This window comes from Sabethes cyaneus, chromosome 2, assembly GCF_943734655.1.
Source record: "Sabethes cyaneus chromosome 2, idSabCyanKW18_F2, whole genome shotgun sequence".
Classification (NCBI taxonomy): domain Eukaryota; kingdom Metazoa; phylum Arthropoda; class Insecta; order Diptera; family Culicidae; genus Sabethes; species Sabethes cyaneus.
Genome location: NC_071354.1, coordinates 104,828,185 through 104,957,012, shown reverse-complemented (window position 1 = coordinate 104,957,012; position 128,828 = coordinate 104,828,185). Strand labels below are relative to the sequence as shown.

General features: G+C 39.4%; 10 protein-coding genes across 16 annotated transcripts; 4 read left to right on the top strand and 6 right to left on the bottom strand.

Moving 5' to 3' along the window:
• Positions 1-8,590: 8,590 nt before the first annotated feature.
• On the top strand, positions 8,591-9,198 carry LOC128735808 (uncharacterized). Its single transcript, XM_053830294.1, has 2 exons — positions 8,591-8,633; positions 8,921-9,198. The coding sequence occupies exons 1-2, from the start codon at positions 8,591-8,593 to the stop codon at positions 9,196-9,198; spliced, it is 321 nt and encodes a 106-aa protein (XP_053686269.1).
• Positions 9,199-18,814: 9,616 nt separating this feature from the next.
• On the bottom strand, positions 18,815-51,807 carry LOC128738764 (uncharacterized). 2 transcript variants are annotated; one of them, XM_053834118.1, is made up of 4 exons: positions 51,708-51,807; positions 27,932-28,175; positions 27,847-27,868; positions 18,815-19,531 (listed from the first exon to the last, which is right to left on the bottom strand). In XM_053834118.1, the coding sequence occupies exons 2-4, from the start codon at positions 28,106-28,108 to the stop codon at positions 19,353-19,355; spliced, it is 378 nt and encodes a 125-aa protein (XP_053690093.1). In that variant the 5' UTR covers positions 28,109-28,175; positions 51,708-51,807; the 3' UTR covers positions 18,815-19,352. The 2 variants fall into 2 exon arrangements, with proteins under 2 accessions (XP_053690093.1, XP_053690094.1); XM_053834119.1 differs by lacking the exon at positions 51,708-51,807 and adding an exon at positions 51,420-51,470.
• On the bottom strand, positions 25,612-27,521 carry LOC128738765 (general odorant-binding protein lush). Its single transcript, XM_053834120.1, has 5 exons — positions 27,456-27,521; positions 27,297-27,372; positions 27,128-27,222; positions 25,910-26,024; positions 25,612-25,767 (listed from the first exon to the last, which is right to left on the bottom strand). The coding sequence occupies exons 1-5, from the start codon at positions 27,519-27,521 to the stop codon at positions 25,679-25,681; spliced, it is 441 nt and encodes a 146-aa protein (XP_053690095.1). The 3' UTR covers positions 25,612-25,678.
• Positions 51,808-62,935: 11,128 nt separating the features above from the next.
• Positions 62,936-64,530, bottom strand: LOC128735807 (uncharacterized protein K02A2.6-like). Its single transcript, XM_053830293.1, has 2 exons — positions 64,284-64,530; positions 62,936-64,239 (listed from the first exon to the last, which is right to left on the bottom strand). Exons 1-2 carry the CDS (start codon positions 64,528-64,530, stop codon positions 62,936-62,938), a joined length of 1,551 nt encoding a protein of 516 aa, XP_053686268.1.
• Positions 64,531-65,556: 1,026 nt separating this feature from the next.
• LOC128735805 (uncharacterized protein K02A2.6-like) lies at positions 65,557-67,270 on the bottom strand. The gene is made up of 2 exons (XM_053830292.1): positions 66,158-67,270; positions 65,557-65,943 (listed from the first exon to the last, which is right to left on the bottom strand). The coding sequence occupies exons 1-2, from the start codon at positions 67,268-67,270 to the stop codon at positions 65,557-65,559; spliced, it is 1,500 nt and encodes a 499-aa protein (XP_053686267.1).
• Positions 67,271-71,703: 4,433 nt separating this feature from the next.
• On the bottom strand, positions 71,704-72,985 carry LOC128737097 (39S ribosomal protein L2, mitochondrial). Its single transcript, XM_053831659.1, has 2 exons — positions 72,480-72,985; positions 71,704-72,415 (listed from the first exon to the last, which is right to left on the bottom strand). The coding sequence occupies exons 1-2, from the start codon at positions 72,949-72,951 to the stop codon at positions 71,997-71,999; spliced, it is 891 nt and encodes a 296-aa protein (XP_053687634.1). The 5' UTR covers positions 72,952-72,985; the 3' UTR covers positions 71,704-71,996.
• Positions 72,986-75,755: 2,770 nt separating this feature from the next.
• LOC128737082 (gamma-glutamylcyclotransferase-like) lies at positions 75,756-76,766 on the top strand. The gene is made up of 3 exons (XM_053831639.1): positions 75,756-75,849; positions 75,903-76,188; positions 76,250-76,766. Exons 2-3 carry the CDS (start codon positions 76,081-76,083, stop codon positions 76,679-76,681), a joined length of 540 nt encoding a protein of 179 aa, XP_053687614.1. The 5' UTR covers positions 75,756-75,849; positions 75,903-76,080; the 3' UTR covers positions 76,682-76,766.
• Positions 76,767-77,820: 1,054 nt separating this feature from the next.
• On the bottom strand, positions 77,821-110,246 carry LOC128733768 (F-box/LRR-repeat protein 7). Of its 5 annotated transcripts, none has more exons than XM_053827547.1 (10): positions 110,082-110,246; positions 95,978-96,277; positions 95,637-95,776; positions 95,367-95,537; positions 95,120-95,304; positions 94,521-94,841; positions 94,138-94,279; positions 93,706-94,064; positions 93,151-93,385; positions 77,821-79,560 (listed from the first exon to the last, which is right to left on the bottom strand). In XM_053827547.1, exons 2-10 carry the CDS (start codon positions 96,183-96,185, stop codon positions 78,397-78,399), a joined length of 2,925 nt encoding a protein of 974 aa, XP_053683522.1. In that variant the 5' UTR covers positions 96,186-96,277; positions 110,082-110,246; the 3' UTR covers positions 77,821-78,396. The 5 variants fall into 5 exon arrangements, with proteins under 5 accessions (XP_053683522.1, XP_053683524.1, XP_053683525.1 ...); XM_053827549.1 differs by lacking the exon at positions 110,082-110,246 and adding an exon at positions 109,694-109,736; XM_053827550.1 differs by lacking the exon at positions 110,082-110,246 and adding an exon at positions 109,647-109,665.
• On the top strand, positions 99,852-106,039 carry LOC128735804 (uncharacterized). The gene is made up of 2 exons (XM_053830291.1): positions 99,852-105,898; positions 105,973-106,039. Exons 1-2 carry the CDS (start codon positions 99,852-99,854, stop codon positions 106,037-106,039), a joined length of 6,114 nt encoding a protein of 2,037 aa, XP_053686266.1.
• Positions 110,247-112,901: 2,655 nt separating the features above from the next.
• On the top strand, positions 112,902-116,475 carry LOC128734153 (lon protease homolog, mitochondrial). 2 transcript variants are annotated; one of them, XM_053828194.1, is made up of 8 exons: positions 112,902-113,375; positions 113,441-113,705; positions 113,814-114,087; positions 114,143-114,272; positions 114,369-114,673; positions 114,748-115,170; positions 115,230-115,417; positions 115,482-116,475. In XM_053828194.1, exons 1-8 carry the CDS (start codon positions 112,995-112,997, stop codon positions 116,357-116,359), a joined length of 2,844 nt encoding a protein of 947 aa, XP_053684169.1. In that variant the 5' UTR covers positions 112,902-112,994; the 3' UTR covers positions 116,360-116,475. The 2 variants fall into 2 exon arrangements, with proteins under 2 accessions (XP_053684169.1, XP_053684168.1); XM_053828193.1 differs by having other exon boundaries at positions 113,766-114,087.
• The last annotated feature ends 12,353 nt before the right edge of the window (positions 116,476-128,828 follow it).

Below are 128,828 nucleotides of genomic sequence, written 5' to 3'. Positions count from 1 at the left end.
GCTTTCAACTTTCGCCGCATCGATGAGCTTAGAGTGAGGTAAACAAACAAAACGCAAACGCAGGAATCAAAAACGCAATCCGATGCAAGCGGATTAATTAAACATCCTAGTGATCCTACGCATTATTCAGTTGCTGCTGTTAATTTTGATTGAATCGGAATGCCTTGATAAAGAAAACAAACCCTTTTTCGGGATGTTTGTAGTCAGTGCGGTTGGCTGCGGATCAGCTGTTTATGTTTGCAAGCTCCGCTATTTGACATATATTACCAATACTAATGCAATATTTGAAAATAAATGTTTAGGTTTTTAACAAACACATGAGATGTACAGTACAGTGTTTGTCGCACTAACACAATAACGTTAGCCACTTTCGGTTCCGCCTTAAAGCTTTGCAACGAAGATTTTGTTTTTTTCTAAAATTGGTGTTTAAAAAGTATTGCTAAATTTGCGCCGTTAACCAATTTAGTGGTTAGCGGTTAGCGTCAGCTTCCACTAAATTTTTGGTTAATTTAGCGATTAGCGGTTATCGAAGCTAACGTTTTGAATTAGCGGTTTAGCTGTTAGCGAAGCTAACATATCGGTTAGCGGTGCCCACCTCTGGCCGTAATGCACGAGAATTCAGTGATGTGTATGCATTGAAGACGCTGTACTGCTCACTCGTACGAAGCGTTCTCGAATATGCAGTTCAAATCTGGGCACCTTACCACGCAACTCAGATTGCTCGTATTGAAAGAGTACAGCGTTGTTTCATTCGTTTCGCGCTACGGCGACTGCCTTGGAGCGAGCCGCAAAGATTACCATCGTACGAACAGAGATGCCTACTAATAAGATTAGAGCTTTTGCAGCAACGTCGCATATATCTCCAACGAATGTTTGCTTTTGACATACTGAACAACCAAATTGACTGTCCAAACCTATTGCGATTGGCAAACTTTTCCGTTCCGGCCAGACGATCTCGACAACGTCTGCTATTTCTCACTGTAAGACATAGAACTGTATTTGGACAAAACCATCCACTTGAGAAATGTTTCAGTTGTTAAATAATCTGAGTGTAGTTTTCGATTTTCACGTAACCAGAGACCGTTTCAGAGTTAGCATTAGACAACTAACATAGGTAGTAAGCATCCAGTCTGTACAGTTTTAACTGAAGACGTAGTAAAAAATAAATAAAATACTGTTACTTGGCGATTTTAACCAGCCGAGTATTCAATGGAAATCTCTGAGGGTATACCTACGTCGATCCACTTCATTCATCACTGACGCATGCCACCGCATCTTGCTCGATAGAATTGCCTTTCTTGGACTCAGACAAATAAACTTAATTGCGAATCATCAAGGTCGCTATTGGTTGGTAAACGTCTGGATAATGCGGAATATAGACCCCATAGTGGTCGTTAGCCTCTTATCCAGCAACTCCGATCCCGACCTCCTCGTGGTACCAGCCGGAATACGAGCAACGATAGCGGAGATCGGGTAACCAACCCCGGTGGAAACTAAGGTCGTATACTAACCGGGAAGGAGGTATAGTGAGTCTCAGCACTATAAGATGGCAGCCCCATCGCGAGACTCGGTAGTGTTGCCCCAGTACGGCTACACACCTAAATTAAACTTAAACTAACAACATTCAAGCATATTCGGAGCGGAATATTCGGTCCCGCCACATACCCCCACAAAGATTTGAGCAAGACGATATATCTATAAGATAATTAATATTATAACAATTTAAACCAGTTATTCAAACAAAAAAAAAAAAAAACGATCTGGTTTCACATACAGATATAGGTAATCAAATTTAAACGATCGTTATATCTGTACACCGCGCGCGAGGCTCAAACTTTTGAAGACTGCTCTTGTATTATTTTATAATTACTATAATAAGAAAAAAAATCCATCATCACCATCGTGGTGAACATAGTAGTTAAAGTGTACAATAATTAAAAAAAAGTCATAAATTTAAAAATATAAAAACAATTTAAATTTCGAACACTATGAGATAATTTATAAAAATACTTCGTCAATTACAATCTTCTATTCATCAAACAAAATAAATAAGTAAATAATTTCAAACAAAATGGTCCACAAAAATCATTTGTTTCGTTCAAAACTTCGTCAATTATAAGTTAATAAGTGAATCTTAAAAAACAGCTTTTACGTGTGAAATACATAGTCTTTTAAACTCCATAAATGTTGCTGCACGTTTAATGTGTCTTGGCATCGAATTGAAAACATTTATTCCTTTGTAAAAAAGCGAGTTCTGTGAAGCACATGATAAGAAATTCGGTGTTCTTATTTCATCCGCGTTCCTTGTATTATATCTATGGAAGTCTCTACCTCTTTCAATTCGATTACACAAATACTGAGGCAGCAAACCATTGATTACTTTAAAAATAAACACCATAGTCAAATAAACAATGCGCTGCTTCACTGACAACCATTGCAAAACGTCTAGCATTAAAATCGAGGAAGTAAATCTGTCACATCTTAATATTAAACGCATTATTTTATTCTGCAATCGTTGTAGTTTCACTATTTGTGTTTCATTGGCCAAAAATAAAATGGAAGGGCAAAAGTCTAGGTGAGGAGAGATGATTGATTTGTATAGCTGTATTTTACTCCAAATAGTTAATTCTTTTTTCAATCGGCATAGAATTCCATACTTCTTGGCAATTTTCTTGATGACATTGTCAATGTGAGCATTGAACTTTAGTTTGTCATCAATAATTACACCAAGATATTTAATCTCCCGAACGCGCTCAATTGCCTCATCATCAATCATAACTGAGACATTTTCATCTAATCGACTTCGCGACATCACCATAAATTTAGTTTTAGTTATGTTCAATTTCAATTGCTTATACTTCAACCATCTACTAAGAGAACGCAAATCTTCATTCAAATGTGAAACGGCTTCGTGCAAATCCTTAGCTGCAATGAATAACACAGTGTCGTCTGCAAAAAGATTAATATCGCAAAAATGTAAAACGCGGCGCATGTCGTTAATGTACATAATAAACAAAAGGGGCCCTAATACACTTCCTTGGGGCACACCTAGATCGTTTCTCATTGCATTAGATACAAAATCATTGAAAGTAGTCCTTTGAGATCTATCAGACAAATAGCTTTCAAACCATTTTAACGCTGTACTCGTAATTCCAAAGCGCTTGATTGTTCTCAACAATAAGGGCCTTGAAATTGTTTCAAAAGCGCGTTTTAGATCCAAGAAAACAGCAACTATCGTCTCCTTCTGCTCTAAGTAGTCTTTCCATTTTGCTAATACCAAATTCAATGCGGTTTCACAAGAATGACCTTCTCGATAACCCGATTGTTCTGGAATTAACAAGGAATTCGAACTCAAATATTCCAGCAGCTGATCTTTAACAGCAAGCTCTAGGATTTTTTCTAAAGTGTGCAACATGTTGATGGGACGAAACTCTTCGGCTTTAATCGTTCCAGCAACTTTTTGAATCGGAACAACTAACGATTCTTTCCACACTTGAGGAACATGGCCAATTAGCAAAGATTCATTAATCAGAACCAACAAGGTATGACCAATGACATGAAAGCAATCTTGAATAACTCTAGCATTTACGTTATCTACGCCTGCCGTTTTTTCTAATGAAAAGCAAATAATCCTAAGTTCATCTAATGTAATTGGGTGAAAACTTTCAAATCTACAATTACTATTACAAGGCTGTTTTATTTCATCAGGTTCATTGACCAATTCAATAGATTGATTGATCAATGAAACACTATCGACGAAATAATCATTAAACTTAGATGCAATTACTTGTTCAGACTGTTCTAATGTGCCATTAAAAGTTATGGACCGCGGTTTGCAATTACTAGGTTTTAACAAAGACTTTAAAATTTTCCATAACTCTTTGCTGTTGTTTTGATGTTGACTAATCTTCCTCTGGATATATTCACAACGAGTTTTCTTAACTTCTTGCGAATATTTATTACGCGCGAACGTGTACTTATTCCAATGATTTTGACTATTAGATCTACAAAACTTTTTATACCATTTATCCCTCTTACGTTTAAGACGTAAGAGATCTAAGTTGTACCAGCTGTTCGAGTTTTTCAAAGAAACAAATTTATATTCAACCAATTTATTAGTACACGTTTTCAAAGTATTTGTAAGAACAGCTGCAGATTCATCTAAATTGTCGACCGCGAGCGGAAAATCTGCGCTTCTCTCAACGAGATTAGAAACAGCCTGCTTCGAATATTTTCTCCAGCACTTCAGTTTAATAAAATCTTCATTATTATTTGAGTTTTCCAAAACGTTAATTATTAATGTTTCATGATCGGTTATTTTCAAATTAGTATCCACAACTGAACAAATAGTGTCAAAATTGGAATAAACATGATCAATTAGGGTTCTGCTGTGCTGGGAAACACGCGTATATTCATCTACAGTTTGTATTAAATTGAAAAAATCAGCTAAATGCTTCAAATGTTGTGAATCTGAGTTATTACGCCAATTAATATTAAAGTCACCAGCCAGTATATTTAATTTACTTGAGTCAAGAAATGTCTCTAGCCAGTTTTCTAGGATTTCAACAAAACGCTGGTTACTAGAACTGGGAGAATGATACAAAACACCATAGTTACCCATCTTCATGCCACGCACAACTGTAATGCCCAAGAACCAGTTGCCATCATTCACTTCGTTAAGACAAAGGTTGAATTGAACTGATTCTCTGACATAAATAGCAACACCGCCAGTATGTCTAGAATGTGATAAACAAGCAGCAACTTTGTATCCAGGAATGCTGTATTGATCATATGCTTCAATTTCAACAATGTGAGTTTCTGATAAAAACACCAACTGAGGACGTTTTTCTTCAACAATCTGACGCAATGGTACGTAGTTTGTTGATAACCCCGCAATATTCAAGTACAAAAAATCGATTTTGTTCACACTCTTCTTGGAACTTTGTTGCTATTTATTGAAACGTAAGTTGCTTTTCTTTTGATCTAAAAGTCTCTTATAAATCAAACAATCAGAGCTAAATGCGGCATGGTTGACGTCCAAGTTCATATTACGTTCCTTATTTGTTCTTGAACAATTAACACATTTCAATACAGTTGACGTACATTCTGATGTCTTGTGTTTTTGGCTACACCTCGAGCAGGCATCACAATTTTTACAATCCATGCTCTTGTGACCAAATTCCCCACATTTGAAGCATCTTAGCACATTAATCGCGGGAACAATAAAGCACCGATCAAACTCTATATTTACTTTTTTCGCAGACAACATAGAATTATAAGTCGCCAAATCGACCTCAACCACTGCGCTAAACTTGTTGTAAGTGAAGCGCGGATTTTCGTATATATTCACAACCTTTATATCATTTATTTCGATGCCTTCATTTTGACTTTTTAAAAAGTCAATAAAGGCCTCAGAGGAATGTTTTTCACTCATACCCACTACTTTCAATCTTGGAACAGACGTGGGAACAACAGCGCAATAGTTTTCACCCAGATTACTTTCAATGTCATTTTTCATTTGAACTATGTTTTCGCCTAAAGCACATTCAACGATTATGGAACCATCTCTACCGTTCCTAAAATTGCTGATTTTATGCGTTCTTGGATCTAATTTATTCTTTAAGACCTTTCGAGTATCATCGCATGCTTGGTTAGATTCTTTAGGTTTAATAATAATAACCGGTCGAGTTTTACGTTTAACCGGCTTAAAACCGGTATTGCTAGTGTTACAATTTTCGGGAATATTACTATTGATATTGCTTACTTTTTTACTGTTACTATTATTTTTTACCACTTCCGCAAAAGTCGCGTGGCCTGCAAAATCATCATTATCACTACAACTATCTAATTTACGCTTTTTTCCGATTTGGTTCGATTCGGTACAAATCATTCCAGACCGCGCGCAAGCATTATTCGTTGCAGCTAAGTTTTGTTGCGCACTAATTTCTAAAACCGAACTAGTCAATGATTCGAATTTTTCGCATATAAATTTTTCTAGAGACTCATTCATGTTTAGTCTCAACTGTTCAATACCGTTTCTTAACGCGTCATCTATCTGGGCAGACATTTGATTTCGCATGGCAACGAACGAGTCCGAGAGTGAAGATATTCTCTTCATTTCTTCCTCTATTCTCTTGACGTTCGAGATCAAATCGTTCTGCCCACAAGACTTATCTGATAGACAATCATCACATTTGAAGCAAAGATTCTCGTTATCTGTAAGCATCTTTGCCGTTGCCTTGTTGAGCGGTGTACACTTGTAGTGGAATACCCGTGTACACTTGCCCACACATTTCATCGGCAAATCTGGTACTACGATTGCCAATCCACAGGCCGAGCAAATCATCGCACAACACACACTAAACGCGCGAGCGGAACACTATAGCAATAGACATGCAGAGTGTATGCAGATAGAAAAAAAACAATGATCGCCGCCGCAGCTGCTATGGTAGCGCGTTGGGGGGATATTAGAAAAAACAAAATTTAACAAGAATAAGCTGCTATTGCAACTGTTCTTCTACTTAGCCTGATGTAAAATCACTACGGCTACACAATACTATATTACTATAGTTAAACAAGACACTATTTCACTCGTAAAATTGTTATTTTATTGGCACTACAAAATCACAATAACTACTGTGTTACACCATCATCAATACGTCTGACTGCTGCAACTATCGTGGTATTACGCTGGTAAACGCCGCCTACAAGGTACTCTTCCAGATCCTGTTACGCCGGCTGTCACCGATAGCACAAGGTTTCGTTGGGAATTATCAGGCGGGTTTCATGGGGGCTCGCGCAACTACGGACCAAATTTTTACTATCCGACAGATCTTGCAGAAATGTCGGGAGCACAACGTGCCCACGCATCACATCTTTATTGATTTCAAAGCAGCATACGATACAGTCGATCGAGACAAGCTATGGCAGATAATGCACGAATACGGTTTTCCGGACAAACTGACGCGACTGATCAGTGCTACATTGGATCGAGTGATGTGTTTCGTACGCATCTCTGGGACACTCTCGAGACCCTTCGTGACGCGACGAGGGTTGAGACAAGGTGATGGTCTATCCTGCATGCTGTTCAACATCACTCTTGAGGGAGTGATCCGACGAGCGGGCATCGAAACGAGAGGCACGATTTTTACCAAGAGTAGCCAACTTCTAGGCTTTGCAGATGACTTCGATATCATTGCCAGGAACTTTGCGACGGCAGAGGCAATCTACGCCAGACTGAAAGCGGAGTCTAGGAGAATTGGGCTAAAAATAAATGCGTCGAAGACCAAATACATGATAGGAAGAGGCTCAAAGGAAACAAATGCGCGCCTCCCACGGACGGTAACCGTTGACGGCGACGAACTAGAAGTGGTAGTGGAGTTCGTGTATTTGGGACCGCTGGTGACCGCGGACAACAACACTAGTAAGGAGATTCAGCGGCGCATCCAAGCGGGAAATCGGGCCTACTTTGCCCTTCATAAAACGTTACGATCAGGAAGCATACGCCGCCGCACGAAGCTAACAATGTACAAAACCATTATTAGACCGGTAGTTCTTTATGGACTTGAAGCCGTGACTCTGCTTACGGAGGACATACGCGCCCTTGCCGTGTTTGAGCGGAAAGTGCTGCGGACGATATTTGGCGGAGTACAAACTGAAAGCGGAGAGTGGCGGAGGCGTATGAATCACGAGCTACAGGCACTGCTTGGGGAGACTCCCATCGTACATCTAGCGAAAGTTAGCAGGCTACGGTGGGCCGGACACGTCGTAAGGATGCCGGACGACAGTGCGATGAAAATAGTCCTCTTCAACAACCCCACCGGCACCAGGAACAGGGGTCCCAACGTGCACGATGGCTCGACCAGGTCGAAGGCGATTTGCGACTTCTGAGGCGACTAGGAAATTGGCGACGAGTGGCCCAAGACCGAGTTGAATGGAGACGAGTGCTTGAAACAGCACGAGCCACCCCGGCTCTATTCTGCTGAAGAAGAAGAAGAAGAAGCAAGGTCGCTATCTAGATCTCGTTTTTGCAACCGAAAGCGGCTCCACCTGGTGCACCGTTATTGAAGCAGCGGAAACAGCATGTGCACCTGACGCTTTCCACCCTGCGCTATATATAGAACTTCCATTTTATCATCGTGTGCTGTATGAGGACGTGTCAAACCCCACCCAGCCGAACTACCGTCGGAAAAATTTCGAGTTACTGCAAAATCTTTTGTCGGATGTAGATTGGAGTATTCTCGACCGTTTCAGCGATGTTGATGACGCTGTGTCTCATTACGAGCAAATATTAACTGGTTGCCTCATGCCTGTCGTTCCACCCTGCCCGCCGCCCAAAAAGCCACCATGGACTAATGCAAGGCTTCAGTGGCTAAAAATATCCAGAGTAAAAGCCTTACGAGCTCATACCAGGTCAAGTTGTGTAATATTAAAACGGAAGTTTTCCGACATCAGTATTAGATATCGTAATTATGACAAACTTTTATATAATCGCTACGTTCGTCGAGTTCAACCAAATTTACGCCACAACCCAAAGCAGTTCTGGACATTTGTAAACTCTAAACGGCAGGAAACTGGGCTTCCGTCTACCATGTTCCTCAATGATGTCGTTGCCACGGCGTCTCTGAATAAATGTAAGTTATTTGCTGAACATTTTTCGAGCGTTTTCAGTGATAGCATGCTCACTAATGCACAAGTTGATCAAGCTCTGAGTGAAGTGTCATCTATTGTTCTAAATATGGATATTTTTGACATCAGCGAGCAGTGCGTCTTAGCGGCCTTTGCTAAAATAGAGCCATCTCTCTCACCTGGTCCTGGCATTGTACCTCCAACTATACTAAAAAAATGTTCTGCATATTTAGCCGATCCGTTGACCCGGTTGTTCAATTTCAATCTTGTGTATTTCTCGTTTTCAAAAAAGGGGATAAATGCAACATAGCGAACTATCGAGGCATAACCTCTTTGTGTGCCGAGTCAAAAGTGTTTGAAACCATTATCAAAGATGCGTTATTCGCAGCATGCCGACACTATATCAGCACGACGCAACATGGTTTCTATCCAGCACGTTCACTGGAAACTAATCTGGTGGACTTTGGTGGATCATTTTGCGCAAAGAGCATGAGCAACAAAGTTCAAGTAGATGCGATTTACATGGACCTAAAAGCTGCTTTCGATTCTGTTAATCACACTATTCTGTAATGCAAGTTGGACAAACTCGGCTGCTCGGGGAGATTCTGCAAATGGCTGAAATCATATCTCGCACAAAAGCAGCTATATATGCAAATTAGTAATAGAGTAAGGAGGGGTAAAAGTGCGATGCGGGTAAAAGTGCGATTCAATGATTTATTGGTGCAGATTCCGAGTAAATTTTCTACCTTGGCATGGATGGATGACTACTTTGACAGCTTGAATCTAACGTAAACTTTGGTTGCTTACGAAGCATAGTTGCTGAGTTATGTGCAAATGTTATTTTAGGGCGGTTTTGATGTAATTTTTCGTTATACGGCAAATATGATATCAACAGGAGGATATTACTTGTTGAAAATTTGTAGCAGCGTCACTCAGATATCTGTTTTGAAAATACGGTGAAAATAATTTACAAAATATATTTCGCTTTTCCGTAATTTAAACTAACCCCGTCAAGCGCCTAGCGGGGTAAAAGTTCGATTCACGGACGGGGCAAAAGTGCGATTCATGGACGAGGCAAAAATGAATAGCTAATTATATACAGCTTTAGGCTCTATATCACAGATACTAGAAATGAAAGATCTGCAGAAAACGGTGTGCTCTACAGATGTTGGCCGAAAAAAAAGTGTTTCCGCTGATGAAACTAAAAACAAACGTTTGGAAAAGTTTCCATCTAACGGAGGCTGCAATACACCAGCGCAAAATAGAAAAGGTGCAAATTGAGAATATTCCTTACTGAAACATAACGCAGATTGAAGATAATATGGGTTTATTAGTTTCTGCTGGGCTAAATTCATGGATTCTATCTTCGAACATTTGCCCCGCGGTATTCGCACTTTTGCCCCGCTAGTGGGGTAAAAGTGCGAATCTGCACTTGATCAGAAGAAAGAAGAATTTATTTTGCAAAACACTATTACCGCAGATGATTTATAGTTGAATGTGAAGACATTGAGTTACTGCATAGCTATAAAATAAATTATGTTGTCCTTCTTTATATGTCACGAAAATTGATGACAACTTCAAACATCGCACGTATGCCCCACCCTACTCTAATCAATCCATTGGTTTTCCAAACACGTCAGGCGTCCCACAAGGTAGCAATTTGGGACCACTGCTCTTCTCTTTATATATAAACGACGCGGCCTTGCTTTAAGTCGAGGAGGTAAACTGTTCTTTGCTGACGATTTAAAAATCTTTCGAGCAATCAGATGCGTTGAGGATTGCAGAGACCTTCAGAATCTTTTCAAATATGTTCAGTCACTGGTGTGCAAGAAATCTGTTGACGTTGAATGTCGACAAATGTTATTCCATCTGTTATCATCGTACTAGAAATGCGATATTGTTTGACTACGAGGTGCTAGGGACTAAACTTAGTAGAGTTGAACAAGTGAAAGAACTTGGATTCGTTCTTGGTGAAAAGCTGACTCTAAAGCCCCATATCTCGGCAATCGTCGAGAAAGCAAATCGTAATCTTGGCTTCATATTCAAAACTGCCAGAGCATTTAATGGTCCATTCTGCTTTAAAGCCCTCTACTGCTCCATCGTTCGGTCTACACTAGAATTCGCCAGCATTGTATGGTGTCCCCAAGAAACCCTGTGGATTAACCGTCTAGAGAGCGTTCAACGCACATTTGTTCGGTATGCTCTGCGTCAACTACCGTGGAATGACCCACAAAACTTACCTCCATATGAAGATCGTTGTAAGTTGCTGGGAATTGAAACATTGGCCAAAAGGAAACATATATCACAAGCAATTTTGGTTTGTAAGCTGCTAAATACACAAATTGATACGCCAGATCTACTCTCACAGATTGGACTGTACGCACCATCAAGAGCAATGCGAGCTAGGACAATATTACAAGAAGAATTTCATTCTACGCAATACGCCGCCAACTTCCCCATAACGTCAATGATTCGACAATTCAATTGATACACTGATTTCTTCTCATTCGACGAAGCACCTCAATTGTACCGCCACTGCGACCAGTATCGTTAGATCTATTGTGATATTGCCCGGGTGTTTGCTGTATGAGCTGCACTGCATTTCTTCATTATAATCGCTATTGAGTGAGCGATACGCTCATTGAATTTCATGCGTGCTTGTGTGTAATTGGGTTTTACCCTTCTATCAATGCTTTCTCTACTTTACCCACCTTGTTCCACATGATAGCGCTGTCCCCAATTATAGCCATCCCTGGCACAGCACACCAGTGCATTTAACTATAAGGATCTCATTTTGCACTCTCAATAGGCCTTATCGGGATAACATAGAATTCAGCATTAAGGAAGGGTAAATGAGGGGCCTGAGAATAAACCCATGCTAAAGTCACTTTGACATCGAATGGCCTGATTCTAGCAAGATTCGAACCCACGACCATTCGCTTACCAAAGCAGACTAGGGAACCTGGCGGCTACAGAGCCCCTCTACCGCCAGCGCATACTTGGATCTAGTTTTTAATATTAAGTGTTCATGTAGACAACTTGTCCGATGGATTATGTAAATAAATAAATGAGCTGTGTTCACTACGAAATCCATGTGTGGACTCATTACTGCGACCAGTATAGTTGATCTATTGTAATATCGCCCGGGTGTTTGCTATATGACCTGCACTGCATTTCTTTTTGCTATAATCGCTATTGAGTGAGCGATATGCTTATTAAATTTATGCGTGCTTGTGCGTATTGGGGTATACCCTTCCTTCAAAGCTTGATCTACTTTACCCACTTATACCTCACTGCCAGTACTATCCCATATAATAGCCGTCCCTGGCGCGTACCTCTGACCAGTACACTTAACTATAGGAGGGACATTTGCACTGTCAGGAGGCTTCAGTGCGTAAATATATAGAATTTAGCATGAAGGAAGGGTATATGGAGGAGCCTGAGAATAAACCCATGCTAAAGTCACTTGACATCGAATGATGGCTTGATTCTACTAAGATTCGAACCCACGACCACTCGCTTGTCAAAGCAGACTCGGTAAACTTGCGGCTACGGAGCCCCCCAAGTCACAGCCTTACTGCGGATGACCTTTTTCACAATCTCGAGTTTTGCAAGTTTGTGAGGAGTTCAACCTTAAATAATTCATTTTGGCAGTTATGTAACTATGAAAGATTTAATATACAAATTTGCAATTTTTCTTCACGGTAAAGTTGAAAACAACTCCCCCCATTGCTTAGCCAGATAAAATAAAGCGTATAGCAATATTCGCCGTGATTGTATAACATTTCGCCGAATACCATTTCGCGAAAAACCTTACTATGGAGAATGTACCGTTTCGCAGGGGTGATCCTCTCCTTACTCACTATCGCTCGTTCGGACCCAACTGAAGGAAAGTAATAGAGGCCAGTGTTAAATATATATCTTGATTAATATCGGTTAACGAAGGTGAGGTGATATTTATATAAAATTAGTAAAAGTAAACTGTACTTGTTGCTGGTACAAAATGAAGTGACACGTTTAATCAGTCCTTTTAGATACATGCGTTCAGAGAGTGCAAACTCTCAATTTTCGTTTGCTCTCTTCATCGAGCTTAGGGATGCTACAACTCCTTTCCCCTTAAAGTTTATCATTTCATTTTACACGAAAGCAAAAACTAATATAAGGTATACAAATCTTTCCTATGTAATTAATTTACTAAATGAAACGCATTAATCCTTCATTAATCACAAAATCTATATAAAATCGAAAAAATGTTCAATAATAAAGATATTCATCCTTTCTTGTACTCGTTGATATCCTTTCCGAACGCCTTAGTTTTGTAGGCTTTGGAATTTGTTTCCGGTTCATTTTATTTCCCTGTTTCGATGGTGAACTCCGATGCTCACCAGAATACTTTTCTGGTTCATTATCTATACTCGATGACGAAAGTGGCTCCGATACATGCCTATCGGAAGCATAACACTCCTTATCCTTCTTCTCTTCGAAAATGGCTGAATCAGCCACAAAACCATAAAAATCGCTGTCATTGTCAAATGACCGTTCCAAACGCTCCAAAGTTCGCATTTTTTTATTTCTGTTATTATCAAATGACTGTTCTGACTGCTCCGAAACCCGCTTTCTCTTATTGCTGTTATGTTGCTGACTGAAGTTTGAACTGTTATGTTGTTGCAAAGCTGTTGAACTCTCTCCACGGAAAACCAAAGGTCGGTGAGTTTTCCGGCGAGAGTCAGACAAAAACTTCAACTGGCGCTTATGCGCCGAAATTACCCGACCACCGAGCGATATCTGAAAAATATTCGTAGAAATTTGTTTTAAAAATTTTGCAGGTAGATATCTTCTTATATCTGTTTTATTATAGTTTCTATAATAAACTAAGTCACCGCTTTTCAGTGGAACATTGTTAGTGGTATCCAAATTTAGGATATCCTTATCATCATGCGGTTTTAGTTCAATGTTCCTAGCATTATTTTTAGGGTTTATTAAATCTAAAAGTGTCTTTGGCTTGTAAGAGAGTAATTTTTCAGAGGGAAATGTGCCCTCATCGTTCAAACATATATTTCTGTAATTAAAAAGAAAAATAGAGATTTGTTCATCGGTATCCTTATCTCTAATTCCTGGATCCAGCCAAAATTTCTTGAAAACCTCTTTTACTAACCGAACCATTCTTTCTGCCTGTCCATTGCTCTCCGGATGGTAAGGTGGGCTTTTCAAGACTTTAATGCCTTGTTTTTGAAAAAACGTAACAAAAGAATCCAAATTAAAAGGCGGTCCACCATCGGTAACTAAAACATCCGGCAGACCAAATCTGGCAAAAACTCCTAGGAAAACTTTAATTACTTTCCTGCAATCCGTTCCCCAACGCATATACTCCAGCTCAATCCATTTGCTGAAACTGTCTACTATGACTAAAAAGATTTTTCTATCAAAATAGAAGAAATCTGCGTGTACTCTGCCGAATGGTCTACTAGCAGTAGCCCATTTTGAATATGATGATCTCTTAGCAATAGCTGTTGTCTCGTTGCATATCCTGCATCGCATTACATACTCCTCAATATCTCTGTTCATTCCAAACCAGTAGACCGTCCTGCGTGCTAACTGTTTTATTTTATTGACACCAGAGTGATTGCCATGAAGCATCTTTAACACCTGATCCTTCATTACTTCTGGAATTATAACACGATCTTTGAACAGGATACATCCATCGACCTCCTCTAATTCTTGGTAATGCGAGTATACATTTAAAAAACGTCTATTCAATCTCACAGGCCAACCCTTATCTAAATATTCCATGATTTTTTTCAAAAAATTGTCCTGTTTAGTTTCCTGCGCTATTTGTTTATAATTTATAGGAAATTGGCTTGTGAAATTGAGATTTTTTATTATGTCCAAATCTAAGTCTTTTGGAACACACTGATTTAGGGGAAATCTAGAGCAAAAATCCGCATTGGCTAATTTACTTGATGGTCTATAAATTATTTCATAATCGTATACAGAGAGTTCCATCACGTATCTCTGTAATCTGGTTACTGAAAGTGGAATTTTCCCTGCCTTGCCAAAAATTCCTATGAGCGGTTTGTGATCAGTGTAGATTGAAAACTTCATCCCATATAGAAACTTGTGAAACTTTTTTACCGTTGTCACAACTGCCAAAGCTTCCAAGTGGAGAATCGGATACTTCTTCTGTGCCTCGTTGAGTGAATACGAGGTGAAACTAATTGGCCTTTCTTCTCCCTCTATCACATGAGCAATTACTCCACCCAGTCCATAATTACAGGCATCCGTAATAACTACAATCGGTTTCATTGGATCGAAATACTCCAATAAATTTGGCTTTAACAACAGTTGTTTACAACTGTCAAAAGCTTTTTCGCACTCGTCAGTCCAGATGAATTTAACGTTTTTCTTTAAAAGACCATAAAGACAATGTATTCGGGAAGATAAGTTTGAGATAAACTTCGAATAATATGTGACCAAACCTAAAAATGCCTTAAGCTCAGTAACACTCCGTGGAGCCTTCGCTTCACGGATAGTTTTCACCTTCTCAGGACATGGTAGCAGACCCTGATCCGTTAGGACATGGCCCAAATAAGGTAACTGGTTCACAAAAAATTTACATTTTTTGAAGTTGACTTTAATATTAGCTTTAGCTAATCTTTCTAAGACCAAATAAAGTCTACTTGCACAATCATTAAAGTCTTTCCCTGAAATTAAAACATCATCTAGGTAACATTTTACATTTTCTAAACCCTGAAGTATTTGATCCATTATTTTCTGAAAAATCGATGCGCTAGATGTTGCACCTTGAGGCAACCTGTTGTAAATGTAAAGACCTTTTATAGTATTTATCACCATGAATTTTCGTGAACGTTGTGATAATAAAACTTGTGTGTAAGCACCTGCCAAATCCAGCGAACAAAAAACTTTTGATCCGGCTAACGCCGCGAAAATGTCTTGGGCTAATGGTAAAGGATACGTATTCGAAATTATCATCTTGTTGATAGAGACTTTACAGTCTATTACTAGACGAAGCTCTTGATCCCTCTTTACCACAACCACTACAGGTGAGGCCCACTCGCTGGCTTCTATAGGGGTTATAATTCCATTTTTTTCCAAAATATCCAAATAATCCAACACTTTTTGCCTAAGACGTAAAGGGACTTCATATGCTTTTCTAAATATTGGACGATCATGCTTTAAAACTAAATCCCCCTCAAAACCTATAATCGGATTTGAAAAATCTTTGTCAAAAACATTGGGAAACTTACGTTTAATATCGCTGACAACTTGCTCTTCCTGGACTGCGTTGATTCTCTCCAGAGACTGAATTGGTTGAGCAAAAGTGTTCCTCCATCCGGAATAGTAGATGTCCAACCAACTTCTACCCATTAAAGGGACAAAATTTAAATCGCATTTTAAAATCACAAGACTCAAGCTTTTGATTATTCCTCCTAATTGTACCGAAACATCCGATTTACCAACTACCTTTAATTTTTTTCCATCAATAACAGCCAGTTTTTTATAACATGGCTTAATTTCGTGTTTTCTAAAATTTCGTAAAAATAATTCTTCCGATATCACTGATTCCGCCGAACCACAATCTATTTCCATTGTTAAACGCTTATTCTCTATGAGCACCTCAACATAACAAGGCTCATTTATTTTATTGATTGCTGAAATCATTAAACATAAATAAATATAGCATAAATCATAAATATAAAGCATAAATATAAAGGTTTATCTTCGCTATTCCTTTTATACGCAAATCTACCTCTACTTCCGCTTCTGTAAAATGAACGATTTCGATCTATGCTACGACTTCCACTACGATATCGGCGGTGAGCACGATCAGGTCTACGACCCAACCGCGCTACCACTCCCATGTGCCGTTCGTCGTCACTGTTCAATAATCTTGACCTTGCACTGGCCAACTCTTGGTTTAAAATGTATCTTTCTGCTTTAGAAGCCGTTAGGTCTTCTTCGTCAAATAAACGTTTTTGAAGCGTTTTATCAAAAACACCGATTACCAAAACATCTCGAATCGCACGTTCCTTAAAATTTCCGAAATCACATTTTTCAGCTAAAACCTTGACAGCCAAAACGAAATCTTCAGCTTTCTCATTTTGACCCTGTCGTCGAGTCCAAAATTTGAAGCTATTAATTACCTCTGAATCATTTTTATCATATCGCTTTGTCAATTCTTCCGTTATCTGCTTGTACGTTAAATCTTTAAAATTCTGACCTGGGAATAATTTTTTTAATTCCGAATAAACCTCTTGCCCGCACACAGCTAAAAAACTCGTTTTATGCTTCTCAGATGGTAAATTATTGTGGTCGAAAATCCATTCAAGTTGTTCAAGATATTGGGAGAATGGAATTGAGCCAGGCAAATAAGGCTCGGTAGTTGTTGTCAACGACATTTCTTTAAAAAATAATTACGAATTACAGAAAAATAATTTCAGCAAACCAAAGAAAAAATAAACAGTATAAATAAAACAGCTTACCACGTATCTATATATCCTCGGGGCAAATGGGTATGTAAACTTCTGTAAATGGCAGCCAACAACACAAAATCGTTGAACAGCAACAGCAAAATCCTGCAACAGCAGCAAAAATCCTTCAACAACAGCAGCAAAAATCCTCCCACAGCAACAGTCGACTAAAAATCTTCCAAAAGTATCGATCTTCGATGTCCGTCCAAAAAAATCCTCAGCAATAAATCCAGAAATCAACAGCAGCAGCCAAATCCTCAATTTAATCGTGCACAGTACTCATGCACCTCCTGCAGCAGAACACTTTCCAAAAAAAACAAAAAATTGACTCGCTGTTTGTCAAGCCGTGAGCATATAACAAAATGGTGTTCGAATGAATGCTGTCGCCCAGTGAATGTAAAAACCTTTCAGCCGCCGTACAAAGATATCCGAAACAAAAGAAAAACGCGTGCCACAAAAGACTGTATAGCACCGCTTTGCAAAATGGCGTATTTCTGGCGTTCCACGGCCTTTGTTCGCACTGACGCTTCTTTGCTGATGACCAAATAAAATCACTAATGCGTTATAAAATTTGATGAGCTTTTGATTCTGGATAAAAATTAACCTTTTTCCGGTCTCAGAATCACACTCGCAAAGACGTAATCGTCGCCGTTTTATTCTCGTCGCCAATTGTTAAATATATATCTTGATTAATATCGGTTAACGAAGGTGAGGTGATATTTATATAAAATTAGTAAAAGTAAACTGTACTTGTTGCTGGTACAAAATGAAGTGACACGTTTAATCAGTCCTTTTAGATACATGCGTTCAGAGAGTGCAAACTCTCAATTTTCGTTTGCTCTCTTCATCGAGCTTAGGGATGCTACAGCCAGAAGACCTAGGAAAGCAAATAAACCTAGACAGTGGTGATTTCTGCAGAAGGTTTGCCGCCCCCCGCAGTGGCCGACGCTTCCGACGGCAGGTCACCGGCAACACTCGTGGCCTGCGATCGTCTCGCCCTGAATCATCTAACGTTACTGTAGATAGTTTTTGGTGGCCTTGTTATTGACCAATGTTTTATGGAAGACTCTAAAATTTCTCGAGTTCAATTTGTTTTTGAATTATGCAAATATTTCTGTTTTATTTGTATGAGAGTCTTTATTGCCCTGCCTTCAAAATCCTCCACATGCCAAATTTGGTTCCATTTGTTTAGTTAGTTCTGGAGTTTTGAGGAAATTTGTGTTTCATTTGTATGGGATCCCCCCTACTTAAAAAAGGCAGGGGTCTTAATTCACCATTGGAAAAATTCCTCCTTCCAAAAATCGCCACATGCCAAATTTGGTTCCTTGGCTTGATTAGTTCTCGAGATATGAGAAAATTTGTATTTGATTTGTATGGGAGCTCCCCTCCCCCCCTTTTAAAGGGGGGAGAGGTCATAATTTGCCATAGAAAAAAGTCCTAGAACCTCGACATGCCAAATTTGGGTCCGTTTGCTTGATTATAGTTCTCGAGTTATGAGGCAATTTACATTTCATTTGAATGGGAGCCCCCTCCGAGGTGGGAGGGGTCTCCAACTATCATAAGAATCTTCCCTGGTCCCAAAAACTCTTGCATGCCAATTTTCACGCCGATCGTTTCAGTAGTTTCCAAGTCTATAAGGTACATACAGACAGAAATTCATTTTTATAGGTATAGATGAATCAATAATCTGTTACGGGTATACATCTGGCACCATTGTGCGTTTTATTGAATATGGTCTGTACACAGTGTTACATATGTTTCAGTTCCTGGAATACATGTTTTGCAAAACTAAGATACTATTTCTAACATCCATAGGTTTTTGTATCCCATCACCAGGATAGCAGTTCTATACACCAAATAGGGACTCGTAGAAAGTTCCAAAAAATGCAGTTTCTAATGCGGTCCAATTGTTATAAGACACGAAAAAATTGATTCATTCAAATTGTGAGATCAAATCGTTGCGGTTTGGATTCCAAAATACATACTACAATTGTGATGGAAGGTTTCTGTGTTGTAAGTGAACATATGACTTCAATAGCTGATTGTAGGTTTTGCCGATAGTTACATCGATACTTAAAAACTGACGGTGGTTTAACGGTTGGATTCCTACATAGTATGCACCTTCCTATTGTACGATTATCTTATTTATTTGTAAAGATTTTTTATCACTTGCATAACTAAAAAATCTGTTTAGCATTATTGCATGTGTCGCGATACTTTGACACTTGCATAGGATTACTTATTCTCGGAAGCCGTTGTTGTCGTGGCTGGGGCACCTGTAGCTGGTCCTGGCCTTTGTCCTGGCAGTGTAGCTGAATTCGTGCAGTTGCATATTGCCTCGAAAATTCTCAACACAATACCCCTTGTCCGAGTCACGACGCGGTGCTGTTTCAGCCCACTCAAGAGTTTGTTCCCTGAAAAACATGCAATGTTATGTTATTGATGTGACATGAAGATTATTTGGAACATTTATAACCCAAGTAACAATTCTAAAGCCACTTGGTTTTACTTGAATTTTATAAAGGTTCTATTGCGGTATTAATAATTACCACTGGTGTTATTGTGATTGTGGTATTACGCAATACCAAGAAGAAACGAGTTCAAATACACTTATAGTTAGCTAGAAATAATAAAACTGGTAATAAAGCAAATATATTGTGGTTGCTTATATTACCACGTTAAAACTGGTTGGCTGCACCACGTCTCTCATAAACTTGTGGCGTAGCAATACAAAATGGCGCACCAATCAAAATTTATCTTATCGCGGTGGCTTATCAAACTGCAATAAATCTGTTAGTTTTATAGAGCTATTAAATCGGTAGCAACCTGACCAAAGAGTTTTTTTGCTGCTATTATGAAGAATACCGAAGTTCAACACCAAATCATTTTTTAATGCGAGGCCATATTGCCATATTCTAATATTTTGTTTTAGTTCACAAACAAAAATTCATCAAAGCAAAGTGTTTTGCAGAAAGAAAGTTATTATCAATCGTTTTTCCTGTCAGACGGAGCAAGAGGGTATTCGCCGAATACCATTTTGCGGAACACCAATTCTCGGTTGAACATAACGCGGAATATAGTTTCGCAGAATACCATTTCACGGAAAAACTTTTCGAAGCAAGTATTTGTATTTCATCTGTATGGGAGCCCCCCCCCCTCCTAAAAAGGTAAGGGGTCCTCATTCATCATAGAAAAAATTCCTGCCTCCAAAAACACCCACATGCCAAATATGGTTCCATTTGATTGATTAGTTCTCGAGTTATGAGGAAATTTGAATTTCATTTGTATAGGAGCCCCCTCTGCTAAAGTGGGGAGAGATCCTACATCACCATAGAAAATATTTTTGCATCCCAAAATCCCCACATGCCAAATTTGGTTCCATTTGCTTGATTAGTTCTCAAATTATGAGGAAATTTGTACTTCATTTGTATGAGTGCCACCCCTCCTAAACAGGGGAGGGGTCCGAATTCATCATAGAGAAAATTCTTGCTTCCAAAAACCTTCACATGCCAAATTTGGTTCCATTTGCTTGATTAGTTCTCGAGTTATGCAGAAATTTGTGTTTCATTTGTATGGGAGCCCCCGACATAAGAACCTTCCCTAGCTCCAAAAACCTCTACATGCAAATTTTCACGCCGATTGGTTCAGTAATCGATTTTATCAGGAACATCTTGACAGACAGAAATCCATTTTTATAGGTATAGATATTATGCGCGCATGCCAACGGTAAGTCGCTGAGAACATTCCGTTCACCTCATTTATAGAAATTTTGTTCAGTTTGTACCTTACTGTGCAGCTGAGGTGCTGATCGTGTGAAACCTGTCAAACGCGCCTCCGCCCCCTGCGCACAGCTAGACTGTTTTGATCGCTTTGACAATAACAAACATTGGCAAGGCTGCAAGGGGTCGGACACTCAGCACATTGTGACGCGGCACTCCAGAAATATCAAGCGGCACACCTCCGGTTCAATTTTACATATGAAATGGGAGCACTGCCAGTTGTCAAAATCACCTTGCACGGTTGCCAGATCTATCAGATTATAACGAATTTAACAAATATTGCAGTTCGGCACTTTTGGTACAGCATCGGCACAATTCGGCTCTTTTCAAGTCGCCTAACATAAAAACGGCTGTGCCGAGTGACCGACCCCTTGCAAGGCTGCCAATTGCTTACATTTAAAAACTTAAAAGTCAAAAAGGTGGGCCACAGTGTGCTATGAACTGTGAAATGAATGTACCGCAATTGTAATCAATGAGGTAAGCTGTTCCCTAAATTAAGCCAGCAACCATGTTCTAAGCGACTTACCCTTGGCACATGCTTCAAATGAACTAAACCTGCCAAAAATTCCTTATTTATTCTATTCGCGTTGACGAACGCTGCTGCCACCTCCAAAAGTTTACTGTAGGGGTGAAACGGAATAGGAATTTCATAAAGAGCGCAAGAGATCGAAACATTTTGGCAGATTTTCATCCACACGTACATACGGGCATTTCTATGAGCGTGCAAGAGATCGTTTAATGCCGTCAACGCGAATGGGATATTTTATTATGGTAGCTATAAACTAAATCGAGCAGACTGATCTGTCAGTATACCTTTAGCTTTTCTGCTCACGGATATATTTTCAAGTTGACAAACCTGGCGAACTGATATTTAGCTTTCACCAGAGCGAAAAGCGTAAAGCTTTACTATATTATGGCGGTGGCTGTCAAGCAGCGAAAGCTTAATCGGTTTTAGCGTGACACGACCCCTTGGGTGTATAATAGGGTTGCCAAGTCTCAAAATTATAAAAACCGGCCGCTCGGTCCTGCCTTCAAAAAATGGGGGGGGGGGGAGTGTCGTAGCATATTATTAGAGGATTTGCGTGGAATGTGTAATGTGCGTTATTGACATATTATTTGGGTAGTCGCCGGAATCGAAACCACAACGAACATTAAATGGATTATTGAAGATAGCATAGCTATAGTTTCAGAGTGACAACTAGTTGCTTCTGGTTGATTACCGTCAAAAGCAAAGTATTGTCACTGCAAAACTGGCTATCTTCAATGATCCACTACTCAGAATTGCTAATAAATTTATCAGAAAATTTAACAAATCCGGCAAAAAGTACCAATCAGGCTTCATTTGTCAGAAAACCGGCCTTTTTGCAGGATTGATCGGCCACCGGCTTTGCAGGTGAAAATCCGGTCGGGCCGGCCAAAAACCGGCCACTTGGCAACCCTAGTGTATAACCTGATTCTTGTAGAGGTTATGAAAACATTCTGAAGAGTGAGCCACTTGGTCAGAAAGCAATTTTATAGCGGACATCAGAAAATTCTGGTGGAGCTAATAGTTTTATTAGCGGTTTTATGAAATTGGTCATGAAAACCACTATATGAACGTAATAAAACTTGGAGTTGTTACTTGGGAATGAATCATTGAAGATAAGTGCTTTTGAAGTGACAAAAACTTATTTTCTGCGTTAGTGTATATGGACGGTTTATAAGGTTTATAATATATACTACCGCCAGAAGCAAGCTGACCTGATCAACGAACCTTGAACTAAATCGACCATATTCTTATCGATCTGGTATTTCTGGAACAGCTTTTGCAGGTAATGCACGGGTAAGGGTTTCCGGACAAATTGACGCGGCTGATCAAAGCTACCCTGGAGCGAGTGACGTGCTTTGTGCGTGTTTCGAGGGCACTCTCGAGTCCTTTCGAATTGCGCAGAGGGTTTCGGCAAGGGATTAATTGTCCTGGATGTTATTCAACATTGCTGTAGAAGGAGTGATCCTGCGAGTGGGCATCGAAACTAGAGGAACGATCTTCAGCAAGAGTAGCCTTCGTAGACGGCCTTGATATTACTAGAAACTAAGAGGATTGGATAACAAATTAATGCGTCGAAAACCAAATATAAGGCACCCGGAGCAAGTGGGACCTAAAAAATGCGTAGTTTGGGTTTATTCCACTGTGTTATCTATCCCCATGATTATTTTGAAATTCTTTCAGCACAGAAACTCTTCAGTGGTATCACTTCGAAAGATTAATTACACTTAAAATAATCCGCACATAACTAATGGAAAATTTCCATATGAAAATCCTTATGATTATGTGCCACATATAAACACAATCCGCCCAGAAGTACACATGAAAATTATATGCATATGAATAGTATGTGCAAATTTTAAAAACACATAAATAGTAACTGTTTGGCACACAAAGTTCATTTACTGGGCACATGGCAAAAATCTATGTGTGAAACACATAGAAACTATACGAAAAGTTTTCTCAGTGACGAAAAAGGCCTATCAATTTACATGAAATGAATCTGGAGGAGAATTTTCAAAATTATGGCGATATGGCCCCGGTAAACGGGGCAGGTGGGACCTATATTCAAATTTGATTAAAAATCAGAGGGGTTGTGTACAAGACACGACCGCATATATAGGTGACGCAGGACTACGTAAGTCTGTTTGTAGTGATAGTACCATGTATTCATGCTTGTAATCATTCGATTCTTCATGTATACATGCTATATGCAACATATATACATGCTACATGTCAATCCTATTTTATCAACAGCACATCTTTTCAATACACTTCTAATGAAACGGTAAGCATGCGTATTCACGGGAAACTAGCAGTCATTGACTTTTCGTCGGAAAGCCCAATTTCGGAAGCAGCTTTTCGGTCCAAAAGCGGGATTGTGTTTATAAAAATGTATATACTGCATTCTTCTTGGCAATCTAAACACAGCGAATATATTTTCATAAACCGAATTTTTGTTTCAAACAAAAAAACTGCTTTTGAAATTGGCAGAATCGATGATGACTAATTTCACCTTCATATAGAGTCGTATTATAACCGAACACTAGAATTTGCAATCTGTTGGGACAACCAACTTGTGTCATTTTTTCTGGCACACTTCCCTAACAAACATAAAATTGGACTAGGTTTAATCGCGTTCGTAAGAAATCTGTTGGCACGAGGGGGCTTTGTCACTCTTTCTGGCGTACTTCCCAAGCAAGGACATCAAAATGGTCTAGGTTTAACCGCGGTGTTGACATCTTGTTGAAATGAGGAAACTTGGTCACTTGTTTTGGCTTACTTTCCAAGCACAGATATCAAATTGGTATAGGTTTAGATCATCGCAAGGAATCTTCCAACCAATCACGAAGCGAGAATTCTGGTAAAACATAGGTTCATTATTTTCAATTTTTTAATAGTTCAACATCAAGAATCCATACTTTTCTTCATTTGGGTCAATTCTTAGAAGATTTTCCGGTCAACTGGTGTAAGAATATTGAAAATCGATCGGTAAACCGCTGAGCTATTAGCGCTCAAAACCTTTTATTTTTCGTGACGCTCGCATTTTTCGATTTTTTGGAATGACTCCCTATCTCAAAACTTGCCGTAAGACGTAGTCCTACGTCAAAAGCATAAAATAACAGAAAATTGTGTATGTATTGTATAAATAATCCATAATTTTAATACATGAGTTTGAGTTGTATCTTTCATTTCTAGAAAGGTTCGGTTGGAGAAAATGAGGCTGAAGAGGGTTATGAGCTCCGTTCCCACTTACACCGTATTCCCACTTGCCCCGGGGTACCTTATAGTAGGAAAAGGCTCCAGAGAAAACGTTTGCCTCCCACGGACAGTGACTATTGACGGCGATGACCTGGAGTGGCTGATGAGTTCATATATTTGGGATCTTTGATCACCGCCGACAATAATACCAGGAGATTCAACGACGCATTCAAGCTGGAAGTCGAGCCTACTGTACCCTCCGCAAGATGCTTCGATCAAGCAGCATATGCTGCCGCATAAAACTGACAATGTACAAAACGCTAATCTGACCGGTAGTCCTCTACGGACTTAAGACAGTACCATTGCTTATGAAAGACATACGCGCACTTGCTGTATTTGAACCAAAGGTGTTACGTATTATTTTTTTGCGGAGTACAAACGGATAGCGGAGAGTGCCGTGAACCATGAGTTGCTGGCACTACTTAGAGAGATTCGCATCTGGCTCCTGGGGAAAGTTGGGAGAATACGGCGGGCCGTCCACGTCGCCAGACTCGACCAGGTTGAAGCCGATTTGCGTGTGTCGAGACGCGCAACGAATTGGCGACGAGTAGCCTAGACTCAAATACAGTGGAGAGGAATTCTTGATACTACAAGAGCCACCTAGGCTCTTGGCTGGTAGAAGTAAGACTCAGTAACAGTTGACGCTGAATGTTTTTTCCTTCTTTCTGGTCTACGTTTTTAACAGGTCACGGAACTTACACAATGAAGAATGCAAATTCTTTTGATATTGATAAGCAACAAAATGGTGGCAGGTGATGGTCATCAAGTTTAGGGTCCGCTTGCAATTCCAGCAGAGCCCACCAAATAATATTCGAGTGATTTCTTCGAAATGAGAGAAAACAATTTACGTTCTCTTCCTTACATTTATATATATATTATCATACATAGTGCCATGACTAAACAAACTTTTCTGAAATACTGCATCTGAATTGTATTCTACATTTTATATATAGTTCCGTTACACATTTTCCGGTATGAGCCAAGGTAGTCGTCGTTCAGGGAAAGATAAAAACATCTGGATTAAATTCAGCTGCACATTTTATCGAGAAAAATACTCTGTCGCAGGGATCTTTGTATGAAGATTCTGTAATAAAAGTTTTATTTCGCTAAAAGAACGTATTTGGGTTGGCTGCAAAAGCTTTATGTGTTTGGAAGAAGTAATTGGTCATTGAATAAATATGCAACTTGACAGACGAAATTTATCATCACAGTTTCTAGATGCTTACGTTCATTTTTGCAAGCATTTAAAGCCTCTTTGGCAGGAGCTTTCAGTTCTGTCGGCAGCATTGCATCAATTTGAGCTGCAGTCTTGGAATAACTTATTTCACCTTTTTTTGTAAGCTGTAATATAAATGTTTACATTATTATACAACTAAAAGTTTAATATACACATCTATGCAGTTTTTAATCTACTCTTACAACAAGGTTACAACATTGACACACTAATACATGATTTTATTTTCCAAATTCAACATGAGTATAGTGGTGGTGACACTAGTATATTAAGCCTTTTTAATTTGAATTTTTATCCAAGAATTCCAGACAAATTTGTTCTTGAATCGATGTCTTTTTTCTGTGGTTTGGCTTCAGCTGACGAAGATCGTGCAGACATTTCCATTCGCATTTCAATTCGCCATGACGGCTCCGCACAACCTTATTTCCACTCACAGAACTGCCTATAGTTGAATGCGTGAAAATCAATTTCAAAATATTTCCGTCTTCTGGACACTTAACCAAATCACTATTCTGGATTCACGCGAACTTGAAATTAATGTAGATGATTCCACTGCGGCCCCGTCAGAGCGAATAGCATAACGGGTTCGGGTAGCCGCGATGGGCAATTCTTCGGTACACGCATTTTGCACAAGTTCGAAGAATTAGCCCCAGAGAAGATTTTAAGTCTTTTCGAACCAGCAAACAACCTAACCAGACCCTTAAACAGAATAGCATAGCCAGAACCCGTGTTCAAAAATGTTGAGCAAATTTGACGGATGCATACTCACTCCAGATAGATAGGTACCAGTGAAAAAAACCATCTGGCAAGGATTCATGTAATGTTCTTGCCAAAAATAAATTTATATTTGTTTTAAAATTGCGTGCAAAATCACGGTTTGCCAGGACGTCTGCAGTTGTGGTTAGAAATTTCAGGTGTTCATAACAGATAAGACAATAAAATCGGATCGTTATAAGCAGTGCCTCCAGAAGCGAATTTTGACGTTCAACCGATCTCACGACCACACCATGATGTTTCGGTCAGATCTCGCGACCTATCCTGGAGAAATGCCTCCTTTACTCATATTACCCAACTATGCTAATAGTTGGCATGATTCTAACTCAAGTCCACGTATCAGAGGTCAAGATCAAACCGTTATTACATAATATTCAAAGTCTCAGAATAGAAAACAGCATAGATTTACTGGCGTTTCTTATGAGAAGTTACTTACTGTTCCAGCCATTTGTGCTATGCACATAGTATAACACTTGAGTTCATTATCCGCATCAACAGGAAACTTCCCTTCCCTGAGATTATTCAAACTAGCTGAAATAGAACGTTACGTTAAATTTAATTGTAGTTACCACAATCGGCGTTTGGCCTGAATTTTCGACAAGTACCTTCATCAACATTATACTTTGGAGCACAGGCTTTTCGCATCATATCAAGTGAATTGTTCAGCTGCTTCATAGTCATCTGAAAATCATTGCAATAATTTAGATTTTCAATATATTGTCATATACATTGACATTGCAATATAAACTCTAAATCATACTTACCGCGCCATCACTAGGTCCTAGCACTTTTAATACCACCATCAACGTCAAAACTATCAAACCTCTCATTGTGTCGTTTCATATTTAAATTAAAATTTTAAAACAACCTTTCTCTTGCGAACTCTCATAATGAAAACCTAAATAGAAACTCGATGTGAACGATTCTGGTTTACTATTTTATAACTAGAACCAACTTCGCAATATCATGAAAAGTATGATAATCAATTCCACCGGGATTGCAATTAACTCACTTTGATTCGCGAGCGTAGCAATTATCGAAGTGTCAAAATAACCGCTTTTACACTACAGTTACGACTGCACAATGATTTTTAAAAGTAGCATATACGATATAACAAGATATAATTAAAATTAGACAGTGTGCTGTTGTACATACCGTTACGGGGTCTCTCTTCCGCCTGAAAAAAAACATCGATTTCATTAGCTTTTGATCAGAATCAACTTATACTGGTATCACTTACCAATTTGTCTTGAAGCTTAACTTCAGCGCTTTTCTGTGCTTCGTTGAGCACTTCATCGACAAAAAAATTGAGATCGCTCATTTTCTCCGAATCCTGTTTAAACTCCGCTATACGGCTATCAATATCATCCCGCAATCCCTGAGATTCCTGAATGTTCAGATTCATTTCGACGCGCATTTTTTGTGCGTTATGTTTCTATTCTCCGTTGTAAATTTCAGTCTTTTGCCGTCAAGCAAGATACTGGCTGTAAATGGAAATAACACTTTGTTACATTGATTTTTAATTTAAGACGTGGCGATTTAACTAACTTAAAAGAATAATATAAAAACTTGATATTATTCGTATATTATTTACAGGATTTCTGATGATTTCGGTGCATGCGTGACCGCATATACCACAATTCTTTTTAGGAATAAGAATCTTTAAGAATCTAATAAGTATTGCGTCAATGATCTTCCCTTATTCAGTTTCTACCTTTTCCACATTACAAGGCGTATCCTAATCTAAGGACACTATATAACACCTTCGATTTCATTACTTTTCACTATCCTTTTCCTTCGTCTGTTCTATACTAGGGTAACGAATATGTTTTTTTCCTGTATGGACTCATCACTGCGACCAGTATCGTTGATCTATTGTGATATCACCCGGGTGTTACCTGTATGACATGCACTGCATTTTTTTGCTATACGAATATGTTTTCGCCACGTATATATTTCTGCCACCTAGCTATAAAAAACGTTTTGTTCACTTGCAATAGGCAACAATAGACCTAAGACCTAAATATCTATAAATAGAGCTAAACGTAAACTATTGAACGTTTTACATGCTGTTATTTGCTCGTAATAACCCCGTAACATTTAAAGGATAAAATCAGAGAGGTTGCGTACAAGACACAACCGCATATAGGTGATGCAGGACTACGTAAGTCTCTTTGTGGCGATAGTAGCATGTATTCACGCATGTAATAATTCGATTCTTCGTGTATAAATGCTGCATGCAGCATGTATAATAGGCTTTGTCGAGACTGCAGGTTGAGAACATTCAATAATTTCGAATGAATGTTAATAGCGCCTCAAATCTTACTTCAACATCAAACACTATTTAGTTAGACATACATGTATCTATGTATTTGATTTGATGATATCAAAAATTATTTTGTTAAAATGGTTTGGTTGTGCTGCAGGTTGAGAAATCCAAATTTTTGCAAGTCGATAATTTTTTACAGCGTTTTATTCATTCTCATGATTGAAAGCTACTAAATAAGTTAAAGTTTTTTGCAAAATATTTTGTACCTTACTGCCTTATACTGAGTTGACAGTCAAATAAACATTAGCATCACTACGGGTCCCTCCTGCCTTGTCTTGTCCATCATTTTCGAAAGAAATTAATCTAAATGTAATGCTTAACTATGAAAACTATGTAAAGAATTGCCAGCAACTAACTGATGCAAAGCAGCAAATGAAACGGTCCAAACTATTCTCGGGTAAGAGAGTCGCTGATTTTCTTTTGAGAATTCTGTGTCACGTTCACGTCACATGCACAAATGCAACACAACAGTTTCGAACATATTCTTGCAGTACCTATATGGATACAATCTGACAAAAGGAAAGGAATGTCGGAAGCTTTTCGATGGCGTTTCACCTTCAGGACATCAATTTGGACTAATTTCAATCTTAAATGTTAAAGGCGGTTGAAGAAAAGGGGTAGTTTTATACTTTAAGAAAGCTGTTTACTTTCAAGACATCACATTGTACTAGGTTTAAACGTTGAAACGAACATCGGTTGAAAAAAGCGGGTGGTTTTGCACTCTGAGGTACTTTCCAAGCAGAGATATCAATTTAGTTGTATAGGTTTAAGCGCCGTAAAGAATCTTCGACCTATTGGGACGAGGAGTTTCTGTCACTTTTTTGCAAAAAACACGTGCAAACCATGATGACGTCTTTTCTTCGACCAATCAGGATGCGAGGATTTCTAGTTGGACGATCTCAGTTTCAGTTTTTCAATAGTATACGCTTACGAAATATTAGCGTTCTTCTTTTGATCCAGTTCTTAGATGTTCCGATCGATTGGGGTAAATATTTTGAAAATCGATCGGGAACCCGCTAAACTATTAGCGTTCAAAACCTGACCACTTTTCGAGAAAGATTTTTTGGAATGACACCCTACCCAGCCAAACCTTGCCGTAAGACGTAGGCCTACGTCAAAATATACTGGGGATCAGGTTGTAGCAACCGATTTGTGACTAATTTTAGTCAGAAATGAGTTGCTGCAACTGAAAGTGCCAAATACGTGCTGCTTGGGGACCATGGTTTCTTTGGGAAAGATGCCAAGTATATATTTTTCCATCTTACAGATGATTGGTGAGACAGAAAAAATCCCCTCTTGGTCTTCTAGAGCATCCGCTAAATTTGCATTTCTGTGAAGTCTTCAACATTCTCTTTAAAGTCCCTATGGTTTATTATTTGGCGTAACATAAGTAAAGTAAAAAATCCGTGCTATTCAGAAGCAATCATGCGATTCTCCGACAAATCCGGAACATTCTCTGAGTTCGGAATTATTTTCATGCTACCTCGAATTGAACATTGTGAAATAGCAATATAAATTCAGCGGTTTGTGACTCAACCTGGCCACTATGAAATGCATCGAAAGATCGGACATTAAATGATTGAAAGTGATGATCAAGGGCATCGAACTGTTTATCGCGTTGAAGAAAGCAACAAAGTTTTCGTAGCCTGTTCGCTTTTACAAGAAGCCTCATTCTGAATTGTCCAGGAAAAGGTGAAAATAAAAGCAATAATATACTTCTCTCTAACTTTTTCTCAGGCAAAACCCATAAAAATATTATATACCGTCAACGCGGATTACGGAATGGCCATGACTAACTACGATGGTTAGATTTCTGTTAAAATTTTCCCAGAAGAGCACAATACCTGATGAAGAGCTTATACAAAAGTTGATATATTCGCTATTAGATGTGTAAGTATAGTAGCGTTGGGCATCTTGCCGCTACTGTGCCTGGTAGCGGGACTCTGGTACGGCCGATCTTTGTTGTCCCTTGCATCTCGTGGGAACAACATAGGAGTCCTATCCCTTTTCCCTTATGAATATTACGCCCAGTGCGTTCTGGCCAACATAGTTGGCTTCGCTTACAATCTTGTGTCTGATTGTTTGTGCATATACTCCGCTAGTCAAATAGTTAGAGTTGCACAAATAAATCTTCAAATAAACGGGCATTCGACGGATATTGGAAACCAGAACTTTGCTGTTGTCAGCAAAACTGGTATGTATGACAAATCCTCGTTTGATGCCCAGGGCATGCATATTGTTGCATAAGCCAATAAGTGCATTCCTTATCTCTGAGTTGACTACTCGAGATATTGTGCAGTCACAGTAGAACTCGTCATGGATGATGTGTATAGGCGTTATGTCTACTATTCTGCATGCTTACCACAGAACGAACCGTCTCCCAGCGATGATTTCAGAAATGTGGTGAGATTTTGTCAATTTCCCACCCTTTCGTACGCGATGAATTATAACCGTCGCGGGCGAAACCGTCGCCATCAGAATCATCGCGGGGGTAAATATCGTTTATTTTCTTAAGTAAATCAATAGCTTACGTGCTAGATAAGCATAATATATACTTAGAACTTACATACAGCCAAGCAGATTCTTCCTGCGACGATTTCAAGCTATCAAAAAAGTGAGCAGCGCGTTTTGTTGCCAAAGAAACGGGCAATACTGCCAATCAAATGGACTTCCACTCATTGTAGGTAGTGATGCCAATGCCCATCACATCATTTGGGGCAGCTCGGATATCAATCTGAGAGGCTCTGACTTGATGGAATATTTGAGTAGTACCAATCTTGGAATACTCAACATTGGCAATTGTCCAACTTTCATACGAGCTGGCAGAGAGGAAATGTTAGATATAATTAGTTAGATATACTCTGCTCTAACAGGATCAGTCATGAGTTGGCACAATGGCATGTCTCAAATGAGACACCAACATCTCATCATTGCTCTATATATTTTGATCATTTGAGTGTCTCCTTGAACGCTGCAACTTTTCGCAATCAGAGATTTTCCGACTGGGAACTCTTTGAGGAGGAACTGGCGACGAAATTTCAAGGATTCGAACCGACGATTAAGTCATCGATCAACTTGGATGTGGCTGTAGATGTCACAACCTCTTTTATTGCGGAAGCTTTTGAAGTAGCTTGCCCGCTAAAAATCATTAAAACGACATGGTGGAACTCTCATCTCGCGAAACTAAAGAAACGATGCAGGAGAACCTGGAATAGATGACGTAGGGATGGCGTGGAGCCTTTCAAACAGGCCCGGAAAGCCTATGCAAAGGCTCTACGATCTTCAGCACGCACGAGCTGGCCCAGGTTCTGCAGTAACGTTTCCAGTTTCGGAGAGGCAAGTCGACTTAAGGGGGCGTAGTACTTTTTACACCATATTTTTGGCCTTATTTCAAATATTTTTTTCTCGATAACGCGAAAGGCGAATCGATTCGGATTTTTTACATTGTGAACATTGTATTTTATACTAATATTTATAATTTTGTTTACATATGCTTATAAACCTGTTTTGACAAGGTAATAATTATCGCCTGTTTCTCGGAGATGGCCAAACCAATTTAGGCGCTATTAGCCTAATAATTATCGCCTGTTTCTCGGAGATGGCCAAACCAATTTAGGCGCTATTAGCCTCATTTGGCAGGTAATAGATCCTAACAGATCACTATTGAATGATTTTTTGATTGGACATTTAATTTGAAAGTTATGAGCAACCGTGTACTGCACACCATTTTATTAACAATATTTTAATTTTAACAATAATTTAAATTAACAATAATTTATAATGATTTTAACCAAGATAATTTACCCAATTTCAATTATTTTAATATCAAACGAGAGGTTTTGACACTACGAATATGTATGCAAAATTTCACAAGAATTGATATTACCGGTCAAAATATATTGACCCTCGAACACTCGCGCCAACTTTTGTAACACAGTTACTCGCGCACACTATAGCCCCAAACCAAAGAAAACGTGCCACGTGCGCATCAGAGTTTTGACTGGGAAAACTTGGTTTTAGATTTATCGAACCTTTGGAAGAGTTTCTTGAAATTGAAAGCTCTATCGTCTGGTGGAATTTAAATTTTGATTAATCCCCCTAAAAGTGAAATAAAAAAATTATTTTTCTTCAATATAACACATTGATGTGTTCTGCAAAGTTTTAGAGCATATTATTTCAAGAAATTTTGCTAAAGACAGTAACCTTCTATCTCTGCAGCGAAGATAGAGAAATCTTATTTATTGTACATGAATGTGTAAAATCAGTTTTTCTTTTTTTGCTCTTTTTGTAATTGTGTGACTTTTCTATGTACTAAAAAAAATGTACAAATAGTAAAATCACACAACTTTGCCGAAAATAGTATACCTCTATGTTTGCTTGTTTCGGAACTGTAGAACTTTGATTATATAAAATACCCTAATTTTGACTCCGCATTACTCAACTACCAGCAGAAGGATACATTTTAAACATTTTACATTTGCTGATAGTTTACAGACACCATTTTTTAAAATGAAGAAACAAGAACAAATTCCAGTTGGGGCCAAACTCTGGTACACCTCACATGCTGATTGATTCGTTTCTGTGATGTCAGTTTTGCATTGAATTGAATTAATGCATTGAATAATTATGACATTTTGCTCATAATAAGTTTATTGAAGAATATACGTTAGTTAAACAACGATTTGAAACTTTATAACAATATGGCGTTGAAAAACCTATACGTGTTTTACAAAATACAACAGCGTGAGTAATTGAAGGTTAATAAAAATTGATGAAAATTACTCAAGGAAACTCTATTGATGTGAAACAAATAGAATAGCATTACAGAAAAATTATGCATAGTTCAAAAACCTATAAACTAGACCTTTACTAGGCAATGTATATGTTAAAGAATAAGATTTCCTCTTACAATTACAACTTACTTTTATTTGCACTTACTCAGATTAATAACAACTTACTTATCCTTACTCAGCAATTTCATGAAAAAAGGATCTACCAAAATTTAAAAGTATTCCTATTTTGTTCAAATTTTGTAAACTTATTCAATTTTCAAAAATTTTATGTAAACCAACGCACTACGCAAAGTTAACCAATAGATGAATTATGTTCCGAAGACGTGTCGATTTCTATCTCATATAGCAAGTAGGATATACGGTCCTTTCACCACTAGGTGGATTAAATCGGGTTTTGAATATTGAAGGCGCGTTTGATAACGTATCTTTCGCTTCCATTTTGGAGGCTGCTCGTTATAATAATGTGCCTTCAATAAACATAAAGTGGATAGAACAAATGCTTAGTAACGGATTGCTTTCTTCATCGTTACGGCAAGCAAGCATTTCGAAGCAAAGTGTTTGTGGATGTCCACAAGGTGGCGTTCTCTCGCCTCTTTTATGGAACCTTGGGGCGGATGGCCTACTGAGGTAACTCAATGGTCTAGGCTATCCGTCATATGATTTTGCGGATGACTATCTCATCCTACTAGTTGGAAAGTGCATAAGCACATTATTTGACTTAATGCAGCAGGCGCTAAGTGTCGTGGAAACGTGGTGCCGAGAAACTGCACTTTCGGTAAATCCGAGCAAAACATCTATCGTCTTATTTTCAAGACGTAGAAATACTAATGGAGCTCGCGTTTTGCACCTCTACAATTCGGATGTTGATGTTGTGAACGAGGTGAAGTACGTGGGGTTGATTCTCAACTCCAAGCTTGACTGGTCCACAAATATTGATTTCCGAATTAAAAATGCGTGCATGTCCTTTGGGCAATGCAGACGAGCATTGGCAACTCTTGGGGGCTTAAACTCAAATACATACATCTGTTGTACACAGTCGTTGTCAGACCAATACTGGCGTATGCCGTATGGTTGTCTTGTATGTTGGCAGAGAGGGGAAGTTGTGACTGTCCAGAGAAAGCTAAACCATCTTCAAAGGATGTGTTTAATGTCTGGTGCATTTACTACAACTCCTACTGCCGCCCTAGAAGCTATTTTCAATATTAAACCTATATACTTCCACCTGAAGCAAGAGGCACTAATATGTGCTTATCGACTACACGCGATTGGCAGTCTGTGGACGGTTCCACTGGTCATACTCGATTGTGGTCGTAAATTGTTGCTGAGGACAAGTTTGCCCTTGTTGTCATGATACATGGAAAGGAAGATTTCTGACTATGTGGTCTGTTATACCCATGGTTCCTTGATCGAAGGTCGCGCTGGTGTTTACTGTCGTGAGCTGGAATTGGAGGAATCCTATTCGTTGGGTAGTTACTGCACCGTTTTTCAAGTTGAAATCTTTGCAATTATGTTCGGAGCTCAGTTTGCACTTCAGAAAGAACTGATAGGCAAGATTGTCTACTTCTGTTCTGATGGTCAAGCCGCTATAAAAGCCCTTCGTGCGGCTAAATCTAAATCTAAAACAGTCATCGCCTGCCACACTCAGTTAGAAGAACTAAGCATTCTAAATGCCGTTCATCTGGTTTGGGTCCCTGGCCATTCTGGTATAACCGGAAATGAATGGGATGATGAACTAGCAAGATTTGGAGCAGAAAAGCTGGTTTTCGGACCGGAACCTGCTTTACCAATTGCGGCATATTGAATAAAACAAAAGATTCGATCTTGGTTTTCATCTGAACATGAACGTTATTGGAAAAATCTTGAAACTTGTCGTCAAACGAAAAGTTTCATTGTTAAGCCGTGTGAGACGATTGCGAAATTTCTTTTGCAACACTCTAAGGTAAATTGCAGTATTCTTGTCAGATTTCTGACTGGTCACTGCAGACTTAATTATCATATGCGGGCTGAATCGATTCATTGTAATTTATGTGAATCCGACTACAGTACACCATATCACGTAATTTGCAAATGTCCTGAAGTGGCCCAATTGCGTCACAGGATCTTTGGATCCTACGTCTTAAATGAATCGGATTTTAGGAAACTAAAATTACGAGACATTTTGATGTTTCTTACCGAAAGCGGTATTGAGCTATAGGCTCCTATTTATCATGAGTATACCCCACAGGGGGTATACTATTGATGTTAACTACCAAGGATTGCAGTATCCCCTCGGGGGTACAAAAATCTCTCGGTATGTATGTGTTCCTCCTGTTTTTCTTCCCGTCCTCATCAGGTAAATGATGACACGGGTAAGATGGGCAAGGCACAAATCTTCCACATAATTGTGAGGAACGTGCTGCTCGAGCCAAAGATACTGATACTTGATACCTGAAATGCTACCGCGGTTTACTATACCACATATATCAAATTAGATATTAGCGAAATAGGTAATTTCAACAAACTTGCGAAATAACCTCGTTTATTTGTCAGCGAACATTTGCAGTATTTGTATCATTTCTGTTTCTAAATACGAAATGTTTTATATCAAACCTATGATATTCCATTTTATTTTGATCTGTTACAAATTAAAAAGGTTTGCTTTTCTAGTATCCAATTTCAGGTGAGCTTTGAATTTTCTCCCGGTGAACGATCCAATGGCCAAATTGAGTCACAAATAGTCAAAATTATACTTCTAGCGTAGTCAAATTACACTCAAAATATTCACGATATATTCTGGATTTTCCGGGGGACCACCTTACGACTTTCCAGTGACCGTCTAAGTGACCTTATTTATTACTTTTTTTAAATTTGTATCAATTACCCAACTTTAGTTACTTCAAAAATAATTTAGCAATTTTCAACTTTACCAATACGAAAAGCAGGCCAACCCATAACTTTGTGGTTTCCGTATATCACTTAGACCAGTGATGGCCAAAGCGCGGCCCTTCGTGATAATTCGTGCGGCCCGCGGGCTAATTTGAGGGATGGCAGACTTATGAATATTTTTTTTATGACCAGGGATGGCCAGCACCTCAACTTGCAGCGGGTGCGAAGAGTGATTCACACAGTTCTCTCAGCGAATAGCAAGGATGCAGAGGTATAATCATTAGTTCACTGGCTCCTAGATGCAGTGTAAGTGGCAATGGAACTGACGACAGCGTCTTTTCTTCTCCGAAACACCGCACAAAGCGGACATAAAAACAACTACACTGCCACTGTGAAGGCCCCAAGTGTGGCTTCACTGTGAGATACAAGTGTGACTTGGCTGTGCGATCCTTACTGTGAATTCACACTTCATAGAAATGTATAGCTCACCAGCGCGCTGCAGCGGTAAAGATACTAAGAAGTCACTTGGAAGCAGTTTATTGGGGAGTTCGCTTTGTGTTGTTTCCATTTCGATGAGCTACACAGAAATTGAAATGCTTCTATGATGCATGTCAATGAATGATTTTTTCGCGTGGAGCTGGCGGTAATAAGACATTTCGAAGATATTTCATATTTTTATTGCCGTAGGACTACGTCTTACCGCAGATTGCCAAAAACTTACTTGCACCGGACAAATAGCTCTAAGCGGACTTTTTAAAGATAAAATAGTTGCAATCGTTGATTAATAATATTTAGTCTATTTCCAACGCATTTAAATTCAATTTTTTCATTTCAAAAAAGGGACTCGATTTTAGCACGGTTTCGATTTTCGCAACATAGGCGATACGCCGTTGTTGCCTAATTCGAAATCCTACTGTATTACAAATCACACCTGGTTGTCCGCGCTCTTAGAATACCATTCTGGCCCGATTTTCGAATAGGTTCTATTGTTGCCATGTTGCCATCAACGTAAAAACCGCGTGGGTTATTCCAAACTACCATATAAGGAAACAAACTCTCGCTTCTTTATTTTTGTTTACAGGACTTAACTAAAAATCAGGCTAGCAGTTTTTCTCTATTTCATTATCGCTAAGAACTTTAGTCACTATGAAAATTTATTGTAATTGTAATTTATATAATTGTCTCGATATTGGTGTTTATGACATATACGAAATAATTTTTGATTCGATTTTTAACGGCTAAACATTTAATTATGAATAAAATACACCAATGTTGCATGTTGTAGTATAATCGACACATTTAGTTAATAATCGAGTCCGACGTGATTTTGTACAGCTATTTTCGCGGTATTAGCAAGTAGGTACTATTTAAAAATGACATGTAGCATGTAACTTGTTTTTATAATTTTCCCAGCATTAATGTTGCCCGATGTTTCCAAGAAACTTTGGCCACACCCCACAAATATTAGGATGGCAACAGAAGTAATATTGATCAAAAATGAACAAGTCGCACCTTAATTAACATTGACATTATTCTAACAGTAGGCGAGAGTAGTCAACAGTGAGTCAACGGGAATAGCTAAGTCATAAAACAAGATCCATGATATTTACATGGAAAGTGAAGTTTGTGAACCTACATCGTATAATGCAGTTTGAGAAAAAAATGTTGATTTTTAAATATATTTTTCAACAAAAATCAATTTTAGGGGGTCAACATAAATTTTTTTGCAATCATTTTTAAGTGATGTTCAACAACAAATACATATTAAATTAAAACTAAAATTACTGCACGGCATCACATAGTAATAATAGTTAATATTAAAAAAAATATTGTCCGCTAGTTCACTATTTTTTATAAAACATTCCTATTAGCAACGGTGACACACAGAAACGCGGGGGACACTTAGACATAGCTTTCACCATGCATATTTTTTTGATTTTTTTTGTGTTCAATTGCATTAATCCATAGGGATAACCTGTAAATAAATGTGTTAGTTAACACTCCATTAGTCGCGCAGCTAAGCACAATGTAATTTCTTTTTTCTTGTTCATTCAGGTATATGCTTCAACTAATGCTTGTGGGATATTAATTTATCAAACATAAGGTGTTTGTCACAAGACAAGTCAATTGCATACGTTGTGTAATTTCTGAGAAAAAGGTACATAAAGTTTGAAAATCGTGTTTTTCCAGGAGGGGCGTTTTATTCGGCGAGGTTGTTTTACGCCGCACTGGAATGCTTATGTGTATGACTTTGTGTATGATTTTTTTCAAATAAGGCCATTGCAAATAATTTCAAAAGTTTTTGAGTTCTACAGCCTGAAAAACTCGAAAAATGAGTGTATGAGTTGAGTTAATGCTTCTAGCACGAAACAGAAATAGAAATTCGAACAACGGAGTTTCAGAAAATCGGTAAAAATGCCTAAGATCAATATTTTTTTTGCTCGAATAAAAAAAAACGAAAGAAAAATTTTTCGGCCGATTTGCTGAAACTCCGTTGTTCGAATTTCCATTTTTGTTTCGTGCTAGAAGTATTAACTCAACTCGTACACTTATTTTTCGAGTTTTTCAGGCTGTAGAGCGCACAGACAATTGATTTTATGAAAAAAAATTAACTCATACCCTGCAAATTATTTTTTGCCCCTCGATTTTTCAAGCCAATTTCCAAGGGGGGGGGGACAAAAACTTTTGAAATTATCTGCAATGGCCTAACTTTTAAACGAAACCTCGGACCGCAAAACAATTCAATAGTGATCTGCAAGGCAGTAACACCTTTCAAACAAGCTTAACGGCGATCAAATTGGTTAAGCCATATCCGAGAAACAGATAACTAAAGTCAAGCGTCACACACACACACACACACACACACACACACACACACACACACACACACACACACACACACACACACACACACACACACACACACACACACACACACACACACACACACACACACACACACACACACACACACACACACACACACACACACACACACACACACACACACACACACACACACACACACACACACACACACACACACACACACACACACACACACACACACACACACACACACACACACACACACACACACACACACACACACACACACACACACACACACACACACACACACACACACACACACACACACACACACACACACACACACACACACACACACACACACACACACACACACACACACACACACACACACACACACACACACACACACACACACACACACACACACACACACACACACACACACACACACACACACACACACACACACACACACACACACACACACACACACACACACACACACACACACACACACACACACACACACACACACACACACACACACACACACACACACACACACATTTTTAGTCGTTTATGTCCCCTTAAACAACACATTCGACTAAAGATTGAACTCTCACCCTCGCTCTAATAGGATATTTTCAATTATCTTAAACTTCGCATATGCAGTATGCTGCAACTGCAACCAAAATCCTGACAATGCTGAAGCCCTAAAATATTAGTTGGTACTTGTCACCATAAATTGCAAAATATAATTACTGTTTATTTCAAGGATAATTTGCTTCGAATTGATAGATATCTTATACAAAATTTATACTATTTTATTCAAACTCACATTTGCTGCATCGAACGGAAAAATATGCTAGGGGTATTCACGTAGCGCTTGCAATGTTGCGTATACGATGTATTGCGTATTTATACTGCCGCTATTTACATAACAGTCCATCTCCATAGAAACTGGGACTGCTATGCGAATAGCGGCAGTATATACACGAAATACATCATCTATGCAACATAGCAAGCGCTACGCGAATACTACTGCTATGTTTTCTATTCCGTGCCGTCTTGCATTTGTGTGATATCTACGCAGCTTTGGCTGTGCCAGCGCACCTTCTCCTGTGCGAACTAGCGAAACACGATGGAAAAGAAGAGACTAACAAGTGTGAGTGTGAAGAAACAACACACTCACCCTTGAGTACGCTGCACCGACGCTGTGTGGTTCAATATTTCACTTCTCTGACCAACTGTGATTCACACAGGAAAGAGCGGGTGTAGTTCACCCGCGTGTAGAAACACAGTGAACGTGCCATCCCTGTTTATGACACAGGGGTCACTCAGTTCAGTCGTAGTACCTCGTGCATATTGTAGATCTAATTGCTGTGCGGTTTAAATCTTGTGGCAATTGCTAAAAATCGGCGTTTGGTGCCGCCTATTTTACATTTTGGTATGCGAAAGAATGGCCAGAGGTCATTGCGGCCCGCGGACTCATGGGGCGACCTGATTTGGCCCGCACCACGCTTATGCCTGGGCACCTCTGACTTAGAGAGTCAACTGTTATATGCCCAACAACCTCTTTAAAGACACCACGGTTCAAAATCGCTCAAAATTCGAGTTTAGCCCCAATGAACTCAATATCCATATGCTATCTGTATTTGTTATACGCGGAAAACCGCGTTATAGAAATATTGTGGTACCCGCGCTATAGAAATCCGCGTTCTTCGAATCCGCGTTCTACACATCTCTACTGTATTTTGCTGAAAATACTCTATCATTACAATTAGTGTTACCTTATTCGGAATAGAAAATCCATCAATTTATTTGCGATATTAGATACAATACCACTGTAAGTAGTATTTTTGATGTGAAAGTTAAGGATTTGTTGATAATAAAACAAAAATAGGTACATACATACTATATATTTTTATTATGTAACACTACAAAAAACTGCCTGGCCAAAATATATATCTCACGTGTCTAAATGTGATTTTTTTTTGCATGTTTGGGTACCTGGGTGTGTTTCGACACATTCGCTGTGTGAAGGAGGGTACAATATATCGATATTACTAAAACTATAATTAAATTTGTCAAAATTTCAAATATTTTTGTCAAAAGGAGCAATAAATGTCCTCTATATTACCCTATGAAAATTAATACCCGGTCGACACTGAATGTAACGCAATGTTGCTGTTATGTAACACAGAAGCAACATTGTAATGTAACAAAGTTATCAAAATTTGACGTAACATTTAAATAAAAAAATGGTAGCATTGTTACGTTAAAATGTTGCCTGTAGGTTATGTAACAATAACATTAAGTTTGTTACATTACAAACTTAATGTTCTTGTTATATAACCTACAGGTAACATTTTAACGTAACAATGCTACCATTTTTTTTATTTAAATGTTACGTCAAATTTTGGTAAAAGTTGTAATGTTGCACATTTAATGTTATTGCTACATAACCTACAGGTAACATTTTAATGTAACAATGCTACAATTTTTTTATTTAAATGTTACGTCAAATTTTGATAACTTTGTAACATTACAATGTTACTTAACAGCAACATTGGGTTACTTTCAGTGTTGACCGCCCGGTCAACACTGAATGTAACAGAATGTTGCTGTTATGTAACACAGAAGCAACATTGTAATGTAACAAAGTTATCAAAATTTGACGTAACATTTAAATAAAAAAAATGGTAGCATTGTTACTGGGAGGATTGTGTTTATATGCAGCTCATGATAATCATATGAGATTTCATATGGAAATTTACTATCAGTTATGTGCAGAATATTTTGAGTGTAGTATATCACTATTGAATTATTTTGTGATCTGTCGTTTCGTTTAAAAGTTATAAGCAAAAATGTGAAAACTACGCGATGACCAATTTCAACGATCTTAGTACCAAATACATGTAAGTGTAATACAAACCAAATACATACATGTATAGGCGGTTTAAGGTTTAGTTTGCAGGTTTTTGATAATTTTGAACAATGCATAATTTTCTGTTATGCCATTCTATTTGATTCATATCAATAAAATTTTCTTGAATGAATTTCATCAATTATTTTTAAATATCTTTTGATCGATAAAACCAATTCCTTTGAAATTTCGCAGATTCATTCGCAGTGTTAAAACCACCCATTTGATGCTAAAATTATTAAAACTAGTAAATTAGCGTGGTTTAAATCGTTATACATTATTGTAAATTTTAATGTGTTGTACACGATTGTTCATAACTTTTAAATTAAACTTCCAATCAAAAAACAATTCAATAGTGATCTGTGAGGCCATAATACCTTTCGAATGAAACTTATAGCGCAGTGCGCTTTTATTAGATGGCTTTGAATACTCAACTGTAGTGACATATATCAAATCAGGTGCGAATGATGTATTCGAAAAACTATGTTGTAGCGTTATTTAAGAAATATTTAGAAGAATTAAGAAGATTTTCAGAATGCTATCTTTCTCGATCGCACCAACGCTGTTTGATGCTTGTGCTGCTTCGTCCTTAAAGATTAATATTTCTTTCTACAACTAACTTTTACTAGTAATTACTCAAATCAGTAACTGCAAATATTCAGCAATTTCATGAATAAAGGATCTATCAAAATTTAAAAGTGCTCCGACTTTGTTCAAATATTGTAAACTTATTTATTTTCAGTAAATTTTAGATCTGTGTTTTTTCGTTTAGCGTTTGGGATGTCCCTTTCTGATATGGGATGGGCCCGTCTTAAAAAAATCGTCATTTACCAAACTTTTTTAAAATCATAATTTTTGAACGACTGAACCGATATTCAAGATTTTGAAACCAAATAAAAGGTATTACCCGGTCAACATCGTTACATAACATTAACCAGATTGTTACGTAACTGTGTTATGATGTGACGTTGAAGTTACGTAACCTGAGAGTAACAGGATGGTTGAAATTTCCCACTTTTTTACATAACATTGTTACATTACAATGTAACATTGCGATAATGTTTATGTAACATTGCAATAACATTAAAGCAATGTAACCTTACGTTACATTATTGCCATTGTTATGTAACAATCCTATTATTTCTGTTATGTAAGAATATAAATGTTTTTGTAACGTCACAAAAAATACTTAACTGTGACACCTCAATAATACATGCCACCAGAATGTATGTACAGCCTCGAAAATACTATGCGAATTAACTAACTGCTAGCAAGTGCACTTAAAAGCTGATCATAAACTCACGCAGTTTACGATTAGCTTGCAAGCGCATTTACTAGCAGCTACATAGTCAATTCACCTAGTATTTTCGAGACTTTACATATATTCAGGACTCCGTCACCAATCTTTGTTCTTTAAATAATCGACAAATAAAAAGTACATTTAGATCCTAAATCATTTATTATTCGATTCCTTTTAATTCATGTAGGGTAGATGCTCGAGTAGTTGTGGTAGTACCTATAGTGGTGGAAACTTTAAATATTCCGTTATTTTTGCAGATTTTAGTACAGTTTGACAAGTATCGATATTGACCAAACTCGTGTTTTAGTCTTTGACCTTGAAATGCGGTCAGGCATTAATATTATTTTTTTAAAACGATGGTTTTTACAATTGATGGAGGGACGGTAGGGGAAAGTAATGAAATTTTTGACGTAGGACTACGTCTTACGGCAAGTTTTATGATAGGGTGTCATTCCAAAAAATCGAAAAATGCGAGCGTCACGAAAAATGAAAGGTTTTGGGCGCTAATAGCTCAGCGTTTTTCCTATCGATTTTTAATATTCTTACACCAATCGATCGGAAAATCTTCTAAGAATCGACCCAAATGAAGAAAAGCATGGATTCTTGACGTTGAACTATTGAAAAATTGAAAATAATGAACCTATGTTTTAACAGAATTCTCGCTTCGTGATTGGTTGGAAGATTCTTTACGATGATCTAAACTTATACCAATTTGATATCTGTGCTTGGGAAGTAAGCCAAAACAAGTGACAGTTTTCTCGTTTCAACAAGATTTCTTATCACCGCGGTTCAACCTAGACCATTTTGATGTCCTTGCTCGGGAAGTACGCCAGAGAGAGTAACAAAGCCCCCTCGTGCCAACAGATTTCTTACGAACGCGATTAAACCTAGTCCAATTTGATGTCTGTTTTAAGGAAGTGTGCCAGAGAAAATGACACAAGTTCGTTGTCCCAACAGATCGCAAATTCTTTACTGCGATGCGAGACGATTAAACCTCGGCGAACTTGATATCTGTGTTGGAAAAATGTGCTACAGCTGTAGTAATCGGTTATAATACGACTCTGTATGAATACGCATGCTTGCCGTTTCATTAGAAGTGTAGTGGAAAGATGTGCTGTTGATAAAATAGGATTGAATTGGTAAAATCCCTTCAACGTGGGAAACCATGGATAATAAAAACAATCTTTAATTTCAGTAAGGTAGCAGGAAAGCAACAGTTTGTGTTCTTGATTTTGTTAAATTGTTTTCAAATGCACAATCTTTTGAGAATTGAATGTATGCAATGTTACTACTTTGATAAATGTTACATACAACGCATGTAGCATGCATATATGTTGCATATAGCATGTATACATGAAGAATCGAATGATTACAAGCATGAATACATGCCACTATCACTACAAAGAGACTTACGAAGTCCTGCGTCACCTATATATGCGGTCGTGTCTTGTACACAACCCCTCTGATTTTTTTGGGAAAGGAGGGGAAAGAGTGGAAAGGAAGGGGGGGGGGGGGTAATAAGTAGCTCCGCTTAACAAGTTGTCGTTGTCGCTTAACAAGCATTGGACAAAAGATAGGAGTCACAACGACAACTTGTTAAGTGTAGCTACCTAGGGGGGTACCCCCCTTCCTTTCAACTCTTTCCCCTCCTTAACCCAAAAAATTTTCAAAAAAAATATTAAGTATCGATATACCAGTACCAGTTTCATTTGGCAAGTATCAAACGTCACACGCAGTGCCTTGTAAGTCTCAAGGACCTGCATTGTGTCGTCGTCCCGCCAGTAAAAACAAAATTAGATTAAACTTCTCGGTCGGTGGTTCTACAATAGACGAAGGAAGAGGCACAGTTTGTGTCTAAAAATAACTCAACCCATGTCGCTAGCTTAATAAGGGGGGTTTGCAGTCTCCTTTTGTCCAGCACCTCTGTGGTGAACACACGTTGTTCAACACTGACAGTAACACAATGTTGCTGTTTGGTAACACAGAAGTAACATTATAATGTTACAAAGTTATCAAAATTTGACGTAACATTTAAATAAAAAAATGGTAGCATTGTTACGTTAAAATGTTACTTGTAGGTTATGTAACAATAACATTAAGTTTGTTACATTATAAACTTAATGTTCTTGTAACATAACCTACAGGTAACATTTTAACGTAACAATGCTACCATTTTTTCATTTAAATGTTACGTCAAATTTTGATAAAAGTTGTAATGTTACACATTTAATGTTATTGCTACATAATCTACAGGTAACATTTTAATGTAACAATGCTACCATTTTTTTATTTAAATGTTACGTCAAATTTTGATAACTTTGTAACATTACAATGTTACTTCTGTGTTACCAAACAGCAACATTGTGTTACTGTCAGTGTTGAACAACGTGTGTTCACCACAGAGGTGCTGGACAAAAGGAGACTGCAAACCCCCCTTATTAAGCTAGCGACATGGGTTGAGTTATTTTTAGACACAAACTGTGCCTCTTCCTTCGTCTACTGTAGAACCACCGAGCGAGAAGTTTAATCTAATTTTGTTTTTACTGGCGGGACGACGACACAATGCAGGTCCTTGAGACTTACAAGGCACTGCGTGTAACGTTTGATACTTGCCAAATGAAACTGGTACTGGTATATCGATACTTAATATTTTTTTTGAAAATTTTTTGGGTTAAGGAGGGGAAAGAGTTGAAAGGAAGGGGGGTACCCCCCTAGGTAGCTACACTTAACAAGTTGTCGTTGTGACTCCTATCTTTTGTCCAATGCTTGTTAAGCGACAACGACAACTTGTTAAGCGGAGCTACTTATTACCCCCCCCCCCCTTCCTTTCCACTCTTTCCCCTCCTTTCCCAAAAAAATTTCATTACTTTCCCCTACCGTCCCTCCATCAATTGTAAAAACCATCGTTTTAAAAAAATAATATTAATGCCTGACCGCATTTCAAGGTCAAAGACTAAAACACGAGTTTGGTCAATATCGATACTTGTCAAACTGTACTAAAATCTGCAAAAATAACGGAATATTTAAAGTTTCCACCACTATAGGTACTACCACAACTACTCGAGCATCTACCCTACATGAATTAAAAGGAATCGAATAATAAATGATTTAGGATCTAAATGTACTTTTTATTTGTCGATTATTTAAAGAACAAAGATTGGTGACGGAGTCCTGAATATATGTAAAGTCTCGAAAATACTAGGTGAATTGACTATGTAGCTGCTAGTAAATGCGCTTGCAAGCTAATCGTAAACTGCGTGAGTTTATGATCAGCTTTTAAGTGCACTTGCTAGCAGTTAGTCAATTCGCATAGTATTTTCGAGGCTGTACATACATTCTGGTGGCAAGTATTATTGAGGTGTCACAGTAAAGTATTTTTTGTGACGTTACAAAAACATTTATATTCTTACATAACAGAAATAATAGGATTGTTACATAACAATGGCAATAATGTAACGTAAGGTTACATTGCTTTAATGTTATTGCAATGTTACATAAACATTATCGCAATGTTACATTGTAATGTAACAATGTTATGTAAAAAAGTGGGAAATTTCAACCATCCTGTTACTCTCAGGTTACGTAACTTCAACGCCACATCATAACACAGTTACGTAACAATCTGGTTAATGTTATGTAACGATGTTGACCGGGTAATACCTTTTATTTGGTTTCAAAATCTTGAATATCGGTTCAGTCGTTCAAAAATTATGATTTTAAAAAAGTTTGGTAAATGACGATTTTTTTAAGACGGGCCCATCCCATATCAGAAAGGGACATCCCAAACGCTAAACGAAAAAACACAGATCTAAAATTTACTGAAAATAAATAAGTTTACAATATTTGAACAAAGTCGGAGCACTTTTAAATTTTGATAGATCCTTTATTCATGAAATTGCTGAATATTTGCAGTTACTGATTTGAGTAATTACTAGTAAAAGTTAGTTGTAGAAAGAAATATTAATCTTTAAGGACGAAGCAGCACAAGCATCAAACAGCGTTGGTGCGATCGAGAAAGATAGCATTCTGAAAATCTTCTTAATTCTTCTAAATATTTCTTAAATAACGCTACAACATAGTTTTTCGAATACATCATTCGCACCTGATTTGATATATGTCACTACAGTTGAGTATTCAAAGCCATCTAATAAAAGCGCACTGCGCTATAAGTTTCATTCGAAAGGTATTATGGCCTCACAGATCACTATTGAATTGTTTTTTGATTGGAAGTTTAATTTAAAAGTTATGAACAATCGTGTACAACACATTAAAATTTACAATAATGTATAACGATTTAAACCACGCTAATTTACTAGTTTTAATAATTTTAGCATCAAATGGGTGGTTTTAACACTGCGAATGAATCTGCGAAATTTCAAAGGAATTGGTTTTATCGATCAAAAGATATTTAAAAATAATTGATGAAATTCATTCAAGAAAATTTTATTGATATGAATCAAATAGAATGGCATAACAGAAAATTATGCATTGTTCAAAATTATCAAAAACCTGCAAACTAAACCTTAAACCGCCTATACATGTATGTATTTGGTTTGTATTACACTTACATGTATTTGGTACTAAGATCGTTGAAATTGGTCATCGCGTAGTTTTCACATTTTTGCTTATAACTTTTAAACGAAACGACAGATCACAAAATAATTCAATAGTGATATACTACACTCAAAATATTCTGCACATACCTGATAGTAAATTTCCATATGAAATCTCATATGATTATCATGAGCTGCATATAAACACAATCCTCCCAGAAATACACATAAAAATTATACGCATATGAATAGTATGTGCTAATTTTTCGTTTGCACATAAATGATAACTGTTTGGCACATAAAGATCATTTACTGGGCACATTACAAAAATCTATATGTGGGACACATAGAAACTATACGAAAAGTTTTCTCAGTGTAGGCAATAATACCTTCCTAACAAAAGTATAGCGGACGAATCGGTCCAGCCATTTCCGAGAAACAAGCGAGAAAAGAAGCGTCTTACACATATATACATACACACACATACAGGCACGTCGAGCCCTATCGATTGATATGTGGCTCGGCCCTCAAATTAATTTCGTGTTTTTTCAGCAATTCCTAAACCTTTGTCATAGTCTGAGACGATACGTGTCAACTCGCAGCAGATTTTTAGACCAGCCGCTGATTGGTCGAATTGAAATGCTTTACACGCATGAAAAAACACAAAAAGGTTACTCATATTTATAACTTTTGGTAAAACTACTAGGCAACTAGTGAAAAGTATCGAAAGTTTGCTAAAAAGAAGACAAAGAGGCCAGTTAGCACGTCTCGTCTCAGGTTATTGCATAACAAGGGTAAACCATTGTTCTATGGTAATTGGTTCAAAATTAAAACTTATGAAGGTTGGAAATAAGCGGAATGTTTTTGGAGTTTAATGGAAACAACATAAATTTGGTTTAGTATCAATTGAAATAAATAATTCCCCACCTGTCACGCATGAAGTTCAAGTAGATAAATAAAAGATTTGAAAATTTGTATGGGGCATTTATAGAGTCAATTATTGTCCATATTATTGCTGAACTAAGTATTGCTCTATCTAAAGTTTTTACGGTGCACTCCCAGTTCACACTGGGTGGTGCACCAAGAGCGCTCTCTGCGCGCCAGCCAGTGTGAACTGGGAGTGCGCCGTAAATACTTAAGATAGATTAATACTTAGTTCAGCAAACTTGTGGACAATAATTGACACTATAAATGCCCCATATGTAACATTTTCCAATTTTGATTGGTTGAGGTGTTTCAGTTAAATAAGCAAAATATGTAGGGGAACTGTGGGTATAATGAACAGGGGGGGTAAAATGAACAGGCAGCCAAATTCCCAGCAAACCGATTAAAATCTGTTCCAGATCAGTAGGTATCTTTTTCTAGAAGTATTGCAAGCTGTTTGAGACAATATGCGGTAATCATAAGCTTTCCAATGTGAAAAAAATGGAAAAAGTAAAAAATATTTGCAGAAATCTGACGCCGATGGTAATTTCCACTATTAGTAAATAAGCTATTTTGGCGAAACAAATTAAATTTCGACTATTGGTATCATTCAGTGTTGTTTGCTTATCACTATCTTGCGGATCTGTCGAAAATTCCAAATATTTTTATCAACTGTTTGTTTATAATAAACACTTGAAAACAGTTGGTGTTTTGGGGGTAAAATGAACACCTCACTATGGGGGCAAAATGAACAGTGTGTATAATGATGTTTTATTTTCCATTTATCAGCAGCTACGAAATACTTACAATTTAAGCAATAAAAATGATCGAGTCTCTCGAAAGATGACAGAAAATGACCGAGTGCTGGAAAATCCTACGAGCTAAAAGTCAAGCACTGTTTGAACGTGGCGAAAATACATTATGTTAACTTTGTGGAGTTCCGTTTTAATTCCAACAGCCCTGTTAAATACCTACGGCTTATGTAGAACAATGATAATGTTTAATTTATCCAAACTGCATGTTAACTTTAGTTTTCTATGACATGTTCATTTTGCCCTCACTCCATGTTCATTTTACCCACATGAAAAAAATCAGGCTCGAATGTGACGCTTTCGAAAAAAAGGAATTTTTCATGACAAATAGTCCTTTTTTAAACATCTTTATACATTGCTATGTGGAATATGAATCCAGCTTTCAATTCATATAGTGCAATCACTCAATCAGCATTTGGTTGGTTCCTGGGGGAGAAAATGGCGAAATTGCTAAGGGTGTTCATTTTCCCCCCAGTTCCCCTACACTGAGTGCAGGACAGCCCTGACTGGGAGGGTTGGCTTACAGGTTACAGTATATCAAACAAAGAGGAAGTACAACACAATAATTGGAAATTCTTACATGTGAATTTCCAAATATAACCCATGTTGATTTTTGTTTTTTGTTTTATAAATTTTTGTCCATGCTGTTTCACAAAAAGTTTGACTCGAAATACACGATAGAACTGAACTAATAATGCCTGTATTATTCACCTGCTCAATGCACGTACACCAAACTATCTTAAATGCTCAAGATAAACTAATTCTAGAATGGCAGAAAATTTAGAAACTCAGGTAAACATTGGGTACCTTACACAGGTAGATAGCGTACACATAAGAGCCACGTTATAAGATGTAATTCTACGCGAAAACCATGTATGAAACATAATTTAGTAGCAGGTAAAAAATGCACATTTTTCATCCATAATGCATTTTCAGAAAGCTTTTTGGTGACAGGTAGACGATTGTATAAGATAAGTAATACTAATAAGGACTACCATCTGCCGAAATATTTTACTTCAAAGAACTTTTTTCTTTCGAATGCAAATTAGCATGAATATCACAATAAAAATCGCTAAAATACATGGAAAATAAATTAACTAATCTGCCCAATGATTAATATTGTAAAACAAACATTTTTTTGATTATCGACGCTGCTCTTCCATTAAAGATAGCCCTTTCTCATCTGATTCCCAGATGTATTTGCAATGAAGCTTTGCCTGGTATATACAGGTCAGTCATATTGATTTGACTTTTTCGCATGTACACTTTGTAGTATTTTCAGTCATTTGCAAAAATAACATGCAAACATACATCTATGTGAATAGTTTAAGATCACAATATTTCGCTACTCAGACCAAATTTCAAAAATCTCATGAAATGTAATTGATTACCTGCCTATTCTTGAATATAAAATTCGCACACTCCAACACACTTCATCAACAAGTGAGGAAAGATTGAATGAAGCGTATCGTATGCAGGAGAACGACCTATTCAATCAACTTGATGGCAGCAAGCACAATCTCTCACGTTGTGCACTTTGAATATGAAAATAGCTCCTCTCTGATATGTGAGCGTTTTGCTTGAACATTCAGATTGTATAAAAATCGAAAGATTTTTATGTTCGGAAATGAGAAATTGTTCTAATCACAGAAGACAGCACAGAAAGCATATTTACTTACATCTATTTATTATTAGTAGGCCGAATAGTAACACTTCTCTGAAACAGGCTTTTCGATCCAAGAGATTGTACTACACCACTGGAAGCGAAGGCACCAAAGTTTACTATGTGTAATGATTAAAGTTTGTTTGTTTTGGTTGCGCAATATGCAACAGCGCAAGATGCATCCAAAACGCACAGAGAGTACAAGCTTGATTGCTCACCGAAACCGCATCGAGCGAGAGATAAAAAAATGCATCTCTTGAATACCTATACGAATACGATACAGTGCATGTTCGATTTTATGAATGATCTGAAAGGATGTAACAATAAATCTATACCAATTTTATATCAAAACTAGCAACTAGGACTACGTCTAACGGCAAGGTAGAATGTCGTACCGAAAAGTGCGAGGGTCTCGAAAAAATAACCCTAATAACCCTGTCAATTCTGAACGGATCTCAATGGTTTGAATACCGTTCTGATTCAAACTTAAAAGAGTCTCAAACTTCGAACACTTAGAATAAAATTCTCGTTAGTATCACTAATATGATAAAATATTAAGTTTATTGTACATCACCGTGTTCGCTAGAATGTCCTCTATGCAGTGGTATATAATAAGCATAATATTTTATCATATTAGCGATACCAACGAGCATTTCATTTTAAGTGTTCGAAGTTTGAGACTGTTCTAAGTTTGAATCAGAACGCTACCATACAAGATTTATCAATTGTGTGATAATTAGTATAACGTTGTTTTTCAATTGATAGATAATGAAAATAATCAAAAAGTTTCAAAGTTAAATCGGTAATTTCGGTTATTTCTATTTACGAAAAAAGTGATCAAGTTTCACCGTTCCAACAGGACGGAGACTATTTCCATCGCTTGAACCCAGACCAGTATGCGCAACGACACACTCACTTCGAACGATCAGATGCATATGCTAATGTCTTATGTTCAGAACTAGTGTCTTATATTTGTAAATTTTGTTTTTGTCTTTTTGCGTACCGGTACAGTGTTTTTATCTTTTCGGTGCAGTGCTAGAGTTGTCCCACTCCACTCAGGGATGGTTCGATTCGATCACTGTGACTCAATTTTGATTCATTTGACAGCTGTCTCAGCCGAGCCAAATATGAGAATCTTCTTCTATACCTATAAAGAAGGATTTCTGTCTGTCTGTCTGTCTGTCTGTCTGTCTGTCTGTCCGTATGTTCCTTATAGAATCGAAAACTACTGAACCAATCGGCATGAAAATATGCATGTAGAGGTTTTTTGGGGCCAGGAAAGGTTTTAGTGATGGTTAGAAACCCCTCCCCCCACTAAGAGGGGGGGCTCCCATACAAATGAAACACAAATTTCTGCATAACTCGACAACTAATCAAGCAAATAGAACAAAATTTGGCATGTGGGTGTTTTCGGTGACAAGAATTTATTCTATGGTAAATTGAGACCCCTCCCCTCTTTATAAGAGGAATTATAACTCCTCTCCTCTTTAAAAGGGGGGGCTTCTTTACAAATTTCATCATAACTCGAGAACTAATCAAGCAAATGGAACCAAATTTGGCATGTGAAGATTTTCGAGGGCAAGAATATTTTCTATAGTAAATTAGGACCCCTCCCCACTTTAAGAGGGGGGGCTCCTGTACCAAAGAAACACAATTTTCCTCATAACTCGAGAAGTAATTAAGCAAATGGAACCAAATTTGGCATGTGGGTGTTTTTGGAGACAAAAATTTTTTCTATGATGAATTGGGACCCCGCCCCGTTTTAGGAGGGGGGATCCTATACACATGAAATACAAATTTCCTCATAACTGAAGAACTAATCAAGCAAATGGAACAAAATTTGGCACGTGAAAGTTTTCGAGGGCAAGAATATTTTCTATGGTGAGTAAGGACCACTCCCCACTTTAAGAGGGGGGGCTTCTATACAAACGAAATACAAATTTCCTCATAACTCGAGAACTACTCAAGCAAATGGAACAAAATTTGGCACGTGGGTGTTTTTGGAGACAAATTTTTTTTCTATGATGAATTGGGACCCCTCCCCACTTTAGGAAGGGGGGCTCCTATACAAATGAAATGCAAATTTCCTCATAACTCGAGGACTAATCAAGCAAATGGAACCAAATTTGACACGGGGGTGTTTTTGGAGACAAAAATTTTTTCTATGATGAACTGGGACCCCTCCTCACTTTAGGAGGGGGACTCCTATACAAATGAAATACAAATTTCCTCATAACTCGAGAGCTAATCAAGCAAATGAAACCAAATTTGGCATGTGAAAGTTTTCGAGGGCATGAATATTTTCTATAGTGAATTAGAACCCCTCCCAACTTTAAGAGGGGGGCTCCTATACAAACGAAATACAAATTTCCTCATAAGTCGAGAACTAATCAAGCAAATGGAACCAAATTTGGCACGTGGGTGTTTTTGGAGACAAAATTTTTTTCTATGATGAATTGGGACCCCTACCCACTTTAGAAGGGGGGGCTCCTATACAAATGAAATTTAAGTTTCCTCATAACTCGAGAACTAATCAAGCAAATAGAACCAAATTTGGCATGTGGAGGTTTCTGGAGGCAAAAATATTTTCTATGGTGAATTAGGACCCCTCCCAACTTTAAGAGGGGGTGCTTCTACACAAATAAAATACAAATTTCCTCATAATTCGAGAACTAATCAAGCAAATGGAACCATATTTGGCATGTGGGTGTTTTTGGAGGCAACCATTTTTTCTATGATAAATTAGGACCCCTTACCTTCTTAAGAGGGGGGCTCTCATACAAACGAAATACAAATTTCCTCATAACTCTAGAACTAATCAAGCAAATGGAACCAAATTTATCATGTGGGTGTTTTTGTAGGCAAGAATATTTTCTATGGTATATTTTCTATGGATTTCCCCACTTTAAGAGGGGGGGGGGGGCTTCTATACAAATGAAAAACAAATTTCCTCATAACTCGAGAACTGATCAAGCTAATGGAACCAAATTTGACATGTAAGTGGTTTGGATGCAAGATTTTTTTCTATGGTGAATTGAGACCCCTCTCTTCTTTAGAAAGCGAGTTATGGCCCATCTCCCCTTTAAGAGGGTGGGCTTCCATACAAATGAAATGCAAATTTCCTCTTATCTCGAGAACTAATCAATCAAATGGAACCAAATTTGGCATGTGGGAGTTTTAGATGGCAGAAATTTTTTCTATGGTGAATTACGACCCCTTCCCCTTTTAAGAGGGGAGCTCCCATGCAAATGAAATTCAAATTTCCTTATAACTTGAGAACTAATGAAGCAAATGGAACCAAATTTGGCATGTGGGAGATTTTGGAGTCTTGAATTTATTTTACGATAGTTAGAGACCTCTCACCCCTGTGGTAGGGGGATATGGACTCTCATACAAATAAAACAGAAATTTTTGCGAAACTCAAAAACTAATCAAACTCGAGAAATTCGAGACTCTTCCATAAAACATTAGTCAATACAAGACCACAAAAACTATCTATAGTAACACTAGATCATTCAGGACGAGACGGTCGCGAGTGTTGCCGGTGACCCGCCGTCGGAAGCGCCGCCCACTGGGGGGCTTGCAAAACTCGAGATTGTGACAAAGATCATCCGAGATTCATGATTTATGTACAACACAGGTTAATTTGTGGCAATACGAAGTTTGTCGGGTCAGCTAGTATTACATATGGGACATTTGTAGAACTAGTTCTAATCTACAATTTTGTATCTGTACAACGCTAGTAACGGTGCTACATGCTAGTAACTCATCAGTGACTAAGTGAACGTTCATTTAGTCACTAATAAGACACTAGTAGCGCCGTAACTACAAAAGATACAGCTAAACTTTATTCTGCAAAATTATAGATAAGAGGTTCTACAAATGTCCCATACATAACTTTGTCATATTTGGCCCCGTTAAGTACCGTACTGTCAAATGATCAAATGTCAAATGTCGGTGGAATTGCATCAACAGTTGTAGCTTGATAGTTGCAGTTGCGACTACGGCGAGGAGAGTTAATTGTTTTTCTCTTAGAGCTTTCTTGCATGACATAAGAACATCCTTCGAGGGGTTCGTCAGAAGTACCCTCATTAGTAATCAAAAAGGTATAGATATTTTCGTTGGTAAATGGCTTTGCTTTTTTGGCATTTCTGCAAAAGAGCGTTTGAAGCGCTCCCTAAGGGAGCGCTAATCTTTTATTTTTTTCCTCGCGCTGTTTTTACGCGTGACATACCGCAAGGTCATGCGGAGTTCCCTTCCTAGCAATAAGAACACTTCTCAATGTTTCCGTTGCAAGCGTTCTCCACATTAGTGTCGCCGCATTTGCTACAGCGTGCCTTGTTGCAATAGTAGGTGGCTGTATGAGCCAAATGCTTGCAGTTCTGGCAGTTCATGACCCGCGGTACAAATAGGCGTACAGGCAGACGAACCCTATTCAGAAGGATGTAGTTTGGTAATGCAGATTCGGCGAAAGTTACCCAAAAGGATCCCGACGGGAAGAATTTCTTCTTCCCATCTCCGACTGATGCTGAATGCAATTGTTTGCAATCCAGCACCTTTACCTTTTGCAGCATGGGATCTTGAAACAGCTAACGCCATACTCCAAAATGTATTCGATAGTGGGATTCCCATCGGTAACTACACCACGATACCTTCCCGTGAAAAGCTCGCAGCTAGAAATTGTCTTTACTATGCTTCAAGCTTGTCACGGACACTCTCAGTTTGTTCGATCTCACCTTTGTTATCTCGGATTCGCCCGAAAACTGTTTTATCAATTTGTATTATACTGAAAGGTTTCTAATTTTGGGGCGGAAGAATACAATAAACGGCCCCTTCGAGTCATTCGGATAAGCCTTAATCCGTTGCACAATCTGTGGCCCAGAATTGTCAGGTCAGACGAAACTGGGCGACCAGACGAGACTGAGGGACCGGGAGGAAGGCTCAAAAGAGATGGTGTAACATCCAGCTCATCTATTTCATCCTTATCCCTTTTGACGTCCACAAACATCGCAACGTTGAAGTTTTCCATTTTAGCGAGAGCAATAAGCTCTGCCGCTCATCTATTTTTTCTAATCTCTAATCCCACACTAACGCAGCCAATTCTTGAAAGCATCCTGGAAAATTATGATTAGTTGAATTAATCATTTTATTGTCAACGACCAGACCAACCGTGCAGCATGTACCGCAGAGAGAATTTCAAGGAATCAAGTTCATTAAACTCCAAACGAATCAAACGAAAGGCAGAGAGCGTGGATCTCTCGTACCAAACGCTTCCCATACAGATAATGATTTATTTAGTCGTTGGGAGTATCCTTACTAATAAAGGCTTAGTGATACTCCGAATCCTCGGAGATGAACTATAAATAACATTTAGACCAAAAGCAAGAGTGCAATTGGCCAAGAATATATCGTATTATTTCGCTCTCTGAAAATAGAAAAAATGGCTGAAACTGGTTACTCACTTATACAAATAGAAGTATTTCCAGGTATGGCTACGTGGCGACGCTAGGTAGCGGCTTGGAATGTCTAGAGGCTATGTTGGGCGCTTTTTCCTAGTTACCTTACCCATTTCATACCCGGAGCAATTAGCTCTGCCGTCGTCCGTCCGATGTCTGCTGGGTAGCGCATGTACGGGGCACAATTATTACAGGTATCAGCAGAGAATAACAATACTACTTGCTGTGTTGTGCTATGTCTGAACTCACTCAAGGAAGAAAAATATTTATCTTCTGTCAGAATGCCTGCCCCGGTAACTATCGAAAGTGCAAAGGATGATGAAAGTATGCAAGGCATTAAGGAAGAACCTGTTACAGGGAAAGTGAAGACGGAAATCGGAAAAAAGGCATTGAAAATAAACCACGTAATGCATGTTCCTCGTCTGAATACGGACCCTACTCTCAAAGTCACCTCACCTCATCTCACTTCTCTCACCCGTCTTATTCTCACAGTCACCCTCACCTCACCTTGCAGGGCCCATTTGATTTGTATAGTCACCCAGGTGAGCGGAGTCACCTGGCTGGCTCTGAGAAACGCAAATTGTGCGCTCACCTAAAAAATTTAGGTGAGGTGACTGTGAGAATAGGGCCCACAATTTTTGTCAGATCGTGCACGCTTTACCAAAAATGGAAAACTTATCGGCGAAGTGATTTCACGAAGAAACTTGTTCTATTTGTCGATGGATTTTGGAATTTTTTCGACTCCACAACAAACGAGCTCAGAGAGAAATGAGAGTATGTAGGGTAGAGGATCCACATTTCGGCAGCTGACGAATCCAAAGCTTTTTTGCATATTTTGGCAGATTTAAAAGATATTATTTGACGAATTGGTAAAAAAATTAATGTCCTCAATTTTACCAACTCGTCAAAAAATTTCTTTAAAGTCTGCCAAAAATATGCAAAAAGGCTTTGGATTCATCAACTGGCGAAATATGGATCCTCTACCCTATGTGTTAGATCTCTCTCTCCTCTTTTTGTTAATATTTTTTGTTTTGTTTATGCTTGCCTTGTTTTGCTTAAAATGACGTCGAAACAAGAAGTATTTCGAGAGCGCGTTGTACACTTCTACGAATTGCCACAGAAATCTCGGCAAAAAGTATTGCCAATTGCAAGGAAAATTGTCCAATCAATAAGTCCACAATCGCTCATAAAAGTGCTATTTTAGCTTAAATTGTTTCGGTCTCTTCGGCGCACTTATGGCTTGGAATGTAACGAAAAAGTGCGCCGAAGATACCGTAACGATTTGATGTAAAATAACACTTTTATGAGCTATGTCGCACTTTGTATGATACAATTTTCCTTGCAGTTAGCAATATACGGTACAACATTTAAAAAGCGAATATGTTGCGGCTTCGACTGTTTACCATATCCTAAGATCCAACAACTATTCGCAAGCAAGGTAGTGGAAGACCAGCCAAAATTATGGTCGCAGAAGGACATCGTACTCTTGCTCGTTTCTTCAACAGCAAGCCCTCTGGTTAGGCTATCAATTAAGATGCAGCAGACGAATGTCTGAAAAAAATTTTGATCCCGTTTCTACAAAAACATCATGCAGATGGACAATACGTATTTTGGCCTGATAAACCCGGCCCATTCAATGCCATTTTTACCCAAAAACCACGATCCGAAAAACCTGTCTCAGTGCGCCCAATCGAAGATTTCTTCGGGATTTTGTGTTCCTTTGTGTACAAAAACAACTGGCGAACCACGAATTGCAAAAAGTTGATTGGTAGTATCTGCGGTAGAATCAAAAGATGCATTCGCAAAATGGACATGACGGCCGTACAGCGCTCCTGTTTCGACGTCAAACGAAAGCTTCGCCGAACAGCCGATTACGGACCGTTTTCAAATGTACACTAATTTTTTTCAACAATGGATAATGTATCTTTAATTTCGATAGATCAGATCTTCTTAATGTATCTTTGTCTTTTTTGACAGCTTCAGAAAAAGATTCCAAAATTTTAGTTGTCACCCGTTATTAGCTAGACAAGTTGATTGTGATAAGCTGGAACTATGGCACCGTCGATACGAAATTGAAATTTAAAAAAGCTGCAAAGTTGAAAAATGATAAAAGGTGTGAATGAACTACGAGGTGATGGTAGTTTTGTGATACCTGCGCAGAAGGAAACTGGTACGTTTGTCCTTCTGTGAAATAAGACCCGCTACTATAAGACCGTTGGAGAGAGTGCATACAGATGTTTGTGGAAAAATCACGCCTGCAACACACGATGGGTTTCAGTATTTTGATTCGTTTGTGGACGATTACACTCATTTTGCTGTCGTGTGCCTTATGAAGTCGAAAGATCAAGTGTTTGATTAATTCAAGGTGTACGAGGCAATGGTGACGGCAAAGTTTGGAGTCAAGATTGCTAATCTTCGTTGCGACTTGTAGCGAGAGTATTTTAGTAAGAAACAATTGACGTTCTACAAGCAGCAAGGAATACAGGTGGAATCAATAGTTGGTTACACTCCTCAACACAACAGAGTAACCGAACGATTCAATTGTAGTTTCGGAAAAAATGCGAACAATGTTGATCGAATCGAGGGCGCCAAAATATTTATGTAGTGAAGCTGTACTGAATGTAGTCTATGTAGTAAACCGAAGTCCGACGGAGCCTCTTTCAAACAAAACTCCAGCAAAAATGTGGCATGGTGAAAAACCTGTGGTAGACAAGCTACGTGTGTTTGGTTACGTAGCTTATTCCTGGATTCCAAAACCAAAATCAAGTAAATTGGATGCAACTGGACAACAATGTGTAAAGCTTGGTTTATGCTCCATGCGCAGGGGCGGACTGGCCCACCGGGCAACCGGGCAAATGCCCGGTGGGCCCCAGTTGATGATTGAAAATTCAGCTTCAAATGGGACTGTTGGGCCCCGAACTTTAAACCAAAATTTCTCTTTCAATTAAACTTTTTCTATGACTAACGACTGCTCGACTGCTGGGGCCCCATGATTCATGAAATCAACCGATTTGATGATTGAAAGTTCTTGAAGCTGAAGCTGAACTTTTTCTACGGCTCACGAATGTTCAATTGCTGGGCCCCGTGATTCATGAAATCATTTAAATTTAAGTTGAGCTGTTGGGGTCCAAGCTCCGAAAATATTACCAGCTTCAATTCTGAGTATTTAAAAGTAGAATTAGTATTTCATCCGCAGTTATTTGACTACTTATAAATATTGAACTGTCGGCTTAAGCACCATACTCAGTTTACTTTAGTGGCGACGGTCCGTTATCGATCCTGCGCTGAATGAATTATGGTCGTACAGTACTCAATCCTGGGCTACCTTTCTTCAAACCCCTCGAACACCAGCTGAACGTGCATCATCCTCGATAGCACACATCTATCAGTGCGATGTCTACTCCGAAGTCTACGGCTTCTTCTTGATTCTCTGCTTATAATAATTTTGGCTTCTCTTTCGTCGGGCATTCTATAGAATTCCAAAATAAAGTCTCGGTAAAGTAAAATACCGAACTACACAAAAATAGGCCTGTTTTCCCGTGATATCGGTGAACATTTCTCGTTTTACCGTAACTTGAAAAATTATTTTACTGAGATATCGGAAATGAAGCTTATTTACCGAGATACTGCAATCTTATTTGCCGAGAAGATCAGTAAAACAGTAAACCCCCGAGCTCAGTAAAATAAAGTGCCGAATCTAGGTACTTCAATATCGTTTTAACGAAATTTCGTTAAATGCTACTGAAAAAAGCCACAAACTGTTTTACCGAGATTTCGGAAAGCAATGTCAAAAATTAACTGTGCGCGATCGACAGCAGTTTCGTTACCGGTAAAGTTAAAATGGCTATCATTCGGTCTAGGAGCCCTACCAGAGGCTGTAAGCGCACGCGTGATGCAACCGCAACACAGGAAAATCCTTTGAACGGGTTGGTGCAATGGATTGGAGTAAGTTTTTTTAATTACTGTACTGAATTTTGGAAGATAAAATATGAATAACATTTCTCTAGGTTGACGATTCCCTCCCAACCCATAACGTGAATCCAGTGCTAATAATTCGTGGTGAGATGTTGCAGTGTGGAGGCCAATGCGTCATCTCATGGAAAAAATACAACATTCCCGTTGGCTGCTGCCATGCAGTAGTAGGCTTTCTTAGACTATGCGAATGTTACGATGTATTTGCCACCAACTGCATGCCCAACGACAAGCAATTCTTTGTGTTTATCAGAGCAACAATTTTTTCAATAGGCAAATTAACCACTACAGGTGAAAAATTTGCTCGTTCTACGTGGTTCTACCATTAACTTTGACTTTACATTTCAATAGTTTATACTATTAACTATACTATTACACCGTTAAACTGTTAAACAATAATTGTTTTGTTTATTCAAAATTTTATTGATTTTCATAAACTTTAAAAATACCGAGTTTTCAGCATATTAATACCGTAGTTCGGCATTTTCAGCTAGTGTTTTACAGAAAATCTCGTTAAAATTTGACAGTTTGGGTTGCTTACGCTTTACGAATATTCGGCAATTTCAGCCGAGTTTCAGTATTGATTACCGGATATCTTGGAAAAATAATACCGAGATTGTCGGTAAAGTTTGATAGTTGTTTGATGTTTTGGATTTCCAAGATCTCGGTGTTTCAATGTTTTACCGAGATTTTCACCGAGATCTCAGCTGTTGGGATCTCGGCAATTTATTTTACCGTGCTCGGTGATAAAATCTAAGTGTGTAGACACTATCTTCATTATAACAGCATATTTACATTCTTAATACAGGTCGTGGTTCATGCGTCTGCGCTACACGCCATTTTGGATTTTGCAAAATTTTACGCTAAAACCCCAAGCATTCGTCGATCACCTTCTTTTAGCGTCCATGATTCATGTCCGTAAAGGGCCACCGAGAGGATTAGTGTTCTCTAGAGCGTCAGTTTATGCAAATTTGCAAGCTTTGGGACTTCAGCTACAAAATGTAATGCCTGCGTAAAGGCCAATTCGCAGCTGCAATTAGTCGTTTTATTTTGCGACTTACATCGTTGTCACATGTCACGAGCATACCAAAATATATTCAGTTCCTCTTCGACACCAACACCATTTGGATTTCCACGCCATGTACTTCGTTTTGGCGTTGTTAATAGTAAGTCCCAATTTCTCAATAAATGACCTGAAGGCTTCTTTCACTGCTCTACTTTTGATTTCGGAGATATCGACGTCATCCGCAAAATCAAGAAGCACGTGAGGTCTCATCTGCTATTCTGACTCATAATTATTACTCCTCCAGCGTCACACGAATCAACGTAACTGGTTCTGTGGGAAAACCATGTCCTATAACTGTCACAGCTCATTTCGTTTGACTGAATCGTAAGCCGCCTTGAAATCCATAAAAATATGATGAGTCTGCCAGTTGTACTCCCGGAACTCGTCAGTTACTAGACGCAGGGTAAATATCTGATCCATCGTGAAGCGACCCTCATGAAAACCAGCTTGATACTCGCCGACTGTTACGACGCGTTAGTGGACTGTGGTGGCCGTGGTTATCGTGGGAAATAACAATAATGAACGCGCCATAATACAACTAACTATTTATTAAAATAACGATGACAACGTGTTGAAATATATCTCGAGTGATTCTATACGACTACTGAACAATAGATCTAATATGTGCTGACGTGGCATCCGGTACGATGACAGCCCCGCTGTCATGATCGAGCCCAGCATAAGAGTACCGTGTCCAGCATAAGAGGACCGTGTTCCCAGCACGGTTCCAGTCGCTGCAATATCTCCCCCTTAATTGCGTTCGTATGGGTTGAGCCATTGAGGAGCCCTTCTGACACGTGAAGAGCGCCGAGGTAACTGGACCGTCGGTGTACTGGCATTTGCAGATTCGAAGCTAGAAGATGACGATGTGGTGGACGAAGACGACTGCTCTGCGCTGGTCGACGTGTTATGGGACACCATCGGTGGCGATATTGATGGTTCCTGGAAGGTGACGTCATACTCGGGCGACGCCGAAGATTCCTGACCACTGGATGAAAATGGAATAGATGATGAACCTCGCAGGCCCCAAGCATCAAGTAAAATGTCTAACGGCAACGATTTATTCGCCGAAGGTTGCTTTGCTTCTTGGTCTCGTACAGCACTGGATGATAATCGGCTTCGAAGTTGATTCAGATGCGACCGTATTAGACGTCGGTCTTGGATCCAAACATTAAACATTACGTTCCCTACTTTTTCCAGAATCGTACCAGGTACCCAACTCCAAGCGTTGTTTTTATAAACCTTGGCATACACGAAATCATTCCGCTGAAAGGTTCGCCTATCTGCTGCACCCTGCTCGCTTAACTCTGGTGTTTGCTTCGGTGGTACCCGCAGTAATTCGAGGGATGTTCGAATACGTCGTCCGAATAAAACTTCCGAAGGTGAGAGCCCATCTGGTGTAGAACGGTTTGGAGTACTCCGGTACGTTAGGAGAAATGTGTCCAGTGCTTCTTCCATCGGCCGCCTTCTCTCTCGTATCTTTTTGACGGCCCGCTTGAAAGTATCCACGAACCGTTCCGCTTGGCCGTTTGACTGTGGGTGGTATGGGGCGGTTGTGACGTGGTTAATCCCGTTTGCACCGCAAAATTCAGCAAATTCAGCACCCGTAAATTGTGTGCCGTTGTCGGACACCAACGTCTCCGGCATCCCTAGTCGTGCAAAAACATTCCGAAGTATGGCAATGGTAGCGGAGGCTGTAATGCGTCCTGTTTTAATTATTTCTGGCCATTTGGAATACGAATCCACCGCTAATAGATAATACTCGCCGTCTATTGGTCCGGCATAATCGATATGTACCCTTTGCCATGGGCGACTAGGTTTTGGCCATGGTACTGGTGACGCATGTGCCGGTGATTTAGCAACCAAAGCGCAGTGAGGGCATGCTTTAACGAAACCCTCTATTTCGACGTCAAGAGCTGGCCAATACACGTAGCTTCGGGAAACCGCCTTCATCCGCTGGATTCCAGGATGACCTTGATGAAGCTGGGTGAGACATCGTTTCCGTAGTTGCACCGGGATTACCAGCCGCTCACCATAAAGTATACATCCTTGCACTGTTGTTAATGATTCACGCTGCTGGGCAAGAATTTTGGCCAACCTTCTTGAACGAACTTGTACACTTTGCTAAGAATCGGGTCCGTTCGAGTACTTTGCAGTACTTCCTTAAAATTGAGAGGAAGGATGGTGAACGAATCAAACGCCACTGAGTTGATATCGTTTTCAAGTGTAACAGCTGCTACCACGTAATCTTCCTCAGGTCTGGCATGGTGATTGATTAGCCGAGAAAGAATGTCTGCATGACCGAATTTATCCGTCGACACATACTCGATTACAAAATCGTACATTAAAAGCGTGAGGGCCCATCGTTGTAAACGATTGGCAGTGTACACAGGGATTCCTTTTTTTGAACCGAAGATTCGCAGCAGGGGTGCATGATCGGTCTGAAGCCGGAACTTGCGACCAAATATCATGCGGTGGAATTAGGAACCGCGAAGATAATGGCCAATCCTTCTCTATCCGGTTGACTATAGTTGCGTTCCGCTGGCGCCAATGCTCTGGAAGCATGTTGAATGACCTTCAGTGACCCGTCTGGAAAGCGATGACTGATGGTTGCGCCTAGGCCCACAGAAGAGGCATCTGCAGAAACAATAATCTCCAATTTTGGATTGTAGTGAGTTAGGAGAAGATCTGATGACAAGATTTGTTTGAACTCATCAAACGCAGCCTGGCACTCTGCCGTCCAGTTGAATTTGGCTTCGGTCTTTAACAGCATGTCCAATGGATATCGTAATGCACGCATATTTGGCACAAACTTGCCATAAAAATTAATAGCCCCTAAAAAGGATCTAACTTCCGATACGGTTGTTGGCGCTGGCATAAGCTTAATTGCTTCTATTTTGGCTGGATCTGGTCGAATTCCATGGTGGTCAAGCAAATGTCCCAAATACTTGATCTGCTGTCGTTGAAATGAACATTTTTCCAAACGGATGGTGAAGCCGAATTCCTTCAACCGTTGAAAAAGAGCTTTGAGGTTATGCCAATGTTCCTCCTCATTTTCTCCACCGACGACAATATCGTCGATGTAGCCGCAGGTGTGCTTGAGTCCTGCCAACATAGTGTCAACCAGTTGTTGAAATGCCCCGGGAGCTGCTTTTACGCCATGTGCTAAACGGTTGACTTTGTAAATGCCACGGTGGGTGTTGATAGAGAGTAGCATACTCGTGGCGTCATCGACACCAACCTGCAGGTAAGACTCTGACATGTCGATGATACTGAATAACTTACAATTTGCCAGCTTTACGAATATATCCTGTGGTAACGGTAGAGGGTATTGATGCGGCTGAAGTGCGTCATTCAATCCCGTGGAATAATCACCGCAAATCCGAATGTTCCCATTCGCTTTCGACCACAATTGGTGCGGCCCATTCGGAGTAGTCCACCGGCGTGATGATTTTCATGCGTTCGAGACGATCCAATTCGTCGTCTACAGCACGGTGGGTTGCATAAGCCACCGGGCGTTTCGGTCGAAAAACTGCTTTCTGCCCCGGCTTGAGTTCCAGCTTTACTGTCGCCTTACTGCACTTCCCCAGAGTGGTACTAAAAACTTCCGGAAAATCTGCTTTTAACTTATCAACCACCGTACTCGAATCAATTTGCTGACAAAACGCTTTCATAGGGACCGAGTCGAGCTGAAACACTTCTATTAGATCCAGTCCCATGATATGCAAGTTTTGCGCAACTACAAAGACGGTGCCAGTCTGAACAATACCATTCACGTTGATGGAACAGTCAAACTCCGAAATTAACGAAAGGGGGTGGCCGGATGCTGCTCTGGCCTGCACTGACGGTGGTCTTGTAGCTGGCTTGCCAAGTCGACCCCATGTTTCTGCAGAAACGACGGAAATATCACTGGCTGTATCAAATTGTAGACTGAACTGACAAAAACTTTCTTCGATGCTGCACTGTATTTACAGAGGCGGAGACAATTTTGGTAGACACTGTAATGCTGTTTGATTTGCGTCTGAATTGCCTGCGGCGGGACTTCTGCGAAGTGGAACAGTAACCTTCTTTATGCCCGAACCTGTTGCATTCCGTACATCGATGTTTCTTGAAACTGCAGTCACGAGCATAATGCATCATGCCACAATTCCAGCAGGGACTCGCTGGTTCGCGCTTGTCTCTGCTATGCGAAGCATTTCGGTTGACCTCTGATTTCGGCGTTCTTTCCCCGCTATATTGTTGCCGCTTTCGAAAAGGTTGCTGCTTTTTGATGACGTTGACCGCATTCGCCGTATTTTCTATCATAGCGGTATCGTGTCGGAGGTTCATCAGCCGCTTGCATTCGGAGGATAGGTGCTCTAGGGTGACACTCGTTCTATCCTCTATCATCGTCAGTAGTCGGGTCCTTATTTCAGCATCAGCCTCGGATTTCAGACCGCAAACGTAGATAAGCGACTTAAATTCTTCCTCCGATAATTTTCCCAACTCGAACTCAACGCAGCTTTTATTTACACGGCAGGAGTACGTCACGAAGTCTTCAGTCGGCCCTTTGGTAACCTGCAGGCAACGATACCGTCTGCTGATTAATGATTCACTTGTACCGAACAAACCTGTTAGCTTGGTAACTGTTTCATCGAAGGTGAAGTCCTTCGGGGTTTTCGGTAGGATGAAGCTCAAATAGCGTTCGTGTTCAGCGAGACCGAGTTTACGGATTAACAGTCTCACTTTTGCTGGATCATCAAGGCGGGCAGCGTCGCTTGCGAATAGATCCTCGTAACGGGTGAACCAAGCAGCAAAGGTTATGTTACTCTCCACATCATACCGAAATTCCTTCACGTTGGCCGCTAATGAATCCAGGATGGTTTCTGGATTAGTCGGTACTTGAATATTCCGGAGTGCATCTCCCTGCTGCCGGATGAAAGCTCGTTGCTGTTCTTGGGACTCGTACTGCTGGTGGAGGAGTTGATTTGTCACGAGTTGTTGCTGTTTCAGTTGCTCGAGAATTTGCAAAATAAGTGCATCGGTTGGAAGCTGCGAGCGCTGGCCGCTGTTTGCTGCCAGCAATCTTTCTTGGCCGTCCTCCATCGGCATAGGCAGCTTTCTCTTTTTCCGCGTGGGGGGTGCGATTTTGCTGCACTAAATTTCCGAAAAACTTGCACAAAACCGCGTACCCGAGTCGCCACTGTTACGACGCGTTAGTGGACTGTGGTGGCCGTGGTTATCGTGGGAAATAACAATAATGAACGCGCCATAATACAACTAACTATTTATTAAAATAACGATGACAACGTGTTAAAATATATCTCGAGTGATTCTATACGACTACTGAACAATAGATCTAATATGTGCTGACGTGGCATCCGGTACGATGACAGCCCCGCTGTCAAGATCGAGCCCAGCATAAGAGTAAAGGCACACGGTTGATCGAGACCGTGTTCCCAGCTCGGTTCCAGTCGCTGCAATACCGACGAAGAACTCAGCTAACGGACTCAGTCTAAAACACACGATAGGGAGAGCACCTTATAGGTAAAATTAAGCAACGTAATGTCTCGATAGTTGTTACTCTCAAGTCGATGTCCGTTTTTAAAATTATGGGAAATGAGGCCAATCAACCACTCCTCCGATATTTATTTTCCTCCCATATTTTGTTCCTGATAATGAGGTGGCGAATTGTTTCGTACAGCTGCTCGCTCCTCGCTTTTAGAAGTTCAGCCAGGATAACATCCTTTACAGCAACCTTACCGTTGTTCAGCTCACTGATTGCTCTTTTGACCTCCCCCTGTGTTGATGGCTCCACAGTTTGGCCGTCGCTTAAAATTCTTATCCTACCTGCTGATCTTTGTGTTTACTTCTCTATTCAACAGCGTCTGGAAATACTCTTCCACCTGCCGTTTACCGTCATTTTGTCAGTAAGCAGGTTGCCAGCACTATCATTGCACATCACAGGCATGGCAAAATTCTTGCACCTGACTGTTTTGTAGAAACTCGGTGTTTCGTTGCTGACGAACCTCTCCTCTGGACTGGCGAGCACGTGCTCTTCGTACTGACGTTTTTAGATGGTGGGAACCAAAAAGATTCGCGCAGAGTCTCGGGCATTCCTCACATTGGAATCGTGTGAAGAAGTTCTGCAGAGGATCCGCCCAGGGATAGCTATAACTCGGCACGGGAATCGCCTGCACTATGAACTGTTCTGTTCTGACGTGAAGACGCAGTAAGCTACTCATATATATTGAACTGTTGACATCCTATCATTTATAAGTCAGCTTATTTGATACTTGCAATTTTGCATATCATTAACCCTATAACTTAAAATCTGCAGAAATATAAATGGGTGATAGATGAGGAAAACGCTGCATTGCTGGCAAAGATGCACAGTGGTACTCATCAGAATGTGGAAAGTTCTCTTCCGGGTTCGCTGAAGCACGGTCAGTAAAGAATCAAATATTCAGGCTGCGGCAGATCCTCCAAAAAGTTCATGAATACAGAATTATACGCACAATTATTTAATTGATTTCAAAGTTGCGTATGATACCATCGACTGTAAAATCATGGCCATTCTAACCTCGAAGTGGACTTTATCAACGTGATGGTCCCTCATGTGGGCTGTTCAACTTGCCGTTACAGGATGTAACAGGCACAATCTTCACCAAATCTAGTTAGATCGTCTGCTTTGCCTATGAAATGGATAATGTCGATAGAACAACATCTGTGGTGGTGGCTGAACAAACTAAAACTCAAAGTAGCGAAGATTGGGTTGAAGAAAAATGCGTCCAAACTAAAGTACCGTGAACCGCTAATATGACGCACACGCTAAAAGCTGGTAACTCGGTCCTAATAACGACTGAGTTTGTTTTGTTTCGAGCATCGAGCCGCTATGCTGCCCGTTCTCCCGGAACTCGACACTCGACAGTGCCTGAGTCGAGTCAAGTTGCACGACATGACTTACAAAATAGATCCCATAATCATTCGAATTATTGTCCTTGGAACGCTGTCTTTTGAGTCGTTTTTTGTGTTAATTTACTATCATGAAAATATTGCAAACTGGGCCCCCTAATCTCAAAGGCCCGGTGGGCCTTTGGCTCCCAGTCCGCCCCTGTCCATGCGGATACCGTTTGTGGTCGTCGATAAGGAGTTTTCTGGCGAAGCAGTGACTCCTTTGCTGATTCCACAAGTGCAAAAAAGAGGGGAATCATGCGACAGCAGAAGACGAATTTGTCGATGCTCCTGATGCTGAAGAGTTAGAGCAAACGGAGCAAGAGGGGGAAAGTGAAGAATCAGAAGCAGATACGTCGGCACTTCGACCACAACAGGTAGGTAGTAACTTTCCAGAAAAGTCTACACCAAGGCACAGTGGTCGGGAGTCCAGGAGACAAGGTTGGTTTAAAAAATTCTTAATGTCATACAGAGCAAATTCTGCTGTTGAATTTTCTCAGGTACCGAATAGTTATGATGAAATCAACAAACATTGCATCTCTTCCTATTCGATGCAGCAAAAACGCGTTGGATAAAATGATCATTTTTTCCAAAACTATCCATCCAAAACAATTAATGTTTAAATCAACCAAGAAATGTACCCCGATATATATATTTACATTTGGCAACTAATATTTCAGTGAATTAGCATTAAATCGGTGACCCACAAATACGGCTTTCGGATGCAACATGCCGCATAGGCCAAGTTCGAAATAACTGAATGTAGCATTGATTTTAGTATAATTTATTGTTTTCTTGGTCAAAAGCAATCGCTGGTTATCGATATTTGTTCAGTTTTATCCCGCTAACATAGTTAATAGTTACATTTTTGAACATTTCTACCGCGTTTTAGTTTGTTTGTTAAAAATAGATTTATTATTTAGTAAACAGATATGTTACCTTGCAATACACATAACGCAAATAGTAATTTCTGTTTTAAATGAAGAAATTAAATTATTTAAAAAATTTCGCCATTCCCAGCCCGTATAGTTTATATGGAGCTGTCACTTTTGCCTGCCCAACAGCTCTCCAATATATATGCACTCTGCAAACACCATATTGGCGCTGAATAAAAATCACACGGGGGTGCTGGTTTAGAACCCTGGAGCCTGGCGCTCCAGTCCCTACAGTTTTACCTGACGCACTGCGAATATGCGTATTATTGAAATAAAACGTAACCATACGTTTTATTCGTTTATAACGCATATGCAGTTAATATCGATAGCAAACGATTTTTTATAAGTTGTGCTTTTATTTTTTATTTTTTTTCAGCGAGTTGAAGGACTGTAGTGTATTGCTGATTGGGTCTCGGTCCGGCTCGCGAGCAAGCTGAGTAGGTATTGGCCGTCTGGACTAACACACTTCGGTCAATTGAGCGCCGTTCCTCGGACCAATATCACCCAGGATTGCTCAGCAAGGTCTTTGTCATAGTTCGTCATGCGTTATCTTGCTGCATAATATTCCCTTTTCATGTTCATTTTTGGCGCATTAGGGGGTCCAGGAGACCAGGGCGCCAGAAAGAAATATCTATACCCTCCATGCTGCGCCAAGGCGGAGAGAGAGGCCCGGCATCTGAGAACAATAATCGTGTCAATTAAACGGATCCATCAGGTCTTCGATGCCAGATGACAGAGGATAGGTATTGAATGCAAAAACATAATGAAACTGCAGCGTATAGATGATGCAAACGCCGTTTGCATTGCAGTTCTGTAATTGAAACGATGTTGGGGACACATACCCTAGCTTGCACCCACATGCCTGCTATACAGAGTAAATGGAGTGGTCATCGCTACCACCCTCAGTTTGCCGGTCCCACCTTGTATTTTGAATCTGTTTCGATCAAACCTCCTTCCTGTCTTTCTTTGGCCACGTTCTAGTCTAGTGAATAAATGATAGTTCGTCATCAGCGTCATCTTCATCCAAAATTCTATCCTCTGTAATGACCTGTAATACTCTCGTTGCCTCTCACAACTATTAATGCATTGTGAAAGACGAGGTTGAAAAGAAAAAAATAAGAAATGGGATTTTTAGTCAGTTTGTTTTGATTGTAATATTAGTTGGTAAACTTAGTTTTGTTAAAAAAACAAAAAGGAAATAATATATTTATATATATAAAAATAAACAAAATTTTTATAAGTAAAATATAATGAGTAAAACATATAAACTATATATAATCAATAAAAAAAGAAAAAAAAGCTGGTGGTCGGGTTGACGTGCGAGACAGTGTTCTTCAACTCTAGGTCCCAAGAATCACTGAAGTCAACTTGCATGGATATAGGATCGTATAAACACCGCCCACATAAGAGACTAAATAGAGTCAGAGTCAAAATAAAAGAAAGAAAAAAGAAAAAAAAACAAAAAGCACTTTGACTCCTATTTAGCTCCCACTCCCATCCGCGAACCGGAAGTACGCCCCCAAAGACTGATCCACCAAGCCCAGGGTACAAGGGCGATATTTTTCGAAACCTTTCGAACCAACACGATCCCGCGAACACAACGCATATTCGCAGTGATTCAGGTAACACAGCAGTGTCGTGACCCTAACTAATTCGAACTTAAATGCACTGAGTGACATTCGTTCCGCGCAGGATCGGTAACGGACCGTTGCCACTAAAGTAACTAGAATCTAAATTATGGAGCGACACCCTGTGGTAAGTTGTTGTCCTGCGTAAAATAACTTGGATTTGGAATAAAACAAGGTTAAGAACACAGGTGCAGAAACATTTGGAGTTTAGATTAAAAATTTCGAGCACCATAGATTACCTAACGGTAGAATATAAATTTTCAAAACACATTCTATACATTTACTAATTTATATTAATTGTCCAAAAGATTACAATCAAACGCTTGCTGTAAACTTTATAGGTTCTAGATCCGGTTTTGAGGGAGGTGAAATAACTCGCATAGGAGGTAGCTTTCGAATTTTTCTACCATGCCGACCGTCTTTTCTTTGCCATAGACCTGACCGAGGTCGGTTACCAAGTTCTCGATTTTTTTGAGCAGAGCCAATCGGTGTCTTATTGTGATATATGTTGGAAACCCGTCCAACTGTAGCCATGCATGTTTGTTTAAAAGCGAATTCCTGTTTTGAGGGAAGCTGGACTACTACCAAATCGCCAAATTTTCTAAGGATAGTTCCGTAGGTTCCCGCTGCATGAATCAGATGGCATGGCTGTCCCGGGAACTTTTCTAAGCAGTGTATTTGGGTGCCCAGCTGAAGAGCACCCAGAGGGTATGCGTCACCTTCGTTTGCCCGAACTAAATTGAAAATAGTAAAGCAAAAATAAATCAAGTTTTGCTATATATTGGCTATCAGTCTTACCTGGGATTCTTGGAATAAATCTAGAGGACTTTATCAAGTCTCCTGCTTTCATATTTTCCGTTGCTAAAATATACTTAAGCTCATTGCCGACTGCTACTAAGGCTACTTTGGATGTGCGGCAGCCATCATCAATTACATCAATTACTTTTTCTATTTGAGGGGGTCCTTCCGATGGTCCATCACGGACCCACTTTATCCAATGGAATTTATGCTTTATTCCGCCACCAATTCCTTTCGCTATTAACCGACCTGTATCCGGATCTCTCCCAGCAAGGTTTGTCACTTGTAGTGGCACTACAGTATACTGTTCCGGATAATGAACAATGCGACGGTAGGCTTTTCCCGTACCCGGTTTAGGTTTGTTCATTACCTTAGCTAGGTTTTCTACGGATATACTACAAGTTTGAACAATGCGTACATCGTTAACAACACGATTTAAAGAAAAATTTTGGAACAATCTGACTAGTGCCATTATTGAATACTCAGGGTCGGGCGGCACGATGCACGACACAACACACAACAGGGACAGACCACAGACGACACGACTGCTCGAATTTTACACGCAAAACCAAAAATATATGAATCAAGGGGTTTCCAGTAAGGCAAATAAATATGCATAGTAATCAGAGATTACTTTTGAGATCTTCTATATGTCGACCAACATTTGAAAAGGGCGGATAAGCCAACTCTCAAACAGACCTAGCAAGAGTTATTTTTTGCTAGAGCAGCATAGGAAAATGAACTCTCACTCGTTCTGTTCGACAGTTGGCTTATCCGCCCTTTTCAAATGTTGGTCGACATATAGTATTGATTAGAAATACTCAGAGTATACACTGAGAAAACTTTTCGTATAGTTTCTATGTGTCCTACATCATAAAGATTTTTGCAATGTGCCCAGTAAATGATCTTTATGTGCCAAACAGTTATTATTTATGTGCAAGCAAAAATTAGCACATACTATTCATATGCGTATAATTTTTATGTGTATAATTGCACATGCTATTCATACGCGTATAATTTCTATGTGTATTTCCGGGAGGATTGTGTTTATATGCTTTTATGGCTCATGATAATCATATGGAATTTCATATGGAAATTTACTACCGTGGACCCCCGTTCGTTTGACCGTTTTTAATCTGAACACTTTTTAATTTGAACCCCGTTGGTTTGCACAACGTGCAAATTAAAAATGGTTCAAATGTCATTCTCAACATGGCATCATTTGCTTATGCAGACAATGCACATAAACACGATTTGTTTGTGCTGGTCTAGCATGTTTAATCAGTTTCACAATCTGTTTCCCAACGATTACGATAGAAATTCGATCGGAGAATGAAATATTCGCTGCTTGCAACTGCTAACTAAATCAAACCATCAAAACAATAACAAAGAGCAGCCAGTTCATACGAGTTTCAGCATATTTAGGGTAGCCAGTTGTTCAAATTAAAAAGTAACCCCGTTAGTTTGCATGAGGAATCGTTCAAACGAACGGGGGTCCACTGTATTAGTTATGTGCAGAATATTTTGAGTGTAGAGCTTGCTAATTTGTGGTTGTATTGGTGGTTTGTTTTGCCCCAGTTTGGAAAACGTCATGGAAAAACCAACAGCAGCAGCAACAAAACGCGTGTACGTTTTTACTTCGCAGCTAGTGCTGGCAGTTTTTGTACACTGATGCCAAATCGTTGGCTTTAGTTTCCGCGTATCTCTTACTGTGAGTATTTCTAGTATTGATCGTATTGATTACATATAAAAGAATGGTATGGTAATGAAATGTAATGATCTTGAATAATCTTTACTAATTTTGAGCATGATTACCAAAAATTAATTTTTTTTTCTCTTTATTATCGAGATTTTCAGCCGTGGGCTGGTTCATCTCGTAAAATTAATTTTAGTATGTAATTTGCGTCACTATATATAGCATATATAGCCAATCTGGTTTATAATCGATGTAATCACTCCATATGTAATCAGTAAAGTAATCAAAGGTAACTTTTTCAAAGGTCCGTTGTAGTCATAGCTGTTGGAAACCCCTTGATATAAAATAATCCACAGAACAGAATCCACAATTCCACACTAGAGTGATTATATACAGAGTGGCGACCAATGTGATATATACAGGTGTGGCAATGTTGGTTAAGTGGCGTTAGTGTAATGAAGAAATTTCATCATGGTGTGGGTGGAATCGTAAATCGACCAATCACGATGAAGCGTGACGTAAAACTCCAAAAACAAACCCCATTGTCCGACGCGGTTTGTTTTTGTAGTTTGACGTCGTTTTCTGATTTTTCGCTACCATCAAATGTCTTCACCTTTTTAAACCTCATTGAGTGGCGACAATGTCGAAATTGGAATGATAATTGAAGATAGAATTAACAAAAGGGCGAATGTCGCAAGCGTAAACAAACCGAGTGAGGGTTGATTTTCCTATGCTGGTCCAGCAAAAAGTAACTCTCACTCGTTTTGTTTACATTTGCGACATTCGCCCTTTTGTTAATTCTATCTAGAATTATCTGTCAGTGTCATTCCAATCGAACAGACGACCTATCCAACGCTACTTGCTATGTGCGCCATGTGCGCGAAACGGTGCTGCCACCTTCCCAAGTTTGTTCTATTTGTGAAGTCGGTGCACAGGTTTGTTAAAGAGTGAAAGGGATAGACAAAACTTTGCACCAAATCTTCACAAACTTTCTATAAGGCAGTTCCATGAGAGTACAAGAGATCGATTTGTGCTTACATAGCGAATAGTCACTCTATTCCACACAATAAAATTTTGACATAAACGATAAACATAAAAGTTCAGAGCTGAGCAGGAGCGCGGGGAGCCCGCACCGCACGGCACCTATGAAGTATTTCACCACGCACACATATAAAGATTTTTTGACATTAGCTGAGGCCCTCGCTGAGGCTGTTTGCAGTAGGAGTAATATCAACAACATCAAATTCCAAACTCCCGGATCCTCTCCTCCACTCTTTGCTCCCCTCTCACTCCATCATAAGCGATCCTCAGCAAATGTCATTCTCGTTGGTGACGAAACCGCAAATCAGATTTTTGGAACGGTCTTGCAGATCATTATAAATTTGCAGATATTTGCAGTTTTTCTGACTTTTATTGTTTTGGTGCAGATTTTTGTTTGAAGCTCTTTAAACTTTCACAGACTTCCTAAAAAAGTGTGTTTTCGAGCAGTTGCAGACATTTTTTTAGAAAACATGGCATCTCTGCCGCAAATTACTTCATAGCAGACCCGATAAACAGTTTTGCACCGTAGACTGTAGTACATATATACAGGCTACAACTTACAACTTATTTATTGTTTAATGTCCAATTTAACATTAAATTTAACTACAGTTGATTTAGTTATACTTGTAGTAGGTAATTCAATCTTGGCTCCGATTCGCATACTCACATCACTGAACTGATTGCAGTTTTAGGTAGGGTTGTAGCAAAACATTGAACGAGACGTTACACCGAAGGTTGATGTTTACATTCGGTATTACCTATGCATGTAGCTCTTTCATGGCATAGTTTGACTTTCGCAGCGATTAGAATCAGACGTTACAAATTGAAACTTAATTAAGCAGATAGAGTATTCTCTACACCAAAATGACCGCTGGCTCATTCAATTATTTTGCATTTGGAAGTAATCTGTGGTCTGGACGAATTCGCATGGAAAGCCCGTCGGCAATTAGAAAAGGCGTAGGTTATCTGGAGGTAAGTATGAGAAACAAATACTTCAACGTCACATTGTTTTAGTTCTGTGATATTTATTTAGAATTACAGACTTGATTTTTTCCACTACGCTGCCCGCTGGAAGGGCGCACCAGCAACCATTGTTGAAGCTCAGGGCCATCGTGTGTGGGGTGCTATTTGGGAAATTAATTCCACCAATTTGCCAGACCTTGATAGGCAGGAAGGTGTGCATAACCAGGTATATAAACCATTAACGCTTCCAGTTCATACCAAAAATGGCGAAACACTACAATGTCGTGTTTATCAATTGGTCAAAAATCCTCCGAACCTTGAATGCGAAGAGGTTGATCGCCCGTTTGAAAGACAGCCGTCGAGAACGTACATCAACGTAATAATTGCTGGAGCAAAAGAAACAGGACTTCCAGATTACTATCTAAAGTTTTTGAGTACGATAAAACATAATGGCCATTCAGGCGATCCGAAATATGAGTTGGATTTAACGGTCAATGTTTAGCCTTGGTTGTTGTGGAATAGCAGAATTTTTATCATTTATAATAAAATATTTGAAATGCTCATTAATATAAAATTAGGGAATGAATCTTTTGCTTAATAGGTATCAGTAATTTGGATCTTTTATCTTGTTATTGAAATTTTGAAAACTAAGTACAGCCAAGAGAGATAGCATATAAAACTCTATGCCAGGCCCCTTTGTGTTACTATCAGAGAGACCTCAAACACCAGTTCTACCAGATGAAAGAGGCAATGTTACACACTAAAACTCAGGAAGAGCCCTAAACATAGCCGACACGCCTATGCCCGCAAGCGGAGGCGTTCCAACCCTCCACGAACTGATTCTGAGATCTCTCTGCCATGAGCCAGAATGTCATATTGTTAATATAATGATGCTGATGAGAGGAAAGATAATACATGTAAATGTACTTTGCCCTGGACATTTTGTACTACTTGACTTGTAAAATGTAGTATATCTTTCATCCCCCTGGCATTTATGCACTATCCTAAAATAGGTCTATACAAAGAATATTGAGCATTTAGCACGACCTGAGCGTTCACGGCAGAGCTGCCACAAATACAGATATTTGTGCATGCATAAATTTGGGACCCATCAATTATTTATTTTAGGTGCTGTGATTTTTGGCTCTACTAATGCTCATGTATTTTAAAGTACTCTATAAACTATTTATGTTATATAAAATATTAAAAATACTCCGGAGAAAATTGCAGGGTCCTAAATTTATGCACAATTATCTGTATTTTTGGCAGCTCTTGTTCACGGTAGTCGACAATCGACATAAGCTTACCAAAGAGCTAGTGCGCAGTATTTATAACGAGAATCCGTCAACCAAACCCCAAAAACTGACCGCTTGAAATAATATTATGGTGAATTAAATGTAATGTATGTGTATGCAAAACACACGTTGGCATTGCGCAACAGACTGATGCATGTCCTTACTCGCTGCCGCTCGATTGAATCAAATTTACTAAACCTGTGTCCTGTATACTAAATAGAAATGAAAATGAAATAGAAATGAAAATAGAAAAAAAACAGATAGGTCAGATCCTTTCTTTGCGACTACCTATAGAAATGGAATTTTCGGACAATAAAACTTCGGAGTTAAATTTGAAATGTGTACTCTTACATATGTATTCTCAGTTGAATAATTGTTACATTTTCTACACTATGTTTACGTCTACAAAAGTGAAGACGGCAACAACATAAAACAATGTTTGAGTTAAGCAAAAATTTATACACCATTGCGTCTAGTTGATTTCAATTTACTTATAGTGTTCTTAAAAAAAGACTATTCGTCCAGGAAAAATCATTGCTGCGCTATCTTTAATTATAACTGAAAAACATGTTCAAATAAGAGATGAATTGTAAAACAAATAATCTTGGTGTTTGTTGTTTTATCTAAGCAATTGTAAAATGAACAACGGTGACCGTGTGTGTGTGTGACCATACGTATTATATCAAATCTATACTTAAATTAGATACCTTCTTTCGACACTATATGCAAGATGCGTTATTGTATGTACAGTTTGGGTAACGCCTACCAAATTTTAAAAATAACTTAGCTGTGTCTTACACTTACATGAAAGTATGCTCACACATAGAATTCGTATGAGTGCTAACTACGCGTCGATATTAAAATTATATGCATTAAGTGAAGATAACCTTCTTGTTCTAACTTCAATATTGGCAAAATAATTCTAGCATATTTCAATCATACCTTGTTTCCATGTACTAGCGAATGGAATTTTCAATATCTTCAACTTGGTCCTTGGTAGCGATCGATCCAAAATTTTATTAACTGTGGTCAGTGGAACAATTTCTACCTGGGCTGGCGCGTCCGATGTATTAGAACTGTTTGCGGTTGGAACTTCGTCCACTCCAGGGACTGGCTTTAGGATTGGTATGCTTTCCCCGGGACTGTTCTTTTCATCGCGATTCTTAGTATCACATTGATCGATGTACAGCTCGGTGACACGTAACAGTTCTACAGTCACCGTCCATATGAATAATTTTAATGTGTCTCTCAATTTTGCTACGCCACTTAGCACCATGTGATTTGTAGCTGCCGACTGTGAAATATAGGTTGGAATCAATAGCAGTTTCCTGATGTTACTGCATTTATTTATGTGCTTGTCGAAACCAACTTTTACGTCACAGTTGATCAGTTCCAATTGAGTCAAACTTGGAGCTTTCGCAATTCCTTCTAGTACAGCAAACATATTAAAATTCTCCTGACCTTTTTCCAATCGTAATCGTTGTAGTTTGAATAATTTTGGCAGGACATCTGCCAGATTCACCCCGATTTCTGTACATTCTCCTAGCTCAAGTGATTCTAGATTTACTAAATTGCTGAGAGCAATAATTGAAGTAGATCCCAACTTTAAGATGGACGTTAAGGACAGATGCCGTAAGGTAGTCAAAAAACCAAGCTGAGAAAAGTCACTTTCTACCGATACGGCTGCAGATGATTTAAGCCGCAGCTCTTGGAGAAACTTTCCATGTTCAAAATAGGAAAAATCCATAGGATCATTTTTAATGGCTAGTGCGTTGATAACCTTAAGGCTTGGGTTAGATTTGAGCAAATTTCCGACTACTACTGATGAGCAGCGACACAAATCAATCCTTTCCAAATGCTCTACGTGGGAAATATTCTCCATAAAACTCTGCCACATTTCGTCACTATTTCCGGAGATCAGCATCTTTCTCAGATCTAAATGTTTGGTACCATTCTTTCGTAGCGTATCCACCAAGCCAGTCCAATCATTAACATGCGAATTCTTCATACGCACAGTTCTCCACAATCTGGGATGATTGGCCACTTGGTTCCACATCCGACAAACACAGCTGGCACGTAAGAGCTCCTGCAAAAAAACAAACAATATCTATATAAAATCACATTTGAAGCGTACTTTCATGTTATCTAACTCTAGACAATGTTTAGTTTTGCGAGTTGATTTCGACTCGCCAGTTGAACCAGCCTTGCAAAAGAAGCCGGTTAAATTAACCGGTTGCGGGTATCTACTGTTACTATTTTCCCGAAATAGTGAAAGACAAAAATTATTTTGCTACTTATTGGACACAACTTACGGTAGATTGAGTTTTACCTTAAATTATTAAATCTTTATTAATCTATATAGAGTAGGGCGGGGCATGAGATATAAAGAAGCACAACAATAAAATATATTTTACAAGCTGACCCGACAAACTTCGTATTGCCACAAATTAAACTGTGTTGTAAATAAATCGTGAACCTCGGATGACCTTTGTCACAATCTCGAGTTTTGCAAGTTTCTGAGGAGCTCAACCATAGATGATTCATTTTGGTAGTTGCTAACTATGAAAGCATGGGTAATGTAAAGCGGAAAGCGTGTCTACTCCCGACTCTTGTTGACCGTGACCGTACGCGATGATGACTTTTCCGTAGCGCGAGCCGAACTCAACTAACTCGTTCTGCATCGATCGTTCGATTAAACATTCGTCATCAGATCGATCGGTACTTGCTTCGTATGCACAATTATACCCGTTGGTGATCATGCTTCGTTTCCGGTAACCTAACCGTTACAGGTAGTTTAATATACAAATTTGGAATTTTTCCTCACAGTAAAGTAGAAAACAACCCCTCGTGGCTTAGTCAGATAAAATAAAGCGTATACCGCTTAAATATTCGCCATGATTGTATAACATTTCACAGAATACCATTTCGCGAAAAACCTTACGCGAAATGTACCATTTCACGGAAAATCTTTTCGTGGAAAGCACCATTTCGGGAGGTGAGCCACTCCTTACTCGCTGTCGCGCTCGTTCAGAACCAACTGAAGGAAAGTAAGGGAGGTCAGTTGACCTAGGAAAACAATTAAACCTAGACAGAGGTGATTTCTGCGGGGGTTTAGCCCCCCCTCTAAGTAGGAGGGGTCTCGGTATACCATCGAAAATTCTTGCCTCCAAATACACCCACATGCCAAATTTGGTTCCATTTACTTGATTAGTTCTCCTAAACAGGGGAGGGGTCCTAATCCATAAAAAAAAATTTTTTTGTGCCTCCAAAAACTCCACCATGCCAAATTTGAATTTTTGAAATGTGCGAAAATCTCATACGCTGACGATCTAAAGCTATAACATACGATAAAGCAACCACAGGATGACTTTTCTGCAGGAGCAGCTGGAAATCTGCGCTAAATGGTGTCAAATTAACCAATTGTCACTGAATGTGTCTAAGTGCTCGGTAGTCTCATTTGGACGAAAACATTCACTATTCCACCGCCACTATGACTATGCCTTGGCAGGTGTACGTTTACTGCGCGAATCCATAGCTAAGAATTTAGGAGTTTTAATCGATGCAAAATTAACATTCAAGGATCGCATTTCATACGTGGTGCCAAAAGCTTCTTCACAGCTGGGCTTTTTATTTCGTTTCGCGAAAAAGTTTAAAGACATCTACTGCCTGAAATTCGAAAGGCTGAAAACTAAGTAACGTCTACATAAGGCTGAATGGACAAAAGGCTGACAGGACCCCGACAGGACAGCAAGCGACGGAACGTGCAAAACATTATCGTTTATTTTTGCACCAGCTCCGTAGGAGTTTTAATCGATGCAAAATTAACATTCAAGGATCGCATTTCATACGTGGTGCCAAAAGCTTCTTCACAGCTGGGCTTTTTATTTCGTTTCGCGAAAAAGTTTAAAGACATCTACTGCCTGAAATTCGAAAGGCTGAAAACTAAGTAACGTCTACATAAGGCTGAATGGACAAAAGGCTGACAGGACCCCGACAGGACAGCAAGCGACGGAACGTGCAAAACATTATCGTTTATTTTTGCACCAGCTCCGTTGGACGAGACTATTTTAGTCGAGCCGGTTCCAGATGATTCGATAGATTTCCCACGAGCCAAACAAACAACAGTCGCTTTGGACGTATCAACGACACTATGCAACAATGACAATGACAATGACAATGATGAAATACGACGCAACAAAATGCTAGTAGGGGAACTGGGGGGAAAATGAACACCCTTAGCAATGTCGCCATTTGCTTCCCCAGGAACCAACCAAATGCTGAACGCAGTACATGAATTGAAAGCTGGATTCATATTCCACGTAGCAAAATATAAAGATGTTTGAAAAAGGACGATATGTCATGAAAAATTCCTTATTTTCGAAAGTGTCACATTCGAGCCTGATTTTTTTCGTGTGGGTAAAATGAACATGCAGTGAGGGCAAAATGAACATGTCATAGAAAACTAAAGTTAACATGCAGTTTGGATAAATTAAACATTATTTTACCTTATTATTGTTCTACATAAGCTGTAGATATTCAACAAGGCTGATAAAATTAAAATAGGACTCCACAAAGTTAACATAATGTATCTTCGCCACGTTCATATAATGCTTGACTTTCAACTCGCTTCATCGGTCATTTTCCGTTATTTTTCGAGAGACTCGATCATTTTTATTGATTGAATTGTAATTAGGTTCTGGCTGCTGATATATGGAAAATAAAACATCATTGTACACATAGTTCATTTTGCCCCAATAGTGAAGTGTTCATTTTGCCCCCAAAACACCAATTGTTTTCTAGTGTTTATTATAAACAAACAGTTGATAAAAATATTTGGAATTTTCGACAGATCCGCAGGACAGTGATAAGCAAACAACACTAAATGATACCAATAGTCGAAATTTAATTTGTTTCGCCAAAAAAGCTTATATACTATTAGTGGAAATTACCATCAGCGTCAGATTTCAACAAATATTTTTTACTTTTTCAATTTTTTTCACATTAGAAAACTTATGCTCACCACGTATTGTCTCAAACAGCTTGAAATACTTCTAGGAGAAGATACCTATTGATCTGGTACAGATTTTAAGCGGTTTACTGGCAATTTGGCTACTTGTTCATTTTACCCCCCCTGTTCATTTTACCCACAGTTCCCCTACTTCTTGCACAGGGTGCTTCATAAGCAAGATGTGTAAAGGTAGCAAGGTCGTTGTTAGCATTCACGCCGAGGACCCATGATACCAACCCCGCAAAACTCACGAATGACCCAGACTGTTAAAGTAACTATAATCTAATACAAAAAACTCGTTATTCCAACAGAAATTTGTGTTTTATTTTGTAGCTATTTAATTAAAACGATGTTTATTCGTGAGCTACTCGAACACTAATGATATATTTTTCAATGATTGTCATCCTTATATAAACTTCTACTCTAAGCTATGCCTACTATATCTCCTACAGTTCGGCCATCCTGACAAAGTACATCGTCCTCGATGTACATCATTCCTGTGTTTAATAATTCATAATTTAATATTTGCAGAATGGTCTTCGGGCATCGGGATGCAAAAAAATAAGTGGAAATCCATCAATTCTTCTTCAGAAGCTAATTCCTCCTGCCATATACTAGAAGCTCCAGAACTCACAATCATATTTGTGAAATCACATCCAACTGCTCCAACAGTTATGTTGATTCCACTAGACGCTGCTCCAACAGCGCTTCTGACTGCTCCAACAGTCATACCAGCAGTCGCACCAACGGCTCTGGTTTCTTCACAAAAAATTGTCTCCGTAGTTTCAATTACTTTGACGACGAATTCAACTGCTCCAACAGTTGCGGCGATTTTACTAGTTGTTGCTCCAACAGGGCTAGTCTCGCTTTTGATAGCTCCAAGACACCCAACGGCTCTGATTTTTTCATACAAACTATTGTTTGTACTGGTAATTTTGCTCCAAATGGACATCTTCCTTCGATTGCCTTGAGGAATTTCCATTTGCCGATAAGCTTTCGGTTCTCAAAAAAATTTCTGCATCGTTGATTGAAGGCACTCACGAGTAGAATCCCACTTCTGATAATTGTAGCTATTTAATTAAAACGATGTTTATTCGTGAGCTACTCGAACACTAATGATATATTTTTCAATGATTGTCATCCTTATATAAACTTCTACTCTAAGCTATGCCTACTATATCTCCTACAGTTTGTGTATGGGGGGAGGGGCGTCTAACCATCATTAGAACTTTCCTTCCGCCCCAAAAACTCCTGCATACAAATTTTTACGTCGATCGATTCAGTAGTCTATAAGGTACATACAGACAAACAGAAATTCAATTTTATATGAATAGATTTGAAACCCCATCCTGGAATGTAACTTTTTGTCTTAAAAACAATTAAATATATCTTTTAAAGAACTGTTCCATTTTGGCTCACGTGCCCAAATAAATCGCCCAGTTAACTTTGAGTTACGAAGCTGGTCTACCAAGAGCCAGTCGTCTTCTATTTGATCTCGGTTGGGCTGCTAGTCACTCATATCGTTGCACTAGGCCCGTTCTTGTCCTGCACGCTAATAAACGGGTGTGAAGTCTGTCGATAAAGAAGGATCAAGTCTTAAAGGCGTTCCTCTTCTTCTGTTGGGTACTCTTACAACTGCGTCCATTATCTTGAACTATTGTTGTATGCCCCGTTGTTTCATTTTGCGTACAGCTGTACGCTTCAGGTTTACCTATCACTTATTGAGGAAGTGCGTTAAAGGCGTTTTTTTTGTCAAAATAAAAACATGTCAAAAATCGAATAGATGCTGTAAAAGTACGATAAACGCCTGGACAATATCACAATATGTAGATCAAAATACTGGTCACGGTGATAATGTCCATTTAAAAAGAAGCGTGGGCATTCAAATTTTTCACTGCAACAATTTCTTCTACACGAAAAATCGGAACATTTACCATAAAACGTGCTAATTTTCGAACAAAAAATTTTGTGTAGAGCTAACAGTACTTAGTTTAGAAAACTCTTTTCAAGAATCTTTAATTACTTAAATGCTTCCAGCGGGTTAGCAACATAAGGCTAAAACACGAAAGGCTGAAAACTAAGTAACGCCTACATAAGGCTGAATGGACAAAACCCTAAAATCTCATAAGGCTGAATAACGAATGGCTGAAACTTAGAATAAACAATGTGTACGTAATGCTAAAGGCAGAATTTTTTTTCAGCGAGGTGAAGGACTGCAGCGTATTGCAGCGAGCAAGCTGAGTAGGTATTGGGCGGCTAAACTAACACACTTCGGTCAATTGAACGCCATTCCTCGGACCAAGAGGACCAATATCACCCAAGATTGCTCAGTGAGGTCATTGCGTCATAGTTCGTCATGCAGTCTTGCTGCCGTCTATTCGTCTTAACCTAAAAACGCCACAGCCATCCTCCTTCATATCTACAACTTCATATCTAGGTGCCTTGTAATTTGTCAGTCTACGAACAACCCTAAGCCCAGCACTCTCTGGGGACGTATTGCAACTAATATTCAAAAACCCGTGGTTTGCAAATGCTATAAAACGTGGGGAGCTGTGACCTATTCTTCCCTAGGTTTTGTTACCATTAGTTTGCAATATAGTGAGATCTTAGACCATAATCGTACACCCTTCTTTCTTGGTCTATGACTGAAAAATGTGTGATTAATCAGACCATTTTCCTTAACATTTTATTACTGGCTTTTTCTGAAATGAATTGAATAACACTTATCCTGAGAAATCTGCTTTGCTAAATCTTGTTTGTATCTCTTTTTTCCTGTTTTACTCCATTTTTCTTCTCTCTTTCCTTCCTCTTTACTTTTTCCCTTTTTTCTTTTTTTCCCTTCTCTCGTCAAATGTTTCGTTCTCTAACTTATTACTATTTGTTTTCTGACTCTGTGATAGTTTTTACCAGATTACGATGATAAATATACTTTATTCGATAGTAGTTTTGGAACATATGGGCTACGCACTTTATTCAAATTCTAGATCCGAGTTCAGTCCTCTCATCGTCTCTTCGTTATCACTGGAATCCCTCAAACTCTTCGTCCTCTATGGAACTTCCACTGTCCCAATCCGAGTCGCTAGTAATGCTAAAGGCAGAAATTGCAGAATTTTTCACAATTTTAACATAAATCGAAGAAAACTTAATTAAGTTTTGATAATTTTTTAAAATTATGAAAAATAATTACACTACATTTTATAGGGTCCAACGGGGCAAAGCGTGTCATTTAAGCTTAACCTGTGCACTAAGAAGGCTTTGCATGCTTTTCATCTTTTTTTTTAGATTTTCAGCGGCTGGTTCGCCTCTTTCCATGCTTTTCATCTCGTTTCAATGTGTTCCATTAAATTTTTACAATGATCCCAATAAAAGATGTTTATGTGCCAAGCACATATCTTTTTATACGCACAAAATTTACACATAATCAAATGCGAATAATTTACATGTGTACTTCTGAGCGGATTTTGATTATGACACACATGAAGATCATATGGACCTTTGCCCTTAATCATGTGCAGAATATCTTGAGTGCGCTTGATTGCAAAATATCAGTAGGTATTTTAACCGCAATGTGCATAACGTTATAGGTTATTTTCTTAGCAATCGTGGCAATATTGTGCATTAGAAAAATTTTTTTTAACTTTTCAAGAACTTTGATAAATTTTTTTTTCTGGTAGTAAAAAAATCGAATTTTTTCCAACAGTGTAGTTATTTGATAGGACAAAATATGATTGTTTAAAGTTTAGCAAAAATGTTGAAAACAATTGAATCGTTTGTTTGAGAAATCCTGCACTGCACCTTATTTTTATTTTGCTTTTTTTGTGTAGTACAAACAGTAGAGTGTAGATGATTAAGATTTCTTTTGTTCCCTTAAGCGCAAATGAGTTACGCTAATTACAGGGTACGAAACCTATTTACCAGTTCAGTAGTAACCGTTTCCTAGATGATGCAGAGCGAGACGGCCGCAGGCCGCGAGTGTTCTCAGCCCCCCCTCCCCCCCGCAGAAACCACCTCTATTTAGGTGCAAGCATTTTCCTAGGTTTACTGACTACTAGGGGTTATCCCTTAGTTGAGTCCGAACGAGCGGCAGCGAGTAAGGAACAGCATATCACGAACACTTCAGCTGGCAGAAGGCCGAGAAAGTTTTATGTGACATATTCGCCCGTATGAATGAAACAGTTTGCTTTGCTTTTCCCTGGCAAGCCTTATAGGCGAAGTAAAGCTAACTCTTTCATTCATACCGGAATTTTTTAACTGCAATAGTTAAGTCCAATGACTCGAACTATTCCATTCTATAAATCTATACCTATAAACCTCCTTATAGAATCAAAAACTACTGAACCAATCGGCGTGAAAATTTGCATGTAGAGGTTTTTGGGGCCAGGAAAGGTTTTAGTGATGGTTAGAGACCCCTCCCCCCACTAAGAGGGGGGGCTCCCATACAAATGAAACACAAATTTCTGCATAACTCGAGAACTAATCAAGCAAATAGAACCAAATTTGACATGTGGGTGTTTTCGGTGACAAGAATTTATTCTAGGGTAATTTGAGACCCCTCCCCTCTTTATAAGGGGAATTATAACTCCTCTCCCCTTTAAGAGGGGGGGGTTTCCATACAAATTTCCTAATAACTCGAGAACTAATCAAGCAAATGGAACCAAATTTGGCATGTGAAAGTTTTCGAGGGCAAGAAAATTTTCTATGTTGAATTAGGACCCCTCCTCACTTTAAGAGGGGGGGGGGCTCCTGTACAAATGAAATACCAATTTCCTCATAACTCGAGAACTAATCAAGCAAATGGAACCAAATTTGGCATGTGTGTATTTTTGGAGACAAGAATTTTTTCTATGATGAATAAGAACCTCTCCCCACTTTAGGAGGGGGGGCTCCTATACAAATGAAATACAAATTTCCTCATAACTCAAGAACTAATCAAGCAAATAGAACCAAATTTGGCATGTGGGTGTTTTCGGTGACAAGAATTTATTCTATGGTAAATTGAGACCCCTCCCTCTTTATAAGGGGAATTGTAACTCCTCTCCCCTTTAAGAGGGAGGGCTTCCATACAAATTTCCTCATAACTCGAGAACTAATCAAGCAAATGGAACCAAATTTGGCATGTGAAGGTTTCCGAGGGCAGGAAAATTTTCTACGGTGAATTAGGACCCCTCTCCACTCTAAGAGGGGGGGGCTCCTGTACAAATGAAATACAAATTTCCTCCTAACTCGAGAACTAATCAAGCAAATAGAACAACATTTGGCATGTGGGTGTTTTTTTTGGTGACAAGAATTTATTCTATGGTGAATTGAGACCCCTCCCCTCTTTATAAGAGGAATTATAACTCCTCTCCTCTTTAAGAGGGGGGGCTTCCATACAAATTTCCTCATAACTCGAGAACTAATCAAGCAAATGCAACCAAATTTGGCATGTGAAGGTTTTCGAGAGCAAGAAAATTTTCTATGGTGAATTAGGACCCCTCCCCACTTTAAGAGGAGGGGCTCCTGTACAAATGAAATACAAATTTCCTCATAACTCGAGAACTAATCAAGCGAATTGAACCAAATTTGGCATATGTGTGTTTTTGGAGACAATTTTTTTTCAATGATGAATTGGGACCCCTCCCCACTTTAGGAGGGGGGGTCCTATACAAACTAAATACAAATTTCCTCATAACTCGAGAACTAATCCAGCAAATGGAACCAAATTTGGCGTGTAGGTGTTTTTGGAGGCAAGAATTTTTTCTGTGATGAATTAGGACCCCTTCCCACATTAGGAGGGGGGCTCCAATACAAATGAAATACAAATTTCCCCATAACTCGAGAACTAATCAAGCAAATAGAACCAAATTCGGCATGTGGAGGTTTTTGGAGGCAAAAATATTTTCTACGGTGAATTAGGATCCTTCCACACTTCAAGAGGGGGGGCTTCTACACAAATGAAATACAAATTTCCTCATAATTCGAGAACTAATCAAGCAAATGGAACCATATTTGGCATGTGGGTGTTTTTGGAGGCAACCATTTTTCCCATTATGAATTAGGACTTCTTACCTTTTTAGGAGGGGGGGGGGGGCTCCCATTCAAACGAAATACAAATTTGCTCATAACTTTAGAACTAATCAAGCAAATGGAACCAAATTTGGCATGTGAGAGTTTTAGATGGCAGAATTTTTTTTCTGTGGTGTATTACGACCCCTTTCCCTTTTAAGAGGGTGGGCTCCCATACAAATGAAATACAAATTTCCTTATAATTTGAGTACTAATCAAGCAAATGGAACCAAATTTAGCATGTAGGAGATTTTTGAGTCTTGAATTTATTTTATGATAGTTAGAGACCTCTCACCCCTGTGGTAGGGGGATATGGACTCTCATACAAATAAAACAGAAATTTTTGCGAAACTCAAAAACTAATCCAACTCGAGAAATTCGAGACTCTTCCATAAAACATTAATCAATAACAAGACCACAAAAACTATCTATAGTAACACTAGATCATTCAGGACGAGCCGGTCGCGAGTGTTGCCGGTGACCCGCCGTCGGAAGCGCCGCCCACTGGGGGGCTTGCAAAACTCGAGATAGTGACAAAGATCATCCGAGATTCATGATTTATGTACAACACAGGTTAATTTGTGGCAATACGAAGTTTGTCGGGTCAGCTAGTCATAAATAAATTAATGTTTTGCCATTGCTTAACTGATTTTTGGGATTTTTGTAGATCAATAAATATTTTCAAAGAAATTTTACACGAAAAAGCGAGGTTTAGAGAACTGTAATGCAATAGCTCAAGTTATATGATCCGAGAACGATTTTTTCTTAAACATTTAAAAGTATAAGTATTAAGGGACTCAAGAAAGCCAAATATTTTAACTGAAAATTACCTTAAAGTACTCAAACACGGAAAAAGCACTACCTTAGCGGCTATTCCACACTCGTAACAAATGCCTTATGATTTTTCAGCCTTACGTGATATTCAGGCTTTTGATTTTCAGCCTTTCGAGATTACAGCCTTTCGATTTTCAGCCTTTCGTAGGAGACCCGCTTCCACCAAACCATCGCTAATTCGTATGCGTATGCAAAATGCACTATATGAAGCAAGATAACAAGGTTCTCGCATCGAGAACCGGCATTTGCCAGAGAAGTACAGAGCGTGGCTACCGGGACCATTATTTAAACATCGCTTACTTAGTGGGGAGTGCAAGTTCTGCAAGTCTAATCCAAATAAACAGGATCCCATTTTTTCCATCGAACGAGCTATTTACCAGTTCAGTAGTAACCGTTTCCTAGATGATGCAGAGCGAGACGGCCGCAGGCCGCGAGTGTTCTCAACCCCCCCGCAGAAACCACCTCTATTTAGGTGCAAGCATTTTCCTAGGTTTACTGACTAGTAGGGGTTATCACTTAGTTGAGTCCGAACGAGCGGCAGCGAGTAAGGAACAGCATATAACGAACACTTGAGCAGGCAGAAGGCCGAGAAAGTTTTATGTGACATACTCGCCCGTATGAATGAAACGGTTTGCTTTGCTTTCCCCTGGCAAGCCTTATAGGCGAAGTAAAGCTAACTCTTTCACTCATACCGGAATTTTTTAACTGCAATGACTCGAACTATTCCATTCTATAAATCATAAATAAATTAATGTTTTGCCATTGCTTAACTGATTTTTGGGATTTTTGTAGTTCAATAAATATTTTCAAAGAAATTTTACACGAAAAAGCGAGGTTTAGAGAACTGTAATGCAATAGCTCAAGTTATATGATCCGAGAACGATTTTTTCTTAAACATTTAAAAGTATAACTATTAAGGGACTCAAGAAAGCCAAATATTTTAACTGAAAATTACCTTAAAGTACTCAAACACGGAAAAAGCACTACCTTGGCGGCTATTCCACACTCGTAACAAATTGCAATGTATTATAATCTTACTTTCTTTTTTTCCTTTATTTCGGGTTATCCAACTGGTCGCTTAATAGCGTATAAAACTCTGCGCTGGGCCCTTTTGTGATGTCAACAAAGTGTCAGGGAGACCTCAAACATCAGTTCTACCTGACGAGGCAGGCACTGTCGCCCACTAAAGCACAGGTTGAGCCCCAAGCATAGCCGTCACGCCTATACCCGCAGGCGGAGGCGTTTCGGCTCTGCGCGGACTCCACGAACTGACTCTAAAATCTCTCTGCCAAAGGCCGGAATGTCATATTTTAAATATAATGATGATGATGATAATGATGATGATGATAATGATGATGATGACGATGATGATGATGATAATGATGATGATGAGAAGAAAAATAATAGATCGAATTTGTAAATGTGCTTTGGACTTTTTGTACCACTCGAGTTGCAATATGTGGTATAGTGAAGAAGTGGAGGATTCGTCAGCCCCGCCTGACACCGGTCTTCAACCGCGCGCCCGCTTTCAGTTTTCCAACACAAACAACCACAAATGAACCAATAGGTAAGACAAATTTCGGAGCATTAGTGGTTATCAACTTATTAGGGCAAATTTAATCTTTCATCCCCTTAGCATTCACAGTGCATTCCCACGATACAAAGTAAATTCAGCGCAGCACAAGCTGGACGTTCGCGGTAGTCGACAGAAGCTTCAAAATATAGAGACTCGCCCGCCTTCCAACCCTCGAGACCAAAGTGCTGTAAAGCTCTGGGCTTAAACGTCTCTTTAAGACTCGATCCCTTCCCATCGACAGAGCCCGCGGGCGGCCATCAGAGCTCAGGACAGCCACGGGGCCAGTGCAAAAATCCTACTCTATCTAGCAGCACCGCCTAGCCGAAACTCGAACACGCGAAACGAATTGACCCAATTTTCCCATCTGCTACCTAAGAAGTGCTATTACCCGTAATCATTACAGAGTGGTCCTTCGGCATCCAATCGGATCTGGTATCCCGCTTAGATCCCCTTACTAACCCTAAGCCCCCGACCAACTCAATCAATCCGACATTTTTCGGAGATATTTGTGACAGTTGTGATAAATAGGGATGAATCCCAGAAAACTTCATCTATTGTCAGAGATCCCCATACTGGCCTTATTCTTAAACGGAATAAAAGCACTTTCTGAACAACGCAACAATCACAAATTTTTAAATTTTTACCCCGAGTCCCACTTGAAATCACAAAAGTATTTTGATATATACCCACATTCAGAAGTAAACGTGACCGCTGTTCATTTACTGATTAGTTAAAAACCCTACACCACGACAAGGTTCAGTTTTATCGTAGGGGCAATGTATTATAATCTTACTGTTAATATATATTTAACAGTTTATCGGGTTTTACACAAATTTCAGGATTTGCGCGATTTTTTACGCGAATTTCGGAATTTTTGCATCTTTTTACGCAAATTTCGGGATTTTCGCAGAACGCACCCTTTGCGTAAAAATCACTTTTGACTATACAGTATTGCCGCGTAGCGCCACTTATACTGCTTACTGTTAAATAGGTTTCTTGGAGAAAAAAAAGCATGGAATTGCTATTTCCTATGCAAAGTAGAATGTCGCTTCCAAGCCTAGGAGAAAAACCAATCCCTTTTAAAATGGTGTTCTATGAAAGTAGTCACTCATTTTTAACAACCTGCTTTCCGGGGAACTGGCATTCGGGAAACATACTTAAAATATTTTTCGGGGAAATTGTTTTTCAAAAAAGCGTTTCGGGAAATATTCGCGCATACGAAGCTGTAAGGTGACGGACACGAATTTCCTATAGACGGGCATGTTGATTCTCGTTTGTCTGCAGAATGCTTTAATTTTTATTCCGATCGAGCGGCAGTGAACAAGGACAACACGTACTGGGCTATTGAACAAGCCGACGACGGTGGCGAATATTTTCGGTTAGATTGTCGAAATTTGGTAGAAACAGCAACCATACTGCATACTGATTACAAGTATTACTTCAGGCATTGACGGCTTATTACCGGGAGAGTGGGTGGGGCTGGTTAAATCCCCCGCAATCTTTTTAATAGTTTTTTAACAGCATATTAAAATTAAATGCTAAATAAGTAATCGAGTCTTATCAAAGCGACGCAAATAAAAATTGCACTTAAGTTTTCATTTAAAATAATTAGCTAACCATATTTTTTTCTTATGTCTTAGTTTTAGCCCAAATTTTTCTATGGGGGCCAATTCTTTTCTATGAGTAGCAAGAAATTTTTCAACTGAATTTAACTCAGAAACAATCTATGTTAACAAAGCCTTATGATTTTTCAGCCTTACGTGATATTCAAGCTTTTGATTTTCAGCCTTTCGAGATTACAGCCTTTCGATTTTCAGCCTTTCGTAGGAGACCCGCTTCCACCAAACCATCGCTAATTCGTATGCGTATGCAAAATGCACTATATGGAGCAAGATAACAAGGTTCTCGCATCGAGAACCGGCATTTGCCAGAGAAGTACAGAGCGTGGCTACCGAGACCATTATTTAAACATCGCTCACTTAGTGGGGAGTGCAAGTTCTGCAAGTCTAATCCAAATAAACAGGATCCCATTTTTTCCATCGAACGTTGTTCTTTCTCCCATCTATCCCAAATCGTTCTCAGCTATGTGTTTAATTAGTTTCGTAAAATCTTATTTGTAAAAGTTTTGTAGTCTTTTGTTAGCAATACGGTCGTTCTTTGACTGTAACTAATAAAAATAAGATAGAAATGAATAGAAACAATAAAATACTCACCTGTACTTTGAGATACTGGAAAGTTTGCTGTAGCACATCGTAACCAATCGACACATTGGAGAAAAAGTTGGATGCAAACAGGCGATTCTGTTCAGCACCGGCAGCTAGCGAGGATGATCGTGACACAAGAGTATCGGAATCGCTTCGTATAGCGGCTAGATCAGCGGCAATGAAATTTCGACTATTTTGAGAAGTGGTTTTAGTATTACCAAGCATTTTTCGTGTTTCATCAGATCTGAAAAAAATAAACATCGTGTTGCAGTCAGTGTCCAGTATTGATCAGTTCGTTTGTTTTGAACTTCTTGCATCATTTTAGAATGAAAAATATGAATCAGAAAGGTTGTAGGATAATAATATTGAACAATTCATGTTGGGATCTGTGGAAAGGTGAAGGTTTCTAAAAGTAAGCCTGAAATTAAAAGAAAAAACTAGTGAAACGCACGATTGGATTGTGTTTCAAGGGTTTCATTTTCCAACGGTGATCGATAACTGAAGAAATAATAACATGAAGAATGATTTAGTAACTTTTAAAGCTTCCGGAACAATGATACTTACACAACAGATTGATGCTGTGTTGGTTGCGTTGATTGGGATAACTTGGATTTTTTTTTATTTTTCACCGTTGGTTTGCCTTTAGGGACAACTATAAACTGATGGTTGCCAATTACTAATAAATCCTGTGGAGGTGGTTCTTTTCCACTGCTTTTGGGCGTTCCTGGTCCAGTTTTTGGAGGCTGTTGCGGTGGTGTTGATTTCCTACGTTTTTCAGTTGATAGAACCGCCGGTTGTGTGTTTCCGTTGTTTAATGATTGAGTAGTAAGTGGCATTATTGCGGCTGTGTAATTTACGGTAGACTTTGTTATGATAGGAGCACTATCAGGCTCCGAAAGAGTGGTTTGTTCATCTAAGCACATCTTAAAAAGCGAGATATAGTCAAAATAAATGGTCACCAACGTTGAGTATGGTGAAATGAAAAAGATTCCTCACCTTACAGGTAAAACGACGGGCGAGAGTCTCTGCCGTGGTTGCCCCGACACATTCCGGGTGGTACATGCAGAGACAGGAAATGCACTGTAGCTGAGGAATCATTCCCATAGCCGGTAGACACTGGATGGTGCATGTTTCGACTCTGAACGAATAGGTCAATATAGATCATTCCGCAGATCCCATACAGATATCGTTCATTTTTAGGGCGGTAAACACACATTAAATGTGTAGGATAAGGGTAAAATGAATGATGAAAGATTTGTTTCCAGGTGGAATGGATAAGGTAGAATGAAATCAAAAGCATAAAAATTGCCGTCAGTGAAATCAATTGATGCAAAGTATTTTTATCCTTTTGAGAAGTCTAGCAGGAAAAATGTACTCACTTGCTTTTAGCTTTGACCGATTTAGCTGCACCGAAAGTATTTTCATTCGGTTTTGTTCCAGCTGCAACCAATGCAGGACCACGAGCGGCGGTCATCGTTGCACCTGATTTTGGAGACGTTTGCGAGTTCGATCGCGAAGACGGAGGCGTGCGCGCTGAACTCATAGAACTACGCGCATACGATGAGGGTGGAGTTGGACTTGAGCCTTTGGGCATTTTCGGTTTTGGAATGCGTTTTCCGAGGTTGTTCTCTGTTGGAATATCTAACACTGAAGCCGAAGTGATGGAACGTCTCGGAGTTGAACCATACGTTTTGGCGCTCCTGGATCAGATAAAAATTACAGAAAAGTATTTTTATTTTTTTCTTGCCTAGAATACCTAGTTGACTTTAATCAAGCAAACGTATTTCTAAAAACACTGCGATTGATTATTAAATAGCATCAACGCTGTCATGACAAACAAGCTCTTATTTTATTGACTACGTCTGATTATACTCAAATTCGGTCTGTTTGAAATGACTTTAAGAATGCCTTTCTCGTTTGATCGAAAATAACAAAAATAATTTAACTGGGCTGTTATACGATAAAAATAAAAACAAACCTAATAATCTCTTCGTCTGGAGAGCCACCGACAGGATCCTTAACAAACGTAAAATTATCCATTGTTAGTCCATCGTGTAAAGCCATCACGATGTCATTCCGGGTACGCAGTTTTTTACCAGATGGTGTAATGTAGTAAACTTCCCCCTTGTCTTTACTATTACCGTCCAGATTAGCTCGATACACCTTTAAAAATACAAGTGAAATTTAGAATAATCACCGATAATGTTGAATAGAGCAAAACTTACCAATTCTCTTTTCCAACCATATTTGAATGGCACTCGGAATGCTTCATCTTGCGCATTGACAACAGCAGCTACCTTTCGCTTTACCTGATTAGCTGCTATCGTCTTACTACTGTTGTCAAACACTCCGGACACTACCGCTGGTGCAAAACCAACTAGAGATTCCATCTCCACCTGTGAAGCATATTTAACGTTTAGATAACGTATGCAAAATAAAATCATCGTATTGGCATATTTTTTTTAGAAAAAACATCTCAGCAATGCAAGTAATACCTGGTCGTTCACAGCAACGCCTTCTTCTGCCGTAGAATTTTTAGGCTGAAACGTTCCAGTCTTCGACAAATGGGCTTCAAATTCTTTGACCTTTTTTGAAATTACCGATGAACTGGAAGGTCTTGGTGGGCTCAACACTCCTATTTTGTGCCAGATATGCAAGAACAGATTTAAAAAAAATTACATAAGAATCGGTTTGCTTGCATACGAACTTTTTATCAATCGTCACTTTATATCAAATTGGGTACAGAGAATTGTGACACAAGTACAAAAATAAAAATGGAAGCGTGAACGATACAACTGCAGAGCAAAATATTATTGAGTGTAATAAAATTAATTACCGTTCTCACTGCCAGCGGCGTCGTCTTCATCGAAACCAGCAAAATCATCTTCTTCACTATCACATTCCAGTACGCGACGTTTCCGCTTTTCGCTATGGCCTCCCGTATCTTCAATCGTAGCGTCAACCGAGGTTATTCCAGCGGTTCCCTCCCTGGATGCGAACGGTAGCTGCAAATCCCTTCGGTGCAACTTTTGTTGCTGATCCATTCCTGCACTAACACACTGTCACTCTTTTGCAAATAATGTTGCGACCGGGAATAAACACACACAATGGTCGGTAATTCCTAGCCGGGATGAATCTGAAAATTACAACACGGTGTTACCATCTACGAAGTATTGGGCTCAAGTGTTGATAGGTTTATGAACAACGTTAACTGTTCGATACTTTCTCGGTTATTGATTGCTGCTTATTTCGAGACTATAGAAATGATAGCAATAAATATATCAGAATACTTTAGTCTGTCATATAGTTTACAATAATTATTGACGTGCTAAATTCTAATAAGAAATATTTAAGACTAATATGACACTTTTCTCTACTTCAAGCAGAGCTGCCATAAATACGATAATAATATAGATATTTGTGCATGCATAAATTTGGGACCCTAACGTTTTCTCCGGAGTATTTTATTTTCTTGATCTAATCTTTTAAAATTTAAATTTATTATTTAATAACAAAAATCTCGGGTATATTTTCAAATAGACCTAAGTGACAATGAGAGACTCTCTTCGCGTCTCATCTCTTCCGCTTTTTACGGCAATCCTAATGTATTTTAACACATCAGCTTTGCATAAAACGGTTGCCGGAGTCACTAGTTAGCTAAATGTTTTGAAAATTTTCTTTTCTATGCATTTATGTAGCCGTGAGAAACGGAAGAGAGGAGATGCGAACAGAATCTCTCATTGTCACTTAGGTCTATTTGAAAATTTACCCGAGAATTAGTTTATGGAGTACTTTAAAGTTCAGGAACATTAGTAGAGTTAAGGCCCAGACACAACGCGTACGGATTTTACTACGTTGCGGCAATCTGACAGTTTTTCCATGGGTTTTCTGTCAAATATCCGCAACGTAGTAAAATCCGCATGCATTGTCTGGGCCTTTAGAAATCACAGCAATTGAAATATTTGAATGGTCCCAAATTTATGCATGCACAAATATTTGTATTTGTGATGGCCATGGCAGCTCTGGCTTCAATCTTCACACTTCGCACGGCAAACCAAGGGCATGGTGTGTTGCTATCTCTTTCTCATGTAGGAGTGAAGAGAGCAACTTTCAAATGGTCCTCGGTAAAGGGGAATTCCCAGCAAATTTTTTGGTTCCTGTCAAAATTAACATTTTGGTACCTATGCGTGGGACATCGAAAATGTATGAATTTGACAGCCACTTCACCCCGTAGCGGCAAACACGGCAAATCAGCGGGGTGCTATCCCTATCTTAACGAACGGTGTTTGACAGTCGACTTAACGAAGGGCGCTATTTGAGGAAAAGCGCCCGTCTGACAGGTAAATTTGCTGCCAACCTTGTTGAGATGGTGCTGAGATGTTGGCAATAAAAACATGGCACCCATCGCAAGCCCCTGCGGCCACCTCCTCGACATCGCTATCTTGGTCTACAGAGTTTGACAGTACCCCCATTAAGTTGGACCCCTCACTATTGTACCCCAAACAACAATGGCCGTCGCATTGATTTTCTATGAAGTGGTTTCCCGCCCAGTGTTTTCGACGTTTCAGTTTCAGTCACAGAAAAACGGCGACGTGCTGGGGGGTCGCCTGCGGCAAATGCATTGGAGCCTGGAGCAGAGATGCCAGATAATTTGCGATTTTGAAAGGGTCGTCAACTCGTAAGCCTCGTAAGTCGTGGTCGTAACCAGGGGGGATCTATTGCTGTCAAATTCCATACATGTATGCGTTACTGCAGATGGTATTTGGTCCATGACGTTTGTACTGTCATGGACCAAACGGCGTGTGATTGATTTCGAGCCAAGGGACTTGCAACTCTATTTTTGTCTGCTGCAGTTGACAGAAACTCAAACCCAAACACGCAGCGCAATTGTCGTTTGTATTGTTTTGATCCCGATAATGCATTTATCTGCTTTTTAGCGTATTGTTTTATTTACTAGTACATGACACCACTTGGTGGTTTGTTTACATGTTTTTGTCACATCCAGCAGTTTCGATTTGAAATTTCATGAAGGATTACTGCATCAATTTCTGTAAAATGCATGTAAGGCACTTTCTCTTCAATAAAAACTATAAATTTCTATCATTATCTGCCGGACAAAGATAGAAAACTCAATTCAAAATTTAACACCACGTAAACAAACCACCAAGTGCTGTCAAAAAAGTGTGGTTAGGAGCTCTCGTGTAATGATCTATAGGAAAATGAACTCTCACTCGTTCTGTTTGACAGTTGGCTTACCCGTTCTTTTAAAATGTTGGTCGACATATTGCTCTCCTTCTTTTGCATAAACAAAAGAAAGAGCAACACTGCCGTATAGGAGAAGAGTGCCCGGTTTTGATGAATGCAAAGTTGTCAAAAAGATTGTTCGCATATTACGAACACAATTTACAGCATCCGCCATTATAGCGCGTAAAAAGCTGGATAGGATATGAACATAATGATAATGGTTGAACCATAATATAAATGGTAACGCCGTTGAAAAATTCTGGTTTTGGAATGTATCCAGCTTTTTGCGAGCCATAATGGCGCACGTGTTCGGAATATTTGAACAGCATTTTTGACATTTCTCTAATACATCGCACGTTTTCTTTCCGTACATTTCCATAGTTTTACCGTGAACGCACGGAAAGAAAACGTGCGATGTATTAGGGAAATGTCAAAAATGCTGTTCAAATATTACGAACACATCCGTCATCAGGGATGATTCCTCCTCAGAAGAAAAAAAGAGGAGAAAAATTCAAACTGTGCTCAGTCTTCAACGCGATTTATTCTGCTCCGTTTCATTATTACTTTTCTCTTTCTTGCTGAACGCAGTTATTGGCCATAGAGCGGCCTGACGGCACCTCTCATTATTATCTTGGTCGCTGGACCTGTGCAAATGCTATACAGTGCGAGGGTATCAGAACTCGATTGTCATTCGAGAAGAAAATAAAACAATAGAAAGAAGATCAGATAGGACGCTGCATCTCATTGCAATTCCAATTTCCTAAATAAGTAAATTGCTAAAGCTAAATTATAAACTATAATTAGTGCAAGTTTCACCGTGAATTATACTACTTAAATTTCTTAATCAAAATTTCCTAGTCGGTAAGCATGCAGTTTCTTAAACCTAAATTAATGAAACTTAAACACAATTTACATACTGGGTTACAGTTAGGCGCTATAATCAAAATATCTGTAAGCTGCAGTCGGTTAAAGCTCTAGATGCGATAATAAGAAGATTTATAAGCCGATATCGGTAAGCGTCATTTTCTTAAACCTAAATAGTTATACTTAGATGTCACTTACATACTAGATTAAAGCTGCAGACGCTATAATTGAAAGCCATAGAAAATTACTTTGCTCATATCAACCACTGAGCCGATCGACATCAGATAACGGCCAAATTAATTAATCGGACAAAACGTAAGTCTAATAAATATAACCTGATAAAATTTAGAATCTAAGAGTTTAGAAGCTCGGCTGCTAACCAGTAATCATAGGAGCAGTTTCAAAAGCGATCTCAAAAATATTATATCTATTAAATTAATTCGTGTGTTCTACAGGAAAATTATATTCTGCTGCAACCAGAACCTGCCTTTCATTTATCCCGGTTGGCGAATATAATTTCGGAAATCATTTACGTTGAAACCGAGTTTTCAACAGCATATAATTTTCGTTTTTTGCGTACGAAGCGGTCAGTTTACGTCAAAATGCCGGTACGTGGTAATAAATCAAAAGCGAAAAGTAATAACGCGATACAATGTGGTGTGGTTGAATGTTTTGGTGGTGATAATGAGATTCAGAGTTGTGCGATACAAAATGTTGTTGATAACGCTAAGGCAGTGTCATCGGATGAATCACGTGAGGGACATGCTTGTAAGACGTGTCGCGGGCCGGACACTGAAGAGATGGTCCAGTGCGACGCGTGTGACGGCTGGCATCACTTTGCTTGTGTAGGTGTATCAGAAGAAATAGCCAATCAGAGCTGGAGCTGCACAAGCTGCGTTACGGCAAAATGGGTTCAGCGAACTAAGGCAGCTTCTGATGGAGCACCAGTACATGAAAGCGTAATCGATGATCGAAGATCACTGCGCAACCTAAGCATCGGGAAGATCGTTACCAGTAACCGTGGAAATCCAGTTATTCCTCCGGTTCTGCTGTCAACAAATCAGTTGACAGTTTCGTCATCTAACCAACAGCCAGTTCCGCCGGATACAGTGCCTGCACAAATGGCACCGCAGTATCAACTGAGAGGTGTAAGCAAACCAGGAGTTTGTATAAACGAAACGTCATCAAAGCCAACCCAGTCGTTGAAGGCTCCCCCAATCCAAGAGCGACGGACAGATCCAGCCCCAGCGTACTGTCAGCAGAATCAAAGGCCTTCATTGCCGGCTGTAAGTCTGCAAGTGATCGATGTAGAGAAAGCTCTCTCAGAGATCTCTATATCCTCATCGCGAAAGTCTGCAAAGGATCGTGCAAAGCTCCAGCTCATGAGGCTACAGGAAGAACGAGCATTTCAGTTACAGCAAGAGGAAAAGGCAGCGCAAGAGTATAAGTTGTACTTAGACAATAAATACAAAATCCTTGAGAACCTGGCGAACGATAAAGCATCGAGTCGAAGTTCAAATGTATGCGGTAGCCGAGTAGAAGAGTGGGTCCGAGGCACTGCTCCTATAGCCATAGATACAGCTGAAGCCTCCGCTCCAGAACGATCTCGGAAGCACGACGACGTATTTCAGCAGCAACGGGAGGAATTGGAAAAGCAAGCAAGTACAATCAATCGAATGCGGGAAGAGCAGTTGGAACAAGGTAGGCTTCTACGCGAGCAGCAACAGCAGTTATCGAATTGGCATGCAGAAGTAAGGTCGCAACCGCGAAATCGAATTTCTTCTCACCAGGAGCCTGGACGATTCGTTCCACACGCTCTACCACAGTCAACACAGCTCCACCCGAGAGAGCCTGGTGTGTTGCGTAGCACGCACGAGAACCCGACCAACGACCATAACACTTTCTCAGTAAAATCATCGTCAGTGGACGAGTACGATCAGTTCCAGCTGTCACGTTCTCAAATTGCTGCCCGACAGGCAGTTTCCAAAGACCTGCCTATATTTTCTGGGAATCCTGAGGAGTGGCCAGTTTTTATGTCGATGTACAATCGCACCACCACAATGTGCGGATTTACAGACGATGAGAACATAGTTCGGCTGCAAAAGAGTTTGAAGGGCAAGGCCTACGACGCTGTAAAGAGTCGATTGATGCATTCCGGAAATGTTTCAGGGATACTAACTACCTTGAAAATGTTATTTGGACAACCCGAGGTAATCATACAGTCGTTGATCGATAAAATAAGCTCACTGCCGCCGATCCGAGAAGACAGGTTGGAAACGCTAATAAACTTTGCTGTGAGTGTTCAAAACTTTTGTGCAACCGTAGATGCATGTGGAATGCAGGAATACATCTATAACGTTACCATGCTCCACCAGCTCGTCGGAAAGCTACCATCGTCGCTGAAACTAACCTGGGCTCAGCATCGTCTCACACTAAAAAATGTCAACCTTGCATCCTTTGGACAGTGGATCTACACCTTGGCGGAGGCAGCTAGTGTCGTCGTTTTCCCACCTACGGTACGAGGAATGCAATCCACTCATAATGAAGCTCGTGGATCAAGGAAAGGAAACGCATACCTTGGCGCGCATTCTGAAACATTTCATCCTCAAGAAAACTACGAAAGCGATACGGAAGAACCATCAACGGTGGCAGCAACGTCATTCAGAGAAGCCTGTCCAGTTTGTAAAGGAAGCTGCAAATCTGCTGACAAGTGTCAACGCTTTTTAGAGCTCTCTAGGGAATCGAAATGGGCAGTCATAAGAGAATTTGGATATTGCCGAACATGCCTGCGAATTCATAGAGGAGTTTGTAAAGCAAAACCATGTGGCAAAAATGGATGCACTTACAGGCACCACGCACTGCTACACAATGATTCCAGACAAAAAATAGCAGGGATTCCTGAACGCACACAATCTCCACTACCCGGTACTAGCCGTTCCGACTGCAACACTCATCAAGCAACAGGAAGCTCTGCACTATTCCGTTACCTTCCTGTAACACTTTATGGAACAAAAAAGGCGATTCGCACATTTGCATTCCTGGATGAGGGATCCGCGCTTACGTTGCTCGATCAGGATCTCGCAAATGAGTTGTGTCTTGAAGGTTCAACACGACCGTTGTGCCTTCGATGGACCGGAGGAACTGAAAGACATGAAGCTAACTCACGCGTTTGCAACCTCCAAATTGCCGGAATCGACAAGGAAAGTAAACAATTTCAACTAGACGAAGTTAGAACTGTTGAGGAGCTGTTATTGCCACAGCAGACGCTGGACATATCTGAACTGTCACAGCTGTATCCGCATTTGCGGAATTTGCCGATTGAATCATACAGCAATGCTCGCCCTCGTATTTTAATCGGCATGAAACATGCTCAACTCATTCTAATGCTTAAGTGTCGAGAAGGTAGAATGGGTCAACCAATCGCTATAAAGACGCGTTTAGGATGGACCGTATGTGGGGGATGGAGCACAGCAAACGACGCTAGCCTACACCATTACACCTTTCATGTCTGTCAATGCAGTGATGGGTTCGACGAGAATCTACATCAGGCAATGAAGGATTACTTCGCTCTGGATAGTCTTGGAGTGACGAAGTCGGAAAAGCTATCCCTGTCGACCGAAGATAAACGCGCGATGCTTCTACTTGAATCGCTTACCCGTTTAAAAGAGGATCGATACGAGTGCGGTTTGCTCTGGAGATACGACGATACCCGTCTCCCTGACAGCCGATCAATGGCACTGCGGCGATTCGTATGTCTTAAGAAACGACTCGAGAAAGACTCTGACCTAGCAAAAACGCTCCAGGATAAGATAATCGATTACGAGGCGAAAGGCTATATTCGTAAGCTCACCGAAGAAGAAATTATGCAGCGAGTGCCGCGACGTTGGTATTTGCCGGTTTTTCCCGTGACGAACCCGAACAAACCTGGCAAGGTTCGGATAGTTTGGGATGCTGCGGCTAGCGCTCACGGCACGTCATTGAACTCCGCCTTAATAACAGGACCGGATCTGCTGGGCTCTCTGTTTGCAATCTTACTCAACTTTCGAAGACGTAGTGTCGGGCTCACAGGAGACATCCGTGAGATGTTTCACCAGATAATGATTCGGCTGGAGGACCAACCGAGCCAGTGTTTCTACTGGCAAGATAGTCATGAAGATACAGTAGTGTACGTTATGCGGGTTATGACATTTGGGGCTTGCTGCTCCCCCACCACAGCACAGTTTGTGAAGAACACCAACGCTGAACGATTTGCATACCACTACCCAGCAGCATACGAAGCCATTACGAAATCTCACTACGTCGATGACATGCTCGTAAGTGTTGATACAGAAGAGCAAGCTATTCAGTTAGCCAAAGACGTTAAGCATGTCCATGCGGAAGGTGGATTCGAGATTAGAAATTGGATAAGCAACTCAAGCAAAGTGCTGGCGTCGCTAAAAGGATCGGAGGCCGATGAAAAATGCCTTGATTTATCCTCCGAGCTAGCGACGGAAAAAGTTTTGGGAATGTGGTGGAACACGCGTGACGATGTGTTTACATATAAAATCGGATGGCACCGCTACGATACGGCTCTGTTAGCCGGGCAACGTCGTCCCACGAAGCGGGAGGTACTGCGCGTGCTCATGTCGATTTTTGACCCACTTGGATTGATTTCTCACGTTCTCTCGTACTTGAAGATTCTCCTACAGCAAATCTGGCGTTCTGGCGTTCAATGGGACGAGCCCATCAACGAAGACTCATTCCACAAATGGCTAACTTGGCTAAAGGTTCTGCCGCTCGTTGAACAATTACGAATACCTCGGTGCTATAACAAGTTATACTCAATGGACGATGCAGACGAAATACAGTTGCATACGATGGTGGACGCCAGTGAAAATGCAATGGCTGCTGTTTGCTATCTCCGTTTTCTTAAAGATGACATCTTCAACTGTTCTATTGTAGCCGCCAAAACAAGAGTTGCTCCACTAAAATTTGTATCAATTCCAAGAATGGAACTGGAAGCTGCACGCCTTGGTGCGCGTCTATCTCTCACGGTAGCAGAATCGCTATGTATTCGAGGCTTCAAAAAGTTTTACTGGACAGATTCTAAAAATGTCCTCTCTTGGATCAACTCAGACCATCGTCGATACAACCAATATGTTGGTCATCGTGTCAGTGAGATTCTGGAGATCTCGGAAAGGTGTGAATGGCGATGGGTTCCTGGAAAACTTAACCCTGCGGACGACGCTACCAAATGGACTAGTTTACCAGATTTGTCATCCGACCACAGGTGGTTCAAGGGAGCCGAATTTCTTCAGTCATTGGAAGAAAATTGGCCTAAGTCGTCATGCTGTAACGAGGCGACCGAGAATGAGCTACGATCTTGCTTCCTTGCATGCCACACTCATCCGATATCAGTTCTTTCGTTTATTGATTTCTCAAGCTGGAAAAGACTTATTAGAGTCGTAGCACAGGTTCACCGATTTGCGGACAACTGTCGTCGTAGGCGAGCTGGGAAGTGCGCCACCACAGGTACGCTTACAACCGACGAATTGTTAAATGCTGAACAATCGCTGATCCGGCTTGCGCAACGGGAAATGTACCCTAACGAAATTGCAGCTCTTCAAGGTTCAAATCGTGATGCCGGAACCTCTGCCAAAGTCATTCCCAAAAGCAGTTCACTCTACCAATTAACGCCTTGGCTAGACGAACGAGGAATTATGCGTATGCGCACTCGCATTGCGGCATGCCACTATGCCACCGAAGACGCAAAGCAGCCGATCCTTCTTCATAAAAAACACCACATCACTAGCCTTATTGTAAACCATTATCACCAAAAGTATCACCACCAAAACCACGAAACGGTAATAAATGAGATTAGGCAAAAATTTCGCATACCACAGTTACGAGCATGTTATAACCAGGTACGAAGGTCCTGTCAAAGATGTAAGAACTATAGTACAATACCAAGGCCACCGTACATGGCTGATCTCCCGCCGGCACGCTTGGCTGCGTTTTCACGACCCTTTACACACGTGGGCGTGGATTATTTTGGGCCCATCGAAGTTGCTGTTGGAAGAAGAGTGGAGAAGCGGTGGGGCATGCTAGCCACCTGTTTAACTGTACGAGCGATTCATATCGAGGTCGTATATTCACTTAGTACAAGCTCGTGCATCATAGCCATTCAAAATTTTATTGCACGTCGCGGCGCTCCGCAGAAAATCTACAGTGACCGCGGTACCAATTTTGTGGGGGCGAATCGAGAATTACGGCGGATTTCGGAAACCATCAATCAGCACGAACTTATGAAGGAGTTTGCCGATTCCGGAATCGAATGGGTATTCAACCCACCTCTTTCGCCCCACATGGGCGGCAGCTGGGAACGGCTAATCCGGACCGTTAAAAGTAATCTGATGGTAGTTTGTCGATCTAAGAGGCCATCTGACGAGGTGCTCCACAATCTACTGGTACAGGTGGAGAATATAGTTAATTCACGCCCGTTAACTCACGTGCCGATTGACGAAGATTCGGCCCCAGCTCTAACACCGAACGATTTTTTGCTAGGTTCGTCCAACGGATCGAAACCACTTACTACCCTAGACGACAGTGGTGCGACCCTTAAAATGAACTGGTGTACTTCGCAAATCCTAGCAAATCAGTACTGGAAGCGGTGGGTGTCAGACTACCTTCCAGAAATCACTCGACGAACAAAATGGTTTAGTCGAACAAAACCGCTTTCAATAGGAGATGTAGTGGTGATTGCGGACAACAAAATGCCCCGCAATTGTTGGCCCAAGGGGAAAATCATTAGTACCAGAGTAAGCACAGATGGACAGGTAAGATCTGCGACTGTACGGACAGCGAATGGGATTTATGAACGCCCAGCGACGAAGCTAGCAGTACTGGATGTCCGGTGCGACGAATAGTAAGCCAGCAAACAGCTGGCGTACTCGGGGAGGAGTATTGGCCATAGCGGCCTGACGGCACCTCTCATTATTATCTTGGTCGCTGGACCTGTGCAAATGCTATACAGTGCGAGGGTATCAGAACTCGATTGTCATTCGAGAAGAAAATAAAACAATAGAAAGAAGATCAGATAGGACGCTGCATCTCATTGCAATTCCAATTTCCTAAATAAGTAAATTGCTAAAGCTAAATTATAAACTATAATTAGTGCAAGTTTCACCGTGAATTATACTACTTAAATTTCTTAATCAAAATTTCCTAGTCGGTAAGCATGCAGTTTCTTAAACCTAAATTAATGAAACTTAAACACAATTTACATACTGGGTTACAGTTAGGCGCTATAATCAAAATATCTGTAAGCTGCAGTCGGTTAAAGCTCTAGATGCGATAATAAGAAGATTTATAAGCCGATATCGGTAAGCGTCATTTTCTTAAACCTAAATAGTTATACTTAGATGTCACTTACATACTAGATTAAAGCTGCAGACGCTATAATTGAAAGCCATAGAAAATTACTTTGCTCATATCAACCACTGAGCCGATCGACATCAGATAACGGCCAAATTAATTAATCGGACAAAACGTAAGTCTAATAAATATAACCTGATAAAATTTAGAATCTAAGAGTTTAGAAGCTCGGCTGCTAACCAGTAATCATAGGAGCAGTTTCAAAAGCGATCTCAAAAATATTATATCTATTAAATTAATTCGTGTGTTCTACAGGAAAATTATATTCTGCTGCAACCAGAACCTGCCTTTCATTTATCCCGGTTGGCGAATATAATTTCGGAAATCATTTACGTTGAAACCGAGTTTTCAACAGCAGTTGTATGAGCAACCGCACATCGTGCTACTCATTGAGGAGCAACAGAATGTTAATACACTTTGAATACGTTGCCGTTGATGCGATGGGCTGACGTATTACAACTACGGGTATTTTTAACATGGATAGAGGGTTGAGAAAAAATGACGATTGTAAATAGCGGTCATTGCCATCAGAAAAATATTAATCCGTTGCAGTTGAATCGTGATTCTTATATTTAGTATATTCAGTTGAATTTGGCTGCCTGTACACAGAGAACAGACTACCAGGTAATTGACGAAAAGTGTGTAAATTTTTTTTATGTAATCAACGAGTAATCCTACGATGGAGCACCCATCGAGCTGTAAGTGGCAAACTAAAACTTGATGTCGCTGCAATCGCTACTATGTACCTCCAGCACAACGTAATCTTGGTAAAGGTACATGCATATTTTTATGCGTTTGGCAAACTATTTCTGGAGGACGCCACCGGCAAATTTTACACACACAAAATCGATTACTTTCTTCGAGCCTGTTAATCTGTTCTCTGTAGGTCTGTAGACGCAACTGAATCTATATGGTCAGGCATGTCACAACGGCAACAGTGCGAAAAATGTTATTTAGATATGACAACATTGAAATTCCGATACACTTGCTTCTTGACGCGCACCTACAGGATAGTCCCATTATAAACCAAGGTAATTCTCCGCAAAGATTCAAAATTTAACGTTTGATTGCCTCGACGCCTCTGAGTCTATAGTTTCTGTACGCGCACCGGTTGTTTCGTTTTCACGCTTACTGCTGTAGCTACCAAGAGGACCGAGAGCGAAACCGAGTTTCTCATTTAAAGAGCGCAATAAGTTTTTCTGCGCGTCAGTTTTTCTCTTTATGTTCAGTCTGTTTCTCATTGCGTGGATTTATTTCTCATTTCTGAAAGCAGTTCTGCTCATTGTGTTGAAAAAAAAAGTTCCACTTTTTGCACAATGAGTGAGGAAATAACAACCCTGTCCGTCATTATGGCTCGCAAAAAGCTGGATTGTAACCTTCGATTCTATGGTGATTATAAAGATTATAATTACAAATGATTTATGATCATTTACGTAAATGTTTTCATTTATGCGGGAAGATTTTTATAAGCTTGTTCACACTTACACGAAAACCCGTGCCGAATTGCCAAAACTTGAGTGAAAACAAAAGCAAAAAGTACTTCCTTCTTTTTTTTCTCACACAAACAAAAGTCAGCAACTTCTTAGTCGCGAATAAATCTTAGGTGATTTATCATGACAGTTATCGGTTCACCAGCTTAATGTAGCTTGTTGTTTGCATTGTTATGAAGAAGAAAACATTTTTCTGGTTCCCACTCACACTTTCGTAAGCAATTATTGTCAGTGAATTTGTACAGAATGTTGCTGATTGGGCTTCGTTTTAGTTGGGCCTGGCCATATATGTTGGCTACGTTTTTTTGTACAGGTTGATATAGGAAGTGTCATTCCCGTGATGGTTACATGCTAAAAGTAATATGGAACCGGAATTCATAAGTTACGACTATCAACTCAAAACTTAAATATTCCTCAGCATTTTTCTCACAATAAAGATTGCTGACACTTAACCAACGCACACTTCGCCGCGTATACATATACGCGATTTGTTTTTATCAGTAAATTTTTTTTCCGCAGCCAAATCTTTTCCTGATGCTCATAAACCACCAATACAGTTATACATTAGCCCCCCCCTTATTAAGGTAAACTTGGAGAACCAATATTATTCAAAGTTAATGTGACCTTTTAAATAACATAAATAAATGTTTGTTATTTATAACATGATTACATTACAAGGTATTTTGGCAAGATGGACTACCGATGGTCTTAGCCGTCTGTGACAACCTACCCCCTATTATGACAGTTGCATGTTTCCCGTAACTGCTGCCCGTGTTGTGAGCGGCGCTGCAATCGCATTTTCGGGCCGTCCATAATAAGTGACGCATTATTTCTATAGGAAAACGTTCACTTTTGTAGCATCAATTATGGAAGCAAAAGCTCATCTTGCGTTACATTTGAAATGCGCTTATTACAAAATTGCACATTTATCTTGCTGATTGTAAATCGATAGCTTTTATTCTTTGTTGTATTTGTTTAGAATTATGTAATTAAAATGAAAGTTGTAAGCAAATAAGATTTACTTAATCCATCGCACGGTAAATATACAAACGCTAACAAACCGAGTGGAATTTTTTGCCAGAATATGTAGAAAAACAATCTTTTACTTGTTTTGGTTTTCGTTTGCCAAATGCCTTTTTGTAGGTTTATGCTTCAAACGTTCTGTTGTATCTGTTTACGCAGATTTCAACGAAAAAAGTTGAATGAAAAGATAAATCAACTTCGTTGCAATAGCATTTACGACGATGATTTTGGAATTGTCGGTCCATGCCGATATTTTTTCACGGTCTTGAGAGTATAGTTTCTAAATAGTATACTGAAAGACAAAATTTTCACGCGTATTGCATGAAAATTCATGCAATGTTATCATTTCGAGTTATTCACCACACTCAAGTTAGTAGTGGAACCAGGAACCAGCATTTAGAGGAACGTTTTTTATATATGGGAGCCGTCAGTTTGTTACCCCGTTGGTGACACACAAATAAAAAAAATTACAGGATACTGCAATGTTGTCTCCTTTGCGTTCAGCTGGGAAACATTACTTGATGAACAATCTCACATCCTATTTAAACTGCAATCAACCGTAAGAGTATTCCTGATGAACACAAATATATCTTGCTCTTCGTCACAAAGCCAAAAATAACGCGTACATCTCTGTTTTTGTAAATACCCGTAAAAACACAAAATTCAATTTCGAAACAAAACATCATGCCAAGAACTTCAAAACAAACCGACAACACTGAACGCTTAGAATGGCTATGTGGCCTTCGGCAAATCAGTTCTAATAAAAATTCACTCATACACTTGAAGGTATGCTCGTACTACATACCGTAGCACAAATACTACTTGGCTTGGCACACGCTGCGAAAACCGCGAGAAAGATGGCAAAGAAAAATTGTGAGGTTATTTAAATGCCTCCACAGTACTCACTTTAAATCACAAATTCCTGGTAGAAACTTCGTTTAAAATATAAAACTCCCTGTCACTGATAGATAATGACACTATAGTTAGCTCATCAACAATAAAAATTAACTTTTGCAGCCAAAAATGTACAATTATTAATCGAGAAAATACGATGCAGCAACCCGACGCAAACACCCGCTTTCAAATCGACCTGACTGGCGTTTGATTGAATTGATAGATAAACAGAGATGCCAGATTTTCTGAGAAGAATGTAAGCAACTAGTAGAGATGTGATTTGAAGAAGTGCCTCAGCTGAGGAATAATCGGCATTTGTTCCCCCATAGTTCCCCCATGAAAAACTGAGAGTTTGAACACAAAAATCTCTGCCAAACATATAAATACTGTAATTATCTTGCACTATACTAAAATCTGCATACAGCATACACGCAGTTTCTAATTTGCTGTTGCTTTTGCAGAAATGCATACATATATGATACATATCTGCACATCTGGTAACACTAACCATTGCGATTTGATCAGAAAAGAGTTGCCAAGTGCATTTTTAATTTGCGATAAAAACCATAAAAACGAAATGGTGCTGCCACCTACAAGACACTAGAAACATTCAAAATATAAAGATCAACTTGAATCGGTCAATATGATCAACAGCCGTCAATGGCAACGGAACGGATCGTCGGTGATGATCGCTTGCATTTCTGGATATCGACCATTTCGCGTGTGTAATGGCGGCTAGTGGGTACAACTTTCGGAAAACGTTAGCATGGCTTTGGTAACTTTATTCACGTCAAGTTGATATTTCCAGCCTTGATTGTTGTTGTAGAACTTTCAAGCATACGTGAGCGGGGTTCCCGAAAGTAAACAAACGTTTTCGAAAAGTATACCCACTAGCCGCCATTAAGCACGCGAAAAGGGTGGATAGTTTTCAAATGATCACATAAGTCATGCGAATGCATTGATATACAAAACACGTGCTGTTGGCCGCACCTGTACAGATTTTTAAAAATCATTATCCAAAACAATTGTGTAATCCAAGAGAAGTTTGTTCATGTAGCTTTTAGTTGCTGCAACATAAAAGCGTATCCAGCTTTCCACGAGTGATAATGGCGGATATTGAGCGCAAGTGGCACAATCTTTTGACATTCATTGCAGGAGCGTCGAGTTCGCCCTGACGGAGTTATGGATACATTCATGATTATTTGTTGTTCGAATGTAAAAATGTAAACATTGTTCAATTTTGCAGATCAGCTAAAGAGGAACACAATTGAACGGACAAGAAGTTTTATGGATTGTGACTTCGCCTAGGACTTCGCAGTTTTCGCAAACTTCAGCGAGAATGTCCAATTACGCAACGGAAAGTTTCTTCCCAGATAACACAAAATCGTAATAGAAAGTTCACATTAAATCGTTTTCATGTCAATTTCACATTGGAATTGTATAATGATTAGAGCATGTCAAATTGAAGTGAACAATAAGTTGTTTTGCAGTCGTGCGTGTCTTGATATACAACTCATGAATGTGAATTATAAAGCAGGATAGACAATTGCAATATTTGATTATATCTTAATCATATACAGCAAAGTTTCGTTAATTGGTGGTTCGTTTATTGGGTGTTCGCTAATTGGGCTATATGACAACTTGAATGTCAAAATTGTATGGAATTTTCGAGTTTAGAAATTTCTAACAACTGTCAGTCGGCCCAATTAGCGAATCAGCTGGAGTGCAATCGTGGCCCAATTAACGAATTCAGGCTGTATTCAGGAGTATTTAGTTGCGTGTTATAAAAACTGCGCAAAATAGAATTACAAATAGTTGTCAAAAATTTCGCACGTATATCGCCTCCACTTTGGTACATATATGTTCTTAGATGGTGTGACATATAGCTTTTTCGTTCAGATACACGTTCAGATATGGTTTGTATATCTCAGTTGCAATCGAGATATACAAACCATATGCACACTTAATCGGTTCGGTAAAATTTTACCGAAATCTAAACAGCAGAACGTTCGGTAAAATTTTTTATTGCACCAAACATTATTAATGATCTGTAAACGTCGATTGGCACCGTCGAAATTTTTACCGAACGTTCAGCTGTTTAGATTTCGGTAAAATTTTACCGAATTCGGTGCTTTTTGTTAAGTGTGTGGTTTACTGGGTATTAGCAACGCTGGCAAGGCCAATATCGAGCTGCAGGGAACGTCAGCGACAGCATGTCCTGGGCTCAAAATTTGACAGCGGGCTCAAATCAAGCTGCTGGCAGTCGAGTGAAACGAGGTGATGAAATGGTATTTCATTTTCGCCACCCCATTGACATCTCTATAACGAGCTGCAGTGAACGTCAGCGACAGCATGTCCGGGGCTCAAAATTTGACGGCGGGCCCAAATCAGACTGCTGGCAGTTGAGTGAAACGCAGTGCTGACATGCTATCTCATTTTCGCACACACGAGATGTTGGCAGCGAAAACATGGTTGCCTGCCTACGGGTTGATTTTCGCTCACCCTGAGATGTTGGCTGCAAAAGCATGGTTGCCTGTCGATGGGGTGGGTTCTGTGGGTTTAACTTTTTAACCGCAATTGGCCTTGCCAGCGTTGCTGATATTGTTCAGAGTTTTGCATGAGAAAAAAGAAAGGGAAGTAGTTTTGCTTTTGTCAACACTCGCGCGTTGACAGTTCGGCATGAGATTTCCTGTAACTGTAAGTGCGAGCAGCCTACGAAATCTTTTTCACTGCTGGCATCCCTGGCATCGCCAATAGCGCAATTTCTATTCGCCAGTCTTTATATAAACTAGACCGTCTTTATTAAAACTTCAAAACGCGAAAACATGCCTTTTATCAGTTTATATTCTAGTGATTTCTGATGTAATGTTCGAGATAGATTTACCCGAAATAAAGTTCTGTGCCTCCTAGTTACTTCCGTGAAAAATGAATCGACTTATTGGTGCTCTAAGTCGAAAAGCAGAATGCGTTAAGTATATTTCCGGTACATTTAAAGAAAGTTTATTTTCGAAAAATACCGGAATTGCGGTAAGAAACGTATCGAGTTTGTGTCTAGGACGTAACCCGTCAATGCACCAAGCATGCATCTTGCGAAGAACCGTTTCATATTCGGTAAACATTGTTAGCTCTAGAACCTTCTCCAGTAAACGTGATCAGGATGATGATGAACAAGATGCAGACTCAGAGCCGGTTTCTTTTCCCAGTCAACTTCCTGCGACAGTTGCTATACCGGAGGTTTGGCCTCATTTACCGGTGATAGCCGCCAAACGCAATCCAGTATTTCCACGATTTATGAAAATTTTAGAGGTACCTAATTTTTAGATTTTGCATGTGTTCAAAAAACTGAAATTTTTGTATTTTTATTTTTTTAGATTACTAACCCCATGTTAATTGATCTGATTAGAAGAAAAGTAAAATTGAACCAGCCGTATGCCGGAATCTTCTTGAAAAAGGATGATGATAATCCAAGCGAGGTAGTCAATAATCTTTCAGATATTTATAATGTGGGGACATTCGCACAGATACAGGAAATGCAGGATCTCGGAGACAAGTTACGTCTTGTAGTAATCGCACATCGACGCATCAAAGTAGTTGGGCAACTGTATGAAGATCTTGACGCAACTCAGGATGACAAACGTAAGTATTGAGTGTCCGATTGTCGGCATTGTTAGCCCATAGTGTTCCCACATCTCACAGAAATGACAATAAAATATCCGTTATCTAAAACGCAAATGCATGTCACAGTGGATGAGAGCGATGCAGAAAAACGACGACGTAAACACAAAAATCGAAACAAAGTTGTGAGAAATACTAACAATGACAGTACAGTGGATGGACAACCAATCGCAGAGCTACCGAAAGGTCGCTTGCTGAAAGAAGGTGAGCAACAGCCTGTTTTGATGGTGGAAGTCGAGAATATTAAACATGAAGCTTTTAAGCATACCGAGGAAGTAAAAGCTCTTACCCAAGAAGTAATTAAAACAATTCGGGATATAATAACGATGAACCCTCTTTATAGGTACTAGTTTTTAGATTGATTGCCCTTTATCCACATTAAAATACATTTGTTTCAGAGAGAGCTTGCAGCAAATGTTGCAACAAAACCAGCGTGTTGTTGATAACCCAATATATTTGTGTGATCTCGGCGCTTCTTTATCTGCTGCGGATCCACCTGAGCTTCAGGAAATTTTGGAAGAAATGGATGTAAGTGTTTTTTGACAGTAATATATTTGGATGGTGTTCGCTTTGATCTTGTTTATAAACCGGGTTACCACAAGTCATTTTTATATTTATTTCTAGATCCCGAAGCGGCTTATGTTGTCACTGTCCTTATTGAAAAAGGAACTCGAATTGTCAAAGCTACAAGCAAAAATCGGACGCGAAGTAGAGGAAAAGGTGAAACAGCAACACCGCAAATATATTCTACAGGAACAACTTAAAGTAATCAAAAAGGAGTTAGGCATTGAAAAAGAGGATAAAGACGCAATTGGAGAAAAATACCGCGAGCGGATTAAAGATAAAATTGTTCCTAAAGCGGTAGCTGATGTGATCGAAGAAGAGTTGAACAAGCTAAATTTCTTGGAAAGCCACAGCTCCGAATTTAAGTAAGTGATAATTTTTTCTCCTGATTAACTTAGCATGGAAGAGGATATCTCCATTAGCATACTTATTTCCACAGCGTTACTCGCAATTATCTCGATTGGTTAACTACATTGCCGTGGGGAGTTACGAGCGAAGAAAATCTTGATATTGATCGGGCAACTGAAATTCTGGACGCAGATCATTACGGTATGGAGGATATTAAGAAGCGAATTCTTGAATTTATCGCTGTAAGCCAGTTGAAAGGAACAACTCAAGGAAAGATAATCTGTTTCCATGGGCCACCTGGAGTAGGGAAAACTAGTATTGCGCGTTCAATTGCGAGCGCTCTAAATCGGGAGTATTTCCGGTTCAGTGTTGGTGGAATGACTGATGTGGCCGAAATCAAAGGACATCGAAGGACATACGTAGGTGCAATGCCAGGCAAGCTAATTCAATGTTTAAAGAAGACTAAAACCGAAAACCCATTAGTTTTGATTGACGAAGTCGACAAAATTGGCAAGTATGTTAGGCGTTCCATATGATATGCAAAAGCAGAATATTAATTCTTGTGTTTTTCAGGGGTTATCAGGGTGATCCCAGTTCTGCATTGCTGGAGCTTTTGGATCCCGAACAAAACGTAAATTTCCTTGATCATTACCTTGATGTACCAGTAGATTTATCGAAAGTTTTATTCATTTGCACTGCCAACGTGGTTGATACAATACCAGAACCGTTAAGAGATCGCATGGAAATGATCGACATGTCCGGTAAAATCATTTTGAAGCTGAATGAACATTATGGTTTTCTGATATTTCTTTGTTTTTATTAAAGGCTACGTCGCTGAGGAAAAACTGGCAATTGCGAAACAATACCTCATACCACAGGCCAAAAAAGATTGCGGCTTGGAGGATAAACACATCAATATTACCGATGACGCATTAAACATGCTGATTCGCAGTTACTGCCGAGAGTCAGGAGTACGTAATCTTCAAAAACAAATAGAGAAGATTATTCGAAAAGTTACGTATAAAGTTGTTCGAAAAGAACTCGAAACAGCGGAGATAACCGATAAAAATGTCGGTGAGTTATTGGGAAAACCCATTTTTACGCACGACCGTATGTATGAAACAACACCTCCTGGTGTCGTCATGGGTCTTGCCTGGACCGCTATGGGTGGCTCAGCGCTTTACATTGAGACTGCAAAACGTAAATTGAACGAAATTTCAAAAAAAGATGGTCTAGGGGATGGAACACTGGAACTGACGGGGCATTTAGGGGACGTAATGAAAGAATCAGCTCGAATAGCTCTCACAGTGGCACGAAACTTCATAAAGCAGGAGGATAAAACTAATGATTTTCTTGAAACCAGTCACATCCATCTACACGTTCCAGAAGGAGCCACGCCAAAGGATGGTCCCAGCGCCGGGGTAACAATAGTAACCGCCTTACTCTCACTAGCGAAGGAAACTGCCATTCGACAAAATGTAGCGATGACCGGTGAAATTTCCTTGATGGGAAAAGTACTTCCTGTTGGTGGAATTAAGGAGAAAACTATTGCCGCGAAACGTAGCGGTGTAAATTGCATAATTCTTCCTGAGGAAAATAAGAAAGATTACACCGATTTGCCTAAATTTATAACCGATGGTCTGGAGGTACATTTTGTCGATCATTACTCGGATGTATACTCCATTGTGTTCGCGAAAGTATAATAAAGATAGGTAAGGACTGCTGCATCAGTGAAGTAAGCTAATCTTTAATTCAACTTAATTAGTACCTTGAGCTAGATATCCTGTAGATATACAAATATAAGCATTTTTGTTGAATAAAACAGTATATTACCTAGAAGTAATTTGTTTTTTGTTCAGCTTCTGATAAACTCTATTTCTGGCGCATTACTACCTTTTACTTTTCACGAAAATTTATCATTGTGTTTTGACAGACGCAAAGAATGAAGTGAAAACATAATTTTTTTTGGGCATAAAAACTGCTTTTGAAATACAAGAAATCAATGAAGCGTATTTGAATCTCAAACGTTGATATTAGAGCCCGGCAACGTCACTTTTATTAAAATCGCCAAACAATGATAGAGCTAATTAAGTGTCAAATGTACTTGAATTCACTCCATCTTTAAACAAAGGTATAAATCTTAATTGCAGCCAGGTCCCGGGATGGTCTAAATTTTTACACAAACGAAAGACGCACATTAGTTATGCCAAATATGATAAAGCGAATCAAAAGTATTGTTGAATCAATTTGGTAACCAATAACCAGAATATCCCAAAACTTTAATTCCAGCATCCGAAAAACATTGTATTACATTTCGCCGAATACCATTTCGCGGAAAACCAATTCTCGATTGATCATAACGCGGAATACACTCACATATTTTTTTACACTGGGTCTCAAACCATAACAAGAACCTTCTTCGGCCCCATAAACCCATGCCGAGTCTATAAGGAACAGACAAACAGACAGAAATTGATTTTTATATATTGTGACTAGCAGCTAAATCTGGACTATTTTCCCCATTGCCAATGTATAGGAAGGAGCGAAAGACCAACGTTACATTTTTGTTCTTAAATTTGTCAAAAAAATGTGGAGGCTTCAAAAAGTTGTAGAACATATTAAAAAGATTTGAGGGGTAGTGTACAAGACGCGACCGCATATATAGGTGACGCAGGACTACGTAAGTCTCTTTGTAGTCATAGTAATCTTTGTAATCATTCGATTCTTCATTTATACATGCTATAAGCAACATCTATACAATGTATATTATACATGCTACATGCGTTGTATGTAACATTTATCAAAGTAGTAACATTGCATACGTTCAATCCTCAAAAGATTTCAGAGTTATTTCTAAATTTTAAGTTATTTCTATGTGCATTTGGAAACAATTCAACAAAATCAAGAACACAAACTATTGCTTTCCTGCTACCTTACAGAAATTAACGATTGTTTTTATTACCCATGGTTCCCCACGTTGAAGGGATTTTACCAATTCAATCCTATTTTATCAACAGCACATCTTTTCACTACACTTCTAATGAAACGGCAAGCAAGCGTATTCATACAGAGTCATATTATAACCGAACACTACAGCTGTAGCATATTTTTCCAACACAGACATCAAATTCGCCCAAGTTTAATCGTCTCGCAGTAAAGAATTTGCGATCTGTTGGGACAACGAACTTGTGTCATTTTTTCTGGCACACTTCCCTAACACAGACATCAAATTGGACTAGGTTTAATCGCGTTTGTAAGAAATCTGTTGGCACGAGGGGGTTTTGTCACTCTTTCTTGTGTACTTCCCAAACAAGGACATCAAAATGGTCTAGATTTAATCGCGGTTTTAAGAAATCTTGTTGAAATGAGGAAACTTGATCACTTGTTTTGGCTTACTTCCCAAGCACAGATATCAAATTGGTGTAGGCTTAGATTATCGTAAAGAATCTTCCAATCACGAATATTGAAAATCATTCGGAAAACCACTAAGCTATTAGCGTTCAAAACCTGACCACGAGAAAGATTTTTTGGAATGACACCCTATACCAGCTACCTTCCTGAAAGACGTAGTCCTACGTCAAAAAAGCAACATTACGTTGGTGAAAATCGGAAAGATGTATTGCATCTAGGTTCAATAATCATTTAATCGATAGTATTTTAGCGATCAATCGATCTATTCTATTGGTTAATGAGCCTCAAGAACTTAAGTAATCTATCAATGTAAACTGTAACTTTAGTACTCTTTGCTCAATCACGATAGAAGAACATTTGTTTTTCAGGGCAAAAAACTACTGCAGTAAATAATGTTGACGCTAGAGTTTTTCAGATTAGTTGGTTGTCAATGAACGAAACCTGTTTGTCCTAAACAATGAATTCGTCGCTATGCATGTGCCTCAAGATTGGAAGGAATCTAGTTCACAGAAACTTGCGAACCTTGCGAATTTCGTATTTTTCGAACCAGTTTCTATAATACCTTTGTTATAGTACATACCTAATAACAGAAGCAAAACTGAGCATTTTCATTTAAATCGAAAATAATGTTTATGATTTATGATTATGTTTTAATATAGACAAATATGCACATTAAGTAACGTTCTGTAAGCTCACATGTTTTTATTACAATCAAAAGATGAGTTTTCTGCACGTCCACCGCTCAGCATAATGCAGACTGCATTGTCCATATGGATATGCTAATACCATGTGGACGAAAGAGCTCAGCATAGTTTCATAATTATGAATATCGCATTCGAGCCATGCACTCTTACTCTGGTATAGCGATTTCTCTCATCACTCATTGCGACGCGATTTGGCGTTCCTCGCAGCTTTCGGGTGCATATTTTACAGCCACGCAGAGATAACTCACTCTTATCTAGCCACTCAGTTACCTTTGCCTATCATAAGCTGTTTTATATAAAATTGTTTTATTTATTTTCTCCGCTGTTTGGCACTCGCTAGAGAGTCAACTGTCTGCGCGAGTTGCTCTTGTCATGCGTAACAACTTTCCGAGACTTTTATGCAGACTTGCAACCCGGGAGCCACTCTTTTGTTCAACTTTGGACACTAAAGTGCGTTCAGTATCTGTTGAGCAGTTGAGCAGATTGGTGCTTCTGAGCGGTTTTTTGAGCGATCTGTGAAACGGTTTACTGTTCCATTCTTCTCGATCCCATTTAGTTAACCCGGGCCTTTCACTCGTTGGATGCTTTAGAAACAGTTAATTACACCAAGGGGACGAAACGCTTGAGCGACGTTGCCGTGAATCACCTGTGCGCGAATACCAAACCCGTTGCCGGCCCATTGCAAGAGGCTCTCTTCAGAGCCGGAAATGAAAAAATAAAACATACCTTTATTGTTTTTTTTATTGATACGGTTCTAGTAACAGTTTTATGTGAATATAAGAAATCTACATTGAAAAGTGGAAAAGGGTGCAGTTCAATTTTACGTTGTGCACACAATTGTCTCAAGTAAAAACAGCAGAAAAAGGTTGTTCCAAAGGAAACTTTACAAGTGCTTAGATGCGAAAGAAACCATCGCTTCCAAAGTATATAAAATAATTGTGTGATTAATCGAGCAGAGATCTTTGACACATAAAAAGAAAATAATTTCGGTTTGATTCTTATTGCTAGTTAGTTACATGAATAGTGCATTGAATATATCAATTTGCTGATATAAACAGAAAGAGGTTTGATGTGCCCCGTTTGATTTGAGATAAAACAAGCTAATCTTATGTACAAATCAATTATCTGACTACGACCAGCTTACACATCGCAGAACAGAGAAGTGATATTTAAGTGCAAGAAAATGAAGCAAATTGGAGTAGAGGTAAATGATGCATGGATTAGTTGTTTAGATATGTAAATTATCTGAGGAGATTGATGTCTCGACTATAAATAAAATTGGGCTATGGAATGAAAAGAATTGATATGAAAACACAAAGTTTTTTTTTACGAAAAATCCGTCTGCTATTGATTTTTAACTGGTTCTTCACTTATGACCCTATGGGTAGTTAGCCACTTACGGGCATTTCGTTGTTTTAGGCATTTTCTTCATTTGCAAAACTAGAGCCCTCTCGGAGGAAAGAGCCCCCACGAGAAAGATCAACTCAATTATTTCATTTCGCTAAACATCGACTTGACTGTAGTTAGATAGCTTTAGGTAAGAAAAACTGTTTTAAGATTCCATGCATTAAAGTGCATTTAATTTTAATATACCGACGAAATAAAACGGTTGACAAAAATACCCTCTGAGAAATGAGCACTAGTTCCGCCAATGATTTTCTTATATCATTCTGATCTGATTATACGTATTTTGATTTTGAACTTTAGTGTATTTATATCAAGAGGGCCCGCTTTCTTCGCTTGTGAACTGTATCATTTAACTATCAGAAATTTTAAGTATTTAAAATTTTGTTGTTGGTAAATGGAAACTAATTTTTATATTGATTACTAGCTGACCCGACAAACTTCGTATTGCCACAAATTAACCTGTGTTGTACATAAATCATGAATCTCGGATGATCTTTGTCACAATCTCGAGTTTTGCAAGCCCCCCAGTGGGCGGCGCTTTCGACGCAACACTCGCGACCGTCTCGTCCTGAATGATCTAGTGTTACTGTAGATAGTTTTTGTGGTCTTGTATTGACTAATGTTTTATGGAAGAGTCTCGAATTTCTCGAGTTCGATTAGTTTTTGAGTTTCGCAAAAATTTCTGTTTTATTTGCATGAGAGTCCATATCCCCCTACCACAGGGGTGAGAGGTCTCTAACTATCGTAAAATAAATTCAAGACTCCAAAATCTCCCACATGCCAAATTTGGTTCCATTTGCTTGATTAGTTCTCAAGTTATAAGGAAATTTGAATTTCATTTGTATGGGAGCTCCCCTCTTAAAAGGGGAAGGGGTCGTAATTCACCATAGAAAAAATTTCTGCCATCTAAAACTCCCACATGCTAAATTTGGTTCCATTTGATTGATTAGTTCTCGAGATAGGAGGAAATTTGTTTTCAATTTGTATAGGAGCCCCCCCTCTTAAAGTGGGGAAATCCATAGAAAATATACCATAGAAAATATTCTTGCCTACAAAAACACCCACATGATAAATTTGGTTCCATTTGCTTGATTAGTTCTCTAGTTATGAGGAAATTTGTATTTCGTTTGTATGAGAGCCCCCCCTCTTAAAAAGGTAAGAAGTCCTAATTCATCATAGAAAAAATGGTTGCCTCCAAAAACACCCACATGCCAAATATGGTTCCATTTGCTTGAGTTCTCGAATTATGAGGAAATTTGTATTTCATTTGTGTAGAAGCACCCCCTCTTAAAGTTGGGAGGGGTCCTAATTCACCATAGAAAATATTTTTGCCTCCAGAAACCTCCACATGCCAAATTTGGTTCTATTTGCTTGATTAGTTCTCGAGTTATGAGGAAATTTGTATTTCGTTTGTATAGGAGCCCCCCCCCCCCTCTTAAAGTTGGGAGGGGTCCTAATTCACCATAGAAAATATTCTTGCTCTCGAAAACTTTCACATGACAAATTTGGTTTCATTTGCTTGATTAGCTCTCGAGTTATGAGGAAATTTGTATTTCATTTGTATAGGAGCCCCCCTCCTAAAGTGAGGAAGGGTCCCAGTTCATCATAGAAAAAATTTTTGTCTCCAAAAACACCCACGTGCCAAATTTTGTTCCATTTGCTTGATTGGTTCTCGAGTTATGAGGAAATTTGTATTTAATTTGTATAGGAGCCCCCCCTCATAAAGTGGGGAGGGGTCCTTATTCACCATATAAAATATTCTTGCCCTCGAAAACTTTCACATGCCAAATTTGGTTCCATTTGCTTGATTAGTTCTCGAGTTATGAGGAAATTAGCATTTCATTTGTATAGGAGCCCCCCTTCCTAAAGTGGGGAAGGGTCCCAATTCATCATAGAAAAAAAATTTGTCTCCAAAAACACCCACATGCCAAATTTGGTTCCATTTGCTTAATTACTTCTCGAGTTATGAGGAAAATTGTGTTTCTTTGGTACAGGAGCCCCCCCTCTTAAAGTGGGGAGGGGTCCTAATTGACTATAGAAAATATTCTTGCCCTCGAAAATCTTCACATGCCAAATTTGGTTCCATTTGCTTGATTAGTTCTCGAGTTATGAGGAAATTTGTATGGAAGCCCCCCTTTTTAAAGAGGAGAGGAGTTATAATTCCCCTTATAAAGAGGGGAGGGGTCTCAATTTACCATAGAATAAATTCTTGTCACCGAAAACACCCACATGCCAAATTTTGTTCTATTTGCTTGATTAGTTGTCGAGTTATGCCGAAATTTGTGTTTCATTTGTATGGGAGCCCCCCCTCTTAGTGGGGGGAGGGGTTTCTAACCATCACTAAAACCTTTCCTGGCCCCAAAAAACCTCTACATGCATATTTTCATGCCGATTGGTTCAGTAGTTTTCGATTCTATAAGGAACATACGGACAGACAGACAGAAATCCTTCTTTATAGGTATAGATATAATCTTGATTCTTGATATCTTGATGATATATATATCTTGATATAAATACAAATTTTGTATTGTTCAAGATAGACATTTTGGGAATATTTAAGCTGCTTCTATTCAATAGCTCTGTAAGCATTCTTTTCTCGAGCTGCTTATTATACTACAAAATCAACCTGTATCCCAAATTATTGTCCTATTTTCCACTAGTCAGCAGTTTTTAAACATACGTCGAGCGGAGTATAGGTAAAAGCAAAGCAAAGCGTAGGTGCTACATTCCGTTATTGAAACTTGACCTTCTGTTTTTATAGGACAGACTTCGCAGCCAGCTGTTAGAGTACAGGACAATTGCAGGGCCAGTTGCTACGATCTTATTGACTCTAACAGCCTCTCCCAGCCGAGATTCGAACATACGATGACTGGCTTATTAGGCCAGCGACATACCATGAAACCAACTGGGAGGCGGAGTATAGGTACCTATATTTATTCGACTGATGTTAGGCTCTGGCCGTTATCGCTATTTAAAATTATTACATAGTTATTACCTAATTATTAGGGGAATATCCCGGTTGTGAATGAGGAACGTGCTGCTCGAGCCATAGATGCTGATACCTGATACCCGGTTGTGAAACAGGTTTTGTTTTAACCCTTCGTTACTCGCGCTGTTGTATTTTGTACAGCGTCTGTGAACCGTTAACTTTATCTCGGTATATCTCGGGACTCCAACAACAAACAAAATTACTGTTTTCAGTAAAGTTGACACGCAGATCAAGATCTTTCAGACAGTGGAAAAAGTTTCATAAGTTTTTCACCAAGTTATAAAATTCCTTTCTTACGTTTTTTTTCACCGGTGAATTTTTGGTACAAAATTTTTTTTGTATGCCATATGTTTTTACTTTTAGATATCATAAATGATTTCTATTATTAAATAATTTACCCTAAAGTTAGAAAATTCCTTCCTCAAATTTTTTTCACTGATGATGATGATGATGATGGTTGATCGTGATGATGTTGATTGTGATAATGATGATCATGATGATGATGATTTTGCTGATGAAGATGATTTTACTGACGATTATTTTGTTGATTATCTTGTTGATCATGATGATGATGATGATTTTGTTAAGGATGATTGATTTGATGATGATAATGATTATTATTTATTATCGACATACCTGCTTTAAATGACGCAAAAATGATGCCCTCAGTGTGTTCATGAAAAAGTTTACTGTTATAGAATGTTTCGAACAATAATATTTTTATTGCCGTAGAACTACGGCTTACCGCAGGTTGCCAAAAACTTACTTGCACCGGAAGGATAGCTCTTGGCTGACTTTTCAAGCATAAAATGATTACAATCGTTGATTAATAATATTTATTCAATTTCTAACGCATCTACATTCAGTTTTTTCATATTAAAAAAGGGTCTCGATTTTGGCAACATAGGCGACACGCATCGAAAACCAACTGTACTATTATCTGCATTACTCGCTATAAAAATATATAGGAAAGAAATTTTATACGTTTAGGGAGGTGCATCAGTATTTGTTATGCTAGAATCATTATCTAACGTGAAAACTATGACATTTGCGGTTAAAATAAATTATTTAAAAGAAATGTTTTTTTTTTCACCCGGATAATCGAGTTTAAAAACCCGGATAATCGAATCCCCGGTTAATCGAATCCCCGGATAATCGAGTCCGAACTGGAACAATCGATCACAAGTTATTCTAAAAATTGATTAATATAGCAAATAGCAAAATTATTTGTCAAATCACTATTGAAAAAAGCATAAATACAATATTGTTCCGATTATATCAGCTCCTCCGTGAATTTTAGGCTGATACTGGAAAACTGATGTAATAGGAAAAAAATGTTTTTTTGCTCAAAGTATGCCAAGTTTACTTATAAATTATGTTCTTTTTTACATTATTAGGGTGCTCATGTTTCTACATATTAGGGTGATTAAAAAAATAGTTTTAAATGCGAAACAAAAATACGATGGTTTCACAAAACTGTAGAATACACTACAATAAGTAACTTTGTCGAATACAGTAAGTATCTATCTCTTATGGTTGTCGAAATATAATAATTTGTATGTAGAAAGCACTTCTTAAAATTACTGTAACTTTTGAGGATACAGCTGATACTTGATACTTTACAGGATTTTTATTGTACTTTTATGTGTGAGTAGTTTGATTTGCCACCAATTACCGCCTTGAGAAATATTTCAGCTCAAAGAAGTGCTATTTTTCACCGAAAAAGCTCAATATCTCAGAAAATTTAGAAAATAACGTATAATGATATTCCACTAAAACGTAGATTTTAGTAAGACAAATAACTTTCTAGAGCACTATGTACACGTAAAAATTGGCCAGAATAAGTTAGGGACAAAAAAAACTGAGTATGTCCACAAATAACGCTTCATACCTAAATTATATAAAGAGATATAGCTATGGTGTCTTTGACAAAGTTGTTTATATTGACATTTATTATATCTTTGCGGAACGCATCAAACCTGTATCTTGAGTGTGTGAGAAAATAAATTTCGTATTTCACTTTTAAGGGGATTGATCACATAATGGTAACTGTCAAATGAAGGTTTTTCTTATACCAAGAAATATTTCCAAAGACACCATATGCGAAAGATCGCGTTTCGGTGTAATCTCACGCGATTACGTATTTCGCTGTTTGGTTCACTGTGCAGCCTGGCCCATAAAGGGTTAAAACGCCTGAAACACTCATTTGATTGTTCATATGACCTCAAAGGAATCATTAAATAACTTTTAAGGAACAAACAAAAAATTTATTTTTGGGCTGATATAATCGGAAAAAATCTGATATAATCGGGAGTAGATATAATCGGGTGTAGATTGAGATGATAATATGCGGATCCTTTAACTCTCCATTGAGGTGTTCGATCATGCCAAATAAAGAACAGTCAACATTCGCTAATGGGCTAAACTTTTAGCCCACTTAGTGTAAGAGTTTCGTTAATTGGGCTTTTTTTTACGAGTTGGGAAATCTGCTGAGCACCTTAGAAGATACGGTAATATCAGACACCTGAGAAGATAACTCAGGGAGTGGGGTTTAGGTATCCCGACCCCCCTAATGGGGCGTGAGGATCCCGACCCACTAAAACCCTACTCGAGTCTCCAGCCTCAATCCCTCCTGGCACCACCTCATCGATATTACTTCAGGGAGTGGCTATTGTGCTTAATGCACTCGCTTAGATAACTACTGGACTATGGTAGTTAGGCTGTTTATTCGCCGTTGATCGGCTCTCAGTGGTTTTGTGGCTCGAGTACAATCTGGGTAGCAGCCGCATTGACCGCTCCCCAGATGTCCGAGCTGGAACACATCTTTTGGACTAAGTTATCCGGGGTAGTGTCCTGTCCGCTCACTGCCATCATGCTGCTTCTCGCGCCCGCGAAACGAGGGCATATGAAGAAAGCATGTTCTGCCGTTTCCTCAACATCCACGCATTCGGGACACGCGGGGGATTCCGCATGCCCAAACTTATGCAGATACTGTCTGAAGCAACCATGCCCTGACAGAATCTGTGTCAGGTGGAAGTTGACTTCGCCGTGGCGCCTGTAGACCCACCCAGATAGTTCCGGGATAAGTCGATGTGTCCACCGACCTTTTGTGGAATTAGACCATGCCCGCTGCCATGTGGTCATCGAGGCCGATCTTGTGGTACTCCGTATGCCTCTAGTTCGACGTTGGTTGAAGCACTCTACGTCTTCGCTGATGATAATGCTAATAGGCATCATACCTGCTAAGACGCAGATTGCGTCATGTGAAACCGTGCGATACGCACTCGCCACTCTCAAGCACATGAGACGATAGGTGTTTTCCAGCTTGGCTAGATAGCTTTTGGTACCTAACGCCGATGACCACACCGGTCCGCCATACCTAAGTATAGACTGGACCACGTTGGCTAATAGCCTTCGCTTGCTGCCATATACCGCAGAGCTATTAGACATCATACGAGACAATGCCGAAATAGCTGTGGAAGCCTTCTTGCAGGCATAGTCGACGTGGCTCCCGAACTTGAGCTTGTCGTCGACCATAACTCCCAGAAGTTTTAAGGACCGCGTTGACGAAATAGTGCAGTCCCCGACGCTGATCTTTGCTTGCTGTACCGACTTGCGGTTGTTCACCACGATAACCTCCGTTTTATGATGCGCTAGCTCCAGTTTCCTGGATCGCATCCAATCTTCAACAATGCTTATAGAGTGGGCAGCCGTCAACTCCACCTCTCTGATAGATTCACCATAGATATGGTGATATCGTCCGCAAAGCCAACTATCACCACCCCTTCCGGGAACTTTAGCTTCAACACCTCGTCATACATGACGTTCCACAACACCGGGCCCAGTATGGAACCTTGCGGGACCCCTGCGGTGATTGGAACGCACTTCTGACCCTCCTCCGTGTTGTAGCATAGCACACGATTCTGGAAATAATTTTCCAGGATCCTGTACAGCGACACCGGCACCTGGACGTCCCGAAGCGAGTTGGCTATGGAGTCCCAGCTAGCGCTATTAAACGCATTTCTCACGTCAAGCGTGACAACTGCGCAATAGCGGATACCTGTCCTCTTGCGCTGGATTGCCACCTCGGCTATCTTCGTGACAGACAAGATTGCATCCACCGTAGATTTGCCTTTTCGGAAGCCGAATTGATTCCTTGACAGACCGTTTGTACCCTCCGTGTACTGTACGAGTCTGTTAAGGATAACCTTCTCCAGCACCTTACCGGCAGTATCGAGCAGACAGATCGGCCTATATGACGAGGGAACACCCGGAGGTTTTTCCGGCTTTGGCATGTTACAATTCTTTTTATACAATGAATAAATTCTTTATCACAGTAGCCTTTGTCTTACCGGCTTGGGTCGTCTTGGTTGGTCTCCTGGAAAAACTTCAAAAAAATGGCGGACTTTCTTCCCACACCAATGGTCACTGAGCAGAACAAAAGCATAGGCACGCGAACTTAAAGGCAAACAAAGGAAGTTCCTATTTGAAAAGAATTTTACAGCTTGAACAATTACTGACCATACATATATATTTTTTTTGAAAAAGGGTTAGTGTTTCACTTTTTGTACTACTTGCGCATTTTCGATGAATAACGTTCTTCTGGCACACCGCGTGCCTGGATGGTTGCTGCTGCTGTTCTACGTTGGTCGACTTTGATGACGGGAGATGCGAGGTGATCCAGGGGAGGGGCTATCTTCGACGGTCAACTGGACTGTAGACGGACGCAGCGGCGTCCCGCTGGGAGAATAGGGTATGCCTCACACTAGTAGCTCCTGCTACCACTGACGACTGGTTCGGTATTCACTGGGCCTAATAACGAACGGCCAATGTCTGCACTACGCATAGCCTAATAACAAGCGGCTTAGTAGTCCGTTAATAATGCAAAGCCTGATGACGAACGGCTTGCGTTTCACCCGGAGGCACGGCGCGCAAACGACACGACTGCCTGCACTTCACGGGCAGGGTCGACACTAGTGTACTTCACTTTGATGTTCGATTCTTCCTTCGGCTCTTAGGCCACGAAAACTATATACTTCCGCAGAGTATTTTACTTGCTCGGCACTTTGATACTTTTTCGGTTGGCCCTTTAGCCACACGCACTAGTCACCTCCGGGTTAAAACTTTTTATTTTATGATCTCTCGCGCTCGCTTAAACAAGTCCTTTTATTCCTCATCTGTCCGCTTTCCATATTAGACCCTCCCTGCATCCCGTCCTCCCGTTATTTTTCCTCCGCCTCCTCACGATTCTTATACTATAACAATCTTATCGTTTTTATGTTGGTGTCCCGATCAAACATTTACTATGAACTTTTATTTTAATGGTAACAGTTGCATGCAAATCATTTAATATGTTCCTAACCCTAAGTATTTCATTCTAAATAATATCAAACAAAACTAAACTAACCAACAATATGACATGCAATAAATAAATAACAAAAAAAGGAAAATAATTTATATAAATATGATTCGAGGACACCAACTTGGGCTATTAAACATGGAATAAACATCTCTCAAATATGCAAGCACAGAGAACTGACATTTATTTTACATTTAGACATTTACTTACAATATCAACAAAAAAAAAATTAACAATATAAATAATGGTAATTATCAAGCTGGCCCAGTGACCAAAGGATTTTATTGTGACCGTGGCAAAAT

Coding starts and splice junctions, on each gene's coding strand:
- LOC128735805 (XM_053830292.1), bottom strand. CDS start 67,270: ATGGAGGACGGCCAAGAAAGATTGCTGGCAGCAAACAGCGGCCAGCGC. Junction 65,944..66,157: donor CCAAAATTGTCTCCGCCTCT/GTAAATACAGTG, acceptor GGTATTGTTCAG/ACTGGCACCGTCTTTGTAGT.
- LOC128734153 (XM_053828193.1), top strand. CDS start 112,995: ATGAATCGACTTATTGGTGCTCTAAGTCGAAAAGCAGAATGCGTTAAG. Junction 113,376..113,440: donor GATTTATGAAAATTTTAGAG/GTACCTAATTTT, acceptor TTATTTTTTTAG/ATTACTAACCCCATGTTAAT. Junction 114,674..114,747: donor AGCCACAGCTCCGAATTTAA/GTAAGTGATAAT, acceptor TTATTTCCACAG/CGTTACTCGCAATTATCTCG.
- LOC128735808 (XM_053830294.1), top strand. CDS start 8,591: ATGTTCCTCAATGATGTCGTTGCCACGGCGTCTCTGAATAAAT. Junction 8,634..8,920: donor CACGGCGTCTCTGAATAAAT/GTAAGTTATTTG, acceptor TTTTCAAAAAAG/GGGATAAATGCAACATAGCG.
- LOC128737097 (XM_053831659.1), bottom strand. CDS start 72,951: ATGGCACTAGTCAGATTGTTCCAAAATTTTTCTTTAAATCGTGTTGTT. Junction 72,416..72,479: donor ATTTATTCCAAGAATCCCAG/GTAAGACTGATA, acceptor TTTTCAATTTAG/TTCGGGCAAACGAAGGTGAC.
- LOC128737082 (XM_053831639.1), top strand. CDS start 76,081: ATGACCGCTGGCTCATTCAATTATTTTGCATTTGGAAGTAATCTGTGG. Junction 76,189..76,249: donor AAGGCGTAGGTTATCTGGAG/GTAAGTATGAGA, acceptor ATATTTATTTAG/AATTACAGACTTGATTTTTT.
- LOC128738765 (XM_053834120.1), bottom strand. CDS start 27,521: ATGAGAGGTTTGATAGTTTTGACGTTGATGGTGGTATTAAAAGTGCTA. Junction 27,223..27,296: donor AAAGTATAATGTTGATGAAG/GTACTTGTCGAA, acceptor GTTCTATTTCAG/CTAGTTTGAATAATCTCAGG. Junction 26,025..27,127: donor TAGCACAAATGGCTGGAACA/GTAAGTAACTTC, acceptor TTTATATTACAG/CTTACAAAAAAAGGTGAAAT.
- LOC128733768 (XM_053827547.1), bottom strand. CDS start 96,185: ATGGATCAGCAACAAAAGTTGCACCGAAGGGATTTGCAGCTACCGTTC. Junction 94,280..94,520: donor TCGGTCAAAGCTAAAAGCAA/GTGAGTACATTT, acceptor CTATTCGTTCAG/AGTCGAAACATGCACCATCC. Junction 94,065..94,137: donor CCCGTCGTTTTACCTGTAAG/GTGAGGAATCTT, acceptor TCGCTTTTTAAG/ATGTGCTTAGATGAACAAAC.
- LOC128738764 (XM_053834118.1), bottom strand. CDS start 28,108: ATGCGCGTCGAAATGAATCTGAACATTCAGGAATCTCAGGGATTGCGG. Junction 27,869..27,931: donor TTAAGCTTCAAGACAAATTG/GTAAGTGATACC, acceptor GTTTTTTTTCAG/GCGGAAGAGAGACCCCGTAA. Junction 19,532..27,846: donor GGAAGAGAGACCCCGTAACG/GTATGTACAACA, acceptor CATGTTTTTCAG/GGAACAAACTCTTGAGTGGG.
- LOC128735807 (XM_053830293.1), bottom strand. CDS start 64,530: ATGTACGATTTTGTAATCGAGTATGTGTCGACGGATAAATTCGGTCAT. Junction 64,240..64,283: donor GTACAAGTTCGTTCAAGAAG/GTTGGCCAAAAT, acceptor CATTAACAACAG/TGCAAGGATGTATACTTTAT.
- LOC128735804 (XM_053830291.1), top strand. CDS start 99,852: ATGCCGGTACGTGGTAATAAATCAAAAGCGAAAAGTAATAACGCGATA. Junction 105,899..105,972: donor GCAAATCAGTACTGGAAGCG/GTGGGTGTCAGA, acceptor CGCTTTCAATAG/GAGATGTAGTGGTGATTGCG.